The following is a 144,179-nucleotide window of genomic DNA, read 5'->3' as shown; positions in this document are numbered from 1 at the left end:
CCCAGACCAGACCTCAGTCCTTTAGAAAAATCTGTGGATAGAGCTGAAGCTTCGAGTTGCCAAGCAACCTGGAGGATTTAGAGAATTTCTGTAAAGAGGAGTGGGCCAAAGTTGATGGTTTCAAACCTGCTGACCAACTGTAAGAAACCTCTTGCCGCTGTGCTTGCCAACAAGGGTTTCTCCATCAAGTCAAGTTTTTCTTATTCCATTCAGTGACACACAAATCCACTTAAACCTTTTTTTAATAATGTGTTTTTTGAATTTTTGTCCCTCCTTTAAAATTAAACTACAATAAAAAATTAGAGACTGTTAATATCATTGTAAGTGAGCAAACTTGCAAATTCATCAGGAGATCACCTAATTAACTCCCCCACATTTACCACCATAAGAAAAGATTTGGCTGTGTGCAGTTACCTGACAGGACTTGGTGATCCACTGTAGGAAGGCGAGTGCGGCGGTGTTTTGGCTTGGTTACACAGACCAGCAGAAGCTAAAAGAGAGCTAATTAAAGTGGAGAAGAGAATAAGACCATCACAACGTTATTCATGAACAGTTTAGAGGGCGTACACTTTCACAGCTAATATAAGTGTGATTACTAACATAATTTATCTTCCTCTATAAGCCCGATTCTGTAACAGTGCCAAAGAAGTGCATTTAATTAACATATCAGCCGCTGTGCTGGATATTAATGAATAACTAGCTTTTGCTTCTCACCCGCTGTTCATTAGGCTGTCCTGCAGCACTTTACTCTCACTTGTCAGCTCACCTGCTGAACAAAAACAAAACTGTTATAAACTTGAACAGCCTCATAGCACAGCACTTCAGCTTGAGAAATGCAATATAAATGTCAGTCTATGGAAAGAAAAAAGACTACAAGATGAATTCAAGTCTACTGAAGAGCTCCATGTAAAGTTTTTACATTATGCAGGGACTCGATGAAAAAGAAAAGTTTTCTTACTGGTGAAGTGAGCCGGCACTATCACAAAGTCATCTGTGTCACAGGAGGAGGAGTTCTTGCTGCTGCCGCCACCTCCAGACGAGTCCTTAAGGAGAAAACCAGTGGCCTCCTGGGTGGGAGAGGCCAGAGCTTTGGCTCGCAACTGCTGAATCTCAGCAAGCGACTGCTACAGAGACAGGGAGACAGAAGGTGGCATATTAAACACAGAGGAGGAACGTATAAATTAGTCATCAGAGAAGGGAAAGGTGAAAAAGTTGTTGCTTCTATGAATGCAAATAAAACTTTACACTCATCCAAAAAAAAGTAAATACAAAAATCTCTGTTTTCCTCCAGAGGTCACCGCTTTGGGAAATTAGTGCACATAAAAAACCCGATAAATTTAAAAAAGGTTTTGGCTTCTTTGGGGAACTTTTGGTGTTCGTGCTCGTCCCCTCTCTCTGGGGGAAATGCTGGAGGAAATATAAGAAATAACAAACACAAACCGGTGGTGAGGCGAGATGAGACGTGGAAGAGCTGCTACAAGAGCTGGCTGATGCAGAGCTGGGCAAACAAGTCATGGTCACAGTAGGAGTTGCTGAAATGAAATTCAACACAGTTGTTAGTTTCTGAAAAAAGAAACTTTGTGTGTTCAGAATTAAAGTCCACAGGACTTCCAAGGTGTTATAACACCCGTTCTATCTTTACGTGACTGGCCTGACTATCAGATCTCATCCTGTAAACATTGCTTCAGCCACCTTGTTTTATTTTTAAGGTTATATTTTCTATTGAAGCAAATGGAACATATTTTGTATTTGTATCTATATTAGCCCTTATAATGTCCTCGGGATTCCCATACACTTGTTTGCCATACAGCTAGGGGTCATTTTTGACCCGAGGACCACACAAGGGTTAAACCTAACTAAGGAAGTAATGCTGTTTATTCTTACTTACTCTTTTTCACAGATGAGCTAGCCTCCAGGAAAGGATGACAAAAAAAGTCATCTACCAGGGAGAATAAATATAATTAATGAGAGGAAGTTCACAGTTTTCCTCTGCATGCAACAAACTAAGAAACTGTAACAACATCTTTTGCATAAACAAAGTTTGATCCAAACATGCACGAGTGAAATATGTAGAGTATGAATGAACGTTAAACATTTTCTGACCAAAGTCCATGCGGTCTTTGTGGTTGCGCTGCAGCAGACCCAGCAGCAGCTGCCTCAGGTGGCCTGAAGTCTCTCTGGGAATGCTGTAAAACAAATACAACAACAACAGTCTTTGCTTCATGCAAATGATTAAAAGGTCACAACTCTACATACAGCAAAACCTTCAACTCCACCTTCAACTCCTACGCTTCACTCTTTATAGATTTTCTAGATTAAGACATTTCTGAGGCAATTTATGTGTATTAGCAAACAAGAATAAATTAATGATTTATGGCTTTTTTCCAGGTCTTTGATAAGCTGACCTACAATATGGCATCTTAATAAGCCACAACTTTCAGATTGGTTCTGCACTAAACATCCAAACAATACTTATATTCTAAGAAATACCTTTATAATAAATGCAGAAAACTAGGACATCATTTTTTTTTTTAAACATATCGTCATTTCAACATAATTTCTTACTTGGGGCTGAGATTCTTGTTTTTTTCATAGAACAGCCGGAGATCTTGGGGACTGCTGGCCTGAAGATGGCAAAAAGTCACAGATATATTGGAAAAACATAAGAAAGTCTGTAAGAGTATGCATATACACACACAGAGTAATTACACGATTACACTATTCTAGTGCATTGCTGTATACATTTTTATTATATCAGGTTTTGTCACTGCACTGCAAACAACACACTCCATTTACTTGAGTAACAACTTTTATGTACACATATCAGAGAACAAGGAAAACACAGCTGGTAATTTAAAAATGCTTTTGGATCAGTTGAAGCAAGAACACGTAACAGGTTTTGCTATATTACGCTTCATTTTAACACCATTGTCAACGTCCACATTTGGCATCTTTAATCTACATTTAGCCCGATACAGGCTGAGGAAAAACAAAAGGGAGATTTTTTTTTTTTTTTTTTAAATGTGTGATGTTAGAGCAGTTATAAGGAACTCAGTAGAGAGAAGCAGTGCAGGACTGTAGCTGCCAAAGACAAAGAGAATAAAGAAGTCACAATGCTGGAGTTGTTGTTTTGTCCCTGCTGGTGTGCAGTCTGTACTGCTATTGCAAGAATGCCCACAGATTTGGAGCAAATGACAAAAGCAAAAATCTTTTGTAATCTGTGTGCTAGTTATCACATCCTCACAATGAGCTGATATTCCAATGTTTCAGGCACTTTTGATTTGAGGTTTTTATCCATATCCTATCACATCCTATCATCAGGGATGCATGTGCCTGGTTTCAGTCTTAAAGTTCAAAGTTCAACATGTCAGTGGTCCAAAACATGCAGTCCTAAATAACAATCTTCAGCAAAAAGATTATCTGAAGGTCTTGACATAGATGATATGCCCCAACATAACAGTTTAGAAAAGCCTAAAACTGGAGCTCTCTTAAAGGCGCAGAGTGGACACACCAAATACTGGTTTGACTTCAAGTTTGTTACGGAAGAGGATCTGGGCCACCGGAGGAAAAAAAAAAAAGTGGGCACATTTTCTTTTCCAGAATTCTGAGAAAAAAAAGTCAGAATTCAGCATTCCGACTTTTTTTTTTTTTTTTTTACAGAATTCGTTTCTCAAAATTCTGAGATTAAAGTCAGAATTCTGACTTTTTTCTCAGAATTCTGGAAAGGGGAAAAAAATAAATAAATAAAAATAAACGTGCCTGCCTCCCCCCCCCCCGGCTTGGCCAAGAATCATTCTGGATATTGTAAACTTTTATTTTACCTGAAAAGGAGCTTTTCCAGTCAGGCACTGAAACACTATTGTTCCTATACTCCACAAGTCAGCCTTGGCATCATAGTTTTGGGACATAATTACTTCAGGAGCCTGGTGAGAAAAATTAAAAAGGGGAGGTGAGATCAATTTTAAAACTTTGAGGGACAATTGATTATTAAATTGATATTATATTCATCCCTGTATTGTTTTACAAATCGCATTTAGTTAAAAATGTAACAAATAAATGAATGAATAGGACTGCAACAATCTCAAACAGCTAAAATCACCATATTTGAATCTGCCAACTGAAACATTTATTCACATTTAAACAGTTATTTCCATTTCATCAGTAAAAATCACCCAAATTGTGCTTACCATGTACATAGGGGATCCACAGAGCGTGGCTGCCATCATGTTGTTCTGAAGGTACCTCGCAAAGCCAAAGTCCGCTGTGGACATAAACGTCCAGAAGGGAAGGGAAAGAAAAAAAGGGAAAAGAGGAGGATGACAAAATATTTGGTGCCAGAAAGGAATCCAGGTGTACCTTCATAATATTTACACTGTGGCAAAAAAAAAATCATTTAAATAAGAGAACAGACTAGCAAAACAAACAAAAGAATATGCAATACTTGAGCGATAATGGGCGAGTCTTAGCGAGCTTATGATTTAGTTCAGCTCATGGAAATTTAGTATCATCACACTGGAGTTTACTTTGAATTATGACATCATTAAAACACTTCTCAACCACAGAAGATCAATGTAGCACACTGGCTTGTTGACGTTATCATTTCCACAGTATAGATGCATTGAACAAATATAGCCTAATACTGTATTCCTATACAAGTTTTCTGTTATTTAATATAATACAATGAGAGAACACCTCAGTGTCTTATATTTGATTGCTTATGCATTATTTAAATGCTTTGTTGCAGTATGTCCGGAGACTTATTTTTGTCAGTAAGGCTTTAAAACTGACGTAAATTTCTCCATCTTAGCAGTCAAAGCAATCACATTTGGCTTTTTGCAGGCCAGTTCTGGCCCTTGGGCCTTATTCTTTAACACCTCTGTGCAGAGGTGTTAATAAAAATCTGGCTAAAGGTGACAGAAACTTTGCCTTTAGTCAGATGAGCTCCTAATACCAGACAGCGTTTCAAGATGGGCCCCGACTCACTTTTGGAGCTAGCCTCGTGTGATCATTTAAGTGTTTGTTTGCTTGTTTGTAGTGTTATTAAGTCATAATTTTGTAATCCGTATATACATTTTATAAACAATAACTCTTAAATGTCTAAAATGCACTCAGCCTCTTAAACTAATCAACAAACCGCTTGCGAAAAAACCTTGAGTAGGTACAGTGTGTGTGTGTGTTTGTGTGTGTGTAGTCAGCTTGTTTGAGATTGCGGTGGCTTTGCTATGCATTCAGTCTCTAGAGGGGAAAAAATTAATAGGCTTAGGGACTAGTAGAGCTTCCAAACAGCTGAACACACTTGCTCTCACTCACTTGGGAAAGATACTTCATAATTATTCAATTTAATACAATTTAGTTTTATTTATATAACATCAAGGCACTTCATATTGTAAGGTAAAGGCCTTACAATATTAGAGCCCCACCCAAACGATCAGACAGCTTCCTATGAGCAAGCATTTGGTGACAGTGGGAAGGAAAAATGTCCTTTTAATGGGAAGAACTCTGGCTCACAGAGGGGCAGGCATATGCCACGACTGGTTGGGGTGATGGGAAAGAGAAAAGAAGGTGAAAATAAAAAAAACAAGAAGACTTTAAATGAATGAAACACCATTTCTTCTTCTTTTTAAGTCACTTCCTTTTAAGGCACATTGTGAATTATACCAGGGAATCAAGCATCTCTGATCTGTTGCCTTCAGCGATGTATACAGTGAAGCTGTAACACTTAACAAAATAATCAACCTCTGTGGGAGAAGACTTTAAACGGCTGGTGTGCACTGCTGTCTCTCCTGACAAGACCATGTTTTTCCCAGAAAGTTTTCCATTTATTTATGAAGCCCACATGCTGGACGCCACTCAGACAGCCAGCAATTAGTGACATACAGCTAAACATGTCACTCTTGGTCCGACTGGGGATGGGATCAGAGAAAACTACAGAGTATGACATTATTTTGGTAAAGTTACACACCAGCTCCATAGCCTTAGCCAGGAATTTCAAATTTACTTCAATGTCGCCTGCTCTGGCACCTGGAATACTTCTGACTGTGTCCACTGGGGTTTCTAGTTTCATGTTTTTAAGAATAGAGTCACCAATAGCCAGACACTTATTGATTACTTTCTGTTGCACCAATATCATCTTCTACCACATCAATCAATTTTAAACTGGATGACACAAGTGCATCTTGTAGTTGTAGAAAGCGTCTTTGCTTTGCGGCATTTTTAAACAGCGTGCACTCTCAGAAGAACAATAGCAACACTGCAGAGGTAAAACGTGAAATTCTATATGTAATCAATTTCTTCAAACAAGTTTAGCCTTCTGAGCTTGGGGTAATCAATTACCTCAGGGAAATCATTATGAGATCCCATTGCAATAAAACTGTCTATAAAAAAGTTGATTACGTTGTAGGAATTTCCATAAGGAGCTTTATGAGATTCAATTATTTTTTTGCTCCTGTAAATTGTTCTGCTGCTTTAAATCCCACAAGTTTTATATTTGTAAATGTTTTGCCATCACTTTAAAAAAAATGTATTCTTGTTTGGCATATTAATCAACAGATACTACAGAGCTTAAATGTGTTGAAATGCTTAAAAAAAAAAATGTATAATCGCCTTAAAGACTCTCACATAATCAAACCTACCAATCTTGATGCAGGTGTTGTTGGAGTGTGACTTGCATCCTGGTGGGTAAGAAAGCAGGATGTTCTGTGGCTTGAGGTCCCTGTGAATTATTCCTTTGGATTGTAGGACCCTCATGGCTCCTGCAATCTGCTGCAGGAAAACCCGAATAGTGTCCTCACTCAGTGTGCCCTTAGCTGCAGGAAAACACAAAGCAAATATCAATTAATCACTAACTTTGATGTGAATCCTACAGGTTACTATGCAAGTAGAATTTTCTTAATAAGGACACAACATGATGACATCGGTAAACCTATCACGGGCTGAATAAATCTCTCTTAGTTTATAGTTGGAATACAATGATTTTTATGCAACAGATCATGTTAATACATTTCCTAAATTATCTGCAGCGTGTGTTTATTCCTGTGTTCTCTAATATCACCCAACTGCCACATCCTCTTTTGTGTCTCCAGCTCAAAATGATACAGTATTGCGTTATGGACACTTCCTTGTCTACAATTGCTCCATGTCCACGTCCCTTCCAGCAGACTTTTAAAGACGTGCCATATTCGCCTTGAGCTAGAAGCAGTCTAGGTCATTTATTACAATGGGGAGAGGATCCAAACCCATTTTTCAATCATGCTGGCTATTAATAGAATAGGATGGGATTTCTATTTAGAGTCTGGGTGCAAAATTACAGGAAGTTTGACGGATATCACAAATGAATTGATGGTCCTGGCTATTTGAAGCCCAGAGAAGTTTGGTGAGGATACGACGAAGCTGGGAAAATCTGTAGTGCTGAGAAATTCCCAGTTTGCTACCATTCTGACTCAAAAGTGAGCACAAGGTGGCTCTAAGTATATGATCAAACACTGTACTGTGTTTATTGAAAGACAGAAGAACAATGCAGAGAGGTGTCTCTGGTCTGATTATTCTTTAGACACTATTAAAACTTTTAGGTCCAAATCTGTTAGTGACAAGCCAAATCTGCTGCTGCTGCTTTCAGGGCTAAACACGAAAGCCTGTTTCCTGTGGTCACAAGGAAGTCTCACAAAACAAAGATGTGACCTGAGTGTTGGGAGGTGACAGAAAAATAACTGTCATAACTAGCACCTCCCTTTGAGAAATCACTCTGACAAATTCTTTAACATAAACGTTTCGTCACAAAGTGCTTTACTGGAGGCTTTTACTAATTTAAGGTTATAATTAAGACTATTGATGATTTGGCCATCATTGCAGAATCCATTTTTTAGTTCTATGGTTGCTCTGCTGTTCTCTTATTTCTGAAATTTAAGCTCTCTTTCCTGAACACATGTCTATGCCAAATATCATCATTTACATACATATGAAAATATGCCAAAAGTCCAGTTTTCATCTCGCTTGCTAGGAAACGGATATAATCGTTGTGTTCAGATAAAAGAGAAGGGCATTCAGGGCCTGCTTTAGATCTAGAAAGACTTTTGAGCAAAGACTTTATTCCTGATTTAACTGATTTTTTGGATTAAGAAGCATTTTGAGTACATTGAGCATAAGTAGATAAACTGTTGCACTTACAGTGTAAGTAGTCAGCGAGATCGCCGCCGTTGCAGTACTGTGGTTAAAAATAGTGACAGGGCAGGAATGAAGGGGAGGGGGAGAGAGATGAAAAGGAATAGCATTAGAAAACACAGGTAGCACCGAGGACTGAGGTGTAACCACAGTGAAAAAGACTCTGAGATCACACAGCCTCTGAAGCAACTAGAAAGCAGCAGAGATCAGAGGAGTGATTTGCCGAAGAGTGATGTGTTTACAGATTTATACCCTTGTTCCCATTCCCAGCATTAATATGAATGAACCCAGAAAAGGACGGGCTGTGACAGGTGAGGCTGTAAAATGCTGCCTCACAAGTAGTTTAATCTCTCAGACACACAGATCAGCATAAAGAAATCTGCTTTTGACTTGTGGTATAGATCTAGACAGCAATTGTATATTTCTATTTTAATGGCAAAGTACATGACAGAACACATTTGACAGCAGAAGATTAAAATGAGGCTAAGAAATCCAAAGTTCTTCTGCTTGGCTGTCAATGTCATGTACACTCACTAGCCACTTTGTTAGGTACACCTGATCATCTGACCACAGAGAGTGATCCACAAAAAAGTAAATATTCAGCAAGCGGCAGTTCTCCATGTAAAATACCTTCCTGAGGCCACAGGGGAATGACCACTTGGTAAAACCAAGGTTTGCATATGTCGAACCTTAAAAAAGGTGGACTACAGAAGCAGATGACCACAGTAGGTGCCACTCCGGTCAGCTAAGAAACAGGATACTGGGACTTCAAGTAAAGGGGGAGGTCACCAAAATTGGACAACAGATAACTGGAAAAATGTTGCCGGAGCTGATGAGTCTTGATTTCTGCTGCAACAGTCAGATGGTAGGTTCAGAATTTGGTGTAAACAATATGAAAGCATGAATCCACAAAAAAATCAGCAGCATCTGTGTGATGATATCAAGTCGATATAGACCTAACCCTCTTGAATCTATGCCACAGAGATCTGAGCCAGTTCTTAAGTCAAAGAAGTCAGAGATCGAACCTGGTACTAGCAAGGTGTACCTAATAAAAAGTTTAGTGAGTGTATATGTATTTCTACAACATACATTAACAAAAATAGCAAGCAATTTTTAATCGCTTTGACAAATACTATAAACAAAATTTACATGGATAAAACATAGTCTGGCATGTTCCCTTGAAGAAATTATTTAAAATGCACAAAACAAGAGTATGAGCATCAAAAGCATCAAAAGCAATTTGAGAACACACAACTCCCTCCATTTATGGACTTTTCCCCTCTAATTCATAATCAGGACAACAGCATCAAATCACAGCAAAAAGAGTAGTGGCTGTTAGCCATTTAACCCCCCCACAGATGCCAGAGGAGACAACTAATTTTAGCCCTGTTAGAGTTCAGACAATACAGCGCTGAGCAAACAAAGCCAAACATCCCAGCAAGCTTACCTCCATTACCAGGTACACTGAGCTGGCAGTTTCCTAAAGAGAAGGGAGATAAGAAGAGTGGGGGTAAACATACACACGCCAGTGGCAGACAAAGCAGAAGGAACAGATGGTTCCTGTACACACCACTCATGTTAAAGCAAGATAACGAGGTGACTTAGACTAGAAGTATCAAGCAGCTTAAACAGCTGCAGAAAAGTGAAAATAAGTGGCTAAAATCCAGATACAGATACCGACAAGTCTATAAAAGTTGCACAATGGGAGGAGGATTAAAACACTAGGTCTGTATAGGCAGAACCAACTGATACCCCTGAAACACCTGTTTTCTTTTTTTCTTTGTTTCTTACACAATAAATATGGAGGTGGCGTGGATTTAAAAAACTTGAATTGTATGTCTGCCATCAGAAATTAGGAATCCAAGTGGAAATAAATACCAAACAAAACAAAGACAAAAAAAGGCACTGGCTATTGGCCAAATGATTTTATATACCACCCAAAAATTCAATTAATGCATCCTTAAAAAGCAAAATCAACAATAAAAAAAATACTAACAGAGAAGGTGGACTCTGTCCTCAGCAACATTAACAAAGCAACGGGCGACACGTGTGAATCAGTAACAAGCGAGTCATATTTTCTCACATCAACACCAAGATAAAAAACAAATAATGGATAATTTAGAAATTATTCCTTACTGAGAACTTAGAACCACAGAAACTCAAACATCTATTGTGCACTTTGGAAACAGTCCAAAACTTATTTTTAAAAAAAAGAAAAAAGAAAACTCTGTGAAGGGTAGTCAAGCCCATTTCAAAAACCTCTCTTATCTCATGGCAACAGATGACTGTTGTCTCTCTCTGACCTCGATTCAGTATCTCACTAAGCCAGCAGTCAGAGGCCAGACTGTTTTATACAGTTCAGCTGAGTCAGGCTTTCTGAATAGTTGTCGTTGGCTTTATTAAAGATGGACGGCCAAACACAAGCAACCAGTGAGTTTAGGGGCGGTGGGGAAACACTGAGCTAGGTAAATAACATTCGGTGAAATAGTTAAATAAGAGGTTTGGTGTTGTTGCGGTTTGACATGGCACTGTAATAGCTTACAATAAAAAAAAATCTGAACTATGCCCTGGGTTATAATGACTCAGTCACACTCGAGTGAAAACTGGACTTTGGGGTTTGGCTCAGCTGATTGCCAACTGGTTATATTCCCAAATAAAACCAAGGTTGTCATTTGGCAGTTCAATAAAATTTCTAGATTTCTTTTTCAAATCTGTGAGACTCTGGTTGGACTTCGTGTGAACTTCAGCTTCAATTTCAACTAATCGCTTTATTATCAGAAACAGATTGCATGCGATTGCCAACTTGACCCCATTTGAATGAGTCTGAATTCTTTAGCCAATATTCAGTCGTACGCTGACAGCAGGTGAAAGGGTTTCTTTTTCTATATGTCACTAGATGTACAGCTTGAGAAGATCTTGACAATGGTGTTATTCGTGGCCATGGCTCTGACTGGCTAGTTGACTTTTTCAACTGTCAAACAATGGTTTAATATCAAGACAGATCAGTCGATCTGAGTACAGCAAACAGATTCAAAGGTCTGGACCCAGATGAGTAACACTAACCCTTCAAAATTGGAAGCCTACAATACACAAATATTTGACTTGCAAACCCATCTTCAGTCCCTTTCATTGCTGGTTTCCAGAGCTTGGTTTGGTGTCAGTTTCTTTAGGACCTAATTAGATAGATGGATGGATTGCCAGCTAAGAAGATCAGCACTGTCGGCTGCTGTGCCACAACAAACCTGTAATCTTAGAGCCCAGCTCCAACTATCCCCAGCCAGCACGAACGATAAAGAGAGAGCAGGGTATTTTTTAAGGTTCTGCATGTCCAGAGAAATGATTGTTGCTAATTATTTCAGTGCTTTAGTGTGTAAGCAGCAAGCAGCTCATATGATAGCATGCAACACTGTTCTTCCATTATGAGTAAGCTGTCAAGCTTAACCGATATGGGCAGAGAATGATAGCTCAAACCCCCAGTCCGCTAATGAAACTTTCAATATGTGCACAGTTTTCATTTTCTCTTCACACAACAGAGAAGGAGGATCTCATCTCAGTTCTTAGAGTCAAGGATTCACATTTCATTTAAAAATAAATAAGCAGATCACAATGAAACAACCTTCAAAACTTCTATGCAACTTTTTAAAATTACAAACATTTTTAAGAGATTTGTTCCAGACCAGTTTCTTCAGAGACACAGCATCAGCTACCTGCTGTTAGTCTGCAAGAACAACGCAGCCTTTGAAATTAGCAGAATTTGCACATTTGATGTTTTTTTAAACCAGATGGCAGTTTGTTCATCAAAAACTACAAAGACAGAAGAAACACCTGGTGAGTTCAGATAAGAGTGTGTGGGGAAGTAAGGGACATTATATCTAAACTAACTAGCAGGTGCGGCCATCACAGAGACATCACTGAGAGTGTGGACTCTGATTAAAAATGCAACACCTTTTGTTTATTATGGTGAGCCAAGATATCTGCTTCTCTAACCATGAACAACTGGTAAAGAAGCATTAACACAGTAGCCTGTGCCCTGATCAACTTGTTTCTGCCTACAAGCACAACTTAAATTGCTACACTTCAAAGAAAGACTTAATAAAAGGAGGCCATCAAGAACAGGCCACGTAGCAGCAGAGAGAATTTAAGCACTAGAAGGGTTGGCCAAGTTCAACGGGCCACAAAACCAGAGTCGCCAGAGCAGAAACAAACAGTTTTAAAACAAACAAATGTTGGAAAGCCTCATTTAACAAATAGGTAAGCCATAACTGTGCAAACTGCATGAGACACAAGTGGGTCATGTGGAAAAGCCACATCCAGCAGCCCATCTGCTCCGCTTTCAGCTGCTGTCTAACAGGGAAAAATGAGAAACCTTAACATGTGATTTTGACACTTGTGAATGTGATGCTACATACCTGAAAGTCCAGTAAAGCAACAATGTTCTCATGCTTGAGTTCCTACAGAAAAGACAAAATACTTCAGGTCACATATCGTTATCATCATCACATTTCTTTTTACATGCTTGTTCAGGTCAGGGCATTCTTGTAGTCTGTGAGAAGCTTCTGAGTACTCATTTTCACTATAACAAACTCTGCGTTTAGTAAGACAATCATGCTGAGATAACCACTCCTCATATTTCACTAACACGTGGCCAGCTGTGAATACCATATTACCACAGATCCCACAGGTTCAGATGCCAGGTGACAGATTTAACTACGAAAACATACATCAATCAATCTGATGTTGAACAGTAGGCAGGGGGTGTTCTTTTGTCTCTCTCTGAACTTGACTTACCTTCAATATTTTGATCTCCTTCCCCAGCAGAGTCTGAGATTTGGCTAGGTTCTTCTTGTTGATGCATTTTACTGCCACCTCCCAGTCATGTTTCTGGAGCACAGAAACTCAAGTCATTTGAAGAAAGAAATAAAACACTGCAGAGAATGAGGTGTGCTCGAATGTCAGAAAGTGTCTGCACTTTGTCTCACTGCACTGCCATCTGTCAAATGTATGGTTTGGTAAAAGGAAATGTAAAGTGTCACACTATGGCATATTTGTTTGTTGACTACCATGAAGTGTTGGCCTACAAGGAAATGACTTGCTGAGAGTGTAAACAGCCAGAAGGTCTGATTGCTAAGGGTTTTCTCCTCTTTTTAAGGCAGACTCCCATGCACCATATTTCATATAAATCACTGCAGTGACCTTGGCAGTGGATTTTCTGACCTTCCAGCAAAATTAAAGGCAGTTCACTACCCGTATTGTAAAATGCACTGAAAACAGCGGATGAAAATTATTCTGTTCACTTCAATTTTATTTATATAGCACCAAATCACAACAACAGTTGCCTCAAGTCTCTTTATATTGTAAGGTAAAGACCAAACAATAACACAAAGAAAACAGAAAACCCCAATAATCATATGATCCCCTATAAGCAAGAGATTTGGCAACAGTGGGAAGGAAAAACTCCCCTTTAACAGGAAGAAACTTCCTGGTCTAAAAGGACCAGGCTCAGGGAGGGGCAGCCATGTGCTGCATCCGGCTGGGGTGAGGAGAGGAGGACATGCTGTTGAGAGAGCCAAATATTAACAACAGATAATTAAATGCATTATGGGAATTCCCCAGCAGCCTAGTCATATAGCAGCATAACTTTGTGTTCTTCTGCTATCTGTACCTGAGCTGTGGTAACGCACAAATTTCCCTGCTGTAGGATCAATAAAGTTTTAGCTTATCTTAGGATTCAGGTCCACTTGATCCAGCCCTAACTATACGCTTTATCAAAAAGAAAAGTTTTAAGCCTAGTCTTAAAAGTAGAGATAGTATCGGTCTCCTGAATCCAAACTGGAAGCTGGTTCCACAGAAGAATGGCCCGAAAACTGAAGGTTCCCATTCTACTTTTAAATATCCTAGGAAAAACAAGCAAGTCCGCAGAGAGCGAAGAGCTCTAACGGGGTGAAATTATCTGTCTGCCAATGTAGTAAAGAAGCAACATAGATGCTTCAGGCCCACATGATCCCCTGAGTGGATTACATGTCTCAGGATGGAGCATTTCCATTTCATATCCATCCATTCTGGGTGTAGCACATGTTTGAACATGTCTATTTGGCCTCAGTGTGGAGCTTTCTAAGGAAAACAATACGTGTCTGGTGGCCTATATTTACATTAGCGACGCTGACACACAACATCTGCACCACAAGCCAGCCACAAAAATAAAGGCAGTCACACAATAACCAGGCATGCTTTCATAAAATGTGTCGCAAGTATTTAAATAAAGTATTTCAACGTTTTTTTTTAATATTGCTTTGTTATTTCAAGGAACATCCTGTATGTGAGACTAGGCCTCTTAAGGGCGTACAATGACAACAACTACACCAGATGGCGACCTACATTTAACAGCGCAACAAATCTGCCTTAAAAAAAAGACAACGGATTTCTTTATAGCAGCAATAAAACGTATTATAAACTTGCAAAGGGGTAATACTCACCTCTCGGTGTCTACCTTTAAAGACCACAGCAAATGCGCCATGTCCTATCAGGTCCTTCCGACTGAACTCAAATTTCCCCACCGTCTCCATGTCGAGCCAAAGTCTTTATTTTTACACTACTAAGACCTGGACAGATGACCAGGAGACCTCAGGTCACTCTTCTTGTTAGAGAGTCCTTTCTCCTCTGTCAACTGGGGCCAGCTGCAGCGACGTTCAGCCCCTCTTTCTTTTGCCATAGGCTGCCTACCTTTCAAACCGGCCTCTTCTCTCATGTTAACACGGATACGTTTTGAAGTTTTTATTTTTATTTAAATCGTGTTACTTCTGACAAAGCCGTGAAGCAAGCTCCATCTTTGACAGTGCGGCCAACATGAAGTTAGCTAACTTAACGAACGACTTTCCTAGCTGCTGTCTCGGTGGTGCCACCTTAAAAAGCAGCTCGCTGCGTTTTGTTTATATACAGGAGGTCCTGACTTCTGTCGCCTAAGCGTCTGTACAGGCGAAACGAGACCCGGCATTAAACTCAAAAGAAGAAAACAGGTCTAAATAGCAGAGACCATTGCTAACCCCCCTTAATGCACTGCAATTAGCAGCTGACTCGCTGAAGTCACAACATCTCTCGTGCCGTCGAATGCGGTCTAGCTTCTGAAACCAAGCGCATGCGCATTGCGATTAAAGCCGTGGGTTTGACGTCACGGAGCGTCCCTAAAATGAAAGAGTAGATTTTCTTTAACTTTATTAAACAAGATCAGACTGGAAAAAGAAGACGCTTCGTCTCAGTATAAAACAATGCATCAGATAACTGGATATTATGTGCGGATGCGTGCTAATGTGTACGCTGGAAAAATAGGCCGAAGCAGAAAACGAGAGAAAGACATGTCCACTAAAGCCTTTGTTTACTTAGTTATTTCACACGGAAAAATGGCAATCAAAAATCTTTAAAGAAAAAAAAATGTTATGAGGTATTTTTTTTTTTTATTAAACCATGGTCTTCATTAGAATCCTGTGCCAAATAGAAATAAATAGAGCATGCGAATATTTGCAAATATCACAAACCCATGTTTTTTCCTCATTAGATCATGATGAAACATGTCAAATGTTTAAAGTGAGAAATTTTATAAGTTTTAAGACCAAAATTAAATCATTTTGAAATATTTAAAAAAAAAAAAAAAAAAAAAAACAGGCCGAGGGGTATGCAGCATCCCTCTGAATGCTGCACATACTACATTCATTACAAGAGCATGGCTTCGTAATAGAAGGGTACATATTTAGTGCATGAAGCTAAAAACTGGACAATGATAACCCAGGACTGTTGAGCAGCTAGAATCCTACAATACCATGGAAACTGTGTAACATTTACATTTTTCAGATAAAAATAAGTACATAAAAAAAACAGAGTCAATGCAAAAGGCAGCTTTTAAATTATTGTTTCATTTATTAAGGGGACAAACCAATCCAAAGCTACCTGGCCCTGTGTGAAAAAGTAAATGCCCCCTAAACTTAATAACTGATTGTGCCACCCTTGGCAGCATCACCTGCAATCAAGTGTTTAAAATAACTGATGACCAGTTGCTCACATCGCTGTGGAGAAATTTTGTGTCACTCATCTTTGCAAAATTGTTTGAATTCAACCACATTGGAGGGTTTTTGAACATGAATGGCCTGTTTAAGGTCATGCATCTCAATTTGATTTCAGACTTTTACTAGACCACTCCAAACCCTTCCTTTTGTTTTTCCTGAGCCATTCAGATGTGGACTTGCTGGTGTTTTTTGTATCATTGTCCTGTTGCATTACCCAAGTCCTCTTGAGCTTCAGGGCAAAAATTGAGACAAAGAACTGGGAGAGAGCAGAATTCATGGTTCCATCAATTACAGCAAGTTGTTCAGGTCCTGGAGCAGCAAAGGAGCTCCAGATCCTCACACTACCACCGCCATGTGTGACTGTTTGTATGATGTTCTGTTTATAAAACACTAACAGGACTCAAACCTTTAAATACTTCAACCTTTATCTTGTAAGACCACAGAATATTTTCCCAAAAATCTTGGGGATCATTGAGATGTTTTTGGCAAATGTGAGATAACACTTTGTCTAAGGTGAAATTTGCAATGACTTCCATGAAAAAGACATTATCTGGATGGAAGCATACACTGTTTTAAAACCTGTATATACCTTTCAGCAGTGATTTTGCCTTCAGGCCAAATAAAAGACCAAAAAATATTGAAATCATAAGAAATAAATGCAAAAAGTACAAAATGAAATATGAGGTTTCTAGAGAATGATCTAGAGGACACAAAGGACGGTGACCAATACTTTAAAGTAATACGAAAAAGGCAGCTTTCACAGGGCTCTATGCAGGCCCATGCTTCAGTAGCTTGTAAAAGCAACTTTAGCTGCAATAACTTGAAGCAACTGTTTACATATGACTTTATTACACTCTCATATTCCCCTGGAGGAATTTTGCCCCACGCATCTTTACAATTTCCCTTTGGTTCATTGAGATTTGTGGGCATTTGCTTATGCACAGCTGTCTTAATGCCAGTACAGAATTTTAATCAGATTGAGGTCTGGACTTTGACTGGGTCACTGCATTACAGCAAGAGTCATTTTGGCTCTTTTCTGTTGTAGATTTGCTGCTGTGCTTTGGCTTTAGCTGTCAGGCTGACAGCCTCACATTTGACTCTAGAATAATTTGGTTGAGTTCATGGTTGAGCCAGTGATTGCAGGGTGCTCAGACCCTGTGGCTGCAAAACAAGCCCAAATCATCACCCCCTCCTCCACCATGCCTGACAGGTGATATGAAACGTTTGTGTTGGTTTTCTCCAAATATGACGCTGAGCATTGTGACCAAATATCTCCGCTTTGTCCACATCTGTCCAAAAGACATTGTGTTAACAGGATAATAGTTTTCACTTAAAGCACAATAAAGGCCCTGTACTGTCCATTACACTTTAACATCTGATTCAAACTGTCATGGGGCAAAGTGTGGGTGAAGCACTGGACAGGTTGCCAGTCTTTCATGGGGCTAACACAGAGAGACAGAGAATCATTCACACTTGCATTCACAGCTGTGGTCAATTCAGAGCCATCAGCTATCCTTACACACATGTCTTTGGACTCTGTGAGGAAGCCAGAGTACCCAGAGAGTACCCACACAGGCACAGGGAGAACATTTAAACATTTAAACAAAAAAAAATCTTCAAAAAAATAAATAATAGTTTTTCTTATCTTATTACACATCAACCCTAGGTGTGGATGTGAGGTTGAATAGTTAGTCTCTTTTTCTGTTTGTGATGGACTGGCAACCGGTCAGCACTCTGGGTCACCCAGTGTCAGCCAAGATCAAAAAATGGATGGACCCAGACCACACAGAGTGATACATCTGTGTTGGGGTTGATGGAGGCATATTTGTAACTACCAGAGGAGGGCAGTAGAGGACTGTAAAAAAAGACCAGTATTTTAATATTTCGTGCATCTCCACAAAAACATCAGGACATAGTCATATTTTATTCCTACCATTTATTTTATGTGGAATAATCTATGGCAACACTCACTTAGCAAATGCAGTCAATAGCACTATTATGAAATAACAACAAGTTGTTAAAATGGCTCTTGGGTGGCTGAAGTGGAGAAAAATTGTGAAATAGTAGGAATAATGTTGTTGTTTTTTTTGGTTTTTTGTTTTATTTAAAATATTTTTTTTATTTATTTTCATTTCCTAGGAAAAACCTATAACGTGTTTTGGCTAGATATCAGCCGGTTACTGTATAATGCTGCTGCAGCACTCTGCAACAGTGCTGTTGCATGAAATCATTAATTAGTCATGGTGGTTTTCCTGAGCCAAAAAAACAATCTACATTCACAGAGATGTACAGGTCTGCATAATGATGCACCCCTGACAGCACGCTGGAGCTGGGTTCATGCTGCATTTTTTTTTTTTTAAAGGAAAAACTTAATTCAGTTTTGACTCGTCTCCCCCTTTAGTGTATTTGTACTGTGACAGAGAAGATCGGATGTACAAGACAGCTGATGTATCTTTCTGCACGCAACTCACCAGCCACCATCGCAGGTGTTGCCTCGGCGGGGATTTGCTCTCTTTTTGAATATTTTAGCATGCTCTGTGGTTCCCACAGAATGATTGATTGGTTCTTCTTGGCCCACATTAGGGTTCTGCACACAGGCCTTCAGGTGTTCACTCTGACTAACGAAAAGACTTCTGAGTAGGATGTTTCTTAAGATAGTTGCTTCTAATGCAGAAGTACATCCTGTTTTTTTCTTAGATTTTTTTGCATTACCTTTAGAGGTTTAGGATAAGGGTCTCACTTAGGCCTTTAGTCCACATCATTCCTACCAGTTGAAAGAAATAACTGTGATTGTGTACCATGCTAGCTGTGATCTTATAAATAACAAATGCACCTATCTCCCATATCTGTATGTTTTCTTTCTTTCCTTTTCTGACTGGGAAATACTGAGCTGTACACACCTTTGTTTATTAACAGTATCACACAATATGACTAACATGATGTTCCCTTGACTGTATGCCAGAGGACAGGTGCGTCTGCCAAGCTCTCTCCTCACTTAGCTAACATCAGGTGATGTGCACTGTGTCTCGCTCATCTCTTCAACCTTTCACACAGATGGATAGCTTGCAATTTTGCTGTGAAGGTCACTGGTTTTTTAAATCCATCTCTGCTACCACTACGCACTTGATCAGCATAACAGTTTTGTCTGCATACTGCAAAGCTGTGCTTGAGTTTGTGATCCCTGCCAATAGGTTAGGCCACATAATTAAACTGAGAATCTGAAGGAAATTCAATACAATCTATTAGAAGTGAGTGACCCAAGTGAGACTTTGGTATTCGTGGGCTGCATGTAAAGCTTTTCTATAGCATCACGTTCCAGAAGTCATTCACTGCTTATGTTGGCTTCTGTGTAGTAGGGTCCAAGTACTGTGCATGCTGGATTTACTAAGAAACCTGATGGATTCGTGTCACCCTCAACAAAATACAACATTCATCTCATTATCTAAGCACTCAGTGATATGGATGGGTTGAGCCGAATTAAAGAGCTGACATGTCATGAGCGTCACCAGTGACACAATATTAAATCCATCTAAAAAACACAGCATCATTCATTTTGTGCCATGTGATCAGCTCTGGCAGTTCACAGTGTGCCCAGTACAAAAATGGCCAACTAACCGACTGCAGTGATTATATGAAACAACGTTTTCACAGGATCCTCTGCAGTACTGTGAAAAACGAAGTACAATCCATGATTCGGTAGTTTGTAGTTTGTTTGCTGTACGACTTTATTATTGTGGAAGAATTCTGACCCACTCTTCTTTGCAGCTTTGGTTCATTGAGATTTGTAGGCTTTGTTTATACACAGCTCTCTTCGACAGCATTGTAATCAGGTTGAGGTCGGGACTTTGCAACACTTTGATTCTTTTCCTTTTTCAGCCATTCTGTTGTAGATTTTTCTGCTGTGGTCAGGATCATTGTCCTTCATTGTCCTGCCGCGTGACCCGGTTTCAGCCAAGGTTTAGCTTCCAGACAGATGGCCTCAGTTTTGACTCTAGAACACTTTGGTATAAGAGGAGTTCACGGTCGACTCAATGACTGCAAGGTGTCCACCACCACGCATGGCAGTTGTTATGAGGTGGCCTCTTCTCCCTTTCACTGCTTTTGTATCTTCTTATTATTATTATTATTATTTTGTGCTCAGACCTTAATATATGCTCTGCTTTTCTCTTAAAAGTAACTGTGGCAGAATAAACATAAAAATACTGTCATTAGTTTTATCCAAAGGCAAAAACGAACAAAACACAAACTATTCTCGCTTTGTTACTCACCCATCTGAGACTTTTGTGCTCAGACTACTAATACGACAGTGTGTCTTCACGCATTGCTAATTTTCTCATCCACAAACACCAGCGAAGTTGAGGTGAAGTCTCCCAAGTGCCACTCTGTCATTCTGTCACACCACACATCAGCAGCGGTGACGGCGCTTCTTCTCAAACTTCGGACTTTGCAGAAATGAATGGCTGCATCCTTCCTTCCTGCCATTTCCCCTGGCTTGTGTGGGAGCTGAATTCAATATGACCTATAGTGGAATGTGACAGCAGAGGGCTGCCACAGCCCAGGCTGACAGGTCTGCCAAATGACTCCCTCTCTCTCTCCCTCACACCATGCAAGCTTGAGCCAGCTCCTTTTGAGGCTCTTTCGTTTTTTCTCCCCCTGAACTGCAATGCCATGCATCAGCTGAGAGCCAAGCCCGTTAACAGGATCACTTCTCCACAGTGCAGCGACTGCAGGAACAGTTTTACATGGTGGACACACTCAATTACATATATACACGCTGTTTAATTCCACAGATCAGTTCGTCCACACAGACCATTGGTATTGCATTTGAACTTAGTGTGGTGTCTCGAAATGTGTGAATTTAACAACTGTCTGGGTCGCGGGGCCACAGACATCAGACAGAGATGATGTAATGTATTCGTAGTTGTTTGAATTCTTAGCCGATTAATCTCACAGTTACAGTATACACTTTTATCAAAATGATATTTGGACGGTGTTTCATCCCTCCATTGGTGTGTTGGTGTTTCTGTAATTTCTTTATTTTGTTCTTTTTCTTGTGGAAAAACATCCAGATAAAGTGAGACATATCCCGCCTGCTATATTTTATGTGTGACTGACATACAGTCAGTTAGGCGGGCACCTCAGGGGACAGAGAAAGCTTGAAAATGAAATATTTTAGTGTTTGGCCAATCGATACAAGCTGTGATGCAGTAAATGTAGAATTGCTGATAAAAATGTAAAAGATTTTAGAAAAGCAATGACTTCATCATCACTTCATCATCCGGCTCCAGCTCAAACTGGATCAGCTGGGCCAGCTGTTAAAAAAATGACCCGTCCTGCTGCTCCTGCATTTGCCCCTGGGAGCAGGTGCTCTCCTGGTGGCTGATGAGCCACGCTAGTTAATTAACACCACTCAAGCGTGTACAGCAAAGCACAAAGGAAATTGTGTTTATGCTCATAATCTCAGGACACAGCACAGAAAATTCACACAATAATCAAGCAGAAACATTTTTGCGGGGGAAATAATGGCTGCTACATTTACACAAAACAAGAAAACAAAACTTTTCTCAAGACAGAATGAAGGCTAGTGGAGGTCATCTGTACCCAGGAGGTTAAATTATTAGCTGTAATTTTGAGGTGAGGGTGAAACTTGTCACCATCATTGCTGGCCTCATTGCCAGTGGCAGAGCCAGACAATTCTTATATTGGTAGCCAGACCGAGACCATTACACTCACTGGGTCACCTCCGAAATGTAGTTATTTCTGTAGTTATTTTTTTTCTGTGTGGCAAAGCCCTCCAGGCCAAAGTGTTCTGGTCAGTCGCTCTTAGTATTTGATTTGGCACTGTGAGGACACATATCTAATAAACTTTTAAAGAAAAATCTGGAACTGTTGTCGGAGCCCATCCATTTTCTTAATCGCTTGTTTACGTCAGGGTCACTGTGAGTCCATCACAGGGCAATTTAGAATCACCAGTTTACCTAGCATGCATGTTTTTAGACAGTGTTTCATCTCTCCTGTGAAAGGAAGCCAAAGCACTCGGAGAAAACCCACACAGGTACAGAGAAAACAGACAGAAAAGCTCCTACCTAGCCGGCAGATTCAAACCCAGCACCCAATCTTCCTGTGAGACCCCCTTCTAACCACTGCACCACTGCGCCACCCCAGTTTCTGAAGTTATTTTTTATTTATTGATAAACCTCATAATATGTGTTCAATAGGCTAATGTATCCAATGGCCTAGATTATATGTATGCAGTATGTAGCATGTATGTATGTAGCCATTTGTTTTTGTTTTTTTGCAGTTACCTTCAGTGTCTATCTTAGCTGCTCATGGGTAAAGCATAACAGGACCTAAACATGTTTGGATCAAGAGGGATTAAGTAGGTTACCCCTCCACTGTACTTCACATGAAAAAAAAATGTGTATACACTGTATAATCATCCACCCAGGAGCAAAGCTAAAGGGTGGCAGATGCCATCGATGACACTCTGGCAAACCCCTCTGGTCAGCTCACAAAACAAGCAGTAAAATCCTTCAGGGCTACATGCATACTCCAGCAATACTCATATACCAGGACCATATTCCATCCATCCATCCATCCATCCATCCATCCATCCAATTCAGGGTAGCAGGTAGACAGGCAGACAATCACCCATACCCAAATTTACACCAACTAAGAAACAACCTAATGTGCACGTCTTTGGACTGTGGGAGGGGGATGGAGTAGAGAGAGAGAACCCACACAGGTACAGGGAGAACATGCAAAACGTTCATGCTGTGAGGTGACAGTTCCAATCAGTGCACCACCGTGCCACCTCTAGCAAAACATTTTATGCTATTTCTCTGTGATTACTGTTCCCACTTGGATCTATTCTAACAGCTTAAACTCCCCAGAATTACTCTTATGAGCTTTTTAAAAATAATAACCATAAAAAATCCAACTACAAGCGACTTTTGAGGATGACATCCATCCTTTTTCTTAACCAGTTGTTCCAACTTATAGGTCCCTATAGAGTCATAGAATTAGAGGTTACATAAAAATGCTTATGACATGCTTATTACATGCCAAGATTCAGTGAGTACAATGTGCTGTGCAGTTTCTGTGGTAGCTAAGTGAAAGTAACCATCACACCCCAATAAAGCTGCCTGTCTCTGCCAGCAGATCTATATTGAAATGTGCAGCAGAGACCATTACAACATGCTTAAGAACATTAGCGAGATGGAGAGCAGATATCAGTTAGTGCATAACCTCCAAGCCTGGGCGTCTTTTCAAGTGACGCTCAATAATTGCACACTCCGCCCACATGATCCAGTAGCTGAAATAATTCACCGCAGTCATCCAATAAAGTCATTCGGATTCTTTAATGTTTTTTCTACAAAAATATTTTACATTAGAAAACACAGCTTGAAATATACACAGTCCACTTGGATTGAAGTACCCATGGAACATCTCCATTGAAATATATCTGTGTCTATATTTAAACTGTAGGTAAATATACCAGCAACAATAAACCTGGTTGCTGTTTTGTGAGGTTTTTCAATGACGTCACCAGGAGGAGCTTGGGATTGAAGCCGTGAGCTGTAATCTGATCAAAGCAAATATGGACTCACAATCTATCCATATTAATTACAAAAAATACAACAAAGCAGAGGCAAATGCTGCCTCTGATAATGGCAGGGAATGCTTCTGGTGAAAATAATGACTTTGTGTAGATATATGAACATCATTTCCTCAAAGAGTGTGGGAGTATAGGTAAAGGATCAAAGCAAGGATAATGGCACTAAGCAACCGTGAGAGAGACTTTCTGCCATGAATAACATTCGTTTGTCTGTTTTCCAAATCCCAGAGTGCCCTTTCCTGCATGTAGCTGTAGCAGGTGGTATTCACCTGCCTGCCTGTTTACAACCTCAAATGCCACTCATCTACCTGTTGCCATCCAGCGTGCCATTTATGCCTGGCTGTCAGGATCCCACAGGGGCCATTCATCTACAAACTATCTACACCACATCCACAGGGCACTTTTTTTTTTTTGCCAGGCTGCCTCGATATGTGCCGGGGTGTCAGTCAACTGTCTAACTATTTATATCCCAGGATGTCATTCTTTACCCTGGCTTGAGCCGTTCTGTGGGGTTTTTATATCAAGTTGCGTAAAAATACTATTTTTCTCCGGGATAGGTGAATCAGAACCCTAAACTTCGCCATCATGTTAACTGCAGTCAGGCTAAAACGAAAGATAAAAAAATAGATTTGACGGACAGGGTTTTGAAAGGCATACAGGGAGTGCAGAATTATTAGGCAAATGAGTATTTTGTCCACAACATCCTCTTCATGCATGTTGTCTTACTCCAAGCTGTATAGGCTCGAAAGCCTACTACCAATTAAGCATATTAGGTGATGTGCATCTCTGTAATGAGAAGGGGTGTGGTCTAATGACATCAACACCGTATATCAGGTGTGCATAATTATTAGGCAACGTCCTTTCCTTTGGCAAAATGGGCCAAAAGAAGGACTTGACAGGCTCAGAAAAGTCAAAAATAGTGAGATATCTTGCAGAGGGATGCAGCAGTCTCAAAATTGCAAAGCTTCTGAAGCGTGATCATCGAACAATCAAGCGTTTCATTCAAAATAGTCAACAGGGTCGCAAGAAGCGTGTGGAAAAACCAAGGCGCAAAATAACTGCCCATGAACTGAGAAAAGTCAAGCGTGCACCTGCCAAGATGCCACTTGCCACCAGTTTGGCCATATTTCAGAGCTGCAACATCACTGGAGTGCCCAAAAGCACAAGGTGTGCAATACTCAGAGACATGGCCAAGGTAAGAAAGGCTGAAAGACGACCACCACTGAACAAGACACACAAGCTGAAACGTCAAGACTGGGCCAAGAAATATCTCAAGACTGATTTTTCTAAGGTTTTATGGACTGATGAAATGAGAGTGAGTCTTGATGGGCCAGATGGATGGGCCCGTGGCTGGATTGGTAAAGGGCAGAGAGCTCCAGTCCGACTCAGACGCCAGCAAGGTGGAGGTGGAGTACTGGTTTGGGCTGGTATCATCAAAGATGAGCTTGTGGGGCCTTTTCGGGTTGAGGATGGAGTCAAGCTCAACTCCCAGTCCTACTGCCAGTTTCTGGAAGACACCTTCTTCAAGCAGTGGTACAGGAAGAAGTCTGCATCCTTCAAGAAAAACATGATTTTCATGCAGGACAATGCTCCATCACACGCGTCCAAGTACTCCACAGCGTGGCTGGCAAGAAAGGGTATAAAAGAAGAAAAACTAATGACATGGCCACCTTGTTCACCTGATCTGAACCCCATTGAGAACCTGTGGTCCATCATCAAATGTGAGATTTACAAGGAGGGAAAACAGTACACCTCTCTGAACAGTGTCTGGGAGGCTGTGGTTGCTGCTGCACGCAATGTTGATGGTGAACAGATCAAAACACTGACAGAATCCATGGATGGCAGGCTTTTGAGTGTCCTTGCAAAGAAAGGTGGCTATATTGGTCGCTGATTTGTTTTTGTTTTGTTTTTGAATGTCAGAAATGTATATTTGTGAATGTGGAGATGTTATATTGGTTTCACTGGTAAAAATAAATAATTGAAATGGGTATATATTTGTTTTTTGTTAAGTTGCCTAATAATTATGCACAGTAATAGTCACCTGCACACACAGATATCCCCCTAAAATAGCTAAAACTAAAAACAAACTAAAAACTACTTCCAAAAACATTCAGCTTTGATATTAATGAGTTTTTTGGGTTCATTGAGAACATGGTTGTTGTTCAATAATAAAATTATTCCTCAAAAATACAACTTGCCTAATAATTCTGCACTCCCTGTATAGTAGCCTGGTAGGAAGTTTTACTTTCCAGGCACAATTTTTTTCTTTGGCAAATATGCTTCTTTACTCTCTTGCTGATAGTTAGATGAGAAGATAGGTGTTTAAATATTTATGGCTATGCTGGAAGGTAAAAAAAAACACGTCTTGAAGCAAGTAAATGACTTGTAAATGACAAACAAAACACTGCTAGTTCAGTGAGCTTGAGGTCAGCTAGCTATTCCCCTCTTTTCCTGGTCTTTCTAAAGCAAATGTTCTCATCAAACTCTCAGCAAGGAAGCATATTTCTCAAAAATGTCTGTCATTACCAGATTTCATGGTGTCACTTATTAAAATGTTTCTATTTTTTTTTACCACTTCACATCAAACAAATGCCATTCATTATTGCTGTAGACTTGGTGCACATGAAAAAAACAATCTCTACTCATTTAGTCTTCTCAGCGTTAAGCCTTTTTAGCCATTCAAAAAAACAACAAAAACAAACCTAAAACAAAAAAGATATAACAATTTGTCAAGTACGGCACTAACATTATCATTGTGGATGTATTGATACCTGTCAGGGGTACCTTAGTTTGATAGTATGATACTGGTATGTACATCCCAAACTGCAAGGCGCTTTAGATGACCATCAAATGGCATGTGAAATAAATAACAACAAAATAATGGTAAAAACATACCAATCAATACTTATATGAGTAGAAATTTCCAGTTTGTACTTTAGTTTGTGTCCACTGGCCCTTCACTAATAATTAAACTCTTGCACCCAGCTTGAGAACTGTCCCCCATGCTTTAGCATCATAGCAGTTCGGAGCGGAGGGCCAGTGACAGCGTCCAGAGTGGCGGCAGCAGCCAGACGGGAGACGGGGATGGGCGGACGCCTAAAGGCGATGCGGTGTCCGAGGTGCAGGAGCACACCTCGTATCCGTTCTCCGCGTGATCTGGGTGATTTTGCACGTTGACTCTCGTCTCTGTGCTTTTGGGCTGTGTGTCCGGAGAGTCCGACTGCATCTCTGTGCACAGCAGCCAGTCCTTTGCAATGAGGCGGGGGTATCCTGCCTCCACCTCCATGTCACTGCCTGGCACTCGCCAGTACTCCTTCCCTTTGAAGAAATAGGACGAGCCTTAAGAGAGAGTGGGAGGGAGGGAGGGGGAGGACACAGGGTTGATACTGTTATATTTTTGGATGTGAATAAACAGAACAAGATCACATGGAGCAGAAAACAATATAATACTAAATCGCACGTAAGGTGGAAAGTTGGCTGCAGTAACTGTATTAAAAACACAGCAAGTGAATATATGAGCAGGATTATAGAAGTTTCCGTGTGATGTCACTGGTGAAATCCAAAATGACCTACAATGACTTGGAATTTACGAGGAGACCAACAGGAAAAAAACCCAAAACGTTTTTGTGTTAAAGCCTGCACAAAAGTAATGACTGGAAAATGTTAATCGTCCCAAGAAGGAAATGTGCCTGTTAGCTCATACATAATGGGCTATTAGTTCCAGTGATCTGGTCAGGGACGCGGATGTTATGAAGGCTGAGGTTCTGCACTAAAAGCTGCAGGAATTAAAAACTGGGAAGGGAGCAAACTGACTGTTTATCAAGTGCTTGCTTATAATTTTCCAGAAAAGTTAAAAAAAGATGTTCAGAGTTTTAAAAATGTGCATTTGATCAAACATAAAGATTAAAACCAGCCTTGACAGTTTGTCAGGAGTGAAGCGCTGCCTGTGTGCACTGCTGCAATACATAATGAGTTTTAAGTTTAATGTACAAAATCAAGCATATATCAAATGTATTCTGAGCTAATGATACAAACATAGAAACCAGAATAAACTCAGGGTGGCACGGAGGTGTAGTGGTTAGCAGGCAGTGACCTCAAAGCAAGAACGTTAAGTTTTGATTTTGAATGTGCCCGTTGGGGAGGCCAATCCATGAGTGATACTGTCGGTATGTTTTTACCGCTCTCCCAGTACATCATTGTTATGCTGAAAAATGAAACTGGTGCCAACCAGACACTTTCCAAATGGTGGAGTACTGAGAGTACTTTTCTGCATTCACAATTCCATCAATTTGACAATATTTCCAACACCAGTGGCTGAAATTCAGCCCCAAACCATGCTCTCTTGACCTCCTTCGGCAACTTTTTGAGTCAGAAAGTTGGATTCGTCACTCCATAAAGCCTGTTTCATCTAATTTTCAATCCACTTCTTCTGTAATTTGGCACACCTCAATTTTTCTTTCTTAAGACGGGCTTCTTGACAGCCACCAGTCCATTGAAAAGTAAACTTTTGAAGAGGTTCTGGCACTCACATACATACTGATAAACCAAAAAATTTGAACATTTGAAAATTGGAATCATCAGTTGTCACTGATTTTCAGTCCAGATCTTGTGGACTCTGCTTCACTTCCTTAAGAAGGACTTTTGGACAACCATCCTTTCACTGAGACCATTTCTGATGAGGCCTGAGTGAACAGTAGATGGATCAAATGTCTCATATATCTCTTCCTGTTTCTTAAGGACACGACTTTGACATACTGTTCACATGCTGTAGACGGTTTTGTTCAGGACCGTTTTTCAGGTCACACTGTACACCACTTTAACCCACAGCTTTACAGAAACCCATACTATACTTTTTGACACACTTGAGACATTTTTCTCGACCCGTGGAGCTAACGTTATGCACCGTTTAACATCTTCCCCACTAGCTTCTTCTCGCTGATATCTGTGTCATGTTAGGTGACCAGAATTACATCAAATGTGATGCACTATGCAAAAAAGAAGCACGCATTGTAAGGTGTGATGTAAGGTAACGATCAACACAATAATTTGATAAGTTTGCCTCCCTCAGACATGCTTCTACAGTTGCTTGGGAGCATAAAATCTGAATCTACTGAGATAGACAAGCGTATAACTGATGTGGCTCCTCGTTTACTGCTTTTGTCCCCTTCAGCATTGTTCACATCAAGTCTTTTCTCTTTTCTTCTTAGCTCTTAAAAGTGAATTCTTCCATGGCTTGTGTCTCTCCTCAACTCTATTCTCACTGCTGCTCACCATGAGTTATCTTCCCATCTTCTTCGTTTCTCTCTCCTTGCGTTCTCTCTTTATCCTATTGGAAACAGCCTAAAGGCAGATAAAAAGCTTTGATGTAGCTTAAGTTTCAGTGCCCAAAGGTGTATATAGAGTATACGTGACTGTCTGTGTTCTTGTTTATATAAATGCACACATTCCTATGTGCCCTTCCATGAAGCTTTGATTTGCTGGGGCCTTACCTTTTGTGTGATTTGCCTATTTCTATGCACAGCACAGAGCTTGGTGTAGGACCTCTGAAGCTGGTAACAACTCAGATGCAACACAGACCTCTAAACACCTGACAGGGAAAAGAGCTTCCACACATTCAGCTGGGAGTTGCTGCAGGGGAAATCAGTAATGTTGCTCACTCCTGCTGAGAGTGGCCTGAAAAACACAACCAAGTACCTCTGGCTAATTAGCTGTTTTTGTGCCAGTTTTAACTACAACAAGTGCTTAATCAAAGCCTAGTATGGACAGCCAAATGGATGACACATTCTTCAGGGGGCTTTGCTTCACAAAGGCTTCCAAAACAATGCAACTAAAAGTAAACATTTTTTTTCTCTACCAGAAAACATTACTGTTTGCTTTTGACCTTTAATAACCATTTAGGAACTTCAAGCAACCTTTTTCCTGCATCTGAGGATCATCTGTAGCTCTGAAGCTTTTGCCTAGTCAAAGCAAATGTCAGGACCTTGTTAATATAATACTTTGGTGGTGTGATTCTGGAGAACTTTACCTAAAATATTATCTCTATGATCATGCATAGCTCTTTTAAGGTCCCGGCACAGCATTTTAGGTTAAGGTGTGGACTTTGGGCCATTGCAACACCTTGATTCTTTTCTTTACAGCTATACTTGTTGTAGATTTGCTATTGTGATTGGGCTCATTGTCCTGCTGCTGGTGTTAGATGTTTGTGCTCTGACGCTCTGTTTGATTTTGGCCAAATGTGGTGACCAAACATAAAAGAAACAAAGCAACCCTTCCAAACAAATCATGCTTCAGTCTTTTTCAAATTTTACTATCATGAACTTTAACATTTAACACGATTTGTGAGACCTGTAGAGGCTGAGATGTAGCTCTTGGATTTTTTCTGCAGTTTCTGAACTCGGAGTGAGTTTCCCGGGCATTTACTCCTGGGAATATTGGAAACTGTCTTGAATATATTCCACTTCTGAATAACGGACTTCAAGCTGTTTGGAAATGGCCCTATAACCATTTGCATATTGATGAGTAATAACAGTGTCTTCTCTGAGATCATTACTGATGTCTTTCCTCCTTGGCATTGTGTTAACGGCTGAATGCTCCAGACCAGCAAACTGCTAAAATGTCGGCTTTGATTGAGGTGCTCACACTCGCCGATGATCAATTAATCAAGTGCATCTGATTAGCAGCACCTGGCAGCTACTTACCCTTTTAATCCTATGGCAGTAGTAAGGGTGTACCTAGTTTTTCACATGCCTGTAGACTTACATAGCATAGGCTTTGTTTCAGGTTATTATTATTTTTCCATTTAATTAACAAAGCATGGATGTGGTGTCAAAATTGCCTTATTGTTAATTGTCCAACTGACAGCTGCTTTTCTGATTTCATAGTCTTTTACTCATTAAGTCTAATATTATTGTCCACGCATGCTGTTCTGTGATTAAATTCTATTATAAAACGCTTTCTAATTGTGAAAGAAAATTTAAGAGTGGCAGACAAAAACTTTACAGTTTCAATGTGAAATCAAAAACTGCTACTTTTAGAATAAACTTGTCACACTATTCAGTCTACTAGTTAATTTATTCAAGCCAAAGAAAAGCGTGCATTTCTTTATACATACCCAACACTAAGCACCAGACTTTTGAAAGTGAATTCTCTATTTATTAAGATTTTTTTTGTCAGTACAAACTAATAATGCCTCATCACAATGGGTAATGCCGCACTAATGCCAACCATAATTCTGCTGGAAGAGCAGTGAGCTCGCACAAGCTTATATTTTCACATGTGTGAGTCTTAAAGAAGGTACTCAACATTTTTACAGGAGGTAAAAGACCAGAATGTTTTACAGGCACAGATGCACACAGTCCATAAACATTATTGACATGGCACATTCAGGCGTGACATGCTCCAGAAATGATCACATTATCCCACCTCCTCGCGTAAAGCTCGCCACTTTCAGAGAAACCAACAGGAGTGTGGGCTCGGGAGGGACACACACACACACACACACACACACACACACACACACACACACACACACACACACACACACACACACACACACACACAGTATGTATTTGAGCTGTTTTATTTGGTTTAGCAGCCGTTCATTTAAATTTCTGTGTGTAAATATTAGATCAGGCTTTCTGCGATGATTTAAAATTTATAACGACCAAAAAAATGACAAAGCTAAAAAGACACTCGACAGCTATCCTTGCACACAGAGGGCATTAAAAATGAATATCTTAAATGCAAAGTAATCAAACGTTTTTCTTTTTATAAATGAGAGCAGAGACTCCTCATTATTTTGACGATGGTACTGACATTCCAGGAATACTCTGTGACTGATTCGTGTACCAGATTAACCAGCTTCTGGTTAAAACTCAAACAAAGGCAGGCAACGCATGTGTCACAAAAACATCTGACACCTGATATTTATATCTCTTTGTGTAATACACAGCGTAGTATGAAACACTTATTTCTCATATTGTCTAGCAAATCCCAATAGTCGCTGAAGCTTGCACTTCCTCTGCAAAAACAAGCACTTCTGACTTGGTTAAACATTAAGTGGAATGATGCTTTTTGGTAATATGCTGAGCTATGTCTGGGAAAAGGTCATCGGTAACTGTTGATGACTATTTCAAATAGCTGTCAAGTGACTCTGAAGGGTTAGTGGCTAACCATATGTCATAAACACTGGGAGCTAATTTGGGGCGGTTAGCAGTAAACAATACCTCTGTTGTCTATCCAGCATGGAAATAGAAAATGTCACAGACCATAATCGCATTTTGGAACTGGACTAATTATCTACAAACAGAAGGCAGTGCCCGTGCTGCTGCAATGAAACATTTGTCATGCTCAACAACTCGGTGACAACTGTTGAGCACTTACACTCTCAAAAGATTGGAGTACTGGCTGTGGCCGATGAGAAAGCCAGTAAGTAAAAAAGAAGTGCAGGCTGCTGTCTATGTGAGGACGGCACACACACTCAGAACAGTGCTTAAGTGGTCACTCTCCTACAAACTCTTATGCTACATTCACACTAGTGAAAATAATAGCTGGAGACCACGGTGTGACCGAAATCCCTGCGACTATGTGCAATGACCGTGCAGTCTCGTCCCTTCAAAGACAAGGACCAGGTGTATGACTACTCAGACTCAGCTGCTGTCCTTCAAGCGACTTCGAGTGATGATATGACAATAAACTGTGTCCCTTAAACAGTCCGCAACGACCTTCCAATCTGTCCACATTCATAAATTAGATGGAAATAATTTCCAAACATTCGCTAATTGAGAGTTAGTGCAGTCAGTCTGAGTCAGACCACCATTGTTTGGGGACAGGCTGCCTCTCACCTGTGTGAGCTGTGTGAGCTGGTCACTCATGGGTTGAAGGTTTTCCACTCAAACTCAAACATTTTTTGAATATTGGTGCCAAATGCGAAAAAATTTCAGTGCCATCGCTGGGCAACATTTCCAACTTACAAGCAGGTTGTCATCTTGTTTTCACACTAGTGTGACTGAGCTATTAAAGGTGTGACACGAAGGTCACGTTTGCATTCTGGCAAAATGATAAATCACACGAATTTACCAAATGCTAAAACTGCAATAATAAATTCCTATCATAAAGAAAATAATATAAATCTGAAAGAATTAATAACACAGATGTAAAAAAGGGAAAGAAACTGAGCACTCTGTTTAAGTGATGAGTGGTTATTTATGATTCTTAAATGCCAAAGATGGGTGCTGCATGACACATAGTCATCTTCTAAATTACAGCTGAACTGGGAAACATAATCCAGCCAATCGTGTTGCTAATCACACACAAGTGTGGAATAAATCACTGCTGTGAAAATAGCAAAAAAACAAAGCATCCTCTAGGATTTTTTTTCCACCAGCATATGTTCCAATCCAAAGTTCACTAAGCTAATTTTGTCTGTATGCAGTGACACAGCTAACAGATTTTACACAATTGCTTCTTAATTAAGACTTAAATAAAATGTGTAGGCATACACGAGATAAGTAAAATAAATTAAGGTGTTCAAATCAAAAACTAACATCAAGTAAAAAACTAAACGTGCCGTAAAAATGCAGGATGTTACTAGTCTGAGGAGATCAGTAGAGTGCCTATTTACATGATTCACTTAGTGCACTTCTGTGTTTATGCTGTGTATACTGGTGTTTGCGTGTGAGACAGAAAGAGACCTTGTTTCAGTGATAAGAGGGCTTACCAGGGCGGCCGATGGCTGTAGAATAATAACTGATGTTGAACCGAGAGCTGATGCAATGAGGGCAGTCTGTGAAATGCATGGCTGCCCAAACGAGGTAAAATCAACAGTGCTTCCCTTGCCTTCTTTCACACTCTACCTCCTTTCAACTATTTTAAAGAAGACAAACTGAGTGACTGCTCCAAAGATAAACTCTACTTTCATCTTGGAGCAGCAGCAGCCAGAGCAGCATCAGAACACGGATCTGCAGAAGAGGATCGACAGCATGATGGTGATTTTGCTGCGGCTAATGCAGCACGAACATTCTCAGCTGGAGCTTCTTGATTAAACCGGAGATCCTGTCATCCCTTCTTAGCCTTTTTTCAGATGGTTTGTTCCCAGCGTATCTGACCATGTCCACCGAGCTCACAGTAGCAGCACTGATTACTTGAATCTTGTGGATTCATAACAGCCAACACAACTCTACGCTGTGTTTGCAGTGTAAAGGTCAAGGCTGTTTTCGGCAAGCCGGGATGCCTGCTTTCTGGTAGCCTGGTTCAGTGTCTGTAATCTAAAAAGTTTGTTGTCTGGAAACTTCAGCAAGTAACATCCAAAAGGTCCCTAGGCAAGGTAAATATATGGGTTTACATTACATTTACTATAACCCCAGCTCACTTTTTATGGGGCTCTGGCTCCTTGTTGTGGTGTATCTGTAAGTCACATTTTCGTGTACAGTTTGCATGTGAATGTGAGATTTTGTGCAGATGAATGTGCGTGTCTGTTTACTTTAATCATTAAAAACAAAAGTCTGAACATGTCAGCATGGATTTATTTTTTGAAGGGCTGATCTGCTTTATATAACATATCACTGTATGTATTTCTCCAAATCTCCCAAACTCCACGACTCCAGAACGATGCACAGAATAATGCAAATGTTCCCTGAGTCTCAGAGCCCCTCTGGAGCCTCTAAAAGCTCTTTAAGCCTCTCTTTTAAAAAACATCTGAAAAGTATTCACAGCACTTGTTCCACATTTTTTCATGTTAAAGCAAAACGGATTTAATTTGTTTTTTCACCTCAAAATTCTGCATACAATACTCCATAGTGACAAAGTGAAAAAATGTTTGCTTGATATGTTAATAATAAAACTAAAAACCAAAGATTTTAAATAGAAAACAAAATGTATGGACAGGTGTGTGCATTTCCAAATCTTCAGTCAAGTTGTCGAAACATCTGATCAGCAGAAACAAGGATGCACCTAAGTGTCATGGCAAAGAAAATGTTAATACTTATATTTTTGTTTTTTTGTTTTTAATAAATGTGCATGAATCTGAATTTTATTAGACCTTATTAGATTAAAGATAACTGAATTCATGTTTTTATACTTAGCAAACTGGACTTCTCTGAAAACTCAAATTAATTTAATTTATATGGCACCAAATTACAATAACAGTCACCTCAAGGTGCTACAATAAAAATGACCTACAATAAGAGGGGTAATCTGATTGTTGAGGAAACACAATCAGATTACATTAATAAGCAAGCTCTTGGCGATGGTGGGAAGGAAAAACTCCCTTTTAACAGGAAGAAACTTCCAGCAGAATCAGGCTGAAGGCGGGGCGTCCATCTGCAGCGATGACTGGGGGATTTTCTATTCGAGAATACAAGTCAATAACTGTAATTTGACATCTTAATATAAAAAAGTTCGAAGTTGCGTTTTTTTTAAAGCTTTTTTATAAAACAATTTAACCTTAAACCTTGTGCATACTGGTGGATTAACCACTACAGTAACAGCGAAATATATATGTATATATTTTGCTGTGTCATTCAGTGATTTGTTTTATTGAAGTACTGATTATACAGGCAGCAAGCCAACTTCTGTCAATTTGATGAAAAGTCATACAAATAAACATTGGTTTTTATGGCTACTCACCATCAGACCACCTCATGGCATCATCCAGGTGTGGAGGCAGCCCCTTCCATAGTGAGCTGTCTTTAGGGTAGCCCAGGTCCATACGTCGCAAGTGGTCATCGTAGCGCCAGTAGCGGTTGTCCTTAAAAAAGTAGGTTTTGTCGTTGTGCAGCCAAACAAAGACGGCGTCCACTCCTTCCAGTGGCAAGCCAAAGTCGCTGATTGGACGAGGGTAACCCTCTTCTACATTATTGTCTTTAAAAACCCAGTATTTTAAACCTGAGTGATGAACACAGAGGTTAAAATCAAACCTTTTATATGATAGGATGTATCCACACAATTACAAACTAAACTAAATGAAACAAACAAGCAAAAAAACAACTTGTGAACACACAGACTGAGTAATCGAATAAAGTTACATATATTTACCTTTGAAAAACACGATTTTGTGGTCCCCTGGTCTCTCGTACACAGCATCCACACTGTCCAGATTAGGAGGAAGGCCCCTCCAGAAACGATGAATCTGAGCAGGACGGAGAGATACTAGGTGCTTCTCTCGAGTTAGCCGCCAAAAATACTTCCCTATGATGGACAGAAATAGCAAGTAAAGATCAATAAGAACTTCTTAACAATACTCTGCGGGATTTATTTAGAAGGAAAGCCACAGAGTGTGCTGTATCTTCAGTAGTCACATCACAAAAGCTAGCTACTCCTTCAATTTGGCTAATTACAAAACTCAGTGCTTTTTACCTTCTGTTGATTCTTCTGGAACTACTTTGATAAACCAGTTAGCAGCACAGGAAATTGAAAAATTTGGCTTGAGTTTAGGAGGAAAAAAATGTATTATCCAGTTGAGCGTAGCCAAAAAACATCATGTATGCTTATGAAAAATGAAAGAGAAAACAAAAATCAAAAATGCTGCTCCACTGATTTTTCAATATACCATACAGACTGGCTAATGCCCCAGAAACATCACTTTTCATGCTTAGTAGATTCAGTTTATCAACCAGTTTGGGCTTCATTTTCTTTGGACTGGAGGATTTGTGATAGTGTGTAAGCCTTTTATTCAACCTCATAGAAACACACATGACTTGGCTTCCTGTTGATTGCTGGCGCCACCGCTCGGCCCCACGCCCAGCCTCACTAACTTCACCATATGTTCTTAACTCGTGTTTTTCGCCACATGTTCAATGTTGCACATTGAACTGCAACAACAATCAAAACCCAGTTCATCCAGGAAAACACTTTTTCTCCATATCTGACGCTGGACAATAAAGTACACTCTCCCTTTAGAAGAACGGCGAGGCATCCTTTGATCTTTAAGTCGAATCGCCGGTGGACCATTCACTAGCGGTTCAATTTAGATTCATGGAGTTCAGTTAATGGCTTCAGACACTCAGGCAATGGCAGGGGAATTACTGTAAGAAAATGCAAGCGAGCGAGCGGATCAGTTTGAGACTCTAAGAAAGGACTCTCCAATCAAGATGTGCGGCTACAAAACTACAAACAGACACAGTTTGATCTTGAAGAGACACCAAAGTGAAACCAAAGAGGCCTAAAATGACAGACCTACAAAATACTCTCAGAGAGAAAAATAAGGATGACAAAGAAACACAAAACAACCGCAAAGAAATGTAAAATAAATCCAGCAACAAAGCGACTCCTCGACTGTTGGAGTGCTCAAAATGAGAGCTTTGGGGCTTCAGACTTGCCTTCATCTAGTAGGCCATTTGTCATATACCATTTCCTTTGTTTATTTTTTATTTAATTTGTTTGGTCAGTATGCAAATATGCATTTCTTATGCAGAGGACTCAGTTAACTTGCAGAAGACTTCTGCACAAGACCCTCACAAATGCAAACATAATGTCTTCTCGCAACTTCAACTTGATCTGAAAATATCTTCAAGGTTTTTGCACACACACACACACACACTTTCTCCTTTCAGATTTGAATACCTTTGAAAAAGAAGGCCTCCCCTCGTATTTGGGCCACGGCATCAAAGTGACTGGTGCATCTGTCTGGAGCATCCCGTGCCAGTCTGCGTGAAAAAATAAGAAGCAGAAAAAAGAAATGAAGACAAAAGATGGAAAAGGTTGTAGTATTTTCAAAAAGCAAAGAAGTTACTACAATTACAATCATATTCGCTACTATGCTGCATGAAAAATGTCACGATCGTACTCATCTAATGAGAGATGTTCTGAATGTGTGCACAAATGTGCATGTTATGTGCTTTAATTAAATGGGCTAAATATGAGGTGAAATGCTGTCACACTGAAACGGTGCGGTCTTTCACAACATTTATCCCACAAGCTAATAAGTGATTTAAAGCACTGACGTGGTCAGCCTGCCAATTATCAAGGCAATAGCACTACAGACCTGCCACTGTGAGTGGGAGGGCGAGAGCTCTCCTGTTATCAACAAAGATCTCTATTCAGAGCTCTTTTAATGAAACTCTGCTGCCTAGTGGTCAGCATTTGTGACCCTTGGCAAGCATGATATAGCTTTTCCACGCATCATGATAACATGGAGTGGGTGAAAAGTGAGTGATGAGGACAGTGAAAGGCCAATACTACTGATGGAAAATGGGCTTCTATTCTGCCTTGGTTTTAAAATGCTTTTAAATTGTGTGTATGCATGGAGGTCAGGAAGCAGCGGGTAGCAGGCGGCTTTCAATATAGCATGAAACGTAAAATTTAGCTAAAAGGGCTAACAATTTAAACATTTATTCTTTATTATGGACTATAGCATTAGTTTAAATGGTTAAATAATGTGCAATTTACTATGCAATAAGAATAATATGCTATATAATGACCACATCTGGAACATGATATGTTGTGCTGTTGAAAGCACTAAATTGGCAGGGCTGTGAGAAACAGCTTTTGGAGGTAGCAAGCGGCTGTTTTTACTTAGTTTTGCTTTTCTGGGTGAATCTATTGGGGACGTTTATTACACTTTCCACTCCAACATCTTTAGTGCAGTGAACAGAAAGACCCAAGGGGGGCTTGTAAAAAGAATAAACCACAATTTTGTGTTTGTGTGTGTGTGTGTGTTTGAGAAGGCCAGAAAAGCAGAAAGAGAGAAGATGAAAGGTTGAAGTGTATCATTTATGTGTTAGGCTACCAGAATCATTAAATTATTTGCACTGTGCTGAAAGTACACCAGGTGTCCTACTTACAGGAGTGTGGATCTGTTTTCGGGGAGGTCCAGTAGAACAGGAGGTTCAGCTGTCTGGGAGGGGTTTCCTGGTCGATTTGTATGGGAAACTGAGTCTCTGACACCTGAGAGGGATACGTGTGATTTCATTTGAAGAGGAAAAACAAAACATGGCAAAACATTACGTTGTTTTATTCCTTCATGTAGGAAAAAAAAGATGACTTATATTGTCACATAAAAATCATCAATTTCCAGAAAGAATTGAACATTTTGCACATTTTTAAAAATTGCTTGCTCAGTTGTTGATCTTTTGTACGTGTTTCTTTTATTATAACCAAATATAGCAGTCTTGTCTTAGTGTCTGTCTATCTTTAATTTAGTTCAATTCATTCTCCTCCATTCTGTCCCGTCCTTTAACATTCTTTCCTGCACTTCATTCTCAGCTCATGATCATTAGTCTCCCCTCAGCTCACTGATACTCTGTATATCAGGGAATGGTGTGATAAGGTCATATGCCATAAAGAGGTCCAATTAACTCCAGCCACGTTTTCATTAATCAATAACAGTACTCTACACAACTTGTCAATCCCTTTCTGTTTCAGTCACACGCACACACACCGATATGCAGAGGGAATGGAAACCTCATACCGTAGAGCTGCCAGACTCTGACTTTGTCTTCATAGGGTAGATCATATTTCAGCGGGTCTCCCACGGGACCCTGGTAGTATGGTCTCATGATAGACTCTATGGCTGATGTGTGCACCAGGCCGATGGCATGACCGAACTCATGGACTGCGACTGCAAACAGATCCATCCCATGAGATTCTAAGGCAGACACAGAAAGAGGGGAACACTCATTAGCCTTACATGCATATCTGACTTTTTTTGGTCTTATACCTGCTCAAAGTGGACAAGACTGTGTGAGACTATTAAAAACCTGCATTAGTAATGATGCACATTAGAGGTCGGTACAGGAATAAAACATAAAGATGCACTTCTGGAAACTATTCTTAATTTATTTAAGAGAGAACTGACTTCAATCAAAGAAGTAGCTGCACACAAGTATTACTGCTGATCTTCACCACGGTAGAAAGATTAAGCCACAAGCATGACAAGAAAAGTTACCTAAGAAACACCTTCTCGTTCCTTTCTTTAAACATTTCAAAACTAACCTGCGCCCTTTTTAGGGCAGTAAGAGAAAACAGCGGTGTTATCAATGTGAAACTGTGACATAGCAGAAAACTACTATATTCTTCTCTGCAGTTTAACCATAGCTTGCCTGTATCACCTCCAGCTTTGATTGAGATCACCTAGCTGCTTAAAGATTTTTGTAAAACCCATATAGCCACTGTTTGCATGTTTATCCCTTTTATGAGTGAACTCTATAGGTTGCAAGTTAAGAGGCGTGACAGACAGCTCCTGTGGCTGTGAGTGCTGTTAGGAATGTGGTGCAGTGAGATAACTATGGTAATACTGCCTGAGCCCCTGGGCTGCCAATCAAATCCTAAGTGTGGAAAGACACCCAAAGAGGCTGCAGGCTATTAAAACACATTTCCCTGGATGTTGAGCTAAGAGGAAAAGGCAACGCTTCCAAAAACTCCTTGTTTGGCTCTGCTAAGCAAGACAAAACCTGGTTTTTGAGATTTAGATTCGCAAAAATGTGAGTGCGGGCGAGTCGAGCCAAGCTAGCTTAGAGTTCCTCGGTGACTAGGATCAAATCAGCATTCTGTTAACCTTATGTTGGCCTCGACTTGGGAACGTCTTAGCGCTGTGCTCTGTCAAAAGACAAAGGACAATTGGAGAAGTGCACTTGTGCTTGCTGCACCTGGGATTTCCAGAAGCCAAATGCCAACTCTAATCTACATGAGCACAAGGTGGAGAGAGGGAGTGCGGATAAATGAAAGGATCGAGGGAGAAAACAGGGATTCAGAACAAAGTAGGCACCGTGTCATCGCATTTACAACCCATCTGAGGTTGACAGACAAAAAAAATGCTCGTGCCTGCGGACAAAGAGAGATTTACGTGGATGAATAAGACTCATTGAGTTAGACTCCCATGCCTGGAAAAAAAAACAAAAGACAAAAAAAGAAAAGAAAGTAAGCACAATAACATCACTGACAACAATTTGTGTAATTCCAGGTTATTATAACATATAATATTTTAAAAAAAGTGCTACTACTTTAATGCACAGTAAATACAATGCAATAAGGTACAATACTCTCTTGGATATGACATGATGAGTCCAGAATGCTGCAAACATGGCCTGCAGCATTTGGTTAAAAGTTTAATAAGAATGGTGTAACATAAGGTAGACGGAAAGAAACAAGGACACAACTAGCCAAGGGCTATCCTTTTCATCTGGCGCCAATCCATGCGCTATTATGACCTTGCATTACCTTGTGCCAATCTGGAATCGGTTTATACAGGGCTTAACAAATTTATTAGATCACCACCCAGTGTAAGGTTTATGTCACAGCTGCTCTAATGTAGTACTGCCAACTACCAAAATCTTTCTTTATGTTTCTGTAATGGCGAATCCACCGGTATGCACCAGCTCTTTAATCAAAAAAAATAATAATTATTGTTGCTATCTATGTTTTTTTGTTTTTTTTCCTAATTTACTGTAAGAAAAAATAGTAAATAAAAAAAAATAGTTTCGGTGGTTGAATTTTCAGTAATCCAGTACTTTTAGTTTTAAGCAAGTGTTTTTGAGGTTTTTTTAACAGGGTGGTCACTGTATATATTTTTGAATACAAATGTTTAAATTACACATTTGTGTTTAAACTAGGTTCATGTGGTAAATTAACGAAGGGTGATGATTCAGAAACTCCTGAGGCCTTTTTCTCTATCAATGATTTTTATAACTGATTTCTTAAACTAAACAAATGATGAACTACATGCTTTTTCAAACTTGTAACACTCAGAAACAAAACGTCTGTCTGTAAAAGCAGTTTATTACAACCTGTAATTGCAACACCATAAAAACAGTCTGTTTAAGGAAACACAAGGCAGTGCCCAGGGTTGCAAGAACTTGGGCTTTCTCACAAAAGACTATTGTTAGTTTCCTTATCCACACTCGAAATTACACCATTTAATGTAATAAGTCTATTAATATAATCATGACTATGAAGGCAACTCTGGCGATTTCCTAACCTAACAAAACTCCTTGCAAATCACCAAACGCAGCTTAAAAATAATTATAAAGTATTCACTGGCGTGGTGCTGAGGGACGGGCAATTAAAGATGGTTTAAGGTGAAGGACTTCCTAACATCAAGGCATTCCTATTGTAAATGTTGGAATCTATGCAGAAGTACTTGTGTATTGGATTGGAGTTTTTATACTTCATCCAAAGTCTTCTGGTAACATTCAACCCACATATTTTGCTTCTGCATCTTTCCCCGACGGACTTTCTATACATATATCTAGAACACTGGAAAGTATACTAAAGGCCTAATTTTCTGCAGTACTCCAGTGCAACCTCTCGTTGCTGAAACCCAAATAGAAAGCTGATCAAACTTGACATCAATAAATAAACTTTACTTTTTAGAACTCTGTGAAAAAGTGTCCAGAGAAGCAAACTCACATTTTTAAGTATTAATCAAAGTTTCGTGAACCCCACTGAGCTTCCAAAGAAGGAAAACTAGGCAGAAGTAAGATTCTTGTACTGTAATTTAAAAAGCATGCCCAACTTTTCATTTGGAAATCAAAATCTGTTCCGAGTGAGACGTGTGACAAAAATAAACATGTAATGGTGACACTGTTTCGAAATGACCTCAATTATATCTTTGGAATACTCCAATTTCGTGCTACTGGCCTCCAAAGATAATCAGTGTAATAATAATATTGCTCTCAATGTATCGGGTCAGGCTCCATTAATAAATGTAACTCTGCCTATCCCATAATCAGCATTTGGAGACAATACTTCTTCTGAGCTGCAAAGTGTATGCAAAGAGCTATTATATGATGTCAAAATTAATTGAGAGAAATGGAGCTCCTTTGTGAATATTTAGTGAGCTAAATTAGGCAAGCTGGCAGCTGCGCAAAAATGATCCTTTATATTAAGCAGGCCGAAGAGCTGCTATACAAAACTGTTTAATCAATACATTTTCAGATTGTAACAAAATGCAGAAGCAGAAACATTTGGCTCGCAGACATGAGTGACTAAACACAGAGTAGAAGAACTGGAACAACATGCTGGTACCTTAAATATTCTTTTAAGGTAGTAAAATAATGACAGATTTTGAAATGAATTCCATCCATCCATCTGTTTTCTTCTGCTTATCCAATTCAGGGTTGCATGTGGGCTGGAGCCTATTCCAGCTGTCTTAGGGCGAAATGATTGGTGGCAAAAAGCGATCACCTGCTACTCTTTGGACCAGGTTATAAACAGGTTATAGAGGAGGATTGTAGAGGACTGAGTAATGCCAGTTAAGAGGGTTGCAGCGAAATTTCATATACGATGTAAATATACACTGAGAATTTTGAATTATATCTGGAAATATAAAAAGTAGGTAAACGTTCACAAAAAGTGGTATGAGATTTAAAACTCAGATGGAGGTCAAGATTCTCAGAGGTGGTCTATTAAGAGGAAAATGTAGTGACTGTCTTACTTCTCTCACCCCAACCGGTCGCAGCAGATGGCCGCCCCTCCCTGAGCCTGGTTCTGCCGGAGGTTTCTTCCTGTTAAAAGGGAGTTTTTCCTTCCCACTGTCGCCAAAGTGCTTGCTCATAGGGGGTCATATGATTGTTGGGTTTTTCTCTGTATCTATGAAGCGCCTTGAGGCGACTTTTGTTGTGATTTGGCGCTATATAAATAAAATTGAATTGAATTGAATTGAATTAAATGAGCTGTGGCCGATTACCACAATGTCAGGTTTGCCAGGATTGAGATGGTGGAAAGTTAAACAAATCCACTTTGTAAAAAAACCCAAATGCAAAAAAAAGAAGCCAAACAGTCATGAGAGAGAAGTAAAGCTTCTCACATAGCAGTGGAAAGAAAGTTAAGCAGATGGCCTGATATCACTTCAAATTAAAACTGAAAAGGTCCAATGATTGACCTTTGAGGTATCCCACCTAGGAGAGAGATGAAGCAGATGAAGGTATCGAATCATTATCATGAATACTAAAATGTCTGTCAGTGAAATATGATGAAACTGAGTGAAGTAGCAGAAATGCCAGGTCCAGTTAAACTTTCTCTAGGCTTAGAATCGCACGATCAGCGGTGTCAAAATCAGAAGTTAGAAATGTGCTAAAAGGGGGAGGGAAAGACTTAAATAATCATGTACGCACTCAGAGGAAACTGACTGATTAATTGGTAAGCCAACGAATGCAGAGGAAATAACAGGAAGGAGAAGTATTTAACAAATCTTGTTGAAATTGTGTCCTTGGGGAAAGATGATGGGTGCACTTAAGTAATTATATCTTTGAGATCTTGTGGGAATTGGATTAAACTCAGACAACAGGACAAGGCAGGTAACTCATTCAGAGGGATGAGCTCCAAGGTGGGAATCTGCAATAAGATCTTGCCAACAGCAAAACTGAGAAAGTTGTCCCAGGCATCGTAAAGCATGACTAGCTCAAGGATTCAGGACCAGCTTAATAATACACTACAGTATATTCTGATGAAGAGAAAGACTAAAGCCACGGTTAAGCGAAAAATACAAATTTTCTCTTGAGAAAAGGACGTTTTGTCAACTGTTCGTCGTGGTCCAGTATAAAAACAAATTCAATGCTCAAAATGTAAAACTCCAAGTGCATAAGATGACAGAATATTTTTTAATGTTAATGGCTCACATTCCTACTGTTCCTTATCACCCGACTCTGTAGTCCTCTGTAGCTTATCTATGTTTTTATTTTACATTTTACCTACGATCTGTTTGACTGTAATGGATCAGACTGTGTTAGTCAGTCTAACTTTGCCCTTCCAGAAAACATGGATTTAATTATTTTCTAGGCACTTAAACAACTTAGCAAAGAGCTTATTTTAAATTGTATTTTTTAGACACATTGTTATTAGCAGACTGCTGCCAAAACAAAATATGTTGCCATTTCTTTAGCAGATTCCATGAAAAATGGTAAAGATTACATTAAAGGCAATTTTGCAGACATAAAATAGTATTTTTGCATCAATGGGATTCCTGAAGCGCTATTATCCAAAAACTTAGCATATCCTGGCATGGTGTGCTTTGGGTTCTTAAAGATTTTGAGGAAATTGGACTAGTGGGGGACAAAAGAAAAACTGCAGGCCTAAAAACCAAAAACCTACAGCAGATGAACACTACCTCAAAGTCCTGTCCTTAAGAAATCTTCCAAAGATCTGAGCATAAGAGAGACATCGGGCCCTTCAGTTTATCTTCAGAAAAGAAATGGTCTCAAAGGAAGGGTGGCTGCCAAGAAGCCATTATTAAGGAACCAGGGAGGGAGGGCTAAGGTGTGCCACATTACACAAAGAACAGGACTAAAAATGAGTGGCAACAGGTTTGGCAACAGATAAAAATTTTGACAAAAAGACTTTAGCACAGTCTTGCACGATGTCAACATTAACTTAATAATAACTAATTAATGACTTTGACCCGTCCTATGCGTGGCTCATTCGGGACATAACAAAGAAGGGAGATCCACACAGAAACAACTTTACCAGGGTGCAAACTGACAGAAATGCACCAGCCTTCTGCGAAGAGGGAGACCGGCATCTTGGAAAGAGACCACCTTATACAGGCATCAAAACAGGTGAAGTCTCTTCTTTAATGGATAGCAGGAGGAGGTGTTAATGAGGACCTGAACAAGAGGAAACATCAAGGCTGTATAATCCATAACCAACACCCACCCCCCCACAAACAGGGTCTTTGGAACATGATACTCGTGAAAGTACGTCAGCCATTACATTATCTCAATGTAATGTTACATTGGCTTACAGCTAATATAAAAGGCCGAAGGAACGACAACCAAGCTACCAGTTGCTGTTTCATATGCTGTTAATGGGTGATGATCTGTATGAACAGTTACTGGCAGTGATGATCTAACACACACTTCAATGCCCAAATAAGTGCCACTGTTTCCTTCTTGACCACTGAATAGTTAAGCTGCTGCTGGCTGAATCAGCGTGAAAAGAAGCAGACGCCAAGGCCGAGGCGTCACTCTCCTTAAACCAGCTTTATTTTACAATTGTTTTAGCTTCTTGACAGTAACTACCCAGCACCGCACAGTAAACAGGCTCAAAGTTAACGACCACCTGTTGAACATAGTGGAGCATTTAGCAGTTAATGAGACAGACATTTCCCCGAGGATGCAGGAAGAGAGAATATTGGGTTTATTGTTGTCAGCTGAGTAGATGATAATGTTGCTGTTTTTTTGTCTGACAGAAGAGCAAACAGGCCAGCTGTTACCTAAAATGTTCATAGTGATCTTTTATCAATATGTTTAACAGTTAATTTAGGTTTAAGAGAAAGTAAAAAAAAAAACCCAAAGCATAACTCAGACTGAGAAGTCAAAGCGTCGGCGTCACGTCACTTATTACCTATAAAATGGATTTTTATTGCTGTAAAATGAGCTCAGTGTCCGACTTTAGATTACTAAAGTTTGGCAGTTAATTTAAATTGCAACAGAAAGAACAAGCACATTTGAAATTCAATAATTTCTAATCATCTTGGTCTAGAAGTGCTAAAGTGCTTCAAGGAATTTAAGTAGATAGTAAAAAAAATAAAATAAAAGCAGCATTTACACAAACCTGAATTCTGAGCTAACTTCATTAAAACACTGTAAGCTGCAGCGAACGGGATTTTCTTGGCACTGGTTGGCACCCCCCTTTATGGAGTACAGGCGAAGAAGAAGAGGCAGATGCCTGATTACCAAATGAAAGAGTCTGATTTGATTTTTTTTTGATGTACATTTCACCCTTCATCACAGGCAGTGAAACACTAGCCTTGAAGGCTGGAACATCTAACAAGGTAAGATGATTCACTGCCAGCATCTTTTCTCTCTTGCTCACAGTAAGAATCTGTGTTTTTAACACTAGTGCGGTCTTCCATCAGGCCGTCACCACCGCTGAGCAATTCGTAGCTGGAAGCACGAGTCTTTGCACAGAGAATTTTATTTGCTTAAATTATCTCTTCTAAGTCAGCGTTTGTCTGTGTAAGACAATTGTGTGGCTTGAAGAGATCAATAGAGGTCATGAAGAAAAGAGCGCTCCTCTGATCCCTCTTTTCTTTAGCAACCTGCTCCCATTAATCACGACCACATTGACCCAGACGATGCTCTGAACTTCTGGAGCATCACGTCATCATGCCGTGACACTGATGCAGGCTGTTGGGAGATGTAATTGAAGCAAATTGAGTTGCAGTAACATATGTTTCCTAGTTTTAGGGCAAAAGCAAACAGAGAAATTGAACTATCACCCTGCCTGCAGACTTGGACTATGTGTCTTCATTGATTGGGTTTTTGTCTAAATTAAGTAGTCAATATACTTTTATTTGACAAGGAAATTGCATTATATAACAGTCACAATGGATTGTTTCAAGGAGCTATCGCACCAATATCACATCTTCAGGTGTTTCTTTTTTCAAAAGAAAGGTTTAGCATTTTGGGAAATACGATTTTGTGAGCATTATCATCTCATCTAAGGCAAGAAGGCAAATAATACTCGCAAAATATCAGACATTATAATAAAATAATATATAATAATAATATAATATAAAATAACTATTATTGACTGCGCATGCATAAATTGGATTTAGATTCTTTTTTTTTTTTAGCCATTTTTAGTTCAGTTTTAGCTATGCTTCTTATTTTGCAAGCACATCCTGCAGTTGACTAATAAATATAAATAGTTTACAAAAAGTAAAAGTAGAAGGTATTGCCTTTCCTTATGAAATGGAGTGGAATAGAAACCCCTCAGTAGAAGTTAAAGACTATAAAAATGCGCTTCCACGCAAAAGAGCATGCCCACAACCCTAGAAATCTCATCTCTGTTTCATTGCGTCGCAATTACTCTTCCACCGATTGTCATTGGTGCAGCTGTTAGCTGACATCACAAATTATAGTGGTGCTTTGTGGTCTGGTGGAGACATTTATTTCAGCTTCTGATCGGCACAAATCAAAAGGAAACATTTTGCTGTCGGCTAAAATACTTTAATCACCCTAAATATGGTGCTATTTCCCTCTGGTCTTTTAAATTTAAAGACTCAATTCTTGTAAAAAAAAAAAAAAAAAAAAAGCCCCATGGCATAGTAAAAATAGTACAATTAGATCAATAAATGTCAACAGTGAACAATAAACGGCTTGTGCTAATTGCTGAAAAAAAAACCTGATTTCCTCGGTTTGGGTAGGACATTGGAGTGGATTCTTTGTTTGTGGCGGTTGGAAGAGATGAAAGAAGGTCTTTTATGCTTCCTAACAAGCTTGTGAAAACAGTCAATGCTGCTGTAGTCACCACACTGAAGCCACAGCATGTTATATTCTTAGTTCGAACAGATAAAATATTGATAATACAATCTGGAACATGAATAAAAGGTAGGAGGCGCAGCTTGGTTCCAAAGTACAATCAGCAATCTTGTTTTGAATACAAAAACCTTGGTGAGTACGGAAGTTCAAAACTGTTCTCAAGCACTTTTCATTTTGTTAAAGTTTTGTTGACGCAGACCATTTCAGGCTCTTTATTTCATAGTACTCTGGAAGTGTCTCACAAATGTCTCACAGAAACAGATCATCCTTCAGTTTTTTATGTTCTTTTCATTCAGGCACACTCTTTAAGTAATACAACTCACCGGCCACGTTGTTGGCTTCAAGTTCTCATCAGCTTTTTATTGCAAATATCTAATCAGCCAGTCACATGGTCGAAACTCAGTGCATTTAGTCGTGTAGACATGGTCAAAAGGTTTAAATTAAGTTTCAGAATAGGGTCGAAAGGTGATATAAGGGAGTTTGAACGTAGCACGGTTGTGCTTGTAGGGTTTACAGAGAATGGTTTGAAAAAGGAGAAAATATCCAGTGAGCAGCGTTCCTATGGGTGAAAATGCCTTGTTGATGCCAGTTGTCAGAGTAGAGTGGTCAGTCTGCTTCGTGCTGTTGGGAAAGCAACAGAAACTAAAATAACTGCTCCTTATGACCAAGGTATGCAGAAGAGCATTATGTTAAACACTGAAGCAGGTTGGGTACAGCAGCAGAAGGCCACACTGGGTGCAACAGCTTGCACGTGCTCACCAAAATGGGACAACAGAAGATTGGATAAATGTTGCCTGGTCCGACGAGTCTCAAAATCTGCTGTTATCTCTGGGTGGTAGGTTCAGAATTTGGCTTAAACAACATAAAGGCTGATCATGCCTATCCCATATCTCTGAAACTGGTCATGCAACATGTAGCACCTGTATAAAAAAGGCCAAAGCAGACTGTGCTTCCTCAGGAGGCTGAGGTCTTTCAACATCTGCAGGAAGCTCCTGAGGATGTTTTACCAGTCGGTGGTTGCTGGAGTACTGTTCTATGCTGTTGTGTGCTGGGGGAGCAGCACAGCAAAGAAGGACTCATCCAGGCTGGGAAAACTAATCAGGAAGGCTGGCTCTGTGGTCGGCATGAAGCTGGACACTCTGGTGACAGCGGCAGAGAAAAGGACATTAAAGAAACTGCTGGACATTATGGACAATGCTGGGCATCCTCTGCACACGGTCGTGAATAATCAGAGGAGCCTATTCAGTAATAGGTTGCTTCTCCCAAAGTCAAGAACCAACAGACTTAAAAACTCCTTTGTCCCACACGCCATCAAGCTGTTTAACTCCTTGTTGGAGGAGAGAGGGAGGGGAAACAGGGGGACAAAGGAGGGCGGGAACAACTGAGCTTTAGTGCTTTTTTTCACTGTGCAATATTCACAATATTCTTTCTTATATTCGACTGTGCAATAATCACTGTGCAATAGACTCACTCAAATGTGCAATCCACTGGTATTCCTATTTATCCCTATTATATATTCTGTATTTATATTATGTGGTATATTTATGCTTATATCCTTACTCTCATTCCCCTTTATTGTATCTGTAACATGCAACTTCTGTCGGTGCTGTGCTACTGGAAACAGAATTTCCCGGAGGAACCCACCCGAGGGATTAATAACGTTTCATCTAATCTAACCTAATCTAATTAAGACTGCAGTGTGCCCATCTTCTGATGGCTACTTCCAGTAGGATAAGCCACCGTGTCACAAAGCTCAAATCATCTCAAACTGATTTCTTGAGCATGATACTGAGTTCACTGTAATTAAATGGCCCCCATAGTCACCAGATCTCAATCCAAAAGAACACCTTGGGATGTGATGGAAAGGGCCAACAAACGCAGCCAACAAATCTGCAGCATCTGTGAAAGATGTAGCTAATAAAGTGTGTTCCTTACCTGGTGACCTGAAGGTCCAGGCCTCGTCATCATCAAAGTGTGTATCCCCAGCAGTAAACCTCTCTCCAGGGAAAAAGGCATGTGCCACTGTGCCACCTGGCCCATCAAAGGGGTATCCATCGTTGTGGTCAGCCTTAGTGAAGTCGATTTGAATATCTGCATCACTGCCAGCTACTTCATGAAAGTTAAGGGGCGCAATATCGCTCCAGACCTTCAGGGCGTAGTACATGAGGGCTCGAACAGTGTCCCTGCCCAGTAAAGCCGAATCCTTAGGAAAGGTCCTGACTCTGTGAGAGAAAACAGAGATCACATATATGCTGAGAAAGAATGTGAAATAGATGGATCGATCTATCCACAGTATAGATCGAGTTCTTCATTTCAAATGCCACCAAACTTTTCAAGACTTTTTTTTTAGATTTCTTTTCTTTCTTCTTTTTCTTTTCTTTTTTTTTTTACACATCATGAAGACGTTTTACAGAAATATCATTTATATCTGTCAAATACTGAAAAGTAATATAGTTTTTATGAACTCTGCTAATCAGACTAATCAAAATCTCCTTTTTGATCTTTCATGATTTACAGCAACATTTCATTACTTTTTCACTGTGGAGTCGCTGCTCTTTATAGCAGCGGTCCCCAACCCCCGGGCCTCGGACCGGTACCGGTCCGTGAGTCGTTTGGTACCGGGCCGCGAGAGTTGAGGCTCAGGTGTGAAATGTATAGTTTTCAGGGTTTTTATCGGTTTTCAGCGTTATTTTGTTATCGTTTTTATCGTTTACTCGGTTTTCCTTGGTATTTTCACATGTGTTATGAATAAATTTTCTTTTTTTCGGTACCGGTACTAGTTTTATTTTGTTGTATTTATCCGCGACACCTTAAAGGCCGGTCCGTGACAATATTGTCGGGCATAAACCGGTCCGTGGTGCAAAAAAGGTTGGGGACCGCTGCTTTATAGTACTGTATAAGAAGTGCTGCATTACAAATACTCAGTTTCTCTGCCAAGATAGGCGACTCTTTTCATCCGACTTCTGGTACAGCTTTAATGTTATTGATTAGAACATTTTTCTGGGAAAGTGAACTCTCTACTTTGAAAGAAGAACATTTTATTCTTGTTTTTATGAAAGTATAGTACACTAAATGTAACTCGTGTGAGTGCCAAATGAAGCACTCTGCACTCTTTTTTTTCCATCTTAAATTGAAGTTAATCCATATTTCATTTATTTATATACTTCAAAGGATATCGTACATTAATTTACATCAATAAAGTGAATGTATCAAATTCTGATGAAAGGATTTGGTCCTTGGCCTTTCCTGCTTCACAGAATAACAGCAGTGAAATCTCACTACATTTATTCCAGTATAGTGTTTTTTTAGCTATACTTTGGCTGCTTTCTCAGCTGATATCAACAAACATAAAGAGTTATAATGTATTAACGTAACAGTTTTTTTTCTTTTTTTATTACAAGGAGAAGAAAAGATATGAGATGCTTCAACATTTTGAAAGAATAAACAGCCTCATGTGTGGGGTCTATATACAGGTAAGGTATAAAGTTTCATGTTACAGTTGTGCTTAACAATTCTACGAATGGAAAAAAAGATAAATGAACAACAAAGTTATTTTTTTTTTGCTGCAGTGATTTTCAAACTTGTTTTTTCAATGCCAGCCTTCCTCTTTTTCATTGTACTTTTGTTTTTCTGAGTTTTTTGCTAATATTCCCAGCAAAACAAAGTCATTCCTGAGGCTCCATTAATATTTCTGGCAGTGCTTTTCCATTGGGTTAAACATTATTAACTCAAACATTAATGAGAATTTAGGGGCGAGTGCTTTTGCACTGGTTTAAATTAGCATACTTCTAACATAAAGTAGGCAAAATTATCCCCATCTATATTTCTCTATAGCAAGCAAACTATAAGCTAGTATTCAGTGCTTAACATGAATGCCGGATGGATGTACCATTTCTACACACTATGGTGTGAAAGGTCTGTAGCTACCTTTACTCTTAGGAAAACAACTATGCCCTGTGACCCAGCAAGTACACTTTCAAAATGAATCAATATAGGAAACATATCCAACAAAGTTTGAAACTGTGACCTCATGAGAGCTTATTTTCACCCATCTTTAAAGCCTTTGCTCTCCTCAGGACCTGCTAAGTGTTTTCTGATAACTTGAGTCATAAAACCTTTCAAGCTACATTCAGTCCTTTCATCCCCACATGAGCTGGAGAAGCAGCTGTTCAGACGATTCAGATCATAGCTCACGGTCACTGGACCTTTACAGTCAGGCAACCTCCTGAACACCTGCCAGAGGAGATCACAGCAATCAGAGCAGCGAGGTCTCTCTAATCCTTTAAATCACTTCTCAAGACACATGTGCAGGTTCTGTTTCAGTTTTGTTTTCATTTATCACCGCTTACCTTTTATCCAGTCTTTATTGGGACTGGTATTTTTTGTTTTGTACTATGATGGACAAGACAGTTTTAGTTCAATAAAACGTTATTTTGTAGCCGGCAACTCTACTGTTGAGTTTACACTCTGCTCTGATAGTGTTGTGTTTGGCCAAGGCTGTTTTCAGCAGCTGTTTTCAGCAAAGAAAGCTCTAAAAACCCACTACATAAACAGTAGCACTGAGATATTACAAACAGAGACTTCTTCTCAATAGCTGGTGGAGGACAAAACAGAGCTAAAAGTTGAGTATGTGGCTAGGGAAGTGTAATAAACATGCCTCCTAATTAAGCACAATTTCAACCAAAAAATGGTAGCTGTATAAGTAACAAATGATTTCCTCATGAGGTTCTCAATCTTACAGTCATGACAGCTGCAGTATACACAGTACAAATCCACTACAGTCCTCTATAATTAGTTCTTTAACTTCTGGGAGCAGCGTGAAAAATAGCAGACGTGCTGGTTAAGAGATGCACATGGAGACTAATCTGAAGGGGACAGCTGCCAAATTTAAGTAAAGTAAGGGAAGGGACAGTTAGGCTAAGCTAAGGTATGGTAAGTTTTTTTGCATTTTAAAGTAAGCTTTCAGTACCCTGAGGTCTAAGTCATCACTGATGATGACCTCACTCCTAGCCCCCAAAACCTAACCCTATGTTTTGGAGACAAGGAAAAACTGACTTTTATGGAAAAAATAAAATAAAAAAATTGATGCCTCTCCAAATCTCAAAACTATGTCTGAACATTTTGATTTCTAAAACAGTTTTAAATGCATAAATTGCAAATAAACAACACACAGTTTTGGCCCTGCGACAGGCTGGTGAATTGTCCAGGGTGTACTAAACCTGTCGCCCTGTGGTGGCTGGGATCGGCTGGCTGGATGGATGGGAGCGACCTGGCCAATCAGATAGCAGAAATTGCTCTTTGGCCTGTTGCCATAACTCTCTGCTAATTGTGACTGATTGACAGTTTCAATAATAAACCCAGTTTAATTGTATTCAAGTTTTTTATTGTACTATTGTGGATTAGTAGCACCATTTCTAACCCACAATACAGTTTAACATCATCAAGTTCAAAACTGATAGAAAATGAACTAAAAGATAAATAAATGAAAGCATTTGTGCTGTTACGCATGTTAATTTAGATGTATTAAAATTTTAGCTTAAACAAATCAAAGGTTTCGACTTTTTCCCCATGTTGCATAACATAGTGTGATTGGGTCATCAATGACGAAGATTCGTGGTTTAAGCATGCTTTTTTGTTGGTCCCACGTTTGCATAGCGTAACACGCTGGTTTACGGACCTTCGTCTACATGTTGTAGCGATTCACAGCGACCAGCCGCGGAGAAGAAAGAAGTCTATAAAACAGCTGAAATGAATACAAGTGATAAAAAACAATGAAAAGTGCCCAATGCAGGCAAGTCTGCGCTTCTCAAGCTGTTTAAAAAAAAATCTTATGTCTATTCGCTCTTTCCCTTTTCGCAGTGAACTCCGTAGTTCTTTCCACCTTTCAACATCAGTATTTGACCTTGGTCCTCAGAGAACTGCACACAAGCACGTTTGCGTAGGCTGCATACAGTACCCATCCGCACAGCATCTGCGTAGGCAAATACCTACGCAAATGGACACAACTGCAGTACTATAAAATAGGCTTTAAGTCTCAGAGGGTTAATAGCACTGAATCTCTTTAATGATTTTTTTATACCCTTGTATAAACTAGACGGGCGCTCTGAAAGTGCATCCTCAGTCAACACCAATGTCTTGATCCTGATTCATTTTCTCCCTGTTTCACATTCCCACCACGTTTCACGATATACGGTTTTGTAGTGTTTTTGTGTGATCCTGATACTACACGCACAAAACATATGAAAACATATATTCACCTTGGTTTGTAACTTGGCAGGGGAAAAAATATCCAGTGGAGTAATAATGAATATGGAGCATGTTTATCCCTTAAGTCTAAAACAGAAACTATCACCTATAACATCACACCTCTCTGATGAAATCCCTTCGAGGACTTGACAGCTAACATTAATAGTTTCAGCCCATATCAAGAGATATTTACTCCTGATCCTCACTGCAGCGAACACTTGAGCTGCCTGTTCTGCTGTTATCACATGCCTTTAACACATCCAGTGATGCGAATGGGTTCATTAATTAGCAAATATGTCTATATCAACATGTTGTCGCAAAACACATGGTCGGCATTAACAATGTTTAAAGCAATAAGGAAATAGCAGCTTGAAAATGGGATTTTTCTTATTAATATGCAAATGTATGCAGCAAAGTCACCTCAAAATCTAATCGGATCATCTATTCTGTGGGGAAACTTGCAGTGTACAGTAGTGCAGAATTTTTCTTGCCTTGATTTATATGGGAAAATGTGGCTGTGCAGTCCATTTGTTCATGCTGCCTGAGCATCTGAGCCTCACTGCTAACCACAGTTAGCCAAGGTCACTGCAAATGGCTCAGCCTCCACAGACAATTCACCTGCTTATTAGACCTAATTCAAACAGACAAGGGTGGGTGATTGTGTATGTCTGCGCGTTTGGGTGGATGTTTGTGAGAATGAAAGATGGGGAAGTGCGACGGTGTGTAAGTGTCCAAATATCCAAATGTGTGCGTAGCATCGAGCTGTAAGTGAGTGTGTATGGGTCTGTGTATATGTGCTAATTGCAGGTAAGTCCACCAAGGTCAGAGCATTCCTGCCCAGCATCTCAGATGAACTGAGGAGTCTCTGGGTGATGCTTGTGTTTACATACAGTATGGTGCAAAGGGGCATAAAAATGAGGCGGTTGTCATTTCTCTGTAGTGCTTCCCTTAAATATGATCTTTACAGATCATGGCACGGATCTGACAGCATCTCAAACATGCACCTTGATTTTAACAGCCTTATCGATTATATTTCAGTAAAGCAAATAACTTTACTCACACGTGATGTTTATTAAACACCTTGGCCTCAATAAATCCACGTCAGTGTAGGGGCTTTATGATACAGTTACAACACACCCAAGCTTAACTTTACTTTTTGGAAAATTTACCTCAAAGAGATTCACAGATTTTCCACCCAGGTAAAGTCATATCGGGTTAATGTATCACTCATTTCATTTAAATCAGAAGTGATTGGGTAGTTTGCTCAGTTGCTGTGTAAACTGACTGAGTATGTTTAGATTAACATTTGAGGGTAACTATTTTCCTTTTACAGTAGTATGCAAAAGTCTTGAGCCACCCCTCATTTCTTTATATTTTGCTAGGGAAATGGGAAATATATGCAATGGTTTATTGACACATTTGCAGTATAGGTCTTGTAATTTTTTTTAAGTAGTCTTCAGGAATACTTCTCCAGGCCTTCTTTGTTCTCTGCCAGGATGATCCTACATTGCTTCAGTTGTTCTGTTGTGGGGAGCTGGGGAGGCCAGTCTTTGACTGATAGAGCTCCATGATGTGTTTTTCTATCCAGGTATGCTTTTCCTGCAATGACAGTGTGTTTGGGATCAATACCAATCAGATGCTTTCCAAATGGTACTGGATGGTGAATCAAAATCAGATGATACTTTTCTGTGTTCATAATTCCATCAATTTTGACAAAATCCCCAACACCACAGGTTGAAATACAACCCTAAACACTGACAGCGCATCAGTCTTTTTATTTTATTTATTTATTTTTTTGTTACAAATATCTGCAGACCTTGCTCCTGACCTCCTCTGTACATACTGACAATGATGAAAAAAAGATCAAACTGGGATTTCTCTGTTGCCACTGATTTTCAGTCCAAGTCCTCTGTAATTTAGCATACCTAAGTGTTTTCTCCATGTTTCCCTTTCTTAAGAATGGCTTCTTGAGAGACACCAATCTGCTGTAGATGGATGAAATGATACACCAGATGCATCTCTCAGTTCCTGTGTCAGGTCTTTGCTGGATTTTGTCCTGTTTCTTAAGAATATGACTTTCAGCTACTGTTCATCTGCTACGAATTCTTTTGTCCTCCAGTTGTCTCAATATTTTTTTACAGACACACTGCACACCGTGCTGAAATATGCAATGTTTTAGACTAACATATCTTTGGGAATCACCTTGCTGGTGAAAAAATACTATTTTATGCCTGTTAGACCATCTTTGACACTTTTCATAGATTCAACTAAAAAACAAAAGGATCAACTCGTGTGTTTTTGAAACTGATAGTGACAGTACCGTAGACAAAGGTTAAGAGCCTGGGCACTATAGGGACCTTAGAAATGTGTAATGTATACACTTTTTAAAAGTATTTAATATATCTTCATACAAATTAAACACACATGCATGTCTCCAACACCAGATAAGCTGGGATAAAAACTCTTCATTCGCCCTCCTTTTTTTCCCCTTTTTTTAATTTCAGGGAGGATATTAAATTATAGAATCACACTTTGAGTCTGGCTGTTATTTGTAGCTGTGGGGTCTACAGACTTTTTTTGGCATCATCTCTGCAGCCACATGGCCCCAAACACCACCTGAAAGCTATGCCAACACTCATTACTAATTCTGCTGCAGCTGCTCATTAAACCACACTTCAATTCTCACATCCACCTGTAAAGAGATCAGTCTCCCTTAGGGAGGACTTATTATCATCACTTTCCAATCCCTGCAGTGCTAAGATTAATGGCACCATCTGAGAAAAGAAAAGGTCGTAGCCTGGGTGCAATATATAGTATTATCTATATTCACATATAACCACGATCCATTCCGCCCGAGTTGTTCAATGTGTAATGTGTTCAAAGCATCAGGTTGGGATTTTAAGGGCAGTAATGGAATCACACGTATCACTGAAGGATTTTTCAGGTCAGCATTGAAAAAATAAGCTTGTGGATGATCAAGATAACGGCCGTGTGATCGTGCCGTAAATGTCGGTTTTCTTGAAATCGTCAGACCGTGACTCACGAGCAGTTACAGAGCGATAAGCGCATGAGCCAGCAGTTTGTAAAAACAAAACAACAAAAAAAAGTGCAGATGTAAGAGTTTTTGGCAGCAGCGTATAACAGTAGTCATCAGAGGCTCAGCGGCTGAAGGGCTGTTTAGCAGCAACAGAGCTCCTGAGTGTGCATCATTGACTCACAAATAAATACCTGAGAACGGAGTGTACTGTCAGACGTTTTCACATCAATCAAACAGAACAGGTTTATAAAGAACTGCTAACATCAAAGTGCACACTGAGCAGGCAGTGCTGGACAGGCTGTGGATCTTTTGCTGCGGAGCTTAAGTGGCGGGCAGAGGATAGAGTAGAAGGGAAAACAAAGAGAGGGGAACGAATGATGGAGAAACGAGTGTAAGCAAGCAAAGAAATCATATATGCAAGTAGCCAAGGTTACCTTCAGGCATTCAGTCATTAGATTTATAGATGTGATCATGTTTAAATCATAAAAGCACACAGAATATTACTGCTTAAAAAACAGTTTTTCAAACACCAATCCGACACTCAAGTATTCTCATTCGAGATTTATTTCCCCATCAAAAAAGAACATTTTCAATTTACCGAGTCGTAAGAAAAGGAAAGTCATTAAATATATCTATGTATATATATATGTATATATATATATATATATATATATATATATATATGTAAAGCTCAGTTTGTAGCACTTTATAGTATGGCCCGCACTAAGGGTGTAATTTCCCTGTAATTAAAAGTAATTTCAATGGATTTGATATGAAATTATAATAATAATTATTTTCATCTACAAATATGTAAATTTGGTAGCTATAATAACAGGAAACAAATAAAAAATACACACTTTAAGTAATTTTAAGTAGCACATAACTTTATGTATTTTACAGGCAATAAAAAATAATTAAATTGTAAGTAAATTTAAGTAGTTTTTTAAGTACTGTGCAGTTTCTTGGTAATATTGGGGAAAAACAAACAATATTTCCCCGTCTTAAGTACACTGCATTTTTCCGGGTCTGGGTTGTATTATGGATTGGATTAATCAGAAGTTTTTATAGGTATTATCCTATAACTATTATCATTTATATCTATACCTAGCCCAAAAGTATAGCATATTTAATATTGTGATTTATGAAAACACTGATTTTCTGCAAAATCATTATGAAATTGTACAAATTGTTTCCTGTGAAATAAACTTAGTTGTTAGCCCCTTACTCTAGCATACCTACCTGTAAGTATTTGCAAGTAAATTTAATTTCATTGTAATTTCAAAGACAATTTAATTACACCCTGAGTGTAATTCCCCTGTAGTGTTACACTGTTAGTGTTTTCCCTGTAAATCAGTAACAAGACTGTTAAGTTCTGGATTAGTGGTAAATGCATTTAGTTGGGCTAATTTAAACCTGGCTAGTAAAACACAAGCAGCTCAAAAGTAGTTTAAGGAGGAAAAACAGCAAATAACTGACAGGTCTTTGCTTGGAGTCAAGCTTGGAGTTTAATATTTTAGTTTTGTGCGTTATTATATTCCTTGTATGCTCTGTTCTATATATTGTTCTTCATATTCTAAGCTTATTTTCTATTTTCTTGGTTTTCTCGATATTATCCCTAGGTTGAGTTTCCTTTTGTAGTTTTAGTTATTGTTTTTTCCCCGAGGTTTTTTTCCCACCCTTCCTTGTCAAGTTTGCGTTCCTGTGTCCCCTGTTTAGTTACTTCCTGCTTCAGTCTTTTACCGGATAATCTTCTGTGCATTGTGTTTGGATTTTCTTCCCCTTGTCTCATTCATTGACTCTCTTCACCTGTCTTCTTTTCGTAAATGCCTCATGCTAATTAACTAATTAACTAACTAATTACCTAATTATCCCTGCTATTAGTATTTGATTTGGGTTACTGCTGCTTGTTGGATCGTCCCAATTTCACTTAAATAAAGGGTTAATTTGGCTTCAGGTCTGCACCCTGGGTCCAAATCATTCACCAACCATGACAGATATATTATACATACATTAACATCTTTAATTGGCTCCATGTGTATTGCAGTGAGATTTAAGATAATGGATATAATGACAAGAAAATGGAAAAGTTATTCATTGCAGAGTAATGTGATCACCCTCCTGGATGCCATGTAAATAAAATGGTTGAGGGGATTTGAGATGTTTTCCCAGTTTCAAGCTTTAAATCTCATCTAGCAAATGGAAAACTTCATTCTTTGAAAAATGCCTGTGAAATAGCATTTCTTCAAAGTCTTTAGAAAATCTAAGTCATAAATATGTAATGAGGAAGGAAATTAGTTTTGCCATTACAAACTCCATTATGCAATACTGTCCCAGAGTAATACTGGACTGAGAAAAAAGGAAGTTCAATTACAATATATTGCCTTTTTCTATTGAGATTCTGCTTTAACAGTGTTTTAGAGTTTTTAATTGTTTAAGATCCCATCGAGGAACAAGTGACTGGGACAGTGACTCTTTGCTTCATTTATTGGCGATGAACCTAAATGTTCTCGAGTCAACAAAACGGTGACCTTGGTGCTAAACAGAGACGGCAAAAAATATCAGACTGTTTGAATTTGTGATTTTCCAAGTCGGATAATTATAAGAAGCATAATATCACGGCAAAAAAGAAAAAGTTGGCACACAAATCAATACAGAAGCAAGCAGTGAGCCATGCATTTTTTACATTAAGCTAAATACCTGGATGAAAAATGCCTGTGGTAACTCAAATGCCTGAGGCAGTTGTTCTATATAGAATATTATATCAATTTACTGTGTAGCTTTATTGATAAACCATGCAATATGGAAGCCTCTTTAGATGTGAATGAATCTGAAATCAACAAATAATCCACAGGCATTTATAATAAAACCTGAATAATTGCCCCATCTGTTTCTCGGCAGAAGCCAGAGGCTGTTTCTTTTCTTTTTTCTTTTCCTCTTCTTTTTAAAAGACACCAAGTCTGTACATCTTAATTTTCAGTACATCTTGGCTGCGTTATGGTGCTACACAAATGTGAGAGCTGCGAGTAGAAAGGTGGCTTCACTGGACTGAAAAAGAAGCTGCCTTATTTCACAGAGCCAACTAGGGCCAGGCTGGAGGCAGCATAAAGCAGGTGATTGACAGCAGAAGGTTTGCAGCAGCAGGATGGAGAGAAGCAGAGTAAAAAGAGAGGCTGAGTGATATGAAAAAAAGCAAAAATGTTCCAGTCATAAAACAGCAGGATCTCACAGCTATGTGCATGCCGGTCCCCTGAAGCAGATGTTGACTCCATGGTTTCAATGTGGTGTGCTGCTGGATTGCGGCCAACTGCTTTTTCCAGGTCATCTGAGACCTTATGCGGACCACCCCCACCCCACTTGCCCCCCTAAACCACCCACCCATGTGCAGTTACATCCTCACCCACCCCACCCCTGAAAAAAAGGCTGTATCTCTGACCGAAAGCCCCAAGTGAACTGAGGATTATTTCAACAAGGAGATGCCACAGGGACAAAGTCACCAGGTAATTTGTTATCAAAAAGCTGTAACCTTTCTGCCTCCGGTGACAAGTGATTCATCCACCTGAACTCATCCGTCTTGCAGTCTGAGCAGCTGCTTTTGCTGCCACAAACCTGCTGAAGAAGCTTACTTTCCTCAGCTGATTCTGGCTGGATAAACCTGACCTGTAATCCCAGGGAATAAAGTCTGGATGATTTTCCAACATCAACTTGAGGTAGTAATCTGTTATTAATGTAGCAAAGTGGAAAGTTCCTGGCACAATTTTCTTCCACGGAAATTACACTTTTCACTTTTTGGAAATGTAACACTACGTCACATTTGGCTCTCACACCTTTTGAAATGTGGGCTGGCTACGCAGCACTACTTCACTGGTGGAATCCAAATTAATGACTCACTAAATTTATCATAGTTCGTGTCCTAATCAAACAAACAAACAAAAAATTCTTTCCTAAACACAAATGTCAGCCTTACTGTGGGCGTAGTCAAAAGGCCGATGGATCGACTGGTCTACATCTAGGGCCACACTACCACACGGTGAAAATAAAGCTTTCTTCATAAAGTTTAGATAAAAGCTAATCTTTGAAAAAAATATATTATATTGACGAGCTATCCACCCACCCATGACCCTGAACTGGATACACAGCTAAGAAAAAGGATGAATGACATTGGTTATAATCAAATACTTCACTGTGCAGCTCGCGATTACACAGACATCTTCATCTTGCTAACTCCGTTTTATACACTGCTTTACTTTCTGTTCTGCTATTAAATATCACGGCTCACCCACAGTCCCTTTTGCTCGCTCAGCCCTCCCACCAGTGGAAAAGTCCTGCTTATCGACCTGTTTCTTCAATCCTCAAGTGCCCTGATGTCCTGCTTTCCAACCACCTCTTGCTTCATTTTGCTTTCCTTCTGTCCTACCTTAGATCTATTACCCTGCCTGTTTCATCATCCTTCTGCAGGATGCTGTGGCCCATCTGTCCTGCATGCCTCTCCCTAAAGAAAAACTTATAACTACTGTATGCTAAGTGACATAAAAACACTTGGCCAACCAATAGTTGTTTACCCAACAGATCATACACAAAGAAACCTTTGTGTAAACCCTTGATTAACATTCACATATATTTTGCACATACTGATATTTATGTTGTATTTATTTAATTATTACAAATAATTAGAAATCAGCTGTCAAAAAACAGTTTGTACCTGCAAAATCCTATGAAAGTAGTACAAAGCAGTACCTGCCTCAACTGTTTTTGAGCCTGTTCTCAAGCTCTATAACGCAGAGTAAAATCATGTCTAAAATCATGTGTAAAATCTGTACTTGTACTACATGCATAGACTGTATTTTAAGTTCACGCAGACACCTTGCTGCTGCTCATTGGTGTGTGGATCTTTTGAAAAGCCTTGATTTGAGCAGTTAGGCCATCAAGGGAAGGAAAAGCATGCTTAGTCACAAAGCATACCCTGCTTTCTCATCTGTTTTTACCTAAACCGGGCCACAATTCACAAACTGAATCTCATTCTGTGTCAATTAAGCTTTGAAACTCAGAGGACACGAATGCATTAATAATAGATTAAGAGAGCAGTGGAGTCATTTCCCTCACACCTTTATACAAACTGACTTCTTTTTGCAGGCAGAAGAGTCTCCCCCTGCTGGCTATTAGACAGAATGCAGTTTTAAGACATTTCTACTGATAAACTGTGACAAATTTTTATTTGTTATTCTCTTCCATTTTAAAATATTAATACTTAGACTAGCAACTCCACAACCTCCATTCCAACCCTATATAATAAAGTATAGCGTCGCCAATATGTCATATATAAAATAATAATTTGGCTGACTCCTTCCATCAGCAGCTTCACTGCAGGCCAATATCACACGAATATCAGTGGGTGAGAATAAGCAGAGGGTGAATCGGGGATATTTATCAAAAGACCTCCCATCTCTAAAGGGAAAAAAATCCAGCCACACATGGGAGTGAAGAGCGTGGGTGTTACTCTTTGTTTATGTGTGCATATGTAGTACCAAAATGTTTATTTATTCGTTTTCTCTTCCTCTGCACTGCTCTTTAGGTTGATGTCTATTGCTGCACAGCACACACAGATTAAAACAAACCGGCTGACACACCACCTACCTCAGATCATCTCCCGATGGCGTGTGCGAACCAGCTCAGGCCAACCATATGTTTCACAGCATCCTCCTCTGCTGTTTAACACTAAGCTGGATCCCTGACAGATGGCCCAGCTGCTTTTAACATGCCCATATTATCTTATCATGTACTGTATAAACAGCAGACTGTGACCCTTCTCTTTAGGAATTATAAAAAAGGCATCGGTATTAAATCTGAAGACTTAAAAAAATAAAAGCCCTGTCTCATTTATGAAAACTTTATGAATAATTTACACAAAGGTTTGTGTATGATCTAATAAGAAAGACACGTTTGCTGATTATATTAAGTTCGATGTATTTTTATTTTTTTTTATTTTTTTACAAAATACTTTCAGTCAATTAAAAACACCAAAGTTTTCCACTTTAATAAGGGACATCTAATCTGTTCTAATAAAGCATGCACAGATGGGAAATCATTTTAAATAGACTGAGAGAGGATTTTTACTATATTATAGTTAAAACAGTCAAATATAAGTAGCAAATGTTTCCAGTGGAATGTTCCTTCCAGCCTCATGAGCTGGGTGCACTTCTAAGCTTTCAGTGGTTTGTAACCGTTTACAGAATAAGGTCTAGGTACTAAAAAAAAGGATCATGCATCATTTGCAGGACTCGAAATTCATACAAACCTCTAAAAATCCTTTAAAGCTAATATTTATCTATATGGTTACAGACAGATAAAAGCATCACATCTGAAGAAAGAGGGAATTTATTTTGATCATTAGGATGATTCCTATTTAGGTTTCATATTTGTATTATACATTACTGCCTTAACATAGCTACTCTCACTGGGAATGAAAATAAGGATTCACCGTCTGTGGACTCGCTGGTTTTATTGTATCTGGGCGACGACGCTTGCGTGTGACCTTAAAGCGTCCTGTTAATTTTCCCTACCTCCAGGATAGATGTCTCTTGTTCCATTTGTTCTGAGGGTTCAAGCTTCGCTTCCTGCGTCCCACTGTCCCCTCTGTGTCGGACACGTCAGGCAGAGAACATCTGGGTGTTTTCATCAGCCCTAGTGTTTCTTGGTCTGCAGAACAGAAGAGATACTTGCACATATATAAACTAATTCAAATACATGCCACAGTTACCATGTTATTTTTAGAGAAAACTAATTAGCCAGTGTATGAATGCATTTTATGCTTGCTTATGTAGCGCATGAATAAGGACATCTGATCCATCACTGTTCAACATCTGTTTGAAAATGAATGCTTCAGTAGTAGAGAGTCATGTTACACTGTATGAGCACATATACGTACACAGCTGACTGAACAAAAGGCAGCAAGAAGCCATTTGGGCCAAAACATATACATGCTCCCCAACTTCCCCTTCAGGCATTTACTCAGTAAAAGTCGTGATGGCAAACCTATTACGTCAGAACTAGTGATATTTATGGATACGCATGTAGCGCAGTCATGATCTGCATTCCAGAAGTCAGCAGGCCTCGAAGAACGTGTACGGCCTTTTGGCCACTTTAAGAAAGAGAGGCTGTCCGGACTCAGAGCCAAGACGCTGGAGCGGCCCGTGGAGATTACTCGGATGGACATCCAGGAGAAGGCACCTGTCACAGACGTTTTGAACCCCATTTCTCTTTTTATTCCACCACAACCACAGCAGCATTTCTGCACAGTGACGAGACACTAAAATGGATTGTGCTGACACCTGAACCATCTGTTCAATCTTGCGAGTATAGGAAATGCCGTGCCTGCGCTGGAGCTATCTCTGATAAAGTAGAGGGTATGTCTGAATGAAACTGTGATGCTTTGTCTGAATAACAGATCACCGCAAAGTTACCGAACAGTATTATGTAACTTCATGTATTTTTCTAGGACACTGATTCTTTTCTTTATACATTTTTTTGGATCTTGAGTTTCTAATAAAGATTGATTGACTGTATCTCATGCCAGGAAGGAGTTTAACACCCTTCAAATCCGCAGTTATTTCTGGCATTCCCCACTACAGAAGCACAAAAAAGGATCATTTTACTGATAATTACCCCAAATAATTGAGTCTTACTTAAATAAATATTCATTAAATATGTTCAGCTTCACCCTAGCATCACATCATGTTCCTCAGCTGGCTGTCCACGCCCCACAGTTTGAGAAACAGTGCTTTATGCTAGCAAATTATTCACATACAGTATCCTGTTCTCTACCTTCTATATTTGTGTATGTGCGAGGGAGTAGCCTGTAAAGAGTTTTGTTCGTAGAGGAGAATTGCTGTCTGTGCGAGTGAGTGAGACCGCCAATATGCACCGCGGGAAACTATGAGTGCCTCACATGAGAGCGAACAGTAAAACCCACACTAATCAATATACTGCTCCGCTTCAGACATACCAGTGTTATCAATCACATACAGTACAGTAGGTACATAGCAGTACTGTAATTCTGCTTTGTGTGGTGCGGCAGCAAGAATGATTTATGCTTACAAGGTGTCTCATGACATGGAGACAGCTGTGCAATATAATGCTTTTCAGTACATAAGAACTGAAATAAAAGCTACCTTTTTATTGTTCGGTGGTTATTGTGTCAAAGCGTTATTGATTCGCCTCTGTTGCTTTTCTGTTGGTAGGAATGCGTTCTATTGTAAGGCATACCTTATATTTTCCTCCGCAGGCGTTTACTCTTACATATGCTGGTATCAGTGAACATATAAAACCAGCCATAGTGCTCCTTCCATAGAGCAGAGCTTTGCAATCAACCTAGCCACATACCCAAGACTCCAGTCTCCTTAAGCCCTCCAAACTTCTGCATGGCTTTGATGGCCTTGGTCAGGGCCTCCTTGGTCTGAAGCTGGCCAGTCACAGGATCAGGCGGTGGGAGGTACCCAAACTTACTCAGCCAGTCCTGAAAGGGAAACAGAAGTCACAGAGTTTAATCGTCACTCCAGGCACCTGAAAATATTCAAGTGTCCTAAAGATGTTGAGACCGTCTTCAGTTTGATCTCTACTGAATCTTATTTGTATATTTAGGATCAAAAAGAGCTTTGTGCTTCTGTGCAACTGTTTGTGCGTCCAACAAATGAAAAACTGCTTTCCTTCTCAGAAAGCAGTTTTCTGAGAAGGAAAGCAGAAATTTAGACACTATTTGTCAGCATTTTTTAATTGCAAGATGTTTGAATGGCAGAGAGCAAACTTTAATTCTTTTGCTAACATCTGACTAAACCAAGTCAGGTGTGAAATAATTAATTTAAATGTTATGTAATGTACATAAATTAACCCCTTAAAGCCTGAAATATTAAATATTTGTAGGAAAAAAAATTTTTTGGGGGCAGATTTTTGCAATTTCACTTGTAATTTCCCTGTATTTGGTGGAAACAACAGTAGACGACAATGTGGGGAATCCCCGCCCCGCCTCATTGTTTTGTAATAAAACAAATATCATTAACAGTGGCTCAGGTCCAGCTGTTCGCTGACAATGAGCCAGTATGCACAATACTAGGATGTTGGATGTTTCTTGTTTATATGGAATGCAATCATTTTTAAAAATATAAATGCTTTTATGACAGGTTGAAACATCCACTGCAAGAGTCCTTTACCACGATTAATTCAGATATGCTCTGTCAATTTTATTATGAAAACTTTCCGAAGGTTATTTTCATCTTGTGTATCATGAGTTTAAATTGCAGCTAAATCCATCCTCTTCCTTTTTCTCTCAGTGCGTCACTCTCAGGTATCCATTTCGGCTCAAACCCTCAGTTTCCGTGAACTGATGGCTGGTCTGACAAATCTGTTTTTTAACGGTTTTAATGGCTAGATCACTACTCATCAGAAAGGAGCAACAAGGAGCTATAGCAAGACAAGGTGAAACATAAAGACAGGAGTTTTAAGACCCATTTGACTGATATTTGGTGATGTAAAAATCTGATATTCAGATGTATATTTTTAGACATGTAATATATAAAATGGTTTGCCTGACTCTGCTCGGATCAGCTGGCTGTCATATTTGTGCCATTCCAAAAACTTGTGTTGCCAACAGGTTGTAGAGGGCCCTGTGATGGACAAACCATGCAACATTAATACTCATAATAATGTTGAAGGGTGTTTCTGCTGATTCTACAATCTCTTATTTCCACTAGTATTTCCACTCGGAATGGAGGGTTTTGATTTGACTTGGATTTTAGAGTTTTCTATAGTTATATACGGGGAAATTGGCTGAAATTGTCCCCTCATTAGACTGCAATTCACTGATTGGTCAGGGAATGACGTTAGCCAATAAGTCTTGAGAGCAACTCCTTCACAGGAATCAAACCTGCCATTTTTGAAACCTGGCATTGAGGCAACGCTGTGGTCCAATGATGAGATATAGACGTTTACCACTGGTTTAGCAGCAGGTATACCCTCGCCATTATTGTGTTGTGTTTCTGTCAATGTTATATGACGACCCCACCCACATTGAGGCGGGGTCGTCAAGGGCTTGGGTTTCATAAAAGCCTTTTTTTCTATATTAGAGGACACAAGCTGTTCATGTGTTTGCTTACAATATCTGAATGCTTCCCATATTTAGACCCTACCCTTATGTGGACATTATAATTTAAGGTTACGTATAAATGCTACCTTATATTTTAATGCCCTGGCAAATGTTGGGCAGACAGCCCTCTTTTCATTAACCAATAAAACTGAAGCAACTGTGTTCGATTTTGTTGCTTTTAATACCCGTGTTCACGGCAGGTGGCTACAACTGGATATAAAAGGATATTGGAGGGCAGATCTGTTATTGAGACATAATGTTCACTTTTGCTGTGGTACAAAGGTTAGAAAGATGAGAGGCAAAAATAAACATTAAAAAAAAAAGAGCTGATTCAGAGTACTGAATGGCATATGAGCTTTGGCTTGATACAGTTGACACATAATATGCGTGTCAACTGGGTCAAAGGAATTGAGATTCTGGGGCAGGTATTGCTGAGCAGGAGGTTCTAGATAAGCACTTTAAAGTTCAAAAGCAACCAGGCCCACCTTTCAGTGACTGAAGAAAATGTCAGCGTACTCAATGTTCTGGCAGGAAAATAATGATATAAGACTGTATTGTTGTTACGTTTCAGTCAGTGTGAGTCTCGCCAGCTAGAGCACAAGGTCAGGTATATAATAACACCTCTGCAGCTACTATAGATTCAGGAACTTGCTCGAGGTCCACCTTACTAATACTTAATCCTAGTAAATCTAGTAAAAGAATGACTTCTGCATCACCCTACAGCTGCTACGTAGAGGCACTCACTGTAAATGTTTTGTGTGAGAAAAAAAACATGGCGGCAGAAGTACTTGGCCTCGTATGCATTAGTGGACCTTTTGGCTATACTTTCGCTGAAAGAGCATCAATCAAAAGTGTTAACTTTGCAGTTAAAGGCCAAGGCAATATGTGCAGCACATTTCACACTTAAGCAGTTCAGTGTGCATTAAGTAATCACAGAAATGCATTAGAGCGTTTATGGACCCACTGAAGAGGAAAATGAGCAGAAATCAAATCAAATAAAACAACACCAGGAAAAAAAAAAGACAATTTGGGTGAGCATAATTAGATTTTTTTTAATCTTTACAAAAGACTCCTGAAATGCAGTTTCTGCCTTTCAGTTCATATATGGAATGTATTTAGAAGTATTACACATTACACATTGTGGCAGCCAAAAACTCACTAATGCTAATGTGAAGGTACTTGCAATAAGTGTTACGTAGGCAAATAAATGACACCAAAAGCCACATTTGATTACACTAGAACACGCTAGAAGAGAGAAACCTTGCAGGGAAAGAAAATGTTATATATGATGAAAGGAATGAGACCAGCCACATGAGTTTATTCGCTCTAAATCTGTGATTGACTGTAGCACGAGGGGCTCGTGCAGATGGCGGAGACTCTGCAGTTCTTTAATCGTGCATTATTAAAAAATGCAGATATAAAGAAGCAACGGCACAAAACAATGTCTGCATCCCCATATTCTTGGTCTCAAATGAGAAACACACACGCACAAAAAGCATAAAACACATTCTGCCAAGCCTGCTGCCATTTTATTGGGCTCTTTGTCTCAACAATCTGGTTTTTGTAGTCTCACAGTTTCTCCACTGCAGGTGGCATGAAAGTTTAGATTTCAGAAATTTCTTGTCTCTGTTGTATGAGAAGAAGAAAGAACAAGTTGAGGAACAAGTAAAGAACTGGTTTTAAGGTTGTTTGATTTATTTAAGGGCAACACGAGAGATGGAGATAGTACAAATGTACTTGAAACACACAGAAAGATAACTGCCCGTGTACTGCTGTATTGCTGTATTGCATTTCCAGCAACAGTAACAGAAACATGTATTTTCAATTTGTGTCCATCTCAGTTCTAACCTTTAAGATCATTTAATCTAACAAACCCTCCAATCCCTCAACTATTACCAATTCAGGAAGTTTTTAACCCTACATCAGACTAGCATGAGCATAAAAGTAAGTAATACTACTAATAATACTGTGAATGGATTTTAGCTTTGGTGCCTCACAGAGAAAACATGATTACAGCCACTTCCATAACTCTGCATCTTTGCAAGCAAACTCAGCTACATGCTAACACCACGTCGACAGAGCCAAACCCTATGCCCCCCTTCTGAACATGCCCCTGGACTCTGTTTCATTCATATGAATTTTTAAAGGCTTGGTAACCTAAATGTTCCGTAATTGTGCATTATTTAGACCAAGGGTGGGCAATCTCAGTCCACGAGGGCCGGTGTCCCTGCAGGTTTTAGATCTCACCTTGGGTCAACACACCTGAATCACATGATTAGTTCGTTACCAGGCCTCTGGAGAACTTCAGGACATGTTGAGGAGCTAATTTAGCCATTTAAATCAGCTGTGTTGGTTCGAGGACACATCTAAAACCTGCAGGGACACCGGCCCTCATGGACTGAGATTGCCCACCCCTGATTTAGACTATATATCTATAATAGGCTTTAGCTGCAATTTATAAACCCTTTGTTAATTAAAAATTTTTTTTACTGCCAACTACCTATTGAAATAATTTTTTGTCCAACATTCCTGCCCACAAACATCCATTGCCAGTCTTGAATAGCATGTAGAAACCAGTGTGACCTGTACTTAACAACAAAGGCGAATAAGTGTGTGGAGGTTTTGAATGAAGAGGATGAAATTCTGAAAATGAAAGAGGAAGAAAAAACCCAAACTTGAATATCCTGGTATTATTTGGCAGTGAACCTGTTTATTACAAAGTGGTACTTCATTTTTTTTTTGTGTGTTTTTGAGCACAGAGCAATATCATTGTCCTATCCTGTCAAGAACCCCTAAATCCATCATCCATCTCACTGTCAGGGCTGCTTACCAACTGTTCACAAAGGTTACTCTGAATGTATGTATCCACATATGAGACCAGAACTGTGTGAAGGTCAAATAAAGTTTGAACTTAACAAAGCAAAAACACTTAATAGAAAAGCAGAGTAGGAAAAAAATGAAGACAAGACTGGAAAAAGAAATGTAAATGGTAAACTGGAGAAAGATAGCGACACAAAGGAGACCACTGATGAAAAGGACGTCTAAAGTCTTAAGATCTGCTAATGCTCTAGGGAACTTTCTGTTATACAGCCTTGTAAACATCAAACCAAACCACTGACTATGATTTCACACACCACAAGAGAGACAGGGAGTGTGTAAATGTGAGTCATGCATGAGCCGCATGAATAAAATTGACCAAAAGCAAAGGCACTAAAACAGAGATGTGGACACACACACATAAAGGGCATCCTGTGTTACCTATTAGCCTTATTCTATCTGACCGTCCTAAAAATGGATGTTCTTTCAGAACGAGGTAGGAGAGCAGGTCAGGTAAGCACCGCATCTCCCGATGTGTGTTTTAATACCAACTGCATGTGTGAGTTGCATCCAAAAAAGAAAGAGCTTTTAAAATTTTTAGCCAGATTGGTTTTATGAGTTCCTGTGACCATTTGACTGCTTTTTCCACCATTAAAACATGTTTCCTATTCAACAATGAGAAGTCAAACTGAACACAATAGCTTTTGCTTATAAAAATGAACAAAGTGGGAACTTTAAAAGCCAACAGTGGCAACGAATTGGCATTAAAAAGGCACATTTACAGTTATATGGTTTTACAGTTAAAATATACCAGATTTTAGATAAAAATGGCCAAAGGAGGAGCTTATTATGGAGACATATAGCCACTTTTAGTGGGATTTGTAGCTGCTTCCTAATGAGACCCTTTGATCTCCCAGTTGTTTTAATCTAGAAACGAAGCAGTACGGAAGAACTTCTGCAACAACGCAGAAGAGATAAAAGAATAAATACATAACTGCACACAGACTCAATCTTTTAAACACATCATCCAGTAAACACAAAACACATCTTTTTTTCCTTGTATCATCGTCAGTCTTTTTCATAATACAATCTACCAATTCCTCTTGCACAGTAGGTCTTCCCAATTTTCCCATTTACATGAACATGCAATATTTTGTTATTTGTGTGCCAGATCAGGAAGCCAGTGATGGCATACAGAATGCAAACTGTTAGTGAGAGCTACAGCAATATTTTTTATTATGCTTTTACCAAATCAGTTGTATAAATTCCTGTGACCCTTTCATTGATTTTTCCATTGCTTTAAATCAGGTTTCTAATTCAACAGTGTGAACTGAAGCTGAACACAACAGCTTCTGCTTACAAAACTGAGCAGACAGGCACTTTAAAAGGCAACAATGGTAAGGAATCAGCACAAAAAGGATTTAAGTTTTATGGTTTCAATAAATTACTGCATCTATTTCCCATGTTTTTGTGCAAAATGTAAAGAAAAGAGGGGTGACTCATGCACACATGTTCATATAATTAAATCCCTGTTACGTATTAATTCATTACTGGTTTGTTGGTTTGATTATACACGCTGAGTGAGTCATTTTCCTATGGTATAGTGATCTCGCCTTCTGCTTGTTAGTATGTTTTTGTGTCTTTTATATTGTTGGAGGACTGTGCCATAGTACTCAAATATGCTAAGAGCTTCAGGACAGTCTATGCTTCTGGTTGCACCTTAGCCCTCAGTCTATTTAACGTTCACCTCCTTCCCTCATGCTCTCTCCCCGTCTCCCCTTCTAACACCGACTCAGCGTCGCCCCTGCATATCTTGACATGAGGTCAGCCAGTGAACATGATTTAAATCAGTTTCCTACAAAACAGAGGCGCAGGGGATAGAAGAGCAACAGAGTGGACAAAAAGGGCACACTGATGAGAACACAGCAGCAAGTTAGCGAGAGCAGTTAACAGACAGTAACATGAAGCTGATCTTGTCAGCTTGTCCTTATCGCTCCCAGGTCAAGATGAGCAAAATAAAGATTAGATGTTGGACCAAAGCAGCATGGGTGTGGGAGACAGACGAGGTAGAGGTGAATGTAATGTTGCATGGTTTAAAGAAAACAAATGGCAGGAAATACTTCGTGTGCTCAGGGGAAGCATACATTCACGGTGATATTCACAATATGTGGAAATCGCTGCGTTTAGATTACTTTATGTTAAGAGCACTCAAGGGCTGTTACTTAAAAAAAAGTGATTTACTTGCAGGAAAGGGCAGCGCACATTGAGTAACTTGGAAAATCCTTCTGGATTCGTTGTGCAATGTGTTTCGAATGTGTGGCTTCCTGACATATAGCCATTTTTGTGGGATTTGTATCTGCCTCCTAATGAGAGTCTTTGATCCCCCAGAGTTGTTTTAATCTAGAAATGAAGCAGTACGGAGGAACTTCTGCAACAACACAGTAGAGATGAAAGAATAAATGCACAACAGCACACAGACTCAATCTATTAAACAGAAAAGCTTGCAAACAGAAACAGATAGGTAAGTGCATCACCTTGTGTCATCGTCAATCCTTTTCATAATGCAATTTACCAATTCTGCTTCCCAATTTTCCCATTTACACAAAATGAAAACACTATGTTTTGTTATTTATGTGCCAGATCAAGAAGCCAGCGATGATACACAGAGTTCAAACTGATTAGGGAGAGCAGCGAAGGAAGGGAAAAAACTAACTTCTGTTAAACCCCCCCCCAATGTGTTCACTGATAATGATAGTGATTATGTAACATAATTATATGTCTCATCTGTAAACAAACCGTTCACTGTTTCACTAAGACGGTGCACTTTTAATCATGCTTTTCACAGCTCTCCTAGCAGACTGCGGGGCCTGAGTCTGTAGGTTTAGTACAGTACATTACACTTCGGTGAGCGTGCAGGAGGCATGCTGTGAAAATGGCAAAAGCCCTAACAGGTAACGTCAGGGCCATCCTGCATGGAGTTTCTCATTTATCCCACTCCGGGATGTGGCTGACTGCATTTTTAATATTATTGCTGTTGTACTTTGGGATAATGCTTCTTCCAATCTTCCATGAAAACAAGGCACACATGATAAAAATAAAACCAGCCTTGATTTATCAAACTGTGGAGGAACTGTGATTTTGAGATGCTTCTTCTTCTTCTTTTTTTTTTTTTTGAATGTGACCGGCTGTCACAAATACAATTTTTATCTGTAGTAATCAACAGTGAACATTCAAGGATTTTATAACTGCAAAGTTGTCTGACAAAATCACCACGCACAGAAGTTAAAGCTGAGGGCTGTGCTGTGATTTCAGCTGTAACTGCATCAGTGGGAGATACAGTGTTAGACAGTGGAACAAAAACACAGAGACAGAGAGAGAGGCAGGTGTGCCCGGGGGGTTGGAGAGCAAGATTTTAGTTCACTCAATCAAGTAACAACAGAGCTGCGTTCATTCAGTGGGGTGAACTGAAGGGTGATGATCAATGTGGGATAGGTAGGCAGGCAGCCAAGCTGAGACTGTATATTTTTCCACAATTAACAAATATTCACATCCCCAAAATGAAAACCAACATCTAACCAGTGAAGTAATCTTAGTATTCCAAAATCACTGCCCTCAACGTGATGCACTTAGGTTCATAATTTTGCCTGTAGACTGCCACGGTTAAAGGTAAATCAAAAATAATAACACCAAAGTACTGTTAGGATTGTTTGTAACTGTTTAGGACTTAGAGCCACTTTCATTCATGGCTTTTCATTTCCAGAGGCTCAAAAATAACTGGACTGACAAACAACTTTAAACATTAGGACTGTTTTAAAGCAGTATTAACTTTGACAGCATTTCTTTTAATTTTAGTGTTTGGCTAAAATTTCATGTAGTTTTAATTATTACTTAGACGTCTAAATTCTTTTTGTTTTAGTTGACTACATAAGATTATAGTAGACTGAACCTACGGTTGATGTTTTGTCACGTTTTCATGAGAAACAGGAAAGTCGCACTCTTTCCCCGCGGCCAGATCTAATGTGTGCCTCTAACCTTACTGCACAAGGATATTACTTCATATTGGATCACTTCCAAACTTGTCCCGCCTTTCTAAACAACTTAATTACTTTGGATTGGCTCACGTAGCTGCAAAATATTTTATTTAGTGTCAATACATTTCAGCACAGTTTTTGTCCTCGTGCAGGAGTTTTTATTTATTTATTATCTTTTGTTGGCTTATTATTTTTTTCAGAAATAAAATGGTTGATGAAAACTATGACACAAATTTTAGGTCAATAAAATTAACTCTGTTTTAATGCTCGGATGATCCTTTGCAGTCAAACTCATGAACCCATGGCATCACCGAAAGCTAGTGATGTGCGGATCGATCCTGAAATATCGATTCCTCCGATACCAGTCATTTATGTTCTAGAATCGATTCTCACATTAAAATATCGATATTTTAGTAATTTAGGGTAAATTTCTAGTTTATCATCAACAGGAACACAGTGGAAAGAAACTATAACATTCGGATTGTCTACATTTGAAGGAACTACTTCCTCTTCCGCCTTTCATAGTCATGTGCGAAATACGGCTGTATAAATGTCTCGCAGCCCCTTGGCGTGCGCACTTGCGCACTCAAAACAATGGCCGAACGCAAGCGAAGTCATGTGTGGACATATTTTACCTCCACAAACAGCCAAGACGCGGTTTGTGATGTATGTGGCAAGACAGTGAGGTGTTGTGGCAACACCACTAACCTCGTAAAACACCTCAGAATTAATCATAACACAGAATATGATGAGGTCATGTCGAGGCGAACCGAAGAGGAGGAGAGGAGAGGGACAGGTACTGCTAGGGCGAGACAGACGTCTCTCGCGGAGTCATTTAGTGCTGCAGGCAGGCACTATCTGGGTACAGAGGAGGAAAATGCTGGGTACATAGGCTAGGTCGCATTAAAATATACAGAGTACTTGCAGTAAAACAGGCATTGTAGTCTTTAAAACATAAAAATTCAGTTGAAGATTATTTCATAGATAAGAGAAACGTTTTATAGATACTATTATTATCTATTAGCTTTATTATTATTTTCACTCAGTTTAATTTTTTTGACTGAGTTATTTGAATATTTTAAAATGCAGGTATTAACAAACTTATTTATTCCTTTAATTATGTATTATACTGACAATTTCATTCACACAGCATTCTATGTAAAACAGCAAGTATATGTAAACTATCAATTCCTTTCCCCTTAGGCTATTTTAACAGACTGCATACATGACTCTAAAAAGATTAAACATTCAGTGCAGTATACCCCATCTTTTGTTTTGCCCTTTGTATTTTATTTTCTTTGTAGATGATTCCCCAAGAGCAGCAACACTCACAAGATGCCTTGTAGAGATGATTGTGAAGGACCTCCAGCCTCTGTCCATAGTGGAGGACCAGGGTTTCCAGGGATTTGTGAGAGCTCTTGACTCAAAATATAAACTCCCAGGAAGAAAATCACTGACTGAGACTCATCTTGTAAATTTGTTTGATGAATGTAAAGGCAAAGTAAGAGCATCTTTGCAAAATGCTTCCAGTGTTGTTCTCGCCACTGATATGTGGACCTCAGTGTCCACAGAGGCATATTTGACTGTAACATGCCATCTCATTGAAAACTGGCAAATGAGAGAATTTGTCCTGGAAACCCACTCTTTCCATGGGCAGCATACAGCAGATAATATCAGCTCAGCACTTAAGCAAATCACAGAAGAATGGGGCATAACTAAGAAGGTGGTTGCAGTTGTCACAGACAATGGTGAAAATATGGTTGCTGCAGTGCACAAAGCTGGATGGAGGCATTTTCCATGTTTTGCACACACACTGAATTTAGTTGTAAAGGACAGTGTAAAAGCTGTCCCAGAAGTGGTGCAGGTGCTGGAAAAATGCAGTGCGATTGTGTCCTTTTTTCACCACAGCACAAAGGCTACTGAGAAGCTTAAGGATATTCAGCAACAGTTGAAAGTGGCAGAGCACAAGCTAATTCAGTCAGTAGATACCCGCTGGAACTCTGTCTTTTACATGTTGGAGCGGCTCTGTGAGCAAAATGAAGCCGTGACCACAGCCCTCTGCCTTTTAGGGAAGAATCAATTATGCTTAAATGCGGGAGAATTATCCCTGATCAAGGAAACAGTTGTTGCACTACGGCCGTTTGAAGAAGTAACACAGGAAGTTTCATCTGAAAAACATGTTTCAGTCTCCAAAGTTATTCTACTTGTGTCACTCATTCACAGGGCTGTAGCAGCCTGTGAACATCAGGGCAGCTCCCTTGCCACACAGCTGGCACAGCAATGCCAGCGCAGATTCAGGGGTATTGAGAGCATTCACTGTCTAGCTGCAAGTACATTTCTGGATGTTAGGTTTAAACACCTTGGTTTTTGTGACAAAGACAATGTTGAAGTATTAAAGAAACGTCTCCACACTGAAATGCAAGAAGTCTATCAGACAGGACAGTCTGCTCCCACTCTAACTGTAAGCTCAGCGCCTACTGTTAGCTCTGCCTCAGGGCCTTCTACTTCAGGGTCTATCCCGAGTCCTCCACCCGCAGGTCCAGCTGCAACAAAAGGAGGGATATGGACAGATTTTGACATGCAGGTTGTATCAAGCCAACATCACCGGTCAGCTTCCAGTGATGTACTCGTTGAAATACGCCGGTACTCAGAGGAAAAACTGATTCCCCGAGATAAGGATCCATTGGTTTGGTGGCACGAGCATGAACAAACCTTCCCATCCCTAAGCAGACTTGCAGTGAGATACCTAGGAATCGTTGCTTCTTCAGTACCTGCAGAGAGAATCTTTTCAAAAGCAGGAGAGGTTGTGAGCAAAAAACGGAGCAGACTTAAAGGGAAAACTGTAAATATGCTGTTGTTCCTAAACAAAAACCTGTGAGTAAGGGAAAGTGTTACTGTCAAATGTTTTTGTTGACATGTCCAGACAAGATAAACGTTAAATGACATGTTAAATTGTGTTGAATATTTTTGTTGACATGTCCAGACAAGATAAACGTTAAATGACATGTTAAATTACGTGTTCAAATAGCACACAACTTCAGGTTTTTTTATTTGTATATAATAATTCTGCATTATTAAACAGTAAAAAAAAAAAGTAGTCTGATGTTCTGTAATCAATTTGAAGCTAAAATTTGAAATACAATGTACAAAAACTTAATGTTAAAAAGTATCGGTATCGGATCGGTATCGCCGATACCACCCTGAATTTTACTTGGTATCGGATCGGAAAGGAAATCACTGGTATCGCACATCACTACCGAAAGCCGTTTCCCTTCTTGAGATGCTCTGACAACTCTTTTACCACAGTCACCTTCAGCTGCTGCTTGTCTGCGGGTCTCTTGGCTCCAGCTTTGAATTTAGTAACTGAAAAGCACGCTCTGCTGGGTTGAAATCAGGTGACTGATTGTCAAAGAAAACCTCGTTTCTTTGCCCCGATACGTTTGGCCTCTTGTAGACGTTTTTTGGCAACGTCTAATCTAATCTTGCTCTTGAGTGTAACCTGTCATTTGCACCATGTTGTTAAACCTCATTCACAGCGTCTCTTTTATTGTGCTCTTTGGTAAGCCCACCTCCTGAAGTTTTTTTGTTGACTTGTTAAGATGTTGTGAATGGTTTTTCTGTGGCCTTTCAAGCCTTTTAGTGTTGCTGAACTGGTCAGTGTCATTCCTTCTTTTTAAGATTTGTTCACCCCTAACATTTTGGCTGTCTCTATGACAGGTTTGGTTTTTCAGCTTAAAAGCCTCCTTCACTGGCATCTGCACAATTCTCATGTTGGGAATTCATGTGAAAAGATACCAAATGCCATTTCAGCACTTGAAATCAACAGATCTTACAGCAGCTTAATTTCTCATGGAATAACAAGAGAAAAAAAACAGCGATGCCGTGTGTAAGAGGAGCTGCAATTCCCAAATACTTTGTCCAACACTTTGAAAGAAAAGAAAAGACATGTGTCATTATGTAAAAACCTATGGACTTGACTGTAAATCTGGTAGTCACTTTTTACAGTGTAAATTGTTACAAACTTTATTAAAACTAATTAAAAACTTACACGTTCATGAGCTAAAGCCACGCTTCTAACTCACGTCGAAGCCTCCAAGAGACTGCAATAAAGGCCATTTCAGTGTTTTGTATCTTACACCCAGCAAAAGACTGAAAACAAAAAGAAATGTGTGTATGTCAGCAATGTAGTGCTATAGTCCTTTTTTCCTTTCAAATTTAGGACTCAAATTTGAAAGGAATCTTGGATTGCAAGATTAAAGTCTGGTTGCAAGATAAAAATGAAAGGTCACAAGATGATTATCACCACAGAGTAAGAAATAAAAAAACGAATTCTCTGGTCATTGTGAAATACTGGATTGTTTGACCTTTGCTGGCTTCAAAAAGTATTAAAATAGCACAATGTGAGATGGGAACTATACTACATATTGCGCATGCTGTCACAGGGTGCTGTGAGGAGATGTTCGTTTGCTTTATAGTGGAAGGTCTAAAACTGTTAATCACTGTTGCATTACACATAATGCCACTTCTCACCCATGTAAACATCCCACAAAATGCAAAGCAGCAAGTAATTCACTGGAGTGTATAACACCACTCTGCAGTATTTGACATGGCTCCAAAGCACTCCACTGTAGTTTTACTGAATTCACACTTGTTTATATTATACAGCGATGTCACTTTTGTGCCGCTGTAATTGAATCATTTAGGCATTCACACATTTCTGTGCTTCTCAGGCTCTCTTAGAGACAAATTATCATTAAGTACTAAAGTAAATATTAAATCCTCTGAGCTTATGTTTGTTCTCTTTCACGCCTCCTTATCTTTGCAATAAAATCATTTGTTCTGTTCTGAACCCTGGTTACGGTAATCCTATCAGGAGTAAAAAGGAAACACAATGTAAATGTAAAAGTCATTTCTCGTTCAGTATCATGTGTCCCTCTATTGCTTTGCTCTATTTTTCTACTTCTGTATCTTTTTTTCCCCCAATTTTCACTTTTATTCTCTGCCTGTTTGGGCAATGCTTCGTGTAGAGTGGCATGTTCTGAGGAAAATAAGAAGGATGTTCCCCACAGACACAAAACTATATAAAGTGGACACTGAGACAAAAAGACAGAGGCATTCTGTATTTATCTCAGATAACTTTCCCCATCCTCCTGTAACAGATTAAAGTCATTCCAACATCATAGAATACGTCCTGTCAGATGGGAAGAATCCACTTCTTGATTCCACTAAAGGTCAATATCCATCCCCTTAGCCTCTATATAAAGCTCAGGCTGCTTCATCCTTCTGTTTCTGAGCTGCTCCATCTGACAAAACCTCCCTGTTTTCCCCTGATGAACAGCTTATTGACAAGAAATGAGTCATCGGGAGACGCTTAACCCCACAACCTCACTGTCTCTCAACGTTCAGTGAAGTAGCGGGGGCCACTTTAGAGTTTACATTTTTCTTTAATGCCTCGGGGACACAGGAAGACTTTTATTTTCCTCTCCGCTAAAAGATTCTATGAAGCACTTGAAGGAAATGCTTAACTGTAAAGTTTTAGTAGAAAACTGCAGTCTTCTTACGTTTAGATAGCTTTACTAAACTAAGGTAGTTCAGAAATCCATCTTAACACTAAAGAGTCCTTAGTTCCCAGCAAATTATCACACTACTCAATCCTTTCAGCATCTAGTATGTTACCTACTACTGCCACATTGTCCTTCTTTTGAAAATCCTTTTGTGATTTTATACAGTATTAGGTCATTTCTGTCACGGTTTGCGGGGGAAGCCGTGTGGAGTTATGAATGAAGGACCCAAGATGAAGGCACTGACTTAGATGTGAGTGATCTTTATTTATGATAACAGAAATATAAACAAAAAAGCGAAGGTGGCAAAAACAGAACTAAGAAAGAGCCTAAACTGGAAAAACTAAGAACCAAACTAACAAACCTGAAGGAGATGGAGAGCAAGCAAACACAGGGCATGATAAGCAGGGAGAAACGTACGGAGGAAACACAGAGACTGACTGAACCGGAGGGAGTACAGAACCAAAACCTAACAACTAGAAAATCTTAACAGAATACATAACCAGAATAAACAAGAACATAGGATAATATTAATAAATACAAAACCCTGAGTCAACAGACTCAGGACCATGACAGTTTCTGACCACCACGCCACCATAGATAGACTGTACATAAAAGATGGTCGAGGCCAACGGTTAACCTTTTTTCCTGTTTCTTGTCTTTTTTTTAGTGGGGACTACTTTTAATTAAGCTTCAAGGTCAGCATTTTGACTGTACAAAAGTCATGGTGTTTTTAAACAGTGATGCACCGTTTTTCTCTGTATCTATGAAGCGCCTTGAGGCGACTTTTGTTGTGATTTGGCACTATATAAATAAAATTGAATTGAATTGAATTGATCTGATTAGGAGACCAAGGACACGGCCCCCTAATTTACAAGATAAAGATCAGAAGGTGTAAAAAAACAAAACAACCAAACAGACAAACAAACAAGAAAATAAAAAATAAATACCTAAAAAAAAACAACAAAATGTGCCGGCAATTTTCTGCTAGTACATTATCCATTTTTAAATGTAAATTTATAGGCATTTACACATAAATGGTTAATTGTAAACTTTAATACAAGGTACAAAACCAAACCATAACAACCAAAAAAACCAGTGAAGTGAGGTAGCTCTGCGGCACACTGGTGTGCTGTCCAGAGCCTGCCTCTCTCCCTGTGACAGCTGGGGTAGGCTCCAGCACTTCTTTACCCTGAGTTGGATAAGCAAAAGAAAATCGATGGATCAATGTTGAAATTCAAAATTTCATATACCAATTTGATAACGGTGATAGGTCAAAGCTGAACACAAAAAATATGTGGATTACCAAACAAATACCCACAGTTCTGCATATAAAAGGCAGTTGTCAAACATATCTCTTATTACACTAAAAGTCTATAAAGAAAATCCCGCCCCTTTTGTGGCACAACAATCGAAAGCTTTAAGCCAAGCACATTTCTCTAAACCATTTCTTTCAACAACGCCCGGGCAGTGTATGCCATAGCAACGGTGATGCTATCACTCTCCAAAGCAGTTGAGGCAGCTTTCCGTTTTATATCTCAGGCTTATACTGAAATCATTTACTTAAAGCATTACATTTGGATGATATAACTGCCAGGCAATGACAGCATGTGTGTTAGACTAAGGAGCTCAAAAAATCCACAACTAGTGGCAGACACTTCGAGCAAACAGTATTTCCTTTAGAAATGAAATATTTAGTCCTTGCGCAAACAGAGGAGGTGAAAGAAGCAGGATATAATAAATAGAAGCAGAGAGATATTGCAGGTGAGGTAGAAGGATAGTTGCACAGCCTTAGAAACACATTTGATAGCAAACAAAAACATTGCTGCTAGATTGCCTGGTAGCAAAAAGTGAGAATTAACTCGAACCTTGACATCATCCGTTTCCTGTGATGCATTTTGCTCATCTGTTTTCTCAGTTCTCACAAACAGGACTTCCTTGGAGAGCCAGATATATTTGGCAGAGAACGAGGAACTAGACTAGCGCTAAGGAGCCAGACCACATCATTTTAAACCCAAAGGGGCTCCGTCTGTTGATCACTGGCTCGACCTTCTTACAAGCCAAAGTTGATGAACTCTCTGTGTGGTGTAAATATAAACGCTTCTTCACTGGTCCTCACTTACTGTAAGTAGAAAGTTGCTCATATTCCCATAAATGATCATATTATCACTGTCAGGTTTAAAAACAATTGGCTCAATGAAGAATTGTTTTGGAAAGAATTTAATTTTTAAGCAAAAGTTAAGCAACTTCAATTAGTGGCAAACTGAGGCATTTAGCATGATTTATTATCTTAAGGAGATTTCTTCACTTTCCATGTGAAATTTAATATGCACATGCTTTATTTTGAAAGGACTGGAGCTGAAAAACCCACACATGTTAGACGCAACAGAGGCCGAGGACGAAGGAATAATTACTAACAAGGTCAAGCATGTTTTAGAACACTGACGAACCAAAGCACCACATGGCAACCTGCCCGTGGAAACAAAACAGGGTATTTAAATGAGCAGCTGTAAACATTTTTATCATTTTTGATTAATAAATTCAAATGAATGAATATTTAAAAAATATTTGGAGCTCTGTAGTGATAATTATTTCCAATCTGTGCATAAAAAAGATTTACAAAAAAGTTAAAAATGCTAGTATAAACAGAAAATCAGTGCTAACTGGAAGTTGTTCGCATATTATAATACTGTGTATTGTTCTATGTTGTAAACAATGCACAGTCATTTTGTGAGTTTAACAGGTGGTTAGTTTTCTATGGCTACAGAACAGGGACATTTAGAGACGCTCACAATACCACATTAGTCCACATTTCAAACAAAGATGGGAAGCTGAGCTCTGGCTAGCATTAGAAAATTCAATTAATTTCAATTTAATTCAGTTTTGTTTAAATAGCACCAATTGCCAGTCAGTCGCCTCAAAGCGCTTGATTTTGTAAGACTTCTAGGAAAGACCTTCCAATATTAGAAAAAAACCTAAAAATGAGTTGACTCCCAATGAGCGCACACTTGGTGACAGTGGGGAAGAAAAACTTCTTTTTAACAGGAAGAAACCTCTTAGTTAAGAGTGTTCTTATGATTTCCGTATGTTCTTCTAATGATGTTTTTTGATTGTGTGTTGGACTTTGTACCTTTTTTGTATTTTTGGGTCCTTGTGTTTTATTAATCCTGCCCTCCCGTCTTCTCTGTGTCAAGAGTGCGTTTCTGTTCCTGTGTTCTTTTACTTCCTGTTTTATTTTGTTAGTCTTTCTACTTTAGTTCTTCTTCCCCTGCCTCGTCCTCAATAATTATCCCCAGCTGTGTTTCCTCCTGTTACCCATCCTCTCGTTATCTTGTGTTTGTATAAAATGTCTCAGTCTCCTCATGTCCTTCATGTCCTCTACATTATTTGCCCAGGCTCTGCTGACGTCTTTGTTTTGTATTTTTTTGTTGGCGAGAACTGAAAGAAAACTGCCCCATAGTTTACAAGTTTATGTTTTGTCTCCTGAGCCCTGCATTTGGGTCCACATCCTGTCCTGACAATGGTGACTACACTACTACTACTGTACTATAGTACACTATTGGACTTTATTCATGCATAAATTAGCCTGCATGTCAGCAAGTGGCATAAATAAAAGAGTTAAGAAACTGCATTCCTCTCTTACAATTGTAAAACCTCAGTACGTGCCTTCTGGGAAGGAAACACAGCTGTTAATGTCTGTATCAAACAAAATAAATCACATCTATAAACCTGCTGCTAAATCCGAAACGCGTAAAACAATCCATCCGCAGTATGGAATTAAGTGATTTATAGAAATATGTGAAATAAATGAAATGATAAAATGATAAAGTAAAATAATAAAAAATTAAAACCATCATTAAAGTCTAGATTCAAGACAAAATTATAGCTAGAGCATTACTGTGAAATTCCTTCTTCCAAAAGGTACACTGACTAAGCAACATTTCTACCAGCAACTTATAAAAATACAGCAGATTTCTTAGTTTTTGTTAAATTTGAAAAAAATATAAAACAAACCCAATCCTTACTTGTAGGACGCCATTAATGTTTACAACACAAAGCAGTGTGGACAGCGGTGGTAAATGGACTACAATGTCCTACAGCCCTTTCAGTGTGAACCCCAGTGTACACGATGAAGTAGTCAAGTCATAAAATTTGCCCGTATATATATATATATATATATATATATATATATGTATATGTGTGTGTGTGTTTAGATATATAGATATATAGATAGATATATGTGTATATATACATATATGTATATGTGTGTATGTGTCTATACGTATATATGTGTATATATATACCCTTTTCTCTTTTTCACTCATCCCCATAATTTTCCAAGTAACTGCTTTGATCTTTTGCTCATACCGAGGCTGCTGGCTTGTGGCTGGCTCTGAGCTCTGGATAGCATTAGCTTTAGCATATTTTCCTTTCTTAGCTTCTTTAAACTGTCTGTGTCCAGCTGGGTGTGTGATTTACTTTTGTGAACTTTGTGTCTTCACTCACAGCGTACTATACGTTAGCATGTAGCTAACATATGTGTGTGCCTCTGACTATTTGTCTGCTCCACTGTCTACATGTTGGTTCATAATTAGACCACCCGGTCATCGATCCTGGCCAAGTATGCTGGAAATCAGCCAATTCGAGTCCCTGCCCAGTTGGTGCATTTGTATTCAATTTCATACAGGGTTAACATTACCTCAGTATTCTGTTTAATTAACGTTTTTCACAACCTTTCACCTTTTTGGAAATAGAGCTGTATGCTAAGGATTACTTAGAAGGTGACAACAGGAAAAAGGACATCTGCTGCTGTTACAGCATGAACTAATGATGGTCATTATGGAATGAAAGATTTCCAAGACAAAGTTCAAAGGATATTTGTATTTTAATAAATAAAAGCCAAGCTTGTATCAGCTCCATATATTTAAACATTTAAGCTGTTGACCTTTAGTTTTTTTCCCTCATGTGGCTTTGAAATAAAACGACCTACATTCAGAGCAGCAAAATACCAGGAAAATCTCCATTAGAGTTAAAGCAGCACATTTCAATACATTCAAATAACCTGAGCAAGGACCAAGAACAAAATCAACGTACAGTGATGACAATATGACAACTACAGGAAATAGCATCACCATATATGGTGCATTGTGTGCACAAATAGCTAGCTCATCTTGCCATTAATCACAGTCAAACCATTTGCAAGCTTAGTGGTGAGTGTAACATTATACTTTAAGTAGTGTTAAAAAAAAATACACAACACGTAGTTGGCCCCCGAGATAAAAATAGTACTGTGGTCTCCAGTGAGGTAACTAGTGGTGACTAATGTGGGTGAATCTGTAGCTACATTCCTCAGTCTCTCGTTCTGTTATTGTGCTCGTATGTGTTTATTTGTGTGTATCTCAACCCTTTACATACAAATAGGTTCAAAAGTCAAGTCAAATGTTATTTAGCGAGACAACTGTACCTTTTTTTTTTTTTTTTTAAAGAAAATTATTGGAAAATGTTACTATTCAGAAACCACAAAAAGAACATGCAAATTCCACACAAAGAGCCCGGCCTGATGGTGGAGTTGAACTCGGGACCTTCTTGCGATGAGGCAAGCAACCGTGCCACCATGCTGCCCTTCTATTTGTCAATCACTAGAAATTACTTTCTGCTTCGCAGTGTTTTGAAGGGTTGTATAAATTCTAATAAGCCTAGAAGGTTTAGCCATATCCGTTATATAATATTAAACATATTAATGATAGACATGAACCAAAATACAAAAAAGAAAAAACATAAAAGTAAGAAGCCACAGACTATAAGAATTCGCTCAGTATTCAAATAAAGGTCAAATCAAACCTGGAATCCAAAACTTCAGACAGAGGAGCAACAGAAAAACCTGAAACAAGAGCCAAACTCAAACATATTAACTAAAGAATCTAAATTCAAAAGCATGACCAACCCCAGGGAACATAACACTTAGTTTTTGAGGCATAGTTAAAAAAACAACAGTTGTTCTAGTATTGTGGTTTTTAACTATACAAAAAGATATGACAGAGCCACAAAATCAGTTGACATTAGAGCTCACATGTATAAACAGCTGGAGTTACAAACGGATGTCTGAGACTACTCTGGAAACGTCTCTTTAAATTTAAACATTTCTGTAGTCATATAAATGTTAAAATGAGACGTGAATACACACTGTGTATTAACTGTGTGTTTTCTGTGGGAAAGGAAACTTCCAGGCCATTCAGCCAAATATTGTACATATACTTTTTTTGATGTGCTCTTGGTGCTGGACTCCAAACTGCACACAAATATCAATCTGTAATACAGTGCAACAAGTTTTAAGGGTGTACTTAAAAACCATAGAAGAAGAACTTGACTACCTTGGCTGAAATTCATCCGCAGATTATCCTCTCGCCTACTGATCAAATTTGATCCCTTGGATGTGTCCAGTAGAGTATAAAAAAATGGCCGCTGCAGGCAAGAGGAGGGACTGTGAAAGCTTGTAAAAGTAAATCTATTGCAAATCATTTGTGGTCGAGTGCACAAACCCATGAGGGTGACACTGAAGTGTTAAAAGAAAGATGGGTATCGGTATTTCATCATGTTACAGTTGGACACAAATGGCCATGAACAGACACTGACACAGATGGGCTCATGAGCCCCTTGATGAGAAACGTAAGCTCTGTTTAAGGTCAGGATTTGAAACACAAGTTCAAAATCTAATGGGGCAAAGTCCAGAAGACATTTAGAGCAAGACCAGTTGGTGTTGAGAAGGACTGTGCTGGCAGCAGAAGCTCTCCTCTGTGTCAGATTTCACTGAGGCATGGGCATGAGAGCGAATCAAACACGTCATTGCTCTACAGTGGAGACCATTCAGATCATAAATAATGTTTCAACTAGTCACGTCATCACAAAGAGACAATAAAAACACCAGAATTGCTCAAATCGTCCGTTTTCCCTTTAAAATCTATTTGAGAGGCTTTCAAGAAAAATAATAAGTAATTAAGTGAAAGAGAGAGGCTATGCAGTGAAAATTTGTATATGATTTTATTTAAATAAAGCAACATTTCTATCCCTCCATCCACCCATCTATTTTCTGCTAATTAACCTGGTCCAGTGGGTGGGAGGGTGGAGGCTGCTCCAAGGCCAGCTGAGAGATATAATCTCTGCAACGTGTCCTGGGTCTGCCCCAGGGCCTCCTCTCAGTAGGACATGTCTGAAACACCTCACACCCAGGAGGCATCCTAATCAGATGCCTGAACCACCCTAACTGGGTCCTTCAAAGCAAAGGAGTACAACTTGAGGCCATATGTGAGGGTAGGAATGCAGATTATGTGGTAAATTGACAGCTTCACTCTTGCCCTCAGCTTTCTGTTCACCACAGAAAAACGTTACAGCACACGCATCAGCACTGAAACCATAGCAATCTGTCTATCTAGCAATGCAGAAAACATCCTCTAGTGGGTCTTGTTCTCACTGTCAGGCACAGTGGAGCTTGACTGGAGTTGGCCACCACTGGTGCCCTGTGCTCTTCACAGATGAGAGCTGGTTTACCCCGAGCACATGTGACAGACGTGTAAATGTCTGGAGAAGCCATGGAGAACATTATGCTGCCTATAACATCATTCAGCATGACCGGGTTTTTGGTGGATCAGTGATGGTTTGGGGGGGCATATCCAGAGTGACACACAGATCTCTACAGGCTAGGTAACTGCACCCTGACAGCCAATAGATAGGGATGAAATCCTTGGGTCCATTATCAGACTCTACACTGGTGCCGTGGGCTGGGCTTCTCTTGGTACACTACAATTCTGGCTTCATGTGGCGCGAGTATCCAGGTAGTTCTTGGAGAATGAAAGAATTGATCCATATATATATATCTATATATATATATATATATATATATATATATATATACACATATATACATATATATGTGTGTGTGTGTGTGTGTGTGTGTGTGTGTGTGTGTGTGTGTGTGTGTGTGTAAAAAAAACAAACCCTTCTGAATATTTCTTATGTAGCTAGCTTGAGGGTGTGAGAGAGCATATTGAGTGAGAAACTGAAACTGTGAAGCCCTGCGTGTGCACTCATTAGCAGCATATGTTGACTAGCACGTCATCCTTAATCCAAGATGTTCCAGCAGTTTGTGTACACATGATGTCCAAAAGGATAAGGATCGCAGACTTATTAAGAGTAACATAATTTTTCTCATAATGAAACAGTATGTATATCCTAGAAGACCCTATGCAAAAAGAATAATTAAAAATGGTTTGAGGGCCTGTAGTGCCCAGGCTTCTGCTTAATATTACTGATGTTCTTGTGTTCATTTGATTTTCTTTTTTGAGTTCCTTTTTTTAAGAATGAAATTGACACCAGCACTACATCAAACTGCTATGTGTAATGAGAGTTGGCTTAAAAAAAAGGCGATAAACCCACTGCACCCCATATGGAAACGGAAATAGTGAATATTTGATTTACATTCACCTCGTAGCCTGAAAAACAGCAGCGCTTGAATGCCAATGCAGGCCTTTATCTGCTGGATGTGTAAATGGACAATGGCTTGACACCTTGATCACGTCTTTTTAAAGTGATGATATCGTGGGCATATGTTTGCTGCTCTGTGTTTTATGCCTTCAAAAAAATCAATTATTGCAACATTTCCCACTGCTTTAATCAATTTCCATTTCAGTTTCCAGCCAGTCCTGGTGCTGGCCTCTCCACAGGACAAAGACCGAAACTGAATGGGAGGCAAAATGGAACACAAAAGGTGTGAAGGTGAAAGAGATCAACAGGAGATTGAAGCCGACCTTCCATTCATTGTCTTGAGGTATATACGCAAGCTCAAGAAAGACGGAAGCAAGATGGAGAAGCACTCAGCCTTGGTCAAGATACAGTGGGTATATTGGCAAGGCAATTTTATCTGCATAAGAGAAATGGCTCCGGTTTAGCTGATGTGAACTGACAGGATATAATAATAGATATAAGATCCCAGTTTTATCAGCAGTAGCGGTCTATTTTTTTTATTCTTCTATTTTTTAATCTAGTTGCTGCAATGATCACAGACTGTCTTTATTCTATCCTCAACATTATTATCTCTTCTTCACTGTGGATAACACGAAATTAGGGTAGTTTAAAAAAAACTGAGAGAAGAGGGCATAATTAAATTTAATATTTAAAATCGGTTTAATCTGTGTTTAATACAGCTTTTAATACTGAAAGATATATTTCTAAAGAACTTCATGTCTTGACAGTACTTGCAGCAACGCATTACGTGGAAATACTTTAATTTAACAACGGCAGAATATTATATAAAACTACAGACTCAGTCACATATGACCTACTGTCATTTTTCTTACCGGGCAACCTTCACAAGGACGCTGCCGAATATTTCCCATTTCTGAACTTTTTAGAAAAGATGGGTTATATTATTTTTTTAAGAGTGTAGTCAGTAAGGTTTAGATGTTGAAGGGCATCATGAATTGACAGAAATACACAGCATCTGAAATGGTGATGTGGAAGCTGCCTTGGAGACATATTAAACTTCACATAAACTTGGAACAGCCAACAAAACTTGAGTGTGAACATAATCTATCTTTCTGCACCTTTACATCACTTGTTTGTTCAGAAATGGTGAGTCTCTCCCATGATGTCTTGCTGGCCCATTTCAGGAAGGTGTCGAGCTGTTGACTTAGATTAAAATCAAATAGCACTTTTGAAAGAACATTTTTGCAGCTGTTGAAAGTGGGGTGGGGTGCTATTCATCTATCCGTCTTTCCTAAGATGTGGACCCACTAATAGGGATGTTCAAAATAGCCAAAAGTTTTGTGTTGCTGGTTTTTTTGTTGTTGTTTTTTTAGGTGTTAGCTGGTTGTTAACTGTGTTAAACCAGGCTTAATGCTTCAGGCTGTGTGTGTGTGTTCACACAAAGGCAGCACTTTGTGCGTCATTTGTTGTTTGTCGTTTTTCAGTCGTCAACGGGTGAAGAAATTTAAAGAACATTAAAAATCATTACGATAAAAAGCAGAACTGGTGCTACATGTAAGTAAGGAGAGAGGAATGCTGGCAGAAAATCATTAAGTGAATATACATTTATTCAAGTATATACAGGGAGTGCAGAATTATTAGGCAAATGAGTATTTTGTCCACATCATCCTCTTCATGCATGTTGTCTTACTCCAAGCTGTATAGGCTCGAAAGCCTACTACCAATTAAGCATATTAGGTGATGTGCATCTCTGTAATGAGAAGGGGTGTGGTCTAATGACATCAACACCCTATATCAGGTGTGCATAATTATTAGGCAACTTCCTTTCCTTTGGCAAAATGGGTCAAAAGAAGGACTTGACAGGCTCAGAAAAGTCAAAAATAGTGAGATATCTTGCAGAGGGATGCAGCAGTCTCAAAATTGCAAAGCTTCTGAAGCGTGATCATCGAACAATCAAGCGTTTCATTCAAAATAGTCAACAGGGTCGCAAGAAGCGTGTGGAAAAACCAAGGCGCAAAATAACTGCCCATGAACTGAGAAAAGTCAAGCGTGCAGCTGCCAAGATGCCACTTGCCACCAGTTTGGCCATATTTCAGAGCTGCAACATCACTGGAGTGCCCAAAAGCACAAGGTGTGCAATACTCAGAGACATGGCCAAGGTAAGAAAGGCTGAAAGACGACCACCACTGAACAAGACACACAAGCTGAAACGTCAAGACTGGGCCAAGAAATATCTCAAGACTGATTTTTCTAAGGTTTTATGGACTGATGAAATGAGAGTGAGTCTTGATGGGCCAGATGGATGGGCCCGTGGCTGGATTGGTAAAGGGCAGAGAGCTCCAGTCCAACTCAGACGCCAGCAAGGTGGAGGTGGAGTACTGGTTTGGGCTGGTATCATCAAAGATGAGCTTGTGGGGCCTTTTCGGGTTGAGGATGGAGTCAAGCTCAACTCCCAGTCCTACTGCCAGTTTCTGGAAGACACCTTCTTCAAGCAGTGGTACAGGAAGAAGTCTGCATCCTTCAAGAAAAACATGATTTTCATGCAGGACAATGCTCCATCACACGCGTCCAAGTACTCCACAGCGTGGCTGGCAAGAAAGGGTATAAAAGAAGAAAAACTAATGACATGGCCTCCTTGTTCACCTGATCTGAACCCCATTGAGAACCTGTGGTCCATCATCAAATGTGAGATTTACAAGGAGGGAAAACAGTACACCTCTCTGAACAGTGTCTGGGAGGCTGTGGTTGCTGCTGCACGCAATGTTGATAGTGAACAGATCAAAACACTGACAGAATCCATGGATGGCAGGCTTTTGAGTGTCCTTGCAAAGAAAGGTGGCTATATTGGTCGCTGATTTGTTTTTGTTTTGTTTTTGAATGTCAGAAATGTATATTTGTGAATGTGGAGATGTTATATTGGTTTCACTGGTAAAAATAAATAATTGAAATGGGTATATATTTGTTTTTTGTTAAGTTGCCTAATAATTATGCACAGTAATAGTCACCTGCACACACAGATATCCCCCTAAAATAGCTAAAACTAAAAACAAACTAAAAACTACTTCCAAAAACATTCAGCTTTGATATTAATGAGTTTTTTGGGTTCATTGAGAACATGGTTGTTGTTCAATAATAAAATTATTCCTCAAAAATACAACTTGCCTAATAATTCTGCACTCCCTGTAAATACATAAGTGATTATATTCATTTTAGCTTTCAGTGCTGGTGTTTTTACCAGCCGCAGATTAACAGCTCTTAAACTTTAAATCTGACACCTTTAAAGGTTTTACTTAAGATGTGGACAGAGTGGGATTGTACTGAAGTCTGACACTGTCCCATAATGAAGGACATGATTTTTTTTTGCCCAGATTACTTTATTATTATTTCTATAACACAATGTTGTCTGTAATACTCCAAAAGCCTAATAGTTTTTCTAATTTACACAACAGATTTGGCAGCTTGAGCCCAAACAAAATCCTATATATTAGCATTTTATATACATTTGTGAAAGAGAGTTTCCACAGGACTCTATGCAGCCCTGTGGAAAACACCCAGTAATTCAGTAGACTGTTGAAACAGTTTTAGTAGCAATAACATAAGGTAATCCTTATCTCTGTGACTCTTTTTTTTACAACATGACTTCAGTTCACTGAGGTTTGTGGCCATTTATGCACAGCTATTTCATGATCCTGCTACAGTTTGAGGTCTGGACTTTGACTGGGTCATTAGACCACGTTGGATTTTTTTGTTGTTACCCATTCTGTTGCAGATTTGTTTCTGGATGACTCAGTTTTGGTCAAACTTCAGCTTCATTTAATCAGAATACTTTGATATACAGAGGAGTTCATGGTAGACTCAAGGTGCCCAGGTGCTGTGGCTGCAAAGCAAGCCAAATTCATCACCTCTCCACCACCGTGCATGACAGTTAGTGCTGATATGCTGTCTTTTGTTTTTGCCAAGCAACAGTGACTTACAGCCAAACCTCCACTTTGGTCTTATATGTCAAAAGGACATTGTTCCAAAACTGTTGTGGGTTTTTACAGACGCAGCTGTGCAAGCCTAAATCGTGCTGCCATGGTCTTTCTTTTTAGAGAGAAGAGGCTTTTTCTTCTGGCAACCCTTTCAAACAAGTCACCCTTGTTTAGTCTTCTTCTAACTGTACTGTCATGAACTTTAACACTTAAGTCCGAACCTTGTGCTCTTTTCAGTTTCATTTACCTAAAAGTTCCAAAACGCCAAACTGCCAAAATTTTTTCTTTTATAAAACTGGTCACACTTGCAGATGATCAAGTAATCAAGTGCATTTGACGGGCAGCGCCTGATAGTTAACCTCTTAACTCCTTTGGAGGCAGTCGAGGGTATTATTAGTTTTTCACAGGTCTGCATCACATATTTAAAACAAGTAAATCTTTGTGACAATGCAACATCCAGTTTTCACTTCTGTGACATTCCAGTTTATATTAGAAACATCACTAACAACAATCTCAGCAAGTGTCAGATGTAAAACACATGCCCTCAACTGAAAATCTATTTTGCACTTGGAACATGTCCAAAAAATCTTCTTCCACTTATCCTCTTTAGGGTCACGGGGTGCTGGAGCCTATTCCAGCTGCCAGAGGCAGGGTATACCCTAGATAGATGCAGGGCTAACACAGAGAGACAAACAACCATCTGCACTCACATTGACACCTATGGGCAATTTTGAATCACAAATTAATCTAACCCCACTAACTGCATGTCTTTGGACTGTGGGAGGAAGTTGGAGTACCAGGAGAGAACCCCCGCAAGAGCGAAAACATGCAAACTCCATACAGAGTTAGCATTGTGATCTCACCAGGTTAAAGAAAAACAGAAAACAGGCCATTCAAAACTCTGGTTTTTAGGCTGCACATACCTCACTAATCTTGTTTAGTAGTCCACCATTGTAGTGCAGCAAATAAATAATAACAACAGTCAAGTTCAAAATCTCTTTAACCTGACCTCCAAAACTTTAACAGAACTTACTGAAGCTACCTCTGAGAAAATCCTTTTGATTTTTTTTCGAAACGTTTCCCACGAGTAAAAGGTTTCATGGTGAGGAACCTGGTGAGGAATGCAGTGTGTGAAAGGTTTTGTGTTGTAGATAAAGTAACATTAAAAATCCATTTGGTGTGAAATGCGGGGGAAATAGAATAAAAGAAGTAACACAGCCTGTGGGCAACAGATTGAGGGGAAAGCATTTCTGGCACTTAACAAGTCCAAATACAGTGGAGGGGGGTTATGGACTGAGGGATTCATTTAGAAAACAAATCTGGTGTGATTCTAACATAATCCCTTAAATACTGAGTTGATTAATAGGATGATAATCATCAGACTTAAAGACCAAAACATATTCAACTTGACTGTAAACATTTTGCCCCTTTTTAGGTTCAAAAACACTTGTTCTTACTAAAGTTACCCGTCACATCCATGCAATACAAAATGATATTCAAACTTTTTTTTACAAGTACTACAGCTGGACACACATTTAATAACTGACAATCTTTAGGTGATTTGTATCCCATGAACTAGTATTTCTGTTGTGATTTGGGGTTTTAATGCAGTAAGTCTGGAGAGCACAGTGCTGCAGTGGTTAACATGGTTGTAGTTCTCTCTCATGTATGCATCATTACCTGTAAGTTTTAGGTTAATATTTGCTTTTGTTGCTGCCTGCCAAGTGTCTGCATTCACTCTTTGCATTGAACTTGTAAAAAGTTTAGATCTTTTTCTTTATTATCTTTCTGTGCCAAACGCAAGAGAGAGATCCTCATCTTTAACGCAATATTTTTCAAAAACAAAACTCATGTTGTAGGGATGGGTAGTCCATTTTTCCCTCTTCCTCCCAAATTTTGTGTTTAGTTTGTTACTAACTCCATAATACCAACATCTGCAGCTTTTACTGAAGTTACTTGGGAATAATTTTGCACTTAATTAAAAATTTCAGATGACATGCATAGTTTTGCTCAATTGAGTGAGCTGGCACATGCTTCAGGCTATTGTTTTCACTTCTTATGTAAATGCATGAGCACTTTCATACATAGAGATCCATCCATCAATTTTCGTCGGCTTATCCAATTCAGGGTTGCAGGTGGACTAGAACCTATCCCAGCTGTCACAGGATGAGTGGTATATGTAGTAACAGTGCATAAGGAAAACAAATAAAACATTGCCTCCTACTATACTATGAATTTACATAAAAACCATATGATTTCCATAGTAGGGTATTTTCTTCAAGTGTGCTTACCCACATTAACAGAAGAGTAGACTGGGGTGACTTTGTTTACAATCAGCCTTCTCTACAGAGGGCACATACACAGTGCTTATGGTAGTGGTGCTCTCACAGTCCGAATTTGATAAATTGCAGTCATTATCTAATAAAATGCAGCCATCAGAGATGATACATAGGAGCTTTTATGTCCCTTTAAAAGTGGTCACCAGAGAACAGATAATCACTAACAGTACAGCGGCCAGTACAACACTGTCGCTTCCTTCCAGTGAGTTAAATGGAAAACAGAGGTGGGAGGCAATTATCTGTGTGTGCTGTGCTAGCCACATTATGTTCAGACCAGCTACTGCCCCACTGAAAAGACTTTGCTTAACATGGCTGCTAACATGTTTTAAAGGTCTATCCAACATTTACGCATTAAAATGAAAGCATATGGACCAGTGTTGTAATATACTGTTGACTTCTGCACTAACCTGACGTTTCCAAAAACGACTCAAATCCAAAAATTCATCACTGCATACTATTACATAGCCTTCACTCCCTCCCATGCATGCCCTCAGCTCAATGTCCTTTTTATTTATTTAAATGTATACCATCAAACATTTCGTAGCGTCTTGAAAATGGCATCTACTAAGCTGAACTGGTGCCTTGCTGAAAGATTGTTTTTTAATTCGAAGAACAGAACAATGCAATTCACACCAGCTAATGCACTGAACAAATGATGGATCTCAGTCTTTGTGAATAGAAGACAAATGCACGACACATTCCTGATTGAATGCATTAACACATGCAAACACAACATTAAGCTTATCTGCTGAGATGAAATTCTCATTCAGACTAAAATAAATATGTGCATGGAACAAAAACCAATGTAATCAGTGTAAACTGTTAATTTTGTCACCGATCACTGTTGTCACATCTCCGGTACTCATTTCAGCCTCCAATTATAAGCGTACAGAAATGATATAATGTCACAACTTTCAGCATGCTTGCAAAGCTGGTTTTAATTTGACTCTTTCAATCGGGCATGATAGAGAAATTACACTTCTTGGCTGGCTTGGGAATGATGTTCCCTGCAAAAGAGCTAGAGGAAGTAGATAGGAAGTGGGAGGTCTGCTCTGCTTAGACTGCTGAGTTGATGGATGGATAGAACATCAGGTTACAGTCTCGGTATACAACACAGAAAGGAGCCAGTTAAGATGGTCCGAGCATATGTCAAAGATGCCTCCAGGGCATATCCTAGATTAGGTGTTTGGGCCACATACTATGAGAAGAAGCCCCAGGATAGGATAGGATAGATTATCTCTCTCAGCTGGCTTGGGAACACCTCTCTCCCAGATGAGCCTGAAGAGGTGGCTGGGAGAGAGTGGTCTGGGCTTCTGTGCTTAAGCTGATGCCTCTGTGATAAGTAGAAGAAAAAAAATAGATATTGTTGGCTGAGAAAGAACAGTATCATTCTTCTGAGGGGGGTTTGAGAAACAGATGGCTTCCTGGGTGGAAAGGGTCAGCCAAGCACTTTGTTGTTGATTTCTTGGTTCTGCCCACAAGCATATTTTCAGTTAAGAGCAGCGACTGGATGGTTACCCTCTCTGCCTTGTGAACAACAATACATGCTGGAGTTTGTCCATAGCAAATGCATACTATAAGAAATCACGAGTTAAACTAACTACATGGTGGCATGTCCATAAATCCTAGCTTACAGGAATCAATGGAAGTATGCCACATTCACAGCTGTTCTGGTGATTTACAGAGAACAATGGGGTGAGAGGCCTTCTCAGAACTGAATCCTCAACTCAAGTGTTTCGAGTTAAGAGTCAAAGTTTTCTTTTAAAGCACATCATAGCCAAACAGGCCTCACATCTGTGATCCCCACTGGGATGGGTCATCTGCGAAATTTGCCAGACAAAGTACAATCGGTAGAATATAAGGGGCAAGCAAGGATAGACGGCCCCGTGGTGCAGCAGAGCTGGCTACTCTTAATGTGGCAGATGAACAGGAAGCTGTAAAGACCTCCAGATGATTTCCTCCAGCAGAGATGTCTTTACAGAGCTATCTTGCCTTCTTTTTCTTTCCACCTTATATTCCTCCACACCAAATGCTGGGTTTAGAAAGGTAATATCCTTGGGACATCACAGAAAATCAAGAACATTGCAAGATTGTTATTCAAAAACTCATACTGAAGGAGTAAAAAAACAAAAAACAAAAAACAAAAAAACAGAGCACAGAGTTAAAACAAATATAGAAAGAAACGAAAAACAAACGAGGGCACCAGAAACACTGTGGTAGCCAGCACTGGCAGCAGCATTGCAGCGAGTAAGTGTGTGATGTTTAGCTACTGTCTCAGCAAGAAAATATTTATTCAAAGTGCAATAGGGAAGAACTGTGATGATGTGATATGCTGCCTTCATGTACACATTGTCACAATATGTAATACAACATTACCGTTTTCACCTATGTTGCTTTCGGACTGCAGTTCATTGAGTTATCTGTGCTTTGTTGTACTTTTTAAAGTTTTGCACTTCCTTATACACACACAAAGCTTTAAATCCTAAAAATTAAGAAAATAAAACCAGAAAATATTTGGCATTTTTCTTAAAATAAAAACACTGCTTCGGCACTACACTCACTGCAACTGACCGAAGTGGGAAAGACAAATGCACTAAAATTCATCTGTTGGATTCGAAGCAACTATGTAGCAAGCAGATGGCACACACCCCGGCTTGCTGAAGCACTCAATCACTTCATTAGACAAGTACTTCCATCTAATGTGCTTATAATGGAACACATGGCTGACATGTTGTAAGAATACGTTCTGATGGATGGGCTTACTTTAACACCATGTATCTGTTCACAGATGAATGTCAGTGTTTAATTACATATATCTAACTTTGAGATAGAATTCAAATATAATTCAATTTAATGGACCCACATGAAGCAACAAAGTGTGTGTGAAAGAGAGAGCAAGAGTGTGACAGCACGGATTAAAATGCGGCTGGTAAGTGATTCATTTAATCCGTGGCTTAAAGACAGCTGGTTTGACAGAGAGCTGAGACACAAGCCTCGTCTGCTGGCCGAAGCTGTGCAGGAGAGGAAAGAAGTGACAGTGAAAGGGTAAAAGGGAGGTTTAAAAATGGTACACCTCTCTCCTAGATCTTCAGTGCTAAGTGACTTAGACATGCCTGGTTAATGGAGGGTGCCATTTGTTCAATCTTGTTAAATATGGAGCGGTGAAAGAGGGAAGAATGGTGAGATTGAAGGAGACTCGGTAATAGAGGGAATTGATCTGAAGGGCAGCAGTGCCGAGGTAACCGTCAGAGACACTGATATAATGTAATTTAATGACTCCCGAGCCGTACACACAGGGCGGAGTGACCTATTGGTTACCAAGACTATCTTGTAAGTAACAGTAAACGATTAGCGCTGTTGAACATTTTACCCATATTAAACAACTTCCTTCTGCACAAACCGGCAACTGAGATCGAACTGAGACGTGCTTGATTTGAAAAGATTTGGAATGATTATTTATAAAATAACTAATTCACGTTCTTCACATCTACGTGCAGGAAATGACTTCCAACATGGAGTGCATAGGCCGTGCACTATCAAGAATCTAGTGAACTAGATGCTTGATTTAAAAAAACAAAAAACAAAACAAAACTTTTAACATAGCACTGTTTAAAACACCAAACCAGTCACTTCCTCTGCTCTTCTTAATGTGGATATGACATTTTGAGATGCTGCATGCATGGATAAAGCTAAAAAAAAAAAAATGCATGCACTCCGGTAAAGCTCCATCAGTTTGTCCTGGGTATTTGTTTTGTTGATTCTCCAAATGTCAGGGCTCTGTGTGCGGGCAGGTGGAGATGTAGATCCAAGTGCAGGACTCAAACACGGAATTGTAGCTCAAAACCTCAGCTTTATTGCTGGGGAACACAAAACATGAACTGAACAAAGAATACTGGCAACAGAGAACTGAAACACACAGGCATAATTCTGAGGGTACGACGCAACACTGAGCACAGGGAAACACAGGGCTAATATACACAGGGTGGTAATCAGGGAATGGGCAACAGGAGGGAGACACAGCTGGGAGAAATTGGACTAATGAGACAGGGGAGCAGTAGAACTGAACACACTCACATGAGACATAGACCTTCACAATAAAACAGGAAATAAGAAACCACTAAACAAAGACGCAGACAGAATATAACACATGCAACTCAAACAATACATGCAACAACAAATCCTTAAACACGGATAAACAGAAACATGAAACTAATAATCATCATCATCACCACCACAAGCCCTACAAGAGAATAAGAAAACAATCCATAATGCAAAAACACACCAAAATAACTGAAACACAGATTCGTCATAAAACCCAACAAAGCACCAGAGAAACATAAAGAACAATCCATCATTCAAAAATAAACCAAGACATAAAAAACTCAAAATGCTGGGTCAATCCGACCCAGGACCGTGACACCAAAAACCGCCACAAGATGCCTGGAATATGAAACATGTACTTTTTCCTGAATGAATTTCATTTTTGTACAACACAAGCGCGTGTGTCACTTTTGATATCAGGGACACCAGACTGGGTTTGCTTGGTATTGAATTGGAAAGGAAATGTAAGGTATCACACATCTGTACCTGTGGACCAAGTTTGGTTTTCTCTACCTGCTTCTGATTAGGCATCGCTCACCTGCCTGCAACAACCTCCACCCCCCAATGACCACAGACAACCACCAAAAGGTAGAGTTTTTATAGGCTAGTTTTAAAAAATACTTAAAATTATCCCCTTATAGGTTCCTGAAACTTACTTTCATCTGTAACCACATATGAGTAAATAGCAAACATCTTTAAAGTTGCAGAGGAAAAACACTTAAAAATGCACAGCAACTATGCAAGGCGGTAGCTTCCTCTTAGGGAGCAATTTGAGCTCCATCCTCCTGCTCATGGACACTTCGACACACCACACACCAGCTTACAGCCACCTGCTTGCTAGCTGTAGGATTTTTCTATTGATGTTTGCCGTGTTAGTGGAAAGGGAAGAACCACATGCAGTGCAACTGTTCTTTTTTTTTGTCTTTATTCCATATTGTGGGCAACAACAAAAAAAGAAAATCAATAAATAATGAATTAAAAGAGAAAGAATCCCCTGAACAAATGAAAGTAAAGACGATGAAAAGCTGGGTCATTCTCGCCAGTGTTGCAGTGCTATAAACAGTAAAAATCCATCTTTTGGACTTATGTAAGATGTCACAGAGCAACTATCATAAAACTTTTCACAATCAAGTAATTTTGTTTCAAACAGCACCTGGGGCTAGAACTTTACCCTCTCTTTATTTTCTGTATGCTGAATTAAACAAACATTTCGCTATACGAGCGCTGTAGCTGTGGTTTTAATGTAACATTTCAATAAATCTTTTGTTTGCAGAAAAGGTGAAGTTCATGTTTGCCTTCTTTAATATCATTCTGCGTTTGTTTTGAAGACCAGAGGGAACAAAAAAACCTGCCCTTTTGAGAGGATATGCATTTCATTAAATGTAAAAAGTGCAGCAGAAAAGATTAAACCATGAAATGCTTTGTGTGTCCAGACGTCTGTTTATGTCTGTATGATTTGTTCTTGCGTGGAGAACAGCTCTACAACAAGACACCGCATTACAAAGGTATCAGTCTTTCGACAGCTGTCATAGTCCTGTAGACTTCTTATGAACGCTAAAACGACAAAATGATCCACCGAATGGCATATTTTATGTGAGCCCTGGAGGGGGATTCACACAGAGTGCATGCAGTAAAAATAATCAGCAGGCTAGGTTTTAAGATAAACAACTGATGGCTTTTGGAGCCAATTAGGACATGCCCCTGTAACTGGAGTTTTATTTTAACAGGCATAAGATTCAGTGGCTCCACTCAGGGAAAAAGCCCGCAATCCTTCTTTGAAGTTTCTCCCTCCGTGGGCGGTAATGTGGCATGGCACCCAGCCAAAGCCCACAGACAGAGGGATTGAATAACGCCGGCCCAGTGCCCCTGCTGTGGCATTCATCCAGTATGCCACAATAGGAAAGAAATATGTGCAGTCACACATATAGATATGCATATAAACAAGCACACACACACTTGATTGCTTGACAGACCTCCCCAACTGTCAACATGTGAAGCACTCAGCCAGAAATAATCTCAAACTTTTAAGTGTGGGTCTCAGAGTGTGTGAGTGGATTTCAGTCAGTCAAATTTTAATGTGTGACAGTTAAAATGACTTCTTTGTGCCTTCTCTTTTTAGTCCCGTTTATAGGTTTTATAGGCTCGTACAGCATACGGGAGACGGCATCTCTGTCGGCTCCAAGTTCAAATAAGCTGTAGGAATACATGCGAGTGTATTTATGGCTCTTGTATGTAATTTATAGGGCTGAGGGTTTAGCTACATGAGAACACATGCAGAGAGCTTGTGCCAACTGGTATTCATCACGCAGGCATCGACAGTAAATGAAATGTAGGTTCCTGTCGGCAAGGGAAATGATGGATTTTCCTTGCTCTTTAAACTCAAAATATTCAACATAAAAGCACCATGTGGAAAAAAGGGTTTTGGGATATGTTGCTAGAGGGAACCTTAAAAAATCAAATACCAGTTCAACGAATGCCAAGACAAAGAAGGTTCATGCTTGTTCCACACCAAATGTTCAACAGTGTTTCAGTCAAGACCACCATTGTCCAATGAAGATTGTCATTGTCTACGGTATTTATATTTGGCAGTATGTCTTTGTTTTGAAATCTTATGTTGAGAATTAACCCTAAAGAAAAACTGACATCTGGAGTCCCAGAGGCTGTTAAACTATATCCGCCCTTGCCATTCCTTTACACTCATCAGCAGTGCGGAAAGAGGGAACCTGTTACTCGGGGTAGAACTGCTTCTCCATATGAGCTTGCCCTGGCTCACAGCCTGGAGAGGACACTCCAGCTTTGCCTCACAGCGTCAACACAATAAGGGAAGCAGCAGTTAACCCGTGATAATCCACTGTGCTCCAGTGGTGTAGCGCGTGGCACCAGGGGCTACTTCTGGAGGGATTCTTGGATCCCACTGGAAAGCTACCATCAGTCTCACGCTAGTGTTTTCATGTCACAGTCTGCCTTTCTCGTTGGGTCCATGGGAATGAAGTTAACGCTGACAAGCAGACTGCAATCATTGCAACAGGCTAGAAAGTAAAAAAGTGTCAGGTCTTTGTACATGATGTTCTTCTCACAATGCTGCTCAGACTACACAGACTGTGTTGGTTTGGCCACGTACACTGTATGGAAAATGGCTGTATACCAAACAATGTTCTCTGTGCAAATACCCTCCAGCAAAATCCTTTTTGCCCGCCTCCAGCTGCACTACAAAGATGCTTGCAAGCATGATATGAAAGGTCTGAACATCAACACTAAAGCTACATACACACTGGAAACCATTTGCAGCAATGGGGTGACTAAATACCACAGAACTAGGCGGAATCTTACATAAACTTTTTTCAACTTCCTGGTAACTACCAATAAGAGCGAAGAGTATTGTTGATTGATATATGACCTGGTAGTAAATACTTTAGCAGCTCACCTCAGGACCTGAAGCCGGGAATGCCCACAAGTGACCAGTTGTCGGCTTCAAAGCGATGTGTGATGAACACATTGCTTCCAATTGCGATGCAGTTGAACAACTGGAAGCATGCAGCACTCAGCCATGGGACATAGCACAGTGTGCTCTAGAAACAATTCATGATGGGACAAGAGATGGTCCATAAACAATCGGGAGAAAAGAGAACCTGATGAAAGGCATGGTCTAGCAGAGACCACCCCAATAGCTGAGTTGCCTCTCCCTGAATCGGATTCATCACAGCCACAGCCACAGGCTTAATCAGGACTAACAACAACTAGGAAAGATGGCTAACAGCAAGTCTTATACTTCTTTAATGTAGCACTGCACATCTACAGTAGTCTAGAAAGTTATAAAGAGATTGGCCAAACTCATCACCAACTTCGACTCTTAATGTTGTCATCATATTCAGATATGAGTCTACTCTGTCACTGCCTGCTACCTAGGCCTCTATCGTTACCCATAGGAGGGGAGCTTGTTTCAGCCCACTAGTCAGTATACTTGTCTTACATCTATGGCCTTATTTAAGGGTGACAAGGACATTACTCGATGGCTGATTTAAAGTAAGCAGCCCACCTCTGTGCCTGTTGTTGTTGAACACCACTGAGAGAAATATCTCATTGTTACTTGCATTCTGCTGATTTCGTTTGTGAATGCCTTAAGCAGGCACTGCAAAAACAAGAAAAGCACATTCCTGATCTGTTAGATACACCGGGAGCAGGGGTGTTGCTGCTTTGTTTGGTTTGAGCCGGCAGTTTTACTTTATATTTTCTTTTATGATTTAGAGAGCAAGCTGGAACTTTGTTAGACTGCATTTGGTTTTCTTTCTTTGAACTGGCAGCACCCACAGGCTCTGTCACCCTGAAGCTTTTGCTTCTTTTGTTTATAAGTTGCTTTTTTTCAACAATCAATTACTTTAGGTTAAATATTGCTTCCTTTTTTCCTTGGCTAAGCTGTGATGCATATGGCAGCCACAGTTGTCTGGTAGTCATGATACATGGTACAAAGTAATCTGGAACCTGAAATGTACAACTGCATAATAAAAGCAAAACAGCTCCTTATCTGTCAAAACAAGTCGAGCATTAAAGGCTTCAGACTTTTGTTGGTTCATTTTCATGCACGAAACTACTTCACCTTCCAGCTTACAGAAACTTTGAGAGTTAGAGTGCAGCATTATCAAAAAAAAGGTCACTTAAGAACTAAGAATTCAGTTTTTTATTTAGAAACCCCCCACAGCTCACAGCTGTGAAAAATACAACCAGCGCCTCGTGGTGATGAGCCATTATTTTGACAACATTGAAAGGTTATCTGAGAAAACAGAAGTATAACAAGGAGGGAAGACAACGTGGGATATTGCTGTGTGCATGTATGCGTATGAGTGCAGCACCTGTGGAAAAACATGAACTTTCGGGATACGTACTGTTTTATTAGAGAAGGAAAGGGGAGCTGCACTGTATTCATAGCAATAATACTGCGGAATAGAAATGACAGCCCCACTGTGAGTCAGCTGATACCTCCACCGCCAGACACTCAAACCCGCATAGCTGAGATCATATCAAAAGAAAGCCCGTCTTCAGTCCTGAAGAATGGATAGATGAATTGGACAAAATGAGGAGCAGAAGGAGTTTTCTTGCTTTGCAATTTGACACAGCTGTAGCCTGGGAAATAGGGTCAAAGTTCACACTCCAGCAATACTTCTGGCATGGGAATAAAATGGGGTTCTGTGACACAGCCACACGTCCAGACTGACACCAGCAGCATTTCCATGCACGTCAGTGTTTGAACTAATTTATTTCATACCCCGGCTGTTACTGTTCTGTCTTCATTCCTAATGCATCTCTTTCTCCATGCTGGATGTCAAGGAGATGGCAGTCGTAGAGTTTTTTTCAACTCACGTCCCCTGGATGAAACCAGCGTGCTAGAAGGTAATAAGATACTTGTCTGACAGAGCACAGCCCAGCTGCAAAGCTAAGCTTGAAACTGCGTAGGCAAGAAATACAAGTGGAGCTTGTGTTGTGCTCATGACAGTCTGGTGGCCAAGGAAAAACATTATATTTTTGGCCATAGAAAATAAAAAAAAATGCTGTTATGACACATTTGTTTATTAACTTACCTGCTAGGGATATCACAATCCTGGGTATTTGACAGTGGGTACGCAATGAATTTCAGGTTCAGTACATAACTCAGTTATGTTACTTCATGTACTTTCAAATGAACTCTTATTTAAACACTGCAAGTGATATTAATGACAACCTACATGCATCATGATCACCTTATATGTGTTGCAAGATCTACTGTGCTGTGAAAAAGTATTTGGCCCATCTTCATTTCTTAGTTTTTTGTATATTTGCCACACTCATATGTTTTAGATCAACCCAATGTTCAAATCAGACAAATACAGTGTGGCTGAATTAAAAAAAATTATGCAAAGAAGAGTGGGTGAAAAGTCCTCCAAAGTGATGTGAAACTCTCATTGCCAGTAATCGATTGCAGCTCTTGCTGCCAAGGGTGGCGCAACCAGTTATCAGGGTTAGAGGGCAATCTCTTTTTCACACAGAGCCAGGTCGGTTTGGATAACTATTTTTTTTTTTCACTTAAAATGAGGTCCTCAATTAAAAACTGGACTTTATATTTACTCGGGTTAATCTTTGTCTAATATTAAAATTAGCTTCATGTTCAGAAACATTTTAAATGCAACAAATGTGCTGAAAACTAAGAAATCAGGAAGAGGACAAATGCTTGTTCACAGCACTGTAGGTAGGTTGGTCTAAACAAGATGTTAGCCTTTCTGCAACAGATCCAAGTTCCAGTTATTAACTTACCCATACTGTAGTAATTATTGCATTTATGATATGTTTGGACTTTGCTTTACATTTGTTAGGTGGGCTCGAGTGTGTGTGTGTGACAGAGTGTTTGCTGAGGTCAAAAAATAAGGGAGCAATATGGTCATTTCTCACTCAATTTCTAAATAATCAAAAGCCTTTAAGCAATCAAAGCAGGTCCGCTTTGCGATCAGAAAGGATGGAGGTTTAAGGCATTTTCATATTGGCTTCATTTCTCAGGCCAAGAAACTAAGTCTATCTTTTACACACAGTCTATGACTGAGAACAGCATATAAATTAACTAGCAACAGGCCACCATCACTGAGGCTCCCTGTGGTGATTAATGACATCTGCCCAGTGTTCGGGTTCAGTTGTGTGTAAACGTTAAATAAACCAGCGATCATATACCTATGCTGAGCACACCAGCCTTGATTAAAGACTGAAATCTTGGTCTTTCAGCTCCTTTTTTTTCCAGGGAAGCTCAACACATTATAAAAAGTGCAACACGTGTTGTATTGGCACTTTAATAATCAGTCATCCCTGCTGCTTCCTCTTGCTAAAGCTCCTATAATGAGTAAATAACTTAACAAAAAACAGCCAAAACTAAACCAAATAAACACCCGACCCACTGATAATGAACCAGAAGACATACTGTACATAATCGTGTACACTCACACTGTCATAACAGAACTGTCGGCTAAAAATCACCATCGGCAGAAATTCCTAATCTGCTTGATAAGTGCACAGAGGATAAAAAAGAAGTAAAGATTCTGTGTTCTTGGAACAAAGATAAAGGAAGTTAGATAAAGAGGAGAGAAACCCCTATAGTCCTGGAATATAATGACTTTTTTTTATCATGCTAACAGAATCTGATAACACGACGAAATATGACTGAGACAGAAATCTAAGTAGTATAATTGTAGTTATGGAGCTAGAGGGTTTCTGTTTTCTGTGTCCAGGAGTACTTCAAAGAATAGACTGGCTATAAGCAAGCAAGGTAACAGAATATTTGGTAGGTTCATGCATTAATATGCAATAATGATTGCAATGCCCTACAGCACGCACTGTTTGGAAAGATGAGCATGCACAGGAATCACAGAATGCATAAACGATGACCTTAGACACGGGGACATCACCAACTGGTTGAACAGTCGCAATTTTGAAGCCTTACTGAATTCTTAGCTATTGCCACAACACCAAAGGTAACAAACTAGTTGTTTTTTGGGATGACCCAAATCTGTCCCAACACTCTTAATGTAAAATGAAATTGCCAGATGAGCTTAACAGCCAATGATTTTGCCCTTTAGTGCAACCGAATGCTGCAGAAAACAAGACAGCACCCAAAAAACTCACAGATGTGTCATTTTAGGCCCTGATTTCCAATTTAAACTGATCATTAATGACTAGTCAGGAAAGTCACAAAGAGGCTAAAGACACTGAAAGTGTTGAACGTGTTTTTAATCTACTGTAAGGTTTTGCATTTTAACACTGGAGTCTAAGGGGACTCACTTCTTTTAGATATTTTATAAAAAGGAATTTTTGGCTTCTTCTTTTTTCCATGTTTAATGTTAGTCAGAGTCCCACAACCTCCCCCACCCCTCAACAAAAAAATTCCCTGTGAAAAAAAAAGTGCTTAAACTAGAGAATAAATTAATAGTGAATTCAACTGCAGCATCTATTGTTTAATAAATTTGATTTAAAGTCAGTTTGATTCAATAACTTGCTATACTGACCCTGCACTGACAGAGCTGCCTACAGTGGAAATCCATTTAAATCAACACATTTTGGCTAATATTGGCTAATATGTGCATGGGCCTTGAGGGTGATCAGCCTCTTCACAGACAATGCTCGTAAATATGCTAACATATGCTTACATCTGTAGTCTTGTCACTTCTATTGCCTGCTCAGTGCTTCTACTGTGAATGGCACTGAGTGTAGCTTCACTCTTGCTTCCATGTATTGGCTCTGAGTGTCAAATCAGCCTTGGATTACAGACAGGCTGTCAGATGAGAGGATTTGTTTTGCATCTCCAAGTCTGCTAAATGTCAGCATCTAAAATAAAATCAATGCAGAGCTGTAGCAGTCATTGCATTCTCAAATTTCTTTTAAATTTGTATGAAAAGATGAAGAACTATGAGAGTTTTTGTGTGTTTGCATTTAAATCAGTACGTGAATGTCTAAAGATTGCACTGATTCATTAATGTATCTTAGGAATGAGAAATGTCCACAGTTGTTCTTTCTACCAACTCTTCATTTCCAGTGTTATCCTAAAGCACGCCAAAGAGTTTGTTTTCAAGGCCGCCTGTGTTAGAAAGTCAGCATTTTCAACAACAGTGTCAATATAAAACAACAAAACCATATGCTGCTTTGACAGTTGCTCAAGGGGTACCTGGCTTGGCATCAAAAAATATTCCAGCTTCACCTGGAAATGTGTGCTACGCTGTGACGTGAATGGGAAGCGACTGAGGAGAGCATCACTGCACTCATCTGCCCCAACATCAGAAGGTTAATCAAATCAGCTACCCAGTATCACAGAGAAGATGTCCTGAGGTATCCACCAGTTCTTAGCACTCATAGCGTCAAGCATTGGTTAATCAAACATGAGCTTATATAAAATACAATCTGTCACCTCTCATCCAAAGAGCTGATGGGGGGTACCAGATGTTTGACCTATAATTGTGTATGTGTGTGTGGGGGAGGGGTCAACCGGTTCTTTTATGATGCTTTTCTACTCTTCTTGAGCGCTCAAAGCTCTTGATACAACATGTCTCATTCACCCATTCATACAGGCTTTTTTTTAAAGACACGTAACTAACATTCACACACTCCAATGCATCAGTACAACCTGGGGTTTAGTATCTTTCCCAAGAATACTTTGGCATTCAGACTGAAGGAGCCAGAAATCAAACCAACAACCTTCCGATTAGTAGAAGACCCGCTCTATCTCAGGACCACTTTCATGGCGGGACTGTTACCCTGGAAGTGGTCCTGAGATTTGCTGACCCAGCCTGTTGTCATGTGACTCGTTAGGGCCCCAGTGACCACCTTGGTTGCCATCTTGACTGATGTGACCATAACGTCTCTCATGGTGACAGCGTGGGTGAACGGCTCTCAGGATGAACTCCACTGTGATAACCTCACTAGAGGTTCTGGTACTGCCCATCAGCATTCTGAGCTGAAGAAGGCTTTCGGATGAGAGATATAAACATCTTCATTAACATATAAAAAGTCCTGCTGCCTTGAGTTCAAGCACTTCAGACTGACTTGACCCTGATGACTGAGAACTTTGACAGAATATGTGTAACATCCGTAATCTTTGTACGCAAAGACAAAAATGACACATCTCAACGCTTCATGCACTTCAAGCTTAAATGTTTCAGTGTTCATCACATCATTTTCTCCATTTCTTAACAGGGCTTTTATTATGGAACCTTTGAAAGCATGCATTTTACTATTTGGTCAATATCTTCTGCAGAACTGCTTGTCAATAAAGTTATGCTATGGGTGTTCACTTAATTACCTGGCAAATATATTTTAGAGTGACTGCCTTCCTTACAAAATCCATTTTCAAAGCTTGTCACGCTGTACCTTGCCTCGGTGCTCTCTATATCGTATGGCTCTGTAGGTCATTGAAATGATTGGTTGATGTTAGCCATGCTAGATGCTGGTTCATCAAAGCCGCCACCAGAATTCATTTAGAAAAAGGACCTGGCCTTTTCCGAACAATTTCCAAGAAGGACTTCCTGTGTACTCTGGCCCTGTCTTGAGACTATTTGAATGGATCATTACTTTTCAATGGTCCCTTAAAATTTGTTGAGTTTTGCCATGTTCTTTATCTGAACAGATTTAATTGACAGATACTTCATTAAGATCAAGGAGTAATCCATTTATTTGCAGCTCTATCTTTCTCTTTTATTCTTTGCCCTTAAGCTGAATTTTGAGGAGTTCACAGATTTTAAAAACAAAACAGCCCAATCACGAAATTACTTGTTCTTTTGTCGAGGATATGCAATTAGTTTTGTTGTGACTTAGGTAGAGGTTCACTGAGAAATAACACTTTTTATTTGTCTCTCATGGGCTGGAGAAAGAAATAAACATGGCAAATATCCAATTAGCCAACGAATAATTACTGAGCTAACAGGCACCTCCAGATACAATCTTGAATATAAAAGAACCTCTCCAAATTAATGTGGCTGCGCAGTGTGCTATGGACCTAAGTGAGTCTACTCTCTGTAAAAGAAGTCTGATTTGTATGCCTTAATGTTTGTTTTCAATCAAGCTTTTATTCATCTTCCAAGAATCACATTGGACACTGGGCAAACACTTTGTCTATCTGGCTTTAGTGCTTTTATCACATTTTACTCAGATGAACAGACAAGATGCGAACATGGAGTCTGAGAACATACAATACCGAAAGTTAATTACAAAGCACACATCAAATGTTCCCCCAGAAACTTATTTTCTCTCATCTATTTTTTTTATATGAAGTAAACCATGAGACAGTGCTTCCAATCACTTCTTTGCCAATGCCAGAGATAAATATCAGCATGCCTTTTGATCCAGAAGCACTTTTTAAGCTTTTCCTTCCCCACACAAATAAGAATGCACATTTATTATAATTCTGCCAGTTTTGGACAGTGAACTCAGAATAGCTCTGTTGATGCTTTGAGGTTTCCTCCAGTTCAATTTGTGGGCCTGAAAATTAAACTTTAACTAGCAATCGGAGCAACACCAGATACCGCCATAATTACAAGGCCTTTGAATACTACTTGCAACCAAAAATTTGATCTGGTTCATGACTAAAAGGAGGCGGGATGCCTGCATTAAAATAGAAAAGCCACATGGACTTGATTTAGGGTTTTCTACAAGGAGAGCCTGAAAGGGAGCCAGCTTTCCTCTAACCCACAGTTAAACTAAACCATGAAGCCAGTGAAAGGCAGAGGGAGACCGTAGGATCATATTTAACTGAGGAAAACAGCAATTCCTGCTAAATTACTGACACAGTAGGGCCCATTACTTCTGTAAAGTCGGATATTTGGTTGTGTCAAAGCCGACTAAGACCGATTTGATTATTTTGAGCAAACTGCTTACAGCAGATACACAGAAATGATGGAAAGCTTAATGTGTAGCTAAACAACTTTAATTGAAAGATTTTTTTTTTAACAAGTACTTGCGTTAAATCAAAAACAAACTGGGCCTATATTGCATTTCAAATAATGAGGTTAGCGTTTGTAGAAATAACCACTACGAGCCAAAATCTCAGGCTTCAGACTTCACTAAATGCGTATTTCCAGTTCTTTTTCTACTCTTGGGTCTAAAGAATTTTTTCTTTGCTTTTACTGAATAAGAAAACACTTTAGATCCACGGAAGATAGTTGGCATAGAATTTGTAGCCTTGATAACTTGTTTAAAGCTTCACTTAATCGTGCAAGCTGTTATTTTTTTATTATGAGTAAAAGCAGCTGTGGTTCTCTCCAAGTCATCACTTTTTTATTTAATTTGATTTGGTCATCACTCACTACCTGACAAACAGGATGAAGTATCTGAGACTGGACGGTGCTCTGTCTGACTCCACGTTGGGACTGTGCTGTCTCTATCCCTGCTGACCTTGTGCCCCTCAGACTTTCAGTATAACTTCGGGTCATACCACTGACAAAAAAACAGAAATACTCTCGCCGAGTCTCTTGCTTAAATGCATTACAGCGATGGATAGTGGTCCGGGGGGAATCATCTGCTTCTGAATGTGAATAAGATGATCGAGGACGGCTACTTGACTTGATGACGTAGGGGAGGAGCACAAGTATTTGGAAAACCACTGGAATCTTTTGAAGCTGTGCTAAAGAGGAGGTCACTAAACAAACTGAATAATAGTTTTGTTTAGGGACCCCCCAGAAGGGACCCCTTAATAGACAGCAAATTAATTAATGGGCCCGGAAAAGGCCAGTATAGATGAGGTGGGATTTTTCTTTCTTTTCTCTCTCTTTTTTTTTTTGCAAAGCTACTCCAGTGTGTAGCTCAGTCCAGAACAAAGATACCAAGGTGGAGCGGGCATAATACGTCTGCTAATGTGGTTAAAACAGTAAGATTAGTTCAGTGAATCACAACAGCCCTCTGAAGCCACAAGGATTGACATTTTGATTAATTTACAAGCTCCAGTTTCAAAAGATCTGTGACAAAGCACTGAAAGATTACACATAACTATTTGTTTTAATTCAATCTTGTGCAAAACACACATTTTTTGCATCTCTGTATTCTGCTTGTTTAAGATAGTGGATTTGATGAGCTGTAGTTCATCATCTCGTACATTACTACTACATAACTTATTTATATGTTAATATCTACTATTATTATCAGTATTTTCAGCAATTTTAAGGTTTTGTTGCAGAGCATACAAGAACCAGAATATCAATCCTACTTGAATAAAATCTTTTTGCCAAAGACCAAAAAATTCTGACTCAAATGAGCAACCAATGTTACTATATTAGAGAGACTGGGTTGACAGTTGCTGCAATAATTTTTATTTCAGTGCACCAATTGTTTGTTTTTTTCTTTTTCTATTGACAATTCAAATTTGGATGGTTAAAATAAAAATAATCAATCATTTCGCTCATGAAGAAGTTACTGATTCAAATGAAAATTATCTTCGGCATCAATGCTGTTTTGCGTGACGATAAAAAGAAGTATGTTGCCATCACTACAGTGAGTCAGAATGTGGGCATAAACATTTTCTACATTTCATATCTGTTTAGGATGTCAAGTTAATTACTTACAACTTCACTAAGAGTAACAGTGTACGATTAGATGTACACTGCTCAGAAAAATTAAAGGAGCACATTTTAATCAGAGTATAGCATCAAATCAATTAAACTTCCGGGATATTGATCTGGTCAGTTAAGCAGCAGAGGGGGTTTTATAATCAGTTACAACAGCTTTGGTGTTAATGAAATTAATAGCTGGTGCATTAGAGGGGCAACAATGAGACAATCTCCAAAATGGGTTTTACAGGTTGAGGCCATTGACATTTTTCCCTCCTCATCTTTTCTGTTTTTTGTACTAGCTTTGGTTTTGTCTAGGGTCAGTGTCACTACTGGCAGCATAAGGCAATACCTGGACCCTACAGAGCTTGCACAGGTAGTCCAACTCCTCCAGGACAACACATCAATATGTGCAATTGCCAGAAGCTTTGCTGTCTCTCACAGCACAGTCTTAGAAGCATGCAGGAGATTCAAGGAGACAGGCAGTTACTCTAGGAGAGCTGGACAGGGCTGTAGAAGGTCCTTAACCCATCAGCAGGTCCGATATCTGCTTCTTTGTGCAAGAAGGAACAGGATGAGCACTGCCAGAGCTACAAAATGACCTCCAGCAGGACATTGGTGTAAATTCTCTAACCAAACAATCAGAAACAAACTTCGTGAGATTGGCCTGAGGGCCCGATCTGCTCTCGTGGGCCTTTTGCTCGCTGCCTGCTTCTGTGTACCCGATTGGCATTTGCAATAGAATACCAGACCTGACAAGTCCATCACTGGCACCCTGTGCTTTTCACAGATAACAGCAGCTTCACCCTGAACAGATGTGACAGACATGAAAGGGTCTGAAGAAACTGTGAAGAACATCATCCTCCCTGTTACATCGTTCAGCATGACCGGTTTGGTGATGGGTCAGTGATGGTCTGGGGAAAGATATCCGTGGAGGGAAGACCACCGATCTCTATAGGCTAGGCAATGACAAACTGACAAACTCTATTGTCAGACTCTACACAGGTGTAGTGAATTTTCAGTCAGTAATTTGAATGAATTAAAGATGGATTCATCCTACATGTCATCAAATTCTACCAGTCATGTAAAAATTTGACCTATAACAATGAAAGGCAAACTGACAATTAATTCATCAAAACACAAAAGTATAAAGATAAGGAACAAAGAAGCACATCAGCTTTCAGCAAAAGCAAATAGCAGATACACATGGTTAACAAAAAGTTGTTGTTATAACTTCTCCAATCTAAGAACCCAGCAGCTTTTGTCTGCACACATGGGCTCTTGCAGTTTCCAGTGGAGAAAAGGGTGAAATAGATAAATTAAGAAAGAATAATGGAAGCTAGCATTATAACCAATGCAAGCGTGGTTTAATGTGATTGGTGTCTCGACATGCTGTGTGGAGGACAAATTATATGGACCCAAATGCAGGACTGTTGAGTCAGGAATGAACTTTAAAGAAGCTTTAACACATCTTGGACCAGAAAAATCACAAAGTCCAAAACCAGACAGCCCAACAGGGAACCGTGCCCAGGAATCTGAACATCTAGAACACAATTAGGAAACTCAGGAAAAACAAAGCAAGGAGCACACATACAGGAACACAGCAAAGGACAAGACGCAATTTAGACAAAATATACACAAAATACCATGCTCCCAGTCACATTGACGTGCATATAGCACCAACAAAATGTTATGACACTCATGTACACAGCTGGATTGATGAAAATAAACATGTCTATTATTTTAGACATGTGACATAAATACCTTCTGTATGAAACACATTCTGCTACTGATTAAAAACAAACAAAAACATCCTAATCAATCCTCAGGTCTAGAATTTCTTTACACTCAATAAACACAGACAATGGAATACGTGGTTGAAATTGCAAGCTTTATTTTACAACTCCAATATTTTAGTCTCCTCATAAATCAACATAAGTATCGCCTGCAGTAAATCAAGTTGTGAACACATGCTGCCAAACCTTATCAGGAAATCAATGTTACCATTGTCTGGAAACATGCCATGGAGAAGTCTTACAGCTGCCACACATCAGTCCCACACCACCATGCTACAGTGGCAGCCAATGAGGTGTCGGAGCTCTTGAGACCATTTCTGAATTGATTTCTGAGGAAATAATGAACTCCCCAATAATGCTGACAGTCTTCTCAGAAACTTGCATGTCCCCAGAGAACTTTTACTCTTATCATGGCTGAGGTGACAGATTGGATAGGAGTGGATTGAAGGACTGGTTTCCGTCTTACTGAGAAGCTTAAATTACAAGCTGACTGTCAATCTTTATGGAGAAATATGTTCTCTCCAACATTAAAATCTTCTCCCACGTCATTGTTCCTGAAATAATCTGCTGCCCTCAATATAAGCCCCATGATACCTTTCTACAGACGGCAGGTCACACTTGATGAAATGGGACAGCACTGCTAAAAGTATCCTAATGATTCAGGGTGAGAGACTAATAACAGGTTTAAAGGGAAACTAGCATCCAGTTATTTTTGTGTGGGCTAACATTTCAGGACTCCTCATCACTCACTAAGGTAAATTTTTAGAAATACATATCAATACACTGTCCAGACAGTCACTACTTGTAAATTATGCTTGCTGATAAATCATATTCTGTGTGGGCAGAATGCTCATTTGGGATACGTCTTATTTTCTTGACCTGTCTCTATTAGTTAGTGCAGCAATCCTTGACTGTCACAGCTTCCCATTTTCACTTTGAGCGCCTTCTATCCCTGGACTTCTTGGAGTAATAAGACAAACCAAGATGTGCTGGCAAAAAGTGCAAAAGAAAGGGTTCTATTTGAAACGGGGTACACTCAAGGAGAAAGTGAAAGGTACTGAAGTGTAAGTACAGAAAACTTGATGGTACTTTTTTCCCCCCAGCATGGAAGCTGAAAAATAATAATAATAAAAAAAGCCATCTAGTCCATCAAAATTTTGGGTTATTACCTCAAAATGTCTATGTGCTCACTCAAACTTCTGAGTAAGCTGAAACTTTTGGATAATAACCAAAAGTTTTGACTTATGGATGACAATTTTTTTTCAGTGACAGAAACAAATTTCAGCAGTTGGCAGCATGTGTACCGAGTAGGGTCTTCAATAAATTATTACTCATATTCTAATTATTAGTAACTATTATTGGATTAGACACTCATTTGCAAAAGCTGACACACAACTTCACACAGCACTGCTGCATGCAGACAGCTCCTCCTGTCACTAGCACCTAAACACGCCACTAGCAGCTAAACAGTAATGCACAAACCTATCTTTATGAGACATTTTGCAGGTCAGTAAAGCTTCAGTTTAAAAATACTAAAGTTATCATAAATATTAACTTAGTCAGTGGACATGTTAATGTTAGCCATTTTATCAAGGTTAACATTTAGGACCCATTATACCTGTTGTCCAGTGCCTCATGAACGTCACCGTACAACAAAGCTGAATTGAAATTGATGTCACCACTTCTGTGCATTGGGCACCTCTTAATTTTTGTAACCTTGTGTGGTGTGCTCCTGCCACAGCAGCTGCAGTTTTTATTGCTTTTTTAATGCTATATCGGTACAGAAGCTCAGAGATTTGCAGATTATACTGCAGGAGCTGTTGGAACAGTTTGAAAAGATGGAATACTGTGGAAAAAAACTTTGGAAAAAAAACTGCAGGTATTCTGCTTCTGGTTTTGAATTATTTCACCATTGCTGATATGGAAGCATGAGTGCCAAGACCCATTTTTCAGGTGAATACTGAAGGGGATATCCACTCTGTAATGGTGAACATAAACGTATGTGGCTGATGATGTCACCAGGAGGGTGTGGAGAAAACAATATGGAGACAGCAAAAAGTGTAATAGTCCTCCTAAAGTCCCTGATTGAAGCTGAGAAAACTGCCAGCAACCCGACAGAAATTGTGACAGTCTACCTTAAATATTTGATCAGCGATGAAACCAAGTCACTAGAAAAACAGGAAATAGATATGGCTGCAGCTGAATGCTTTTGCACAGAACAGTATTGTTATAATTTTTATTAAAAACAATTATGCCTCTTCATTTGATCACTTTCTTCACGTGGTATCAAAAATAGTATCAAATGGTATCCAGCATTTTCTTAAGTTCTAGTATTGTGACAAACCCAGACGTTAGTAAAGGTGGTGCTACAGGTGGTGGCCAGGCTGCTTGTTTGAGAAACCCAATTATACCCTATAGAACAAAAATTGAATTATTAAAAATACCATTTGCATCTTGAAGCTCTGCTGCTGGTCAGAGGATTATCACCATTTGAAGAAAATTGGTTGGGATTCAACCAGCAGAGAATGAGTGGAGTGGATATTGTTGCATAAGTATTCTGGATGTTTCCTGAGTCATGCTTATAGGTCTCTTAAGAACACAAGCTGCAAATTGATCGCCTATTAACATACTATAACAGTGAGCCCCAGCTACATTTTCTTCCCAGAGACCATGTATTTGTTAACCATGGAAAAGGCCACAAAAAAGGTTTTTAAGTCAATCAGAAATGTCACTAAAAATAGAAGAATAAGAATTTTTGGTTATATCAAAAATTTATTTTTGGTTATAATAACCCCCCCCCCAAAAAAAAAAAAAAAAATACGTAGCCTCACTTTTTAAAGCCCATCTTCTGTCTCGTTCCTAAAAAACAATACATTTGTTTTTGCTTCTTGTCATTGCTCCTGGATGCAATTTCAAGACTTGATTAAATTATTTAGATTTTAGCAGGGAAGGATAGTAAGTGGTGGCAGTGTGGGAGCAGAAGGGGAGCACCTACCGCTCCAGAGGAATTGATGCCAGATGGTGTTCTCATTTAAGAAATTACGTAGCAAAATGAAGGTGAGAAATGGACTTGGCGGAGTGTGGTTGTCCTTCTAGGCACATGGACACACACACACACAAGTGCAGTCTCAAGGTTTTAGGATCATTATTCAAATGTGTAATGGTTGTGTTTTTTCATGAATAAAATTCCACAGGTGGCTGAATATACAGTAATTTAGGTAATTTATCAGCTGCTAATCTGGCCAGCTCAGGCTCGCTTATCCAAAGGGAAGAAATGTGCGTTCAGATGGATAGTTCCTTTGGGAAGCTTGCAGTTATGTTTCAGTGGAGAAAATACACCTCAGAAGGAAGATTATATGATGAGCAAGAAACATATACCATATTATATTTTACTTGTTATGACTACTTTCCCTCAAGTGCTGAAATAGCAAATAGGAGCTATGCAGTGATATATCAAGCTAGATAAGCGTAGCTATAAAATGAACACTTCTCATCGCTGCTGTGTGGGGTGTTTCTAAAGGACTCAGTATTTGGTTGTTAGAGTCACTACTACAGGATTCAAAGGTTTATTTTGTGGTTAGGTGAGTGTTTCCTTAGAAATCTTGAGTGACTGAGTACTTTATATCAAACACATACACACTCATGGACCTCTTTATTAGGTATATGGGGGCGATTGTGGTTCAAGAGTTGGCAGTTCGTCTTGTAATCAGAAGGTTGCCGGTTCGAGCCCCGGCTCCTACAGTCTCCATCGTTGTGTCCTTGGGCAAGACACTTCACCCATTGCCTACTGGTGGTGGTCAGAGGTGGTGCCAGTGTCCGGCAGCCTCGCCTCTGTCAGTGCGCCCCAGGGCAGCTGTGGCTACAATGTAGCATTGCCATCACCAGTGTGTGAATGTGTGTGTGAATGTGTGGATGACTGAATGTAGTGTAAAGTGCTTTGGGGTCCATAGGGACTAAGTAAAGCGCTATACAAATACAGGCTATATATCCTATGGGTATCGTGTAGAACTGCCTTTTACCCTCAGACCTGCTTTTATCCTTTGTGTCATGGATTCAACAAGGTCCTGGAAACATGTTGGTCCACATTGACATGATGTGGAAATCTTTGCTGGAAATCTGTCAGCTTCACATGCATGTTGTGAATCTCCCAGTCCATCAGATCACAAAGGTCCTCTAATGGATTGAGATCGGGTGACTGTGGAGGTCATATCAGTTTAACCTTATTTGAGCTTTGTGATATCCAAGCAGCCATCATAAGATGGATACATTGTGGTCATGGAGGGATGGACATCATCAGCAACGATACTGTGGTGTTTAAATGATGCTCAGTTGGTATAAAAGGGGCCAAAGAGTGCCAAGAAAATATCCCCCATACTGTTACACCACCACCATCTGAACTAAACTATTGATACGAGGCAGAATAGATCCATGTTTTCATGTTGTTTACAACAAATAATGGTGTGATTTGAAATCTCAGCATCCTGCTCTTAAAAGACAGGAGTGGAACCCCAGAGTTGTCTACTGTTTATTTTGGCATCAAAGAAGAGCACTTATTTTCTCTTCTTTGGACAATCAGCAGTTACTGAAATACTCATACCAGCCTTTCTGGCAACATCAACCATGGCAGTTCAATCACTTAAAATCACCTTTCTTCTCCATTCTACACTGGGTTTTAACAAGAGCAGGGTGCCTTGATCGTGTCTACATCCCTAAATGCACTGAGTTTCTGCCATGTGATTGGCTTATTAGATATATGAGTTAATGAGCACTTAAATAGTTGTGTCTAATAAAGTGTCAGGTGTGTGTACACAGTGGCAGGCTAAGCATGACCTCCCTCAGCAGGATAAGAACCTCAATGTGTATATACTCAGGAAAAGCACCCACACCATTATTGATGGGATAGATGACTGAACACATATTAGGTGAGTCTGTCAGTAATTGTTCTTTGGGGACAGTTTTTGTGTTTGAGTTTGTTAGGCATTATTTTGGCTAATTTGGTGGTTTTACTACTTGGAAATTACATTGTTTGAATATTTAACTTAGAAGGTGCAAATTGTTAACAGTTCAGTTATACTTTCTATATCCGGAAGTTTATTGGAGTCAGTTCAAGTGTCCCAGTGACTTAAATTTCCTCATACGACGGTGAGCACGAGGGACACTGGATGCCTGCATGCCTGCCTAATTTTTTGTGATCGTGCCAACTTGTCTGGAGAGAATTTACATTACACTCCACAAACTTTGGATGCTCCCTAGATGGCTGACTTAAGGCAGATGTCAAAATAAAACAGGAATGACTACAACTGCTACTCAGCCGTCGTGTCTCCCCAACTCTCCTGTTTCTGCAATGGAGTATAATTTAGGCTTTAAAGCCAAAAGCTTTACTCAGACCCTGATGAAAATTCTCATCAAGCAAAGCTAGCATATGTAGCACCATAAAGACCTGGAATTGTATGGTTCATAATGAGTACTGTTCACTTTTTCTATGCATTTCAGACCTAACAAGTGCCACAAAGTACAGGTCGCACTGCGTATATGGAACACCCCACCACACAATTATCAACAGTCACCAGATGGAAAATATTTACATATGGCCCAACATGGCCCCATCTTATAACCTACAAGACCCCAAGGGCCCATTGCGAAGATCCCATTGTATGCCAAACACCACGTGGACCGCCCCCAGATGTCCTGTGTCCTGTAAGAACAGTTCTAGGCAGGTGGTTTTAATGTTGTGGCTCATTGGTTTGTATCCACTGTGGAAAGAGAATTATGTCTACAATCATCTGATAATATCTGTAGTTTACAGTCCTTCCAGTGAATAATGTCCTCTGTGTGTACTCTGGCTCCCCAGTGACAACAAATCAGTCACTGGGCAACTAATACTCATCTCAGCTGTCTGCACTGATAAGCACTCTCTGTCTTTCATGATGAACCTAGGAGATGAAGTAAGGTTATACTGTTTACATTTACTATTTTGTGTGAGATCAAATGTGAGAATTGTCTCTTTTTTGACAATGAATAAAGCCGGAAAACTTTAATCTTCCAAAAAGTCAAAATCACATTCTTCTACTTTATCAAGTATAAGGTGCTATAAAGTCGTAATTCACACATGCTTTTGCCTCTAACAGGGCTTTGCAGGATTAAAAATCATCTTCTGGCTTCCAGCTTCAGCTAGAAGCTTTCACATATGGTAATTTTCATAATGATATGATCACTTACTTTACTGGGAAAATTAAACTATGAACTTAAAATTTGCTATCTAGCTCAGATCCCTAGAGTAGGAGGGTGTCACATAAGGCCTCTGAAAAAAAGAACTGCGGGATGACCCCTTTTCTCTGGAGCGTCAGGAGTTTCCCCAAAGACATCTTATTCATGTCGCCTCTCTGGAATACATACTTTTTCTTCTGTCCTCAAACTATTTCTTAGTACCAAAAAAAAGAAAAAAGAAATATGTGATCTGTCCCAGACTTGCAGGCAAAGATCCTTGGTCAAGAGGGGTTCGAAAATATAAACTTGAAAGGCACTTTCATGTCTTTGTGGTTTTTTGGGCAGAGAAATTTTCTACATTTCGCTTTTTGAGGTTGGCCATAAGAGTACATCACATTCCTTTTCAGGTACTCCCGTTTTCAAAGTAAGAAATATGCTTTGGTCCAGGGGAATGCATGTTTTCCTTGAACTAGACAATTCACATCTCAATACAACTAATAGGCTACGCCATACCCTTAGAAAACCCCAACTGAAGTATGCATATTTTGAAGAAACAACACTTATTTTCACAGATCACAATGCAAACATGTTGCAAAAGTTGTTTAAAGTGTCTATAGATGTTTTTTTCCACAATGAAGAGAAGAAACTACAAAGACGCTGCTCTCACCACTATAAAAACTGTCACTGTGATCTAACAAATTTTAGTACAGCCTACATGAAAAAGCCAAGAAATGACTTCAATCGACATCAGCAAGTCTGCATATGTGATCAGAGTTAATTAAACAGACTAAATCGAAACAAACAAACAAAAAAAAAGCAGGACTGCTTTGAAAATGGACTTAAATCGGTAGCAGTTGTCTTGTTTTTTTTTTACCATCTGCGAGACTGGGTTTCTATTGCCAAAACACTGAGGACTACAAAGGTTGGACTACATATATAAACAAAATATTTCAATCCCAATCAAGACTTTAGCAGATGCTATAGGTATAAACTTCATCAGTCTATTTTCTCAACCACTATCTGGAGCCTATTCCAGATCCAATTTGGCAATAGTTGAGATACACCACTGGGCTGCCAAGACATCACAAGACTAACACAGGGAGACAGGTATCTACTCCCACATCCACAAGAGTCATGTGAAAAAGGTTTTCACAGAACTGTAAGTACACCCCTACTGTCTCCACAGGAATTAAGAGGGTAAGTAGAGGCAAGTGCTGCTAATCAAATGCACTTCATTAACTGATCATTAGCAAGTATGACCATCTCTATAAATACAGAAGTTTTGGCAGTTTGCTGGGCTGGGGCATTCAATTGTGTGCTAACACAATGCCAAGGAGGAAAGACATCAGCAATTATCTCAGTGAAGCAATTGTTGCTGCCCATCAGTCGGGGAAGGGTTATAAGGCCAATTGCAAACAATTTGAAGTCCATCATTCGACAGTGAGAAAGATAAGTCACAAGGGGAAAACATTTAAGAGTGTTGCCAGACTTTCCAGGAGTGGACATCCTGGCAAAAACATACTGCTACGCAATGTTCAGGAAAATTGCAAATAACTCAAAAGCTACATCTCTGACTCTATAGGCCTCACTTAGCATATTAAATGTTAAAGTTCATGACAGTACAAATAGAAAAAGACAGAACAAACATGGCTCATTTGGGAGGGTTGCCAGGAGAAAAGCCTGCCCTGTTCTGGCAACACAGCTTAGGTTTGCAAATTTGTATCTGAACAAACCACAAGACTTCTGGATCAATGTTCTTCGCACAGGTGAGATGTTTGGCAATAATGCACAGCACCATGTCTGGAGAAAACCAAACACAGAATTTAAGGATGAACACCTCATACCAACTCTCAAGTAGAGACATGGAGGGGTGATGATTTGGCCTTGTTTTGCAGGCACAGGACCTAGGCACCTTGCAGTCATTGAGTGAGCAATGAAGTCTCTGTATACCAAAGTGTTCTAGAGTCAGTTTGGGGCAAGCTTTAACTGCCAGACAGATGGCCTCACATTTGAGTCAAGCAACAGGAATATGTTCCCCCCACACACACACCACCAAATCAGGACCGAACGGCTGGAAAAGAAAATATTCAAGGTGTTGTAATGAAACAGTCAAAGTCAAGACCTCAACCTGACTGAAATGCCGTGGCAGAGAGAGGTCCTCTCTTGAGTTGTTGCTGTAAATGAATGCCAGAAAAACCTCACGAACTGAAGTAAAACTGTAAAGAAGAGTGGGCCAAAGTTTCCCCTCGATGATGTGAATAATAAAGTCATATAGGAAAAGATTATTTCAAGTTATAGCTGCTAAAGGTGGCTGTTGACTATTGAATGATTTTCACAGGACTGCAGAACGTCCTATGAAAACTTTTTCACATGACTGCAATTAAAAGTCAAGACTTTACCTGGCTGATAACCAGTGTTGGGACTAACGCGTTATTAAGTAACGCGTTACAGTAACTACGTTATTATTGTGGTAACGAGCACGGTAACTAGTTATTATGCCAAAATCAGGAACGCGTTACTCGTTACTGGGATTTAGATAGGCTCGATATTCATTACTTCGTGTGGTGGCTATCGCGGAGCTTCCACAGATTCAGTAACATTAGCAAGTGGTGGAGGCCAGCAGGTGGATGAGAGAAAGGGGAGGCAGGAGGAGGAGAGACCTGAAGCGGCCGCCCGTCCGAGTGTCAGGTGAACTGAACTTCAGGTAAGACGTTATGACCTGCAGTCTATCTGGGTCAGATATAAACCAAGTTTAGGTGGAGTTTATTTTCGTTGTGCTGACTTTTTCGTACTGCGTGCTAGCTAGCATGACGGGGTTTCTATACAGCTGGGTGGGTGCTATGATGTTAATGATGTTGAACTTTATTTTGTTCATACGGTTAATTATTAGAGTTGCCAACCGTTCCCTAAAAAACGGAATCGTCTCGTATTCAGAGAAATTATTACGCGTTTCGTATTGAGGTGAAAAGGAACAGTTTGTCCCGGACTTCAGCTACAATGAAAAAGACACAAAGCTGGAGTTATTCTTTGTCTTTGCTGCACAGCTGCCTCTTCTTCTCTCATTCTCTCCCCTCCCTCTCCTGTTGCTACTTTAATCATGAAACTGATCAATGATCAGCTGATCGGCTTTTCCCTCTTGTTTGTTTATCGTCTACTTTGCGCCAGAAAGAGGAAACCACCGGATGTCGCGTTAAACAACAGCAGCACGTTTGATCAGCTGTTGTTAGAATTTATTTAATATTACTTTCTAGTATCAGCTGATGTTTGCTGGAGCCACAGCTGTAAAGCTGCTGGTCATGATATCGGTTTGTATATCTGGTGAGAGGGAAACATGAAGATGAAACCAGGAGATGTCCTTACTGAATCATCAGAGCTGAACAGGTGATGGAGAAACAGGTTTACCTTTTAGGTGACATGAATGAGTTGAAGGGAAGTTATGAGCTGTTTCTGAGAGATAAATAACACCAGGATCCTTTTCTAAGTAGCTGACAGCTGGTAACTGTGTAGCAAAGTGTTGCCAGGGGGCCAGGTAGGGCATTAACAGGGAAAGGGGGGCACAAAGAAATACTTTCTTATTCTCATTTCAAATGTCTAGCTTTTAATAAATAATTATCTGAGTCTTACAACAAACGATTGATAGATTGATACATATATACCATCAAGACAGTGTACATCACTGTCACAACAGTGTTTGTTTTCATTCAAAGGCTTTATGATATTTGCTATAATGGCGGGCCGGTATCTAGTCAAAATGCCCGGGCTGATTTTTTGTCCCAGTCCAGCCCTGTATGCAGCTCATCTTCAGTCTGGTGTTACCTACATCTTCCTATTCAGATGGCAGAATTTCTGAGTTCTGAGTACAATCGAAAGCACCACGACTGCGGTTTTTGTGTTGGATGTAAAAAGTGCACATGACGCTGTGACGTAGGCTAGAATCATGGCGGCGGTCAACGACGGTCCAGGCGTGGGATTTCTCTCGTGGAAATATGCACATTATTTTTTCCTTTGGTAGGTGGCACAGTGCACTTGTGGCAAGTAAGCAAGCTAGAAGACTGGCACTCTTGCTGGGTATCCAGTTAGCAACACATTAACAAGAGAAGTCTGAGTAAAACCAAAGTTACTTTCTCTAGTAACTAGTTACTTTGAAAGTAACGAGTAACTTGAAGTAACTGAGTTACTTTTGATGGAAGTAACTAGTAATGTAACTAAGTTACTAATTTAAAGTAACTTACCCAACACTGCTGATAACCAAAACAAGGTTTCCTTAACACATCGAGCTGGAAACTATTCAAACATGAAAGAAACGGTCATTCCATTAAACTAATTGCTTCAGGTTTACCAAGCAGCATGTTTTTTGCAGTGTCACCCTTCCGTTAATGGCAGAGAAAGCTGGGCAAAGCATCCCAACTATTACATCAAAAAGCTAAGCCCTTCAGGCTACAGGCTGCACAGAGGCTGAGTGTTTCACACACAGCTCTATCTAGAAATGCAGGAAAAACTCCACCTTGAGCATTTCTTTCTGTGCCACAGTAAATGGAGGAAAATTGCTGCTGTTACTACAGCTTTTCATCTGGTGACACTGGGCTGTTTGTTGTGTCACAGTTCATGCAATTCTAAAGAAAGGACTGGGCGAGAGGTCCCGAAAAGCACATTGCTTTTATTTTTCCTATTCTTTAATGAATAACAATTAAAAAAGGAGGATAGCGTTGTGCAAAAAAAATAACAGAGGACAGAGAGATATTGGTATCAAGAGGTAAACATCTGATATGATGATTTTTGCTGTTATGTATCATTTCATTACTTTCATTACTCATAGGAATGCAGCAAGGAAAAAGTGTGTATATGTCCTACTTAAACACTCTGTCATATGTGGGCACATTGAGCTTAAAAAAAAGGCTCTGAGCTACAGATCTGTGCCTAGTTTTTAACCTACATATCTTGAATTTTCGTGTTCAGATTGTCTTTCTGTTGCTCGTACGTGCCAACAATTACGGCCTGCATATCATCTCAATAAGATCGTCTGCCGTGCCGGATGTGTCAGAACAGAGTATCAAAAGCTGAATGACGCAGCGCTCAGAAGGTAACACATGAATAAAAAAAATCGAAACTTATCTCTTCTCTTGTTCTTGTCTTTAAGCAAAAACATAATCCCATGTGTAGGGATTTTTGTGTGTTTTTCTCTTTTTTTAGATAGAGAGAGAAGAGTTTGAGGGCTGAAAGAAAGTGAGACAGGAAAACTGAAATTGGGATGAGCCGCAAAACAAAACAAAAACAATAAAAAGGAAAGAAAGAATGAAAGAAGTTGCCCTGAGGAGTGGAATATGGAGAAAAATGCATCTTCAGCAGGGACTACTTTAGGAAGATGATAATCAGCTTTTACAAACTTTTTTTTTTTAAAGTAAATGGTGCATACTGCAATTTTATGCCTGCCGTCATTATAGTGGCTATAAACACACAGTATGAGCTTGCAAACATAAGGTCTCTTTTCTTTCTTTACAGCAGTCTTAAGTAAATGCCATTCATGCTGTTGTTCTGTAGTAGTGATGATGACTTACAGCATTAGGCCAGTTACCACTTTACAGGCTGTGTATATTTCAAGATGCATCACCAATACCAAACACACACACCTAAATATAATGTAACAGAATCATTAATGATTAGTTCACTCTGCTCTAGCTCCAAACCCATGAAGGCTCACTGAAGCTTATTATTAAAGGTCTTAAATTTATTCTCATAAGCAGTCACAGCTCTGATCGATTTGTTTGTATCCTCCACCAATGGTGCTGCCTATTTAAGAGATTGCATTTAGTTCAAGTCTACTGAGCCACGCCAGACTACAGTATTGGATCATCTATTTTAAACACAGCAATCCTCTGGACTCTTTCAAAGGCGTTACTGGGAGGGGAGGAAAAAAAAGCATTAATAAATTATGCTTCGTGGATTGTCGTTCACTATAAGCTGGAAGAGGTCGATACAACATCGAAGCAACCCCCTGCACAGACATGTATTTATCACAACTTCATTCTTTTAATGAAGCGGTTCCTCCTCGGGAGAAAAAAAATTCCTATACAGTCTTTTATTTATTTATTTTTTTTAATCAAGCAGTGTGCTATTGCCACTCTGCCTTGTGGAGTGGACTGCAGAGCGCAGTTAAAATTCAGAGCAAGTATTTAGAGAGGCCAGCACTTGCTCTTCGCTGGACGTTCAAGAGTAGCCCAAGTTAAAAAAAAAAAAAAAAAAAGGGGGGGGGGGGTGTTGGGGTCTTCCAGTCGTCTCACACACGAAGGCTAAAAAAAAAAGAACACACCACTTCATATTCCCTGCACCATCCAGAAAAACTTCCGAGCCCGGTTCTCTATAAGTAGCTAGAAAAGGTTCAAAACTTACCACCCCCATGTCCAGCTGCTCGGTAGTCAGAGAGGGAGCCGCTCCTGACAGACGAAAGGAGCACAGTATCGGCACCAGGAGCAGCAGCAGCATCTCTGGAGAAATATTCCTCATCCACTTGTGAAGAACCTGATGCACCATGATGCCCTGTGACAGGCTGATCCTGCAGGGCTCACATGGATTCCGACAGCCGCATCCACGAGATAAATCACACGCTGACACTCTAAAATGTGCCCGGATAAAAGTCTACCTCACTGTTGAGCGCAAACACATAAAACACATTAAAATGGGCGCAGGAACAGTTGAGAGCATCAGAGCAGTTTGTGTCTTGCTGTGTTACTAACACCCGGGGCATCAAAAATGAGAGACGCTGACTGATCTCCTCTTATCTCAAGTCCATCAGAGGTGAAGCGAGAAGCGCGAGCTCCCCGTTCGATGGTTGGGTCTCGCGCACTGAAGCAGCTGCCAGCTGCGTGCGTCTGCCTCAAGGAGACTCGAGCGGTCTCAAGACGGACGCAACAACCCATTGAACTTCCGTGAAAGTATCAAAATAAAAGTCCCACGGCTTCGTAAAGCCATGTAAAGTAAAAGTCAATGAGGGAATTATAAATACAAGCGTAATTTTACTGCACGCATGCCCCGAATCTAAAAGTACAAAATATACGTAAAACACAAGCGACAAAAAAGGCGGTGGGATGCAAGTTAATATTATCTTTGGTTTGTTTACATGTTTACAGTTACACAAAGTTCACAGACAGATTTAACATGTTGTTTTTATGACGTAATAGTACTATTAATTTATTCAATTACATTTATGAAAAGAATCACTTTAATTTAGTGTAATGCTAAATGTGATATACATGGCATCCAGTCTCCATTTTATCAGCAGAACAACAAAATATTCTAATCAATTAAAACAAATTATATATGTTTGATTCTAATAAGTGAACGTGATTTTAAAAAAATTAGTAGATTGAATAATTAACAAGGTGTCATTGCTAGTTTTACTTTTGTTCAGGATTGTCATAAAGGTCTATGCACATCTGTACAAAATACTCTATTTTATTAATGTATTTATTTGTTTACAAGCCCAACTTTCCGCCTCCACGGTAACAAAATTCCCACGTAGTCACCTCACATTTACAATGTCCTTTACGTAGTTTTCATGTGTGCTTTTATTTTGAAATTCTGTTCCCAAATTTCCTTTGGGCTGCTATATTCCTTTCCTGTGACTTTATTTAAACAGCTGTGAGAAAATTTGAATTGGCTTGAGACACCTTTCATTCAATCTCTTTGGACTGGAATCGTGATTCGTCAGAAAGTGAAAGGTCAGTGCCCCGAAGAAAGCAATTAAAAGATCGCCCTGTTGTATCAGTTAAAATGTGATGCAACATGATGCCGAAAAGCATCACTGAGTGAGTACTGCTGACTAAAATACTTCTGACTCCAGACCCAGGCTACTTTGCTCAGAAGTTTTAGTGAGGGGGTTGGATATAATTTAAAGAGATTAATTGTGAATTATGAATAATTATGAATTATTAATTATGAATAAACATCAGAAATTTCTAAAATAAAAAACATTAAAACACACGTGATATTTACCGTTTTCTCTTCTGGTGTATAGACCCCAATATGAAAGCTGTTCACACTCATGAATTGTCCTAAGGCTAGACATTGAATCCTTATTAGGTTTAGAGGTGTTGACCTGAAAACGACCCAACAAAACAGCACTGAAACCTTCCTGCATTTAAAAAACAACAACACCACCAGTTTTAAAAAGCACACGATTGTTTCTATTGTGCTATTGCTTAGAATAACTGCTCACTGTGGCTTCTTTATCGTCAAGGTGGATTATGCATTTAAAACGTGAATCATAATGCAGATATACGTGCACACCTCGGTGGCCACCCACATCCAGGCGCCCATATTCAAGCGTCTTAATCATTCTGTGTCTACTTTGATAGACAGTCTCCTTAACCTAACCACACTGTCACTAATGATTCACAGCTCTCCTTTATTGTACTGCGGCCTCATGACTCGACTGCAAAGAAATGCACAATGATTGCCAGGCGCACACATTCACAAATTAAGCTTATTCAATTGATCTGTGCTTGTAACCACTTCAAACCATTTTTCTGTGTACATTTTCTAATAGATATATCATTATTTTTTCACTGGCAGACCTAGTCGACTGGTGCCATTAGAGTCCCACAATGTGCAGGGAAACAAACAGAAAGGAACTGACAAGCTTGTTCCTTGAAGTGGTGAACGTGCACGCCTGTGAGATGCAAAGATTTCGCTCCCTTCATTACACTAATGTTTTCGTTTGTTTTCAAAGCAAAACGGGGGAGCATAAAATGTGCTGAAATCAGGGAGATAATCTGCAAATATTACAATGTGGAAAACACTGACAGTAAATGCTCAATACAGCTCAGTTTGCCTGAGCTTTGCTTCATTTGACGAAAGACAAATGGATTGATTTATTAATAATATTATATTATGAACACCCACCGGCTAATCTGGAAACTTTTACTATCAACTGACCCATCAATTGGTCCAAATAAATGACCAGTGACAGAAGCGGTCAATATCTTCTTGGCAAGTTGCTTGTCTCATTCAGATCCATTCCAGCAGTCATTCATCACTGGTTCACAAAGAAAACTTTTTTTTCTATCAGCATTAAGTTCTGCTGTGTTAGTGCTAAATGCTCAAAACTTCCCGACGACAGAGTGATTTCAGTGCTAGTCACATACATCTCATTGCGACAACATTATGATAATTGTAGCGTCTGAATATTGCCTCACAGCATGTCTGTTGGCAAAAAGAAGCTTCAGTCATTCAGTTTGATATTAATGGAAGGTTAAAAAACCCATTTACTTGTCTCAGTCTGCTGTGGGCACTGGCTTTCACCTTCAAACTATTTTCAGAGGAATTTAGCTAATTTTCTCTGGTCATATCGTACAATTATAGAAAAATCTATTGCCCAGTGTGGACGTGGGAGGAATTGGCTGGTATTGTAATGCATGTATTTTAATATTTGTTGAGGCATATTGTGCCAAGTTGGCGGCTGCGATGCCTTTTGCATTGATAAATGTCAACTTGAATTCTATGTCGTCAAATAATGTCAGGCAAAGTCACGGAGAATTGATGAGCAGATTATTGTGGGACTTAGTGAGATGCTGTTTGAATATGATGACAGTGTTTGATTGTAAATGTTAATAACATAATTCACACCTAATGTGTTTTGTATTCACACCTTCAGCTCTACCTAATGAGCTTTACCATTAGTCAAGTTAACATTGCGGTATTAATACCCGTAAAGCTTTCATTAATGCCTCTGCTTCATCTACTTTCGGTGTTGTTTGAAATGAAGATTCTTCACAGTACAAAAAGCTCATCTTTGCACATGGATAACTTGGCTCAAGATACAAGAATACGCATACACAAAAAGGTTTATGATGTTTTATTGACTTGTGTTTAAGGTACTGGTGAAGATCTGCCCCAGGAATTACAATACACTAGGCTGTGCAAAAGCCTTATATATTGATAGGAAAGTTGGAAATATGTGCAACAATTTATTGAAAAATGTGCAAACTCACATGGACATATAGTATATAATAATCATTAATCAGTATTTAATTGCTACTTCAAGGAGTAGGAGGAGCCGCTGGCTATTTAATCAGGGGTTGCAAAGCCTCTAGAGGACCAGTGTGTGCCAGAATAAAGAATAAAAATAAAAAGACTGGACTGTCAACCTTCTAAACAATTTATTTCTGCCTCCACCACTTGGTCAACCCTCACAGTCAATAACTGGTGTGACCGCCTTTATTCTTCAACACAGCCTGAACTCTCTTACGAAGCTTTCTTAAAATTTATTTAAGCAGTCTTCAGCAATAGTCCTCCAGACTTCTCATGGGACATTCAAAGTTTTTCTTTGGCTGCCTTTTGTTTTATTCTGTCAAGATGATCCCACACTGCGCCAATAATGGCTCCAGGGAGACCAATCCATGACTGATAAGAGTTGCATTATGTGCTTCTCTGTACAAGTGGACTTTTATTCTATTGGCAGTGTGTTTGGGATCATTGTCATTGAAAAATGAAGCTGCTGCCAATCAAATCTGCCATTCCCAGGTGGATTAAAATTGCACGGTACTTTCCTCATTTATAATTGCATTTTTACAAGATCTCCAACACCTCTGGCTGAAACGCAGCCCCAAACCACGACAGGGCGTCCACCGTCATCTATAGATGACTGTAAAGACTCACTGTTGTACCTCACTGACCACCTCAATTTTTGAGCCAGAAATTTCAAATTCACTCCAGCTGTTGCATAATTTGCAGTAACTCATTTTTTCCCTCCCCATTTTCATTTCTTAAGAGTGGCTTCTTGACAGCCACCTTTCCATTGAAAGGTAATTTTTCTGATGAGGCTTCATCGGACAGATCATCACTCAGGACTTTCAGTATCACTGGAACATTTTCTATTAAGTTTTTTTTTTTTTTTTTAACTCAAGGAATTTTTTTAATCCTGCTGCTACTTCTTTGTCCTCCACTTGTCCATTTTTCTCAAGAAAGGAAACACTGCACACCATGCCAAGATATGCCAGAATTTCAGCTAGTAGTTGTTGGTACAAAATACTATTTTATGCCTATTAAATAGTGTGTGTTTTTCTTACATTTTCTTACATTTAGATTCAACTAAAGAAATGCCCCAAAATATGTGTTTTGCGGGAGGCTGCTATCAACAAAGTGCCTAAAGATACAATTTAAAAGTGGTTCTTTGCCAAGTTATTTGTTGTTTTTAGACTCAACTCTGGTTCATATCTTGAATTAGGGCAGTGACAAGTGGTCAGGTACAACAACTGGACTGAAACTGAGTGAAAAATCAGTTAATCTCCAAAGAAAAACTTTTGGAAAGCCTGGAGAACTTTAAAAATATAAAGAAAGCCTGGCTCTCTTGAAGAAAAATATAAAGAAATGAGGATTGGCTCAAGTGTAGATAAGTATGGCAATTTTGGTTTGTCCAAAAAATAATAATTTTAACGTATACCTGAGGATATGTGTAGGGAAGCTCATTTATAATTTAATGAGTGGAATATGTTAACTGCACAGCTGTGCTTCTTATCGTCATTTGCTCCCCCAAAGGTGTTCGGGCCAAAAGAGTCCCCGAGGCTTCCAGAGCACCTTTTAAAGGTTCCAGGTGACACCAAGTGTAATTGACGAGGGGATGAAATGGGTATATAATCCTTTATTTTAGATTACAGGTTGTAGGTCAGGGGCCAAAATATTTATTTAATGTTTATTGCTTTTTTCTGTAGTGGTGAAAAGCTGTTATTATTAGTTATATAACCCCATACAGTGGTATGATTGGTGGGTCAATTACAAGCAGTCTATTCATGAGTGGTAAGTGAGATCATTCATAACAAACAGGTCAGTGCTCTCAATAACTTTATCATCAGAATGGCCCTTTGACATTGTTGACTGAGTGAAAACGCTGTTGACAAATCATGAAGTATTACTTGTTGAAATGATAAAAATCCACAATAGGATATGCAATACTAAAAAACAGATTGAATCAGGAAAGGCATTTTAAAAAAGGAAGATTATGCAATGCTATAACAAGAATGAGCAAAGAGTCAGTGCAGATGTAAGGATTTAAATTATGAATACATTATCATCTTTTTTGGCAAATTTAGATTAAACATTATTGGCAGAACATTAATATTAAAATTTTAAAACTATTTCTGGATAGTAGCCACATAAAGAAGAGAGGCACACATATACTTATTGATTTAAGGGTGGAACAGCAGAGGCAAATTGTCTCTCTGGTTGCCTTGTATACAGTATACAAGAAATGTCTCTTGGGGCGCACTGAGATGCATCGTCAGTGATGTATCATGGGCTCGTTGGGTGTCTCAGGTCTTTCCCGCCACACCAGCTGTAAGTCATCACTGTCATCAGTCCTTTGCTAACACAGAGAGACAAATAACAATGCCTATGGCCAATGTAAAACACCAAAATGTTGTTTTCAATATTTACAAATGATAAACAATGACATAATTTCCCATGGAGGCCCTCTCCCTCTCCCCTGAAGTTACCAATTCATTCACCTCCCTGTTGCGAATTAGCTATAGCTCACTTAAATGACTCCTTCCCCCGTGGCTGTCTGGAAGACTGACAGCGACTAAACGCAACAAACCAGTTTTCTGAATAAAATATACCTGCACCTGCCTTTCAAAGACAAAGAGGTGTTTGTGAACAAGCATCTGGCCTTGGGCTTTATTCTCTCCTTCTTAGTGTGTGTGTGTGTGGTGTGTGTGTCATTGGGCATGCATCTGTTAGTAATTAATTCATGAGAACACAACCATATCCTTAAATCCCATAGGAGTGCTAGTGAACCTATGGCCACTGAACTACATTTCTCATTAATTCTCCCTCAAAGTTCATTAAAAAAAATCTCTTTAAACATAATTCTTACTTTGTCTATTCGGTCAACAACTGAATAAATGTATGAATGTATAAATGCTGGACAAATATCTTTGAACATAATCTTTTCTAAAAGGTGTCTAGGAAAAAAATTCACCCACCATCATTTCTAAGGTTTTAGGCATCAGGATAAGTTACCGAGTGTTAAAATTAGGCAGATGAGTAAGAATCTCAGGTAAGCGAACTCGTATGAACCACAATATATAATACATTACATGGCGTTATTATTTATTTAACAGAAACCAAGACTAAGCCAAAATGAAGAAGTAGTGTGTGAAAGTACACCCTTATTGCTTCCACATGAATTAGGAGGGTAAGTGGCAGCCAGGTGCTAATAATAAGATACACTTCATTAACTGACTAGTGAGCAAGTGTGAGCACCTCTAAAAACAAAACAAAACCAAGGAGACATTTTGGCAGTTTGCTGGGCTGAAACATGGTGTGTCTCAGCATATTACCAAGGAGAAAAGACAGCGGTGATCTTAGAGAAGCAATTGTTGCTGTACATCAAAGGGTTAAAAGGCCATTTCCAAACTATTTCAAGTCCACTGGTCGGCAGTGAAAAATTTTTTCACAGGGGAAAAACATTCAAAACAGCTCCCAGTCTTCCCAGGAGGGGATATCCCAGCACATTATCCCCAAGGTAAGATTGTGTAATGGTCAGAGAAACAGCAAAAAACCCAAGAACTATATAACAGACTCTACAGGCCTCAGCTACCATGTAACATTTTAAAGTTTATCACAATATAATTATAAAAAGACTGATTAAGTATATAGTTTATTTGATATCACACCTGTATTACTGAAAATAATATATCACTATACAAAAAATAAAACTATAACTAAACTTCTAAGGTTCTTACAATGTAGAAACAGTATACTGCATAATACAGCGTAATACACATGTATGCACTTAGAGATCCTTAAATAAAGTTTATCTTCATTATTCACCAAGTATCCGTCGCAAACTACAATCAACTAGGTATTCAGTTCAGATCCTTATAATAAAATACCTTGTCTGTTGAGTAAAAAGAGTAAAAAACAAACAATCAAAACAACATTAAAAATGGGAATAGCAGGAAAGTGCAGGAAAAAGGAAAAGAGTGCTTTTTCTGTCAGTCTACTGCTCTATTCACATTCAGTCTGGTGCAGCAGGAAAGAGGAAAAAATACATATTGTTCTTATACAAAAGAGTCCTCTTCAGTTGTTTAAAATGTCATTTTCCTCCTGTCTTCTACAAAAGAAGAACAGCTATATTTGTTCCTGCGTGTGCTGAGCAGAATGAAGAGAAACACCCCAGTGAGGTCACTCATCTATAGTAGCACCTGGGAAGTTAAATGCAAATCCAACATCCGTCACCCTGGGGAAGCCTGAATGTGGAAAACCTTACTTAATCTTCCATCCTTCAAACATGTATCTGGAAAAAGGGGTTGAAAATAAGTAATGAATGTTACATGGTGAAAGGCCATACAGTAAATCATTATCTACTAGGCAAGGATTGATGTTGATGCTGAGAATCTGACATGTATTTGTAAGACTTGGAGCAATCAGTCCTGCTAAATCTGCTCTATTCAGAAAGAAAAGATGAAATGATGCCGGGTTAGAAAGGTCCCACTTTAATATATGGAGCACAGTACTCCTCTTATCATAAGGGCCTCTTTTCAAAAGCCTCTCCAGAGCTGCGTTCCACCACAAATTTGTTTAACACGTGTAACATCAGGGAGAGTATTTATGTGTTATTTTCCCCCAACATCTGAGTGCATCATCCATTACCACGATGATGAAACTTTATACCTCTTTTTAACATCTGAATAAAGTATTCATCATATCCCTGTCCCCTGGAAACACCAAAGCATCCATTAGACCCCTTACCTTTAAAGTTTAGGTTATATTTTTAACAGAGGCAAAGCCCACCCTAAAACATGGATACTTTAATCTACTTCTGCTCCAAAATAAATATTAACAAACGGCTCAACATTTTGATATTTTGCAACTTTCAGCACATAAAGAACGTAAAAAAATACAAATTCTAATTGCAAAAAATAATCCAGGTGAAATAATCCACCTGTCCAAAGAACACACTTCCTTGTTGTCTGTAAATGTCAGTGTTACAATGGTAGAAACTGCAAAGAGAAACCCAGTCCTGCTCCCACCTCGTCACAGTTACTGCCCTAATAGAAAATGTGCTCTGCGTTAAGAGCTTGTTTCACTGAACTTGTTTCATTGGTAGGACTTCAGCGTGAGCCATCACGGGAGCCATCAATGATTAAACGCTCTCCTCACTCCTTAACAGGATCTGCAGGTGTGGGGCCGCAATCATTCATCTCTTTAATATTGTCAATTCTCATCCAGATTAAGCAAACACCCTTTTTCTCTCTTTCTGCTTCCCCTGCAGCGTGTAACCGTCTCTCTCTATCGTTCATAAACACTGCTATAATTCACAGAAATCCTTCCCCATTGGTTAGATTTCTGTCATACTGGGCAACCTTTTGGCAGTTTGCTTGTATTTGGCTTCCATAGAGAGTAAGTATCTGACAACTGAGAACAGGAAAAGTGCACAGCCTTTCCACATGAGCATCCAGACAGATTTATTATGACTATTATAATGTTTTTGTAAGGTATTCAAGACCATTTGGATTTATTAACCCCTGAAGCCTAATGTACATACAAAAATGAATGCTCAGAGAAATGTTTGCAAAAACACCCCAACATGAACTCAACAGTAACCCCTCCAAGTCTCTCCTCTTACGACACCTCCTCTCTTCCACCCCAACTTCACAGATGCAAATCTTTCAGTCATCAAAACACAAGTTCAGTAAGAAGACCTCGCCTCACCCTAATTAGAGTTACTGCCCCTACGTATTTAGGCGGCGCTAACTCTTCTTCTCTCTCATGTTCTCATGTTGGTTTATTTGATCCCATCAAAGACCAGTACTATCTTAAAGAATGATCTGGTACTCACCAACCCTCAGACACCTAAGTAGGTTTATCGATCCACATATCTCAGCAAAGACTCATCCTTCACACCGACTTCAGCACATACGGCAAAATACCACTTTAATAATCTTATCCGGGTAGATGCCACAGTCATTGCTGATATTCCTCATGAAAACACCATTACCTGTCCGTCATGCTGGAATTAATCTTGTGGTTAAAGGGAAGTTTTTCTTCTTTTTTTTAATGCCTATCCCGACCTCTGTGAGTCAGCTCTCTGAAAGTCACCTGAAGAACCATGCCGGTTCTTTTCTTTTCCATGCATAACCCACAAGCTCAACCCAGACATCCAGTTTATCTGAAACTCATCATACAGTTACAGTTACAATCTTTATTCTGCCCTCGACGAGCCGGACACGGCACAGATTTTGGTTAAAAAAAAGTTATTCTGTGTTTGATGATGTCTCTTTACAAGGTTACCTCATCAGCCCAGATTGCTCAAGCTAATGAATTTTGTCTTCAGTAAATGACAGTTAAATTTTAAATTAAAACTAAAACTAGATATGAAAAACATTTTTGTCAACTAAAACAAAAATAAAAAAAGCCCAAGCACACCCGCCCACCCCATCAGCTTATTATAGCAGACGGGTAAAAATTATTGTGAAATAAGAAAATCCACTCTGGAAACTAACTGAGACTAAACAGGATTTTTTAAAAAGTCACAGTGAAATAAAAATAAAAACTAATTAGAAAATACAAACTATAATAACTCTCATTCATATCTTGGTGTTATTTTTATGTCACTATTTTCATGTACGCAGGCAGCTGTGAATACTGACAATATAAAAGTGTGAATGATGGACATGTTTCGAGACTGCACAACCAGTACAGGACAGCCCTTTTCAAGAGGTCAATTTTAGCAATTCATTTTTTTGTGTGCAAAAGAAGAAAATTGGCTTCTAATTTCAATTCTAAATGGTGAACCTGAGATACTCAATCCAGTATTAAACATGATCCCTGCACGGCTGCAAGAATAAATAGGATGTGTACAACTTTACCAAACCTAAACTGGCTGTAGGTGTGAGTGTGAACATAGTCTGTCACTCTGTGTTATTCTTGGCAGCCTGTCAAGGGTGTACCCCTTTCATTGGCTGACGGCCGGGATGGACTCCAGCCCCCCTGGATGGACAGAGGGATCTCAGTGCAAATCTGAGTAAGAAAGGGACCAAAAGTTTGACTTCAGTGAGCAAGTGTCATTGCCCCCATTGCTAGGTATTAGGTAACTGGTGCCTGATAAAAGAAGAAACAATGCCAACTTAGTGACAATCAGCACAATGGACATGAAACTGACCTACCAAATCCCAAATCACAGAAGAGAATGTACTCTACTGAAACATGGTGAAGCTATAAACTGATTCTGTGGATAGATCAAAAGCCAAAGCTACCATATAAAGTCTTTGAAAATGCAGACGTGCACAGGTTCATATATTTAGAGTTGTATTTTTGCTCATTTTTAATTACCACACTGATGTCTTTAATCTCTTTGATATCAAAGACACTAGCATTGCTGCATGAGAGTGCCATTTTTTTTAAAGATATGAAAAAGGACTCACAACATGAAACTGTGAAACACTGTAACTACACGTTTTCCAGTTTTACCATATCTTAGCGTCGTAATGATCATTTTCTCTCATTAAAGCGTTATAATCCCAGAGTGCCCCTGTGTACATGTAATTTATCTTTACCAGGATTTAGTCTTAACTTTAAGAGGAAGTTCTTGGAAAATGTCGTAATTCTGAGTATTTTCGTAGAATTTGCACACCAGGGGCTGATCTTAGTAGGTGGTTGTGAGAAAGGAGCCTAGATCAGAGGGATGACCAGTGTTTGTGAGATCAGTTAAATATCTCGATTTGGCTTAGTGGCAGCAGTTAATATTAATAGGATTTGTTGTACATTTGAGGTCAAAGACCTGTGGGGTCTACCTTGTTAAAACTAGACACTAGTTATGCAGTGACACTCTGTGAACACAGGTGTGCCCTCGAACCAAAATCACTGCTGTTTCACTTGTCAAGAGAAATTCATTAAGGCAAAGGGGGGTTAATCCCCACTGCTGAGAGCGTAGCCACAGAACAGATTTTACAGTGTGTGCCTACATTATTTTACTTTCATGACATGCATATTGATCACAGAATGCATTTCCATTTGTTGTTAGTGGCGATAGTACGATTACACACTTGATTAAATTTGCGACTACAGCCCAGTCGCAGCACAGGGTAATGAAATCTGACGTCGTGGCTGAAAAAGTGTGCAGAAACTGCCACCGTAAAACAGATGAATGTCCAAAATTTTAACATCTACCGTTCCCTCTACCGTAGCCTCTCTGTAACCGACAAGAACTGAATACTCAAATAGACAGGGTCAAGATGTAGATATGCATTTTTCACATTTCCATATTAATCAGACTTTAGTGTTGCTCCAGTGGGTCATCATGACCAGAGGATGGTAGTAGAATAGAGTTTTCTACCCTAGTCATTAAAAGCGGCCCCAGACGAGTCCTTAACTCCAGGCTCCCAGTCATCCGTCTCGTGTGTTTATGCCACCACCACACCTCCTGCATCCTAACGCACACTTTCTCTGCCCTTAAAAGTGGAAACACTTATGTTGTTTCAGGAATGCTTAAATAGGTGATAGAAGACTGTGGGTACAAAGAACCAATGTGATTTGTTTAGGTGAAGGGTGTTGAAAACAACAGCAACGTAGACCATCTATGTTTTTATTCTACTCTCTAAGTCTCACCAACACTTGATTTTGTTTTCTAACAGAGTTTGGTAATGGAAAGTTGATGATTTGGGTTAAAATATACACATGCAGTATTGTGTAAAAGTGTTGAGAATTTTGCTTGCAAAGAGCCAGACTTGCTTTTTAAAAGTGTTCTTCAGCAATAATTCACCAAGTCTTTCAAGGTTTTCCTTTGGACTTTGCCTGCTTTTTCAATAATTTTCAGTCCAGACCTTGTACATCAACATTTTCAGAGAAATATTGTTTTAATTGTTGAGCCACTTAATTCAGTTCAGGTCAGTTCAGTTCCATTTTATCTATATATTGCAAAATCACAACAATCACCTTAAGGCACTTTATGTTGTAAGGTAAAGACAATAATAATAGAAAGAAACTCCAACAAGCAAATGACCGTCATTAGCAAGCAGTTTGTGACAGTAGGAAGGACAAACTCCCTTTTAACAGGAAGAAACCTCCAGCAGAACAAGGCTCAGGGAGAGGCAGCCAGCTGCTATGACTGTTGGAGGTGAGGAGAGGAAAACAAGACAAAAGGCAGCTGTGGAAGAGAGCCAGAGATTAATAATAATTAATGATTAAATACAGAGCTAAAAAGATATGGTAACTGACCTATGAATCAATCAAGCATCAAAGGCACCTAACTCAATGGGTTTAACTAGTGTTCTACACATAGCAAACCACTTAGCACAGAACCAATTTTTTATTGTATCTTTAGGTGTTTTGTTACCAGCAGCATGGCAAAAACACAAGGTTTGTTCCCACTGATGTGCAATATGTCTTGAAGCTCAACAAGTGTAGGACAAAAGAAGACGTAGCTGGCCTAACAATAGCTATAGCAGATGAACGACACCTGAAGTATCTGACAGTCATATCCTTAAGAAATAAAAAAAAAAAAACAGACTCAGGACCTGAGAAATATATCTGGCCCTTTAGTTGATCCATTTCCTCTTCACTGAAGCCTCATCAGAAGTGCCATTCTTAAAGAAAGGAAACACTGAGAAAAGGCTGAGGTATGTCACATTACACAAGAACTGGATGAAAAAAAATAAAATAAATAAGTGACAACAGGTCTTATAGACTGAAAAATTACAATTTTAGGTTTTTTTGTTCAAGTTACAGGAGGTTAAGAGAGCGGTACAACACTGAGTGTCTGCAGACACCTGTAAAACATCCGTAAAACATTTAGGCCAGTGGTGATCATCATTGTTCAGCATGACAATGACCCCAAACACACTGCCGATGCACAGGTATGCTTGAACAGAAAAATGCACTATGGACCTCTATCAGTTGTAGACTGGCCTCCAAAAGCCCCAACCTAAGGTGTGGCTCAAGACTTTTGCACAGCGCTTTATAGATTGTCAGAAACATGTTAGAGTGCTGAGTTTAGCTTTCTGTGTTCTTCCACAAAAATGTGTTTACCTGTTCACACCATTCGAAAATTAAATAATTTAAAAGAACTTTTCTTTAATGTAAACCGTCTAAGGCTGTGGCAATCAGTGTTGGGACTAACGCGTTATTAAGTAACGCGTTACAGTAACTACGTTATTATTGTGGTAACGAGCACGGTAACTAGTTATTATGCCAAAATCAGGAACGCGTTACTCGTTACTGGGATTTAGATAGGCTTGTTATTCGTTACTTCGTGTGGTGGCTATCGCGGAGCTTCCACAGATTCAGTAACATTAGCAAGTGGTGGAGGCCAGCAGGTGGATGAGAGAAAGGGGAGGCAAGAGGAGAGACCCGAAGCGGCCGCCCGTCCGAGTGTCAGGTGAACTGAACTTCAGGTAAGAAGTTATGACCTGCAGTCTATCTGGGTCAGATATGAACCAAGTTTAGTTGGAGTTTATTTTCGTTGTGCTGACTTTTTCGTACTGCGTGCTAGCTAGCATGACGGGGTTTCTATACAGCTGGGTGGTGCTATGTTACTGATGTTGAACTTTATTTTGTTCATACAGTTAATTATTAGAGTTGCCAACCGTTCCCTAAAAAATCTTGTATTCAGAGAAATTATTACGCATTTCGTGTTTAGGTGAAAAGGAACAGTTTGTCCCGGACTTCAGCTACAATGAAAAAGACACAAAGCTGGAGTTATTCTGTCTTTGCTGCACAGCTGCCTCTTCTTCTCTCATTCTCTCCCCTCCCTCTCCTGTTGCTACTTTACAGTTTTTCTCAAATGCTAAAACACAAAAGCCAATCCTGTAACCCAAATGACCAGTAGTCTAAACACATTTACTAAATGTAGCCACCATATTCCAGTACCATAAACACATGTCACATGAAGACACAATTCACAAAACACAACCCTCTGTACTCATAAATCTAAACACATTTTTCCTTGCTAAAACACATGTTGCAAAACAACTCTGCTCATATTCTCAAATGAAAGCCCATGTGATGCAAAATGCTTGCCACAGTCACCAATCTTTGAACACAGGGAACACACCTGGCGTCAGTCACTACACACAACGACTCAAAATTGAAGACACCTGTTGCTAATGATGTGACCCCACCTATAAAAGCATAGTTTGGTGAAGATGCCAAACAATCACAATGGATGAAGGCATTCGAGCGTGCGGAAGGAGAAGAGCTGCAGGCCAAAGAGGAAGAGGGGTTGAGATCAGAGGAGGAAGAGGTGAAGGCCTAAGAAGAAGAGGAGTTCGGAGTAGAGGAGGAAGAGAAGGAGGCCAACAAGAGAGAGGAGAAGGTCCAGGTGGGAGAAGAAGACAACCTCGCACCATCATAACAGATGATATGCGAGCAACAGTAATTGATCATGTCATTGGCCATGGCATGACAATGGCTGAAGCGGGACGAAGAGTACATCCAAACCTGAGTAGGTTCACCGTGGCCACCATTATCAAGGCATTTAGACAACACAACAGGTATAGTACGCTATTGCTTTCTTTGTCACACTACAGTTTTACAGGCCTGTGAAAGTGGTCTGTTACTTTACATGTAGTTTTACATATAAATCAGTCAATTGACAACACATGTTTCTTTCTTTAGAGCTGAAAGGATGCCACATAGAGGTGGGAGGGTTGCCATATTCACAGCGGCACAAGAAACCCTCATTGCAGATATGGTCCGTGAGAACAACTGCATTAGACTCCGAGAGATCAGAGACAAAGTCATTGCAGATAATGTAAACTTTGAGAACATTGATGCTGTCAGCGTGTCCACAATAGACCGAGTTCTCCGGCGCCAACAGATGAGGATGAAACAGGTCTACAGGGTTCCCTTTGAGCGCAACTCTGCGCGACACATAGAACAACGTTACGAGTATGTGCAAGTACGTATACATCCATGTCCACAGTACAGTTAGTGGACATACTGTGTTGCTTAGTGGCCTACATTACTTCTGGACAATACTGTGCTACCTGATTGACCGTTCTGAACACCTGTACGCTTTTCCATGTTCACAGAGGATAATGCAGTTGGACGCGATGGCCAGACCCGATGAGTACCTCTTCCTGGATGAGGCTGGCTTCAACCTCCAGAAACGAAGGCGAAGAGGCCGTAACATCATTGGCCAAAGAGCCATCACTGAGGTTCCTGGCCAACGGGGGGGTAATATTACTCTTTGTGCAGCTATGGGTACGGAGGGGCTTGTCCACCGGCATGCTGTCCTTGGGTCTTACAACACCCAACGTCTCCTCACCTTCCTAGAGGAGCTAAAAGACATCCTCCTGGACCGTCAACAACACCATACTAGGCTAGCACATCACATGTATGTGATCATTTGGGACAACGTCCGCTTCCACAAAACACACCAAATCAGAGAGTGGTTCACCACCAACAGTGACCACTTTTTAAACGTCTGTCTGCCACCCTACTCCCCTTTCCTGAACCCTATAGAGGAGTTCTTCTCATCATGGAGATGGAAGGTGTATGACAGACAGCCATACACAAGAGAGAACCTCGTACGGGCAATGGAGCTGGCCTGTGCTGACATCCCAGTGGAGGCCTTCCAGGGATGGATTCGCCATTCCAGGGCGTTTTTCCCGCGGTGCCTAGCAAGGGACAATATAGCCTGTGATGTGGATGAGGTGATGTGGCCCAATGCAGCTCGGCGACATGATGCCGCACAGTGACTGTGTGTAATACTGTAAAAAGACCGTGTAGACAATAAAAAAGACTTCACACCCTGATCATGTTTCCGAGAGTACTGTTGTGTGCGATAGATTCTGTTTTTGCATTGAGTTGTGTTACAGTAGTGTACGTACATGCAGGATGTTTTTATAGATTTATAGTCTTCATGTGAAACTCACAAATCTAAATGCCTAATCCTCTGCAGGGTTCTATGACGATCCGTTACTGTACAGTTTATAAAAATATGCATTGGCAGTTATGAACCAAAGAACCTTCTCACAAATTGAGCATTGTGTTTTCAATTGTTTTGCTGTAGTGTGTAATGCTGTGTATAGTGTTTACAGTTTTGACAGCTTCGAGCTGCTCTCTTGGTGTGGGAGTTTGAGTTTTGCAGTGGGAAGGTGTGGTTGTGTTTATGTAGCTTTAGAGAAGGGTGTTGTGTTTGGACATTGGGGGACCTGGTGGTAACGTTTGTGACATGTGTTTTAGCATTTGAGAAAAACTGTAACAGGGAAAGGGGGGCACAAAGAAATACTTTCTTATTCTCATTTCAAATGTCTAGCTTTTAATAAATAATTATCTGAGTCTTACAACAAATGATTGATAGATTGATACATATATACCATCAAGACAGTGTACATCACTGTCACAACAGTGTTTGTTTTCATTCAAAGGCTTTATGAGTTTTGCTATAATGGTGGGCCGGTCTCTAGTCAAAATGCCCGGGCTGATTTTTTGTCCCAGTCCAGCCCTGTATGCAGCTCATCTGCAGTCTGGTGTTACCTACATCTTCCTATTCGGAAGGCAGAATTTCTGAGTACAATCAAAAGCACCACGACTGCGGTTTTTGTGTTAGATGTAAAAGGCACACATGACGCTGTAACGTAGGCTAGAATCATGGCGGCGGTCAACGACGGTCCAGGCGTGGGATTTCTCTCATGGAAATATGCACATTATTTTTTCCTTTGGTAGGTGGCACAGTGCACTTGTGGCAAGTAAGCAAGCTAGAAGACTGGCACTCTTGCTGGGTATCCAGTTAGCAACACATTAACAAGAGAAGTCTGAGTAAAACCAAAGTTACTTTCCCTAGTAACTAGTTACTTTGAAAGTAACGAGTAACTTGAAGTAACTAAGTTACTTTTGATGGAAGTAACTAGTAATGTAACTAAGTTACTAATTTAAAGTAACTTACCCAACACTGGTGGCAATGGGATCCATTTTTCTCTGTGTTTCAAGTATCACTTTTTAAGTTCTGGTCTATAATATTTATAGGCGTTTGCTGTAATGCCACAAAACATCTACAACCCCATCCCTAATAATGTAAAGCATAAAAGTTGATTCATAAATCTGAGTTAATTGAATAAAAATGTGTTTTGACTTTTATACCATCCACTACTATTATAGTTATTTGTTCACGCTTTGCTTTATTTGACCTGAATCTAAGCCTTTTTAGTTTCTGACTGGTATTTGGGTAACGTGTCATTCAGAGCAATTAAGCTGATCATTTTCGATATACATGGTTCTAAGCTCCATTTATTTCTCCACCAGGAGAGATCCAAGCTGGAATTATGTGATCATTGCCATTCTTTGTTTGTGATAATCAAGGGGTAATCATCATCCCCATTACTGCTTTTCTTCTGCCAAGTTGAGAAGCAACACTGTTTATTTGCAAGTCAGACAAACCAAAACTAGATGGAGAGGTACTGTA

At 39.5% G+C, this 144,179-nt stretch overlaps 2 protein-coding genes across 3 annotated transcripts in view; both read right to left on the bottom strand.

The window, feature by feature from the left end:
- The window catches only part of ulk1b (unc-51 like autophagy activating kinase 1), a 24,689-nt gene extending 9,387 nt beyond the window's left edge, over positions 1 to 15,302 (bottom strand). The window contains exons 1-15 of one of the 2 annotated variants that reach the window (XM_084935040.1): positions 14,631 to 15,302; positions 12,946 to 13,038; positions 12,567 to 12,608; positions 9,605 to 9,637; positions 8,164 to 8,200; positions 6,633 to 6,806; positions 4,188 to 4,261; positions 3,822 to 3,923; positions 2,566 to 2,624; positions 2,104 to 2,186; positions 1,889 to 1,939; positions 1,441 to 1,532; positions 959 to 1,124; positions 715 to 769; positions 415 to 501 (exon numbers count right to left, since the gene is read on the bottom strand). In XM_084935040.1, the coding sequence (XP_084791166.1) occupies positions 415 to 501; positions 715 to 769; positions 959 to 1,124; positions 1,441 to 1,532; positions 1,889 to 1,939; positions 2,104 to 2,186; positions 2,566 to 2,624; positions 3,822 to 3,923; positions 4,188 to 4,261; positions 6,633 to 6,806; positions 8,164 to 8,200; positions 9,605 to 9,637; positions 12,567 to 12,608; positions 12,946 to 13,038; positions 14,631 to 14,720 (1,238 nt within the window). In that variant the 5' untranslated portion in view covers positions 14,721 to 15,302. The remainder of the gene's footprint in view (positions 1 to 414; positions 502 to 714; positions 770 to 958; positions 1,125 to 1,440; positions 1,533 to 1,888; positions 1,940 to 2,103; positions 2,187 to 2,565; positions 2,625 to 3,821; positions 3,924 to 4,187; positions 4,262 to 6,632; positions 6,807 to 8,163; positions 8,201 to 9,604; positions 9,638 to 12,566; positions 12,609 to 12,945; positions 13,039 to 14,630) is intronic. The other variant, XM_084935041.1, reaches the window with a different exon arrangement.
- Positions 15,303 to 23,553: 8,251 nt separating this feature from the next.
- On the bottom strand, positions 23,554 to 126,671 carry mmp17a (matrix metallopeptidase 17a). The gene is made up of 10 exons (XM_084935039.1): positions 126,167 to 126,671; positions 65,686 to 65,818; positions 63,867 to 64,002; positions 49,962 to 50,248; positions 39,236 to 39,412; positions 38,610 to 38,712; positions 37,390 to 37,472; positions 35,863 to 36,015; positions 35,455 to 35,712; positions 23,554 to 27,168 (listed from the first exon to the last, which is right to left on the bottom strand). Exons 1-10 carry the CDS (start codon positions 126,305 to 126,307, stop codon positions 26,843 to 26,845), a joined length of 1,797 nt encoding a protein of 598 aa, XP_084791165.1. The 5' UTR covers positions 126,308 to 126,671; the 3' UTR covers positions 23,554 to 26,842.
- Between the last annotated feature and the right edge of the window lie 17,508 nt (positions 126,672 to 144,179).

The sequence above is a fragment of the Perissodus microlepis genome, chromosome 7, assembly GCF_051167445.1.
Source record: "Perissodus microlepis isolate ML-2025 ecotype Zambia chromosome 7, ASM5116744v1, whole genome shotgun sequence".
Lineage (NCBI taxonomy): Eukaryota > Metazoa > Chordata > Actinopteri > Cichliformes > Cichlidae > Perissodus > Perissodus microlepis.
Note: the sequence above shows the minus strand (reverse complement) of the source record. Positions and strands in the feature narration are given on the sequence as shown.

What these genes read in the sequence shown, in the direction of transcription:
- mmp17a (XM_084935039.1), bottom strand. Translation starts at nt 126,307, where the DNA reads ATGGTGCATCAGGTTCTTCACAAGTGGATGAGGAATATTTCTCCAGAG. An exon ending in CTGGACCTTCAGGTCACCAG is followed by an intron (nt 39,413 to 49,961) that starts GTAAGGAACACA and finishes TGTCTGCCTTAG; the next exon opens with AATCTCATGGGATGGATCTG. An exon ending in TGCCATGAGGTGGTCTGATG is followed by an intron (nt 27,169 to 35,454) that starts GTGAGTAGCCAT and finishes CTCTCTCTTAAG; the next exon opens with GCTCGTCCTATTTCTTCAAA.